At 51.5% G+C, this 139474-nt stretch overlaps 4 protein-coding genes across 9 annotated transcripts; 2 read left to right on the forward strand and 2 right to left on the reverse strand.

The window, feature by feature from the left end:
- Positions 1-30745: 30745 nt before the first annotated feature.
- DAAM1 (dishevelled associated activator of morphogenesis 1) lies at positions 30746-113771 on the forward strand. Of its 5 annotated transcripts, none has more exons than XM_032188029.1 (27): positions 30746-30808; positions 44142-44239; positions 64020-64243; positions 77739-77828; positions 86447-86518; positions 87273-87367; positions 89029-89362; positions 89866-89976; positions 90089-90192; positions 90719-90785; positions 91181-91298; positions 91409-91547; positions 91998-92056; positions 92385-92572; positions 92858-93169; positions 93300-93407; positions 97675-97704; positions 98828-98931; positions 103430-103514; positions 104280-104386; positions 106015-106103; positions 106245-106413; positions 106998-107105; positions 109349-109409; positions 110004-110135; positions 112158-112328; positions 112505-113771. In XM_032188029.1, exons 3-27 carry the CDS (start codon positions 64061-64063, stop codon positions 112712-112714), a joined length of 3246 nt encoding a protein of 1081 aa, XP_032043920.1. In that variant the 5' UTR covers positions 30746-30808; positions 44142-44239; positions 64020-64060; the 3' UTR covers positions 112715-113771. The 5 variants fall into 5 exon arrangements, with proteins under 5 accessions (XP_032043920.1, XP_032043924.1, XP_032043921.1 ...); XM_032188030.1 differs by lacking the exon at positions 30746-30808 and adding an exon at positions 33275-33385; XM_032188032.1 differs by lacking the exon at positions 30746-30808 and adding an exon at positions 33659-33895.
- Positions 113772-121774: 8003 nt separating this feature from the next.
- GPR135 (G protein-coupled receptor 135) lies at positions 121775-123043 on the reverse strand. Its single transcript, XM_032187754.1, has one exon. The coding sequence runs from the start codon at positions 123041-123043 to the stop codon at positions 121775-121777; it is 1269 nt and encodes a 422-aa protein (XP_032043645.1).
- A 1675-nt stretch (positions 123044-124718) lies between these two features.
- L3HYPDH (trans-L-3-hydroxyproline dehydratase) lies at positions 124719-126986 on the reverse strand. Its single transcript, XM_032188764.1, has 5 exons — positions 126443-126986; positions 126089-126258; positions 125887-126009; positions 125562-125699; positions 124719-125183 (listed from the first exon to the last, which is right to left on the reverse strand). The coding sequence occupies exons 1-5, from the start codon at positions 126984-126986 to the stop codon at positions 125058-125060; spliced, it is 1101 nt and encodes a 366-aa protein (XP_032044655.1). The 3' UTR covers positions 124719-125057.
- A 257-nt stretch (positions 126987-127243) lies between these two features.
- On the forward strand, positions 127244-131362 carry JKAMP (JNK1/MAPK8 associated membrane protein). 2 transcript variants are annotated; one of them, XM_032189386.1, is made up of 7 exons: positions 127244-127300; positions 127458-127549; positions 127661-127842; positions 129046-129252; positions 129818-129999; positions 130523-130599; positions 130897-131362. In XM_032189386.1, the coding sequence occupies exons 1-7, from the start codon at positions 127288-127290 to the stop codon at positions 131113-131115; spliced, it is 972 nt and encodes a 323-aa protein (XP_032045277.1). In that variant the 5' UTR covers positions 127244-127287; the 3' UTR covers positions 131116-131362. The 2 variants fall into 2 exon arrangements, with proteins under 2 accessions (XP_032045277.1, XP_032045278.1); XM_032189387.1 differs by having other exon boundaries at positions 127661-127815.
- The last annotated feature ends 8112 nt before the right edge of the window (positions 131363-139474 follow it).

Consider the following 139474-nt stretch of genomic DNA (forward strand, 5'->3'; position numbering starts at 1 on the left):
CGTTTACTTGTCTTTTATAAATATTACTGAATTCAGATTGAGTTGAGACTTCATTTATAACACCAATAAGAACGTTTTAGGCACTAGACCTTTTATTAGTCTCCCAAGAGGGAGGATGCACTTTAAGAAATATTAGTTGCTGTACTGCTGTATGTACGTAAATGAGGCAGGACAAATTGAGACTGATCTCAAAAAAAAAAAAAAAAAAAAAGGTTAAAAAAAAAGTTTGGAAAAGACTGAGATCTTATATAATGTAGTTCAAGATGACACCTCATGGGGTTTTCAAGAACTAAGAAACAAAATGATCTCTTGGTTACCCAACTTTTCTTGGCTTAAGCAATTGTTTATAGGAATATTGATCTCACTTTTACTAGTATTCTTAACCTGATTATTAGTACAGTGTGCATTTGGTGCTGTATAAAAGGACTAGATGATTATGAAACCTGAAAGTGTAACCGAATGAAGCACCATGTAGAAAGTGGTAAGAATTTTATGAAAACTTTGAATCAGTGAGTGCTGTAAGCAAAAGAATTTGCCTTAGGATAAAGAAAAGGGGGGACTTGAGACAGGGAACAAGATAAAGAATGGTGATTCTGTAGGTCTTAGCTACCACAATTAACAACCCAAAGACAAGGGCATAAAAGACTGTATGCATAGATAATGGAACCAGCAAAAACTGGCTTGGCTGCTGAAGTCTGTTAAAGACAGGAAAGGTCAGGAGTTTAGCAGTGAGGAAGACTTCTGGCCTTCATCAAGAGACCACCAGAGTATGCCGGACGACCATCCAAGGACTCCAGTATGCATGCGTATAGGGGCGGGAACCTGCGTTAATGACTCTTCGGAGACCTGACAGATATGCAAGAGAACCATGGGAAATGAAATGACTATGTATTTATCCCACTAACACAAGCACACTGCCAGTAACCCTTGGTGCGCAAGCTAGGTGGAGTTATCCCCCTTGTGCCTGGCGTGTGTGCGCAATGCCAAATAAACGTACCTGCTTTATAACTACTCCGAGGTTACAGAGTCTGATTTCCGCAAATCAATGGCTGTGGCAATCTTCCTCTCTCTGCTGGTTCTGAGCCTTTTCCACACCCTACACAATATGGGCAAACACTTGAGAGGTCTTCTGTAACTGTCATACCAAGAGAGCTGTAAATGTCCCAGTGCTCTAAAAGCCCAGGGTCCTTCCTCTTTGCAGTCATACACTGCAGAACACAGGCAGTTCTTCCATGACATGCAAATCAAACAGTGTCCGCATCATGCCCACATCATCTGGGCTCCCCGCTACAAAAAAGACAGGGAGCTCCTGGAAAGAGTCCAGTGGAGGGCCACAAAGATGATACAGGGCCTGCAGCGTCTTCCCCGTGAGGAGAAGCTGAGAGCCCTGGGTCTGTTCAGCCTGGAGAAAAGAAGACTGAGAGGGGATCTCATCAATGTGTATAAACACCTGAGGTGTGGGAGGCAGAGGGATTTGGCCAACCTCTTTTCAGTGATTGGCGGGGACAGGAGAAGGGGTAGTGGTCACAAGATAGAGCACAGGAAGTTCCGCCCCAACATGCGAAAGAACTTCTGGGTGAGGGTGACAGAGCACTGGGCCACGCTGCCCAGGGAGGTTGTGGGGTCTCCTTTTCTGGAGATACTCAAGGCTCATCTGGAAGCCTACGTGGGCAGCCTGCTCTAAGGAACCTGCTTTGGCAGGGGGATTGGACCCAATGATCTTTCGAGGTCCCTTCCAACCTCTTAAATAATGTGATTCTCTGATGTACTCTCGGATCTGTGATGTGCTGGGTCCTGCACCTGGGACAGGGCAACCCTGGCTATACGTACAGACTGAGCGATGAGATGCTGGAGAGCAGCCCCGCGGAGAGGGCTCTGGGGGTTGTGGTTGACAGCAAGTTGAATATGAGCCAGCAGTGTGCCCTGGCAGCCAGGAGGGCCAACCATACCCTGGGGTGCACCAAGCACGGCATCGCTAGTCAGTCGAGGGAGGTGACTGTCCCGCTCTGCCCTGTGCTGGTGCGGCCTCACCTCGAGCACTGTGTGCAGTTCTGGGCACCACAGTACAAGAAGGACATTAAACTGTTAGAGAGTGTCCAGAGGAGGGCAACAAAGATGGTGAAGGGCCTAGAGGGGAAGATGTATGAGGAGCGGCTGAGGGCACTGGGCCTGTTCAGCCTGGAGAAGAGGAGGCTGAAGGGAGACCTCATCACCGTCTACAACTTCCTCACTAGGGGGAGTGAATAGGCAGGTGACCTATTCTCCGTAAACACCAGTGATAGGACCCGCGGGATGGTGTCAAGCTGAGGCAGAGGAAGTTTAGGCTGGACATCAGGAAGAGGTTCTTCACCGAGAGGGTGGATCCACACTGGACCAGGCTCCCCAGGGACATGGTCACTGCACCAAGCCTGTCTGAAATTAAAAAACGATTGGACTGTGCACTTAGGCACATGGTCTAAACTTCTGGACAGACCTGAGTGGTGCCAGGAGTTGGACTTGATGATCCTTATGGGTCCCTTCCAACTCGGGATATTCTATGATTCTATGGTTCTATATTGGGAATCATAAGTGAAATCTGAAATCAGATGCTCTCCCTACATCTTCTATACCAGCATTTTGCCATCAATAGCCCATATTTTTTTTTTTTTTTAAACAAATGCTTGTTTTGCTGCAAAAAGGCACACCACATTTTGCCATGTGCTGGAATATTACCTGGGCCCTCACAACCCCCAGAAAAGCAGCCGTGCCTCCTATCAGGTACACTGCTGCTCCCCTCAGAGCTATTACGGCCTCTGGGGTCTGTCAGGAATGTCCCTCCTCACATCATGGTCGCTGGGGCCTGTCAGGAACATCCCTGTCCACCTCAGGGCCCTTGGTGCCTGTCAGGAATGTCCCTGCTCCCCTCGGGGCCATGCTGCAGTCTGGCCTGAGCCATCCGTGAGGCGAGTGCAGCAGCAGGGGGAAGGCTGGGCAGCACAGGGCTGGGGCACAAAAGCTGCCCCCCGAGGCCTTGCTAAGCCTGCAGCCAGGGCCCAGCCGCTCAGGGCAAGGCTCGTGGCTGTCGCTGCTGGCACTGCCCACAGACCCTGCTGCCTCCGAGCTCCATCACCCCCTCACCTACCTGACCCCAGGGGCCTGAGGCTCCTGCCGCAGCTCCCTCAGCTGCCAGCCCGCTCCCACCCAGCCCCACTGACCCGCTTCTCTCTCACCTCTTTCAGACTGAAATTTTGGCAATTTTTTTCACCCTGATGGTGTTGGGTTTAATCTACAAGTTGGAGAATGTCAGTGATGAATTAGGTGCAGCCACGTGACAATGTATGCTGCAGTGTGCAGAGGAGCTGCAAGAGTATATGATGCAGCTCCTGTTGGAAATTGAGGAGGCGGAGAAGGCTCAGAGATGGCCGCACGTGGGACCCCTGCTCTTATCTGCCACACAGTACTGGCAGTTCTGGGCCTGTGTTGGTGTTGCTCTCCTGCTCTTTTGGAAAGTGTGCCTGCTCTTTAAAAATACCCGGAAACATGACAGTGATGACGAGAGCTCCAGCAGTGAAGAAGAGGAGGAAGCAAGAGTACCACCACTCCCCAATGATGCAAGAGATGTGCCCAGATTTATAGCTGAGCGCGTCTACTGGCCATTCCCGGATCCGACCGTCAGATGCGCACTGGTGGAGGAGATTGTGGGAGACCTCCTGCATATCTTTGACTCAGTCGTCCTAAGTAGTTTCTTCCCGAATCTACAGCGAGCCATCGGAGTGGGCAGTGCCTTTGAAGGTTGGAATCCCCATACGAAGGATCCTGTCTACCGCCTACTTGTGCCCATGACGGCCCCCCGTGGGCACTCCTTCCACCTGGAGCTGGGCAATGAAGAGGATCTGCTGGCGAGGAAGTCCTCTATCCGTGTGGAGCTGGAGTGCACGTGCGAGAGGGAGCAGGACTCTGAGGACATGCTGTGCTTCCTCCATCATTCTGAGGAGGAGCTGAAAAAGCAGGAGCCGAGCCTCCTAGACACCCTCTGCACCGACTCCTACCTAGATGCGGAGAAGACTGCAAGGTGGTTCCAGAACTTTGTGAAAACAGCCTGGGTGCTTATGCCTCAGTCGCAGGTTTACAATGTAGAAGTGCTGCCTTCCACCCGCACGTGCAAGTTCCAGCTGACAGGTGCTGCCAGGAGAAACTTCTCTGTTGAGATAATATTTGGGGTGCGGCAAGGCAATTCTGAGCAGACAGAGGACAGAGGCCATCTTTACCTCCAGCATGTTAGGCACCAACTTTGCCACCTATGCCTTAAAGAGAGCTGTCACGCACTTCTTGACCACCATCCCTTTAACAAGCATGCACAGGAGGGATTTCCAACACCACAGCCAGCAATGATTGTGGCAGCTACAAAGATGCCTGACAGACACCCTGCTGGCCACAAGCCCCAAAGCTGAGCATGCTGGACATGGAGAAGATGCTGCTCAGTTGGCAGTGGGACGTGCGGTGGGCACCGAGGGCGGGGCGGGGGTCCTGTGATGCGGTGTGGGCGCAGGTGACATCACAGAGGACGTGTCACAATGGGGGGGAGGCTTTAAAGGCAGCCGCGGGCAGCGCTGCTTCACTTTGGCCTGAGCCATTGGTGAGTGCAGCAGAAGGGGAAGACTGGGTTGGGCCAGGGCAGGGCTCGTGGCTGTCCCCGCTGGCACTGCCCACAGTCCCTGCTGCCTCCCAGCTCCCTCGCCCCCTCTCCTACCTGACCCCAGGGGCCTGTGGCTCCTGCCGCAGCTCCCTCAGCCGCCATCCAGCTCCCACCCAGCCCCACTGACGTGCTTCTCTCTCTTTCAGACCATGGTTTCGGCAACTTTCAATTTCCTGGCGTTCTTGGGCTTAGTCGAGAGCCCAGTGGAAGTCGGGGATGAATTGGATGAGGCTACGAATGAGCGCATGCGGCAGTATGCGGAGGAGATGCAACAACGCGTGGCGCAGCTCCTGTTGGAAATTGAGCAGATAGAGAAGCAGCAGACCTCGACGCATATGGGAGCCCTGCTCTTATCTGCGATGCAGACTTGGCAGTTCTGGGTCGGTCTTGGGGTTCTCCTCTTAATTTGGCTGTTGTTTTGGCTTCGTAAAAAGTTCGAGGTGTTTGATGACAGAAGCGACGAGGACTTGGAAGAACCAGCGCTCAATGATGAACCGAATGCAGCCACTGTTATTGCAGAGCACATCCAGGGGCAGCAGGAAATCCTGACCAACTACTGCCGGCTTGTGGAGGAAATGGTGCGCGGCTTTTGCCGTGCCTGTGACTGGGTCTTTAAGGACACTTTCTCTCCAGTGCTGCAGACACCCATTGGAGTGGGCAGTGCTTTTGAAGGCTGGAGTCCTCGTGAGGGTGATACGGTCTACCGCTGCCTTATTCCCATGACAGCTCCTCGTGGGCACTCCTTCCACGTGGAGCAGAACACCAAATGGAATCTGCCATCAAAGGTGTCTCGTATTCGCGTGAAGCTGGAGTGCACGTGCTGGAGGGAGCAGGAGTTTGGGAATATGCTGTGCTTCCTCCACAACCCTGTGGAGGACCTGAGAAGAAATCAGGAACCCAGCCTCCTACAAACTATGTGCACTCGCTCCTACTTGGATGTGCGTAAAGTCTCCTCCTGGTTCCAGCAGCTGGCAAAATTATCCTGGAAATCTGTGCCTCATTCATCTTCATGGCTGGTTAAAGTACTGAAAACCAGACGCTCTTGCATGCTTCGTTTGATTGATGACACCGGATCAACCCTGTTCGTTGAGATGATGTTTGGGGTACGACAAGGTGATACGGACATTTTTCTGAGCAGCGATTACTCTGAGGCTCCCGTTACCCCAGACACAGTATGGCCACAGAGCTGCGCAGTGGCAGAGATGAAGTTCTTCCGGAACATAGCCGCGAATGCCCAGCAGGACAGTTTCCACCTCGGATGCATGCAGCTCTGTGCCCGTATCGCGCTGGGCAGTTATTTTACCAGCTATATGATGAAGACAGTCGTCATGCATCTGCTGAACACCATCCCTCTGGAAAGATGGCACAGGAGGGAGTTTCTGCAGAGGATGGATGACATCATGGAGTACCTGCGCTCGCGCCTGAGGAAGAAGCGCCTGAACCACTTCTGGTTAGGAAACGAGCAAATGCCTGAGGAGTTCATCTTGCCTCCGGATTTCCAAACATCCAGACCACCCAACCTCTTCCAGGACTTAGCAAACGACCCGGATCAATACACCCAGGCGCACACTGATTTCTGTGAGCTGCAAGAGCAGCTCAAGAAAATGCTGAACTTTGGGAATTGAGAGAGGCCTTCATGCAGAGCTCTCCGGGGCACTCTGCTGACAGCTGGCAATGACCTCCCACCACAGAAAGAAGAGGGGAGAACGCAGGACACAGAAAAAGACGGGAAAACTCCGTGCAGCAACCCACTGCCAAGTGTGGCAAGATCCCCGTATGGACAATCTACCAAGCGTAGTAACCACTGATGACTACGGTGGCTACAACCACAACTGCTTGCCACGTGCTGCAGAGCTGAGCATGCTGGACATGGAGAAGATGCTGCTCAGTTGGCAGTGGGAATTGCTCCTCCGTGTTCTCTCCACAGCAAAACCACCCTTGCGGGAGGCACACCCCATGCAGCTGCTTGAAGCAGAGGCTTTGTTACCAGCTGGACAGTGACCATCTAGCTCTTGCACATTGTCCATTCACTCCGGGAGCTCGGCCTCTCCAAAAACCCTAATATATTGCTTGCTTAAACAACTGCTTTGTGTGTGAGTGTCTGTATCACTCTTGGTCAGGACAGGCAGGCATGAGATGCTGACAGCTTGGCTGCCACAGCATTGGGGAGCATTATGCTGAGGAGCTGATCCAATAAGCTTCTTCTCTCTCAACTCCCCCATGCTATGTCTGTGGCAGTCTTCCTCTCTCTGTTGGTTCTGAGCTTTTTCCACACTCTGCACTATATGGGCAAACATTTGCAAGTTCTTCTGTAACTGTCATATCAAGAGTGCTGTAAAAGTCCCAGTGCTCTAAAAGCCCAGGGTCCTTCCTCTTTGCAGTCATACACTGCAGAACACAGGCAGTTCTTCCATGGTATGCAAATCAAAGGGTGTCCACATCATGTAGTCTAGGTATGGTAGGGCTTTCTTTCCACCCCTGGGGCAGTCGATTCCCGGTGTATTAGACACCCCTCGAAGTAAGAGCAAACTGTGGCCTGCACTCTGCTGCCAAAGGGATGGAGAAAAATGCATTAGCTATATCAATTAGCTATATCAATTAGCTATATCAACTGCAGCGTACCACTTGGCTGCCTTTGATTCCAGTTCGTCCTGGAGTTCTAGCATGTCTGGCACTGCAGCACTCAGCAGTGGCATGACTTTATTCAGGCCACGATAGTCCACTCACCATTAGACTTTCGCACTGGCCATATGGGACTATGAAAGGGTGAGTGAATCTTGCTGATCATCCCGTGGCTCTCCAGTTGATGAATTAGCTTATGGATGAGAATGGCCAGACACATAATGTGCAGAGGGTGTCAAGGAAATCTAGCCACATGGCATCAGATCCCAAAAACTCTGCCGCAAACCCTGCCTGTGATCCAGTTGTAAGAGGGACGATCCCAGTCAACTCCTGCTGGCTTTCAGAGTTGGTATAAACTTATCTGTGTATTTTGGGAGTCGAATGTTGATGGTATAAAGGAAAACAACAGTTTCCCCTGGTAGGTAGGGGACGTTTTCACGTCTTTCCTACTTTGCTGGCCTTAGCCACCTGTGCTTGTGACAGGGTGCTTGCATCACACTGACTGGGGCGAGGTGCACTCCCGAGATCCCAGCCCTCCAAAAATTTCAAATAATTTTCATAGTGCTCAAGGAGCTGACTCATCTCTCAGCGTTGGCGTGGACAACTTGTTCTTCCTCTGGGTCTGCCATCTGGATCTCCCTTGTCTCGTAACGCTCTCTTGCCCACCAGAGGGCAGAAACAGGGCTGAAGTGGCTGACCATCAGCCCTGCCCTAACGATGCTGGTCTCTGCTAGGGCACCCAGCTCACCCCACGCAGAGAGGCCTGAGCAATACCAGAAGTGTAGCCCAGGAACCACGTCCCACCTGATTCCTTTCCTGCCCAGCTGGGAAGACTGGCCCTGCATTTGTAGGGCTTTACCTTTAACTGAGCAGCCAGAACTTGCACTTAACTGACGGGACAATAGTTCGGTCAAACACACATCTTGTTTCACAATGTCAAGTAGGGTTAATACATTACAAGGTTCATTGACTTGATAACATTGATGGAGGGAAGGGAACAGCAGCCCATCTTGTTGCTTGATAGACAAGGAGGAAAATCCTGCTGTCTGGGACAGACAGCATGTGAAAGTCTCTGTGGTCTCTGCCCTTGTCGTTCCTTTTTTCTTCATTATATGTGTTTTCATGCACTTCAGTACCGTGCCATATGCTGCTTTCAGGTTAGAAGCCTTGCAGTGAACTAGCCTCTAGCTGGAGCCAGAGATTTGTGTATTCCTCTATGGTCCTGAAGCAGTCTAACAAGTGAGTGGCTAAAGATGCTCATGCCCCTCTCAAAGCATCAGTCTTCCGTGGCCTGTTCTTTGTCCCTGGCCTTGTTAAAAAACATGAGCCCACTGATAGTGGAGAGGAGGGAGAAACAGCCATTTCCAAATGCTTGAATATGTGCTACCCTAAATCACACCTACTGTGGGACAAAAGACATTAATTGCCTATAAACAACTGTCTTGAGTTTCTTTCCTTCTCTCCAGCAGCTGTTTCTTTTGTGTGGTTATCGCTTCTCTTGTGTTGCTGATGCAAAATGCAAGAAAGCAAGTAGAGCCATCAATCAGGCTACAAGTTGGGTCACTGCAAAGATTAGGGGTTAATCCATTAATCCATGGAAAGGGCAGGGCAGAGTGAAACACGCTTGTGGCGAGAAAGACCTGACTGTCCCAGCACAGGGAAGGAGTAGAGCATACACATGCAATACCAGGGACTTTGGGTCATCCCTTAGTCAGTGCCCCTGGAGGCATGAATGGCAGGTCCCGAGGACAAGCTTGAACCAGATCAATGCCTCCAGAATTTGGCTAAGTGGCAGAGATGAATCCTGGCCTGAGTGTAGCCACTGCGGCTCAAAGCTCTCTCTGTGCAAAGCAGGATATGGAAATGCTCCTCACTGTGATAGACTGAGCTGTCCACAGCATCTGCAGCCTGTGGGCACTAGCCATCCCCACAGGATTAAGATCTGGCCAAACCATCACCCCAGAGGAGAATGTGTCCTCATATTTCTGCAGGATGCTATTGAAACCAATGGCTGATGACACTGAAGCTTTCCCAGTGAGTTTGGTAAACTCTGGGTGAGAGCTAGACACATGATAGGGAGCAGGTTTTGTAGAGTCATTTCGTAAAGCCCTTAGTAGGAACTTCACTGATGCTAGAACTTAGGAAGCTCCTTTTCCATGCACTCTCCTCATCTTGATTTCTACCCTTGCTCTCTGGATGGGAGAATAGGTTTTGGTGGGTGTCAGAGATAGTGGGAAAGTCTCATGCTAGGGAATGGTGAGTGGGTTTATTTTTGCCACAGCTAGGCCTTTCTCCAGAAAATGCTGTGATCCCTGTAGTACCTATTCACACGCATCGCCTGCTCCGAGTTAAGAGTTAAAAGCTGCAAGAGGTGTTTGGCCACCTCAAGGCAGATCACAGAAAACACAGATCTAAAAACAGGGTGAGCAATTGAACGGATAAAGTCACATAGATCTCTCCTAGCCACATCAATCACAGCCTGTGTTTGCCAAGCAGATTAAAACGACATGTACACAAAACACTGGTAGGGAATGGTGGAAAATTTGCTATTTCCAAACACCATGCTTCCTGGAATCATGTGTGTTTCATGTAATAATTAATGGAAGCTGCTGTGCAAGTGTTATGACTCTGCATTGTTTAGATATTATTATGCAATAACATCGTTACAATAGCATTTTTATATATTAATATGCATTATTGAAATTACTACAATATTATTTCAATATTGTTTATGCAGGTTGAGGCTTCAACAAGCTGGCCACGGGAGCAGAGGAAGACAGAGACAACCCTGGCACGAAGGGGACTTGAATGTCTGAAGTCCCTTTTGATTTCCACCCTGCCGCCCCACCGCAGCCTTCCGAATTGTTGGCAGAATGAACCTGGGGCAGGATATAGCCCAGATGCTGGCAGCTGTGAGTTGACTGCAGCCATACAGATGAGTCTTACAGATATGACAGGACACGTCCTTGGTAGTGGTGCTGGCAGCGAACCCGTGGGCAGTATGCCACAGCTCGGTTACCCTATTGCACCACCCTGCCTGCTTTCAGGTTAAAGCTGTGGGGTTCAGCTGCTCTCCCAGCCCCTGAGCACAAATCTGAGGAGAGAGAATGGGTGTTACCCATAAATCCCCTTAAAATCACACTCCAAAACAGAGGAAACAGATGGGAGGAGGCACCTTTTTGAGACGAATCTAGGCAGAGACTATAAGAGGAAAAGTCACATCCAAGTTATTGTCAAAATAAACCAATAATAGATGTTTGTAATTTCTGAGATTTATGGCCATGAGAAGCTGTTGCACACTTCTGATGGCCTCTTCCTTGCACGCTGTGCTTCCTCGCCTGTCTCAGAGCTCTGTAAAGGCAGGGGAGGAATTAAACTGTGTCCTCCCTGGCAGACAGGCAGGAGGCTGAAGCATCCTGGAGACTCCCTGGGGAAAGAATGCTGGACCTGCAGCAGCACAGGTAATGTGTATTCAGGCCCTGCTCTGCAACGGGGGATTTGGCTTTCTCTGTAATGAGGGCCTTTAGCTCCACAGTATGTATTTTGTGGAGTTGCTCATCCTGTCATTAGTGGTGTCTTCTCCTTAGCAGTGGAACAAACTAAACACTAGGGCCTGGAGGATGTTTTTTTTGGCTCTGTCCCTAATAAATAATGTCCCTGTCATCTCTACTGCCTCCCCAGCTACAGGTTTGAGCTGGTCCTGCAGCACACGGTGCAAGTTGCTATTGCTCTGATGTGTCTCAATAATTGCAGCAGCTGATACAGAGGGCTGCTCTCTGCTGAGTGATACCAGAGATGTTCAGTGGTGCCTGATTGTAAGGACGTGTTGAGGCCAAGGAGAGGATCTAAAGGGCAAATCTAAAAAGCAGGGTGGGTGCGTGGACGTCGTACAGTCACTTCTCACAGGCACTTAAGTTACTTTTGGCAGTGGGGCTCAGAATCTGCTGCCATTCACAGTTGCTTCTGCTGGCACTGCTCAGTTCCATGTTCCCACTACCACAAATGAGAGAGCTGTGTGTTTAGTTGGTCTCATGTCCATGCTGAGACACCAGGTGAGACAAAAGGCCTTTTGGGCACCCTGTGCTGTTAGCATTTAGCTAGTGAAAATCAGCCTGCCCCGCATATGAGCCAAGCTTTGACTGGAAGGCTTCAGAGATGCAAAGGCAGAAAGCTGAAACCTAAGCTGTGCTGCTTAGCAGCTCGTTGAGCTTGCCTGCCCTCTGTCGTCATTGTTCGTGCCAGTGTAAATCTGGTACACTTAAACAGGGAATTCAGGGTTTGCTGAACGCAAAGGCTAGGGAAGGGCTCTCACTTGTGCTGGCAGTTGGCAGACCCATGGAGGTGACAGAGCAAGTGGGGATTGCTCAGGTGTAGGGACATGTCTGCAAATCCCTCTATAAAAAAGCTAACCCCCAAACACCTCAATCTAATTCCTGGCTAGCCTAAGCTGGTACACCTCTGCTGGCTTCACAGGGTGGCTGCCAAGCTACACCAGCCTGGAATTTGCTGCTCTGATTGCCTCATGTTTCTCCATGTCTCAGAGGCATGAGTCTTTGTAGACTCATTGTTAATTCAGCTGTAGGTTGCATACAGACTATGCAGTATATTCCACTAAACACCAAGTGCAGGGTTGTGAGGTATTTAACTTTCAGTCAGACATAAATTATCTTTATTAAATCTGTGCTGTAGAAACACTAGTAGTTTTCTAACAAAATGTAATATTCATTCCCTAGACTCCACCCTCTAAATCAGGAGCTCTGGAGACCTGGTCCCAACTCTCCCTTTGCCTCTGTGCACAGAGGTTTTGGCTGAACAAACACACCACTCTTCTCCAAGGTGTCAAGATAGGAACACCCTCTTCATTTTGGCTAAATACTCACTGACAGACAGATCTTCAGCTCCCTCCTTGGCCCAAAACATCTGCGTGTGTTTGTTTTGTGACTTTGAAGAGAATGTAACAGGGCTTGTTTTATTAACAGCTGATGGACACTTCAAAGCAAAAATGTTGCTGAGAAATTAATCATTCTACACCTCCAAAGTGAGATTTATGGCTCCAAAACTAATACAGAAATGAACCAAAGGCTAAATGCATGAATCATTCTTTTAAAATAAAGTCAAGTCTTCAATGTGTGGAGTCTTCAGTATGTGTGCTGGTAAAATGAATTGAAAGGCCATCTGATTTTCTTCCTTTACGGTTAAAATAATGTTAAAGAAACACTTTGGTCCTTAGCTTCTTAGTGGCCTAGGGAAAGTGTTTCACTTCAGCAGAAGAGGTCGTGTCTGATAATACTTTCCCAGATTACCAAAATGGTTTTTGTTTCCCACTCTTCCTTTTTTTTTGGGGGGGGAGGTTGTCTAAAAATCCAAATGAACTTCCTTTGAGGAAGTGCTTACTTTCTGTATTTACCAGGGGAAAGAAGGCCATTGTCTCAGGAATATGGGAATGTGAATGCAGGAACGGGGCATTAACATTTGCTGAGTTGCGTTACAAGTGGGATGGAGTTTCACCTAGGGGATTACATTCATAGACTCCATGTGGAAATTTTTTTCACAGTTCCTCCCAGTGCACAATTTTCCTGTAGGAGAATGTGGCCAGCTCCAGATGCAGCATCAAGGGTGCATTTTTAAAAAACTGTTGCTGCCACTTGGTGCTCCAGGAGCTGCCCCTGTCTACAGGACAGACTCTGCCTGCACCCGCAGCCTCCATGGCCACATGCTGGTGGCAAACAGAGCCTGTTTCACAGGTAGGGCTGTGGCTGGAGAGGCCCCCACAGGAACCCTCCTGAGTTTTATCAACCCATCTGCTTGCTGCTGGGCCTGGCTGAGCAGGGATGCTGATTTCCCAGTGCTGTGCCATGAAGTCTATGTTGTCCTCAGTCCCTTTCAACTCTTCTGGGTTATCATCATGGTGTCATAACGCTGTTTTTACTGATGAGTACGTTATATTATGTCCTCAAACTATATAGTACCAAAATTCTCACTATGCAGAACAGCTTTGTCTTTGCTAAGTTATTTGTATACAAGATATGTTTTCCCCTAAGGGCTGGAAAGGCTCAGCTTCTCATACTAAATCCTTGTCTAATGCACTAAAGTGTTTTTGAACATTTCACATTTTTGTTCTCTTTGGCTTTATTTTCAAAAGCACAAAATCTCTGACTAGAAATAAACGACAACTTCGCAGTGCAGGGGTATAGCATGTGGGCAAAAAAGTTACAGTGATATGAAAGGGAAATTCAAACATCAACATCAAATCCATAGACACCTTTGAAAGGGCTTCCTGTTTTTCCAATCCTTAAGGGCCAGGCGGTTAGTTCATGCAGAGCTTGCTGAGAGCTTGCTTGCACAAGCAGGGCGGCTTGTGGCAGGGATGACATGTCTGCAAGCTGAGAGCAGGCTTCTTGCTTCAAATCACATGCCAGAAACACACAAGAGCTTCAAACACATGCCAGCTTCCAGAAGATGGGGCTGCCCTTCTTCTCAGCATCCCGCTGCCTGCGTCAGTGGATGTTTGCAGTGCAGAGGACTTGGGTACAGCCCTCATTTTTCACGTGATAGTCCTTCCCTGGGCTGCAGAGCGGCGTGCTGTGTTTGCATGTGTTGCTGCTTTGGAGCTGGGCTGAGCAAAGATGGTGGTGTCAGCCCAAAGAGAGATTAAGTGATTGTTGAGGAATTTCTTTATCTCCGTTCTGTGTAAATACAGATTAGAGAAAAAACATTTTTCTTACAGCTGCAAGTTGCTTCTGCAAACGTGAGGGAACACAGTGCTGGGCGATATTACACAGTCAGCTCTGTGTGTTTCTGCCAAGCAGGAGGTGGACTCCTAGTAGCACCCAGGCAAATGAGAGCAGCGTGTCCTGCTGTGCTTGCAGCCATCTCCTCCATCGGCAATGCCTCGTGGGCCAGCTAGGTACAGCACCCGTGTGTCTGGGTTTGTGTTGGTCCCAGCTGGGCTTCAACCCAGCAATGATAATCTCCTCGCAGGGCAGGATTTGTCCCCTAGATGAAGGTCTCTGCAAGTTGGGCGGCTGGGGGATGTCTCTGGTATATAGAACCATGGAACCTTTTGGATTGGAAGGGACCTTAAAGATCATCTAATTCCAACCCCCCTGTCCTGGACAGGGACACTTTCCACTCAATCAGGTTGCTCAAAGCCCCATCCAACCTGTCCTTAAACACTTGCAGGGATGGGGCATCCACAGCTTCTCTGGGTAACCTGTTCCGGTGATTCACCACCCTCAGAGCAAAGAATTTCTTCCTAATATCTAATCTAAATCTACCCCTTTCTTTTTATTTAGAGTCCCCTGGTATTTTACCAAGCAGATCCCTGAAGAGGCCAAAGTCTGCTCTCCCAAAGTCCACGTGAGCAAGCTTGTTGTGCTCCCTCGTCACTGCCCTCAGGATCCTAAATTGCACCATTTCATGGTCACTGCAGCCAAGGCTGCCCTTGAGTTTCATGTTCCCCACCAGCCCCTCCTTGTTGGTGAGGAGGTTCGGCATAGCACCTCTCCTTGTTGGCTCTTTTATCATTTGAAAAACAAAGTTACCATCAATGTATTCCAGGAATGTCCTGGATTGCCTATGCCCTGTCCCTCCAACAGATATCAGGGGTGGTTGAAGCCCCCAGTGAGGACCAGGGCTTATGAATATGAGGATGCTTTGATCTATCTATAGAAGGCCTCATCTCCTTGGTCTTCCTAAATTCTCTGAGTCTTCTGCAGCTCAGGAAACCCCTCTGTATGTGATCCCCATCTCCATTGCAGAATGCACCCACAAGTCAAGGGAAGGGATTGTTCCGCTCTTCTCTCTGTGCTGGTGTGGCCTCACTTCCAGCACTGTGTGCAGTTTGTGGCACCACAGTATAAGAAGGACATAAAACTGTTAGAGAGTGTCCAAAGGAGGGCTACAAAGATGGGGAAGGGTCTGGAGGATAAGACGTATGAGGAGCAGCTGAGGTCCCTTGGTGTGTCCAGCCCCGAGCAGAGCAGGCTGAGGGGAGGCCTCATGGCGGCCTGCAGCTCCCTCACGAGGGGAGCGGAGGGGCAGGCGCTGAGCTCTGCTCTCTGGGGACAGCGACAGGACCCGAGGGGACGGCATGGAGCTGGGACAGGGGAGGGTCAGGCTGGGGGTTAGGGAAAGGTTCTGCACCCAGAGGTGGTTGGGCACTGGGACAGGCTGCCCAGGGCAGTGATCATGGCATCAGGCCTGCCAGAGTTCAAGAAGTGTTTGAACATCACTCTCAGACACATGGTTTTATTTTTGGGTGGTCCTGTGTGGAGCCAGGAGTTGGACTTGATGATCCCTGTGGGACCCTTCCAACTAAGGATATTCTGTGATTCTATGATGCCACATATGAAGTGATGGCTCTGATTACGTGATAAATTGCCTTTATTTGAGAGATGGCCAATTCTGTGCACCAGGCCTTGAATTCTGACCAGAAGAGGTGAGCTGTGCATGATACAGGAGTGCATACACTGAAACTTCCTATATTCCAATAGCTGCCTTCTTCCTCACAAGCAGGCCTTGAGAAGCATACAGTGCTGAGTGAAAATAAAATAGTATTCATCTCTGGTAATGCAAAACTACTGCAACCCCAGAGGAGAGAAGAGTAACATTTTCCAAGGGCTGAGGTGCAGGCATTGGACAGAGCAGGTCCTGTTACGTGTTTGGATGGCACCCAGCCCACGTCCCATCACTGTTTACTCTGTAAATATTGATTTCCCAATGGGAACAACTGTTGTACAGTACAGCCAGAGTTAAAGAACTGCTCTGACAAAAACCGCACGCGCGCCTCACTTCTGCAGCATTCCTGAGACAAGGCTGTATTTTTATCATCTGCAAAACCAGCTGCATCTGCTGTGCTGAGCTATAACTGGAATCCTGACTCCCTCATTACGACCTCTGTCAGAGAAATGAGCCAGCTTCCATGGGGTATAATTTAAGCTCTACCCAGTGCTATGGCTCTCCCGACAAAAAGATAACACCCTGGTGCATGGGGCTGGATGATAGACTAGCCCAGCTCTGCTGCTGCAAGATGACCTGTCGCATGCATACCTTAATCTTTCCTAAAAGTCACTCCAGACCTTGGGCATCCAGTTTACTGCAACAGATGAACCCTGTTAAAAAGCCTCTTCCTGCACACAGGCTGTCCTACCCTTGACTACGTGAATCATATGCTTCTTTTGCAGCATGTTTCTTTTAGGAAGATCATTTCCACACCCTCTGACTTCAGAGGAAAAGAGCTGAAAACAGGGAAATAACAGCAATGCCAGGCTTCGCTGGTCCAGTGGAGACTGCTAGCAAGAGAAAGGTTGCTCAGTTTCACTGCATCTGTTAACGGGATTCAATTAAGCTGCCAGAGATGATAAGCATTTAAAGGGACATCAACCATCACTCCTTGCTACCCATCAAAATCTTTGTAATCTCAGTGGTCATAAATAACTGTGGTTGTATTTGGGAAGCATTATGCACTGTATGTCCTCCCTTGGGGGCACCGTTGTTCCTGGTAGACCAAGGTAACTGTCCTGATTGTTGGCACACATGAAAAGAGCGTTTGGGTGCATATCCATTATGTCTGTTTTCATTGAATTAAATAATAATAATAATAATAATAATAATAATAATAATAATAATAATAATAATAATAATAATAATAAAGGTTCCTTCTAAAACAGATTGAAGATTGCAAGCAGCAGGTTGGTTAAAAATCAAATTTTCCATTCCCAGGGAAAAAAAAAATCAGATTGTTTAAAAACTTGGTCTGAAACCAAATCTGATCAAAAATGAAAGTGTTCATATTTATCAAGGAACTGTATTTGTCACAGAAGTTCTGGTGAAAAAAAGAAAAATGTTTTATTGTTGTGTTAAGATAAGGAATGAGGACATGTCAGCAGAACTGGCACCGTCCCATGGGATGTATCTGTTTGCAGTAGCAGGCATTTCCCTCACAGCTGCCTTTCAGCAGAAAGTCCTTGACCAGCTGTAGGAGAAAGCGAGCTCCAGCCAATGCCCTGTACGATCATTCAAGCGATTTCCCCCAGGGCACTGCAGGATTAAAGAGAAGAGGTGAATGATGCGTAGAGGTGGACAGACACAAAGATGCAGAAGAGGCTGCTCTCCACGAGGAGACGGCCTCACCATGGTCTTTGCAGCCACCACTGCAGAGAGCATCACCGTGGGCAGGTCTCAGAGAGGATGATGAGATGCCAGCGGGAGGTATGAGGGGCAGCACTGGAGAAAACATGAAGGTGGGGAGATGAAAGAGAGGGAGATGAAGAGTTGGGTGAAGCAGTGGGGTGGGAAAGACAGTCTCTTTGTGCAGGGTCTGAAAAGATGGGGTGGTGCTGAGGAATGCACAGGCCCAGATGGGGCTTTGCTACATGGCTGGATCAGCAAAGACATGCTGCGAGAAGGGAAGCAGGCTCCTTGGGCAGATCTGGGGAAGTCTCTCCAAGGGCTAGCTGGTGTGGTGAGCCTCTGATCTCCTCAACGTCCTCATGGTAGGGTTGTGCACCTCCTCTCGAATTTCTCAAATTGCCAGACAATTTCCAAACCTCTGTCTGGGGAGGCCGAGCTATGACCCACTTGCAGGTGCTTTCTTTTCCTTCCAATTGCAAATTGCTTCCTGAAATCAGGCTCCTTTGCTGCATATTGGCCAGCCAAAATAGTCACCCTGAGCTGATAGAGGCTCTGGAAAACGTAGGTTCACGCTTGGCTCTTTCAGCACCCTCCAGCAGGCGAGGGAGGTGTTTTGTTCCTTGTGCTTCATTTCACCACGTTTGATATTGACCTTTTCTTTCCCTAATGAGGAGGGATTTGAGGAGGCAAAGGGACTAGGAAGGAGGTTTGTTCCTCAAGCCTGCTTTGTGAGTCAAGCAGAAAGACTCAAGGCTTGGCAGGGTGATGGCTATTTGCTCCTTTGTCCCATTCAAGTGGCCAGTTTGGGAAACGTGGTGCTGCTCGTCCTCACTGACAGCTGAGCACTGAGAAACCGAGGGACCAACACACCCACCGGGTCCTCTCGGGGGACAGTTTTTCCATCGGTTGAATCCAGAAGTGCAGAACTGGGAGGGTTTTGCTGCTTGCTGTGCTGCAGGAAGGAGATTTGTTGTGTGTTCCTGCATCTGTAGCCAGAGGGTTGCATTGTAGGCTTCCACTTTTGCAGAAGGGGCTATTTCTGCTGCTGTGTGTGCAGGGAAAAGAGCCCAGATGTGTTCTGAAAGCACAAAACCCCAGTGAAGGGAGCCAGTGTGTGTTCTTTGTATATATATATATATAAAATCTTGTAATTTGTGGAAGCTTAATTTACAATTTGTCAAGTCTGAGATTAACAGCGCTGTGTGTCCAGGAGTCTCAAACAGCAGTAAAGGATACCCCCGGCTTAATTTAGTACCAATAAAATAAAATAAAATAAAAATCTCCATTCTCCGGCCCACACAAGTACAGCCTAAAGAGCAATTCCCAGAGAGGAAGACGGGAAAGCCAGGGCACGCACCCAGTCCTGAGCCAGCGATTTCCAACCAGTCTCACCAGTTGTGCGTGCAGCAGCCGGAGCCCTGCGAGTGCAGGATCAGGGCTTTGCCCAGCCCCTGGCAGCTGCCGGCAGCCAGCGGCTCCGGGGCGTGCGCAGCCTCCGCGCATCCTCTTGCAGCCCTGCTGCTGCTGGGAGGGATGAGTCAGGCTTAATGAAGGAGCACACCTTCGTCTGGTGCAAGCCAGCTCTGTGTCATCTCGGTTTTACCACCACCGGTGATGCAGCCCGCCTCGAGGCCTCCCCGGTAATCTCCTTCTCCTATTTTGTAAACAGAAAATAAAAATAATTCGCTTGCAAGTCGCCAGCGGGTTGCCAACCTCCAGCTGCGACTTTGATGACTAACGCAGCCTGCCGTACCCCAGCCGTGCCAAAGTTCTCGTTTGGATAATTTTACATCTTCCTACGGGTTCTCCTTGAGGAAGATGAAGAGAAGGTGGTTTTTTGGAGGGAGATGAGGTTCGTCTGGGGTTTGTTTTGAAACTACTTAGTCAACAGGGTGTAAAGGGTGTGCAAATCGTGTTAGGCGTCACTGCTGCACACCTGTCCGAAACCAGAAGTGGAAAGGGCTGGGCTAGAAACGGGCTCATTTGTTGTGGAGAGACAATTTTTTGCAAAGCTGGAGGCCTGGTTTAGAAAATCACTGAATTCAGTTCCACGCACACAAAGCAACACCTTTGCATTAAATATTTTTAAAATCTAAGTCGACTGCAGCCTGTTTTCAGCCAGAAGTCTCATGTGGGAGCGTTCATATCAGAAGCAGCAGAAAAGAAAAGCGGAATGCAGAGCTGCATTTCTCATGTCCCTCAGATTCTTTGTTTCTCTTCCAAGCTGATTTACTGTGGATTTATTCAAACAAAAACGTCCAGTTCTTCAGGAGGAACAGATACGTCAGCCAAAATGATCCATCTATTTTCAGCTTTATTTCAGAGCAGCTTTCAGTGGGCGCCGGTAAGCAGATCCTGGTTGAAATTAAACGCAGCAAACCCACCCTGTGAGCTCGGGGTGCTGCTCACCTTGCTCTGCTCCAGCCCACAGAAAGAGTATCTGTAATATTCAGGAAATTATGCCCTTCTCCTTGGCTGGGCTCATCCCGAGATCAAGCTGTAAAGGTACATCCTACCGTGCAGAGCTTGTCTCTTGGCAGAAAGAGAGAGAGGAGACAGAAACAGCCCAGAGCCCACAGACAAAGGGAACACCAGGAGCCATTCTGCAGGCAGAGGCTGCTCTGCTCTTGGCCACGTTCACATGGATAAAGGAGACCAAGTCAGAGCCTGCAAAGCTGCGCAGTGATAAGAAAAAAATATTATAATGCTGTCCTGCAGGCTGGGCTGGGCCATGATTATATGGCAGTTTGTCCAGCACGGTTCCCCAGGGCCAAGATGCAGTTAGTAACCCTTCACTTAGACTCCTGGCTTCTCTGCAGAGCCACAAGAGCAGCTGATAACACCCTGGCAGCCCCAGCCGTGGGCAGTTTTGTGCGGCACAGCGGTGAGCCGAGCATCTAGTTGGGCTGCTTGTCCTTTGGGAGGAGGCCAGGCCAGCAGCGCAGCACGGCGAGGGATGATGGCAATGTCCCTGCTCTGGTGTGGATCCACATTTTGGTCCTGGGCAAGTCAGCCAGCTGCTGCCTCAGTCCCAGGAGGCATCAGGAGGATTTTTGCTGCCAGGACGTCAGCGCCCAAGGGAGGCGAGTCCCGATGGCAAAGCTGGAGCAAAGCTGGCGGTGGTGGCCAGCTCTTGGGTGGCAGAGTCCAGGTGAGATATGAGTAGATGGCCCCCAGGGAAGGAAAGGATTGAGATGCCCCTCCTGTGGTCACCAGGAGGTGCAGGCATGTGTTTAATACCAGCCAGCTCGTCCCTTCTTGGCTCACTAGAGCTTCACTTAGGGGCAGTGCTGGGTGCTACACTGCTGGCAGCTCCTGAAAGCTGGAGCAGGGCTGTCAAAGGAGAAGGGCAGCAGTCCAGTAAATATTATCCAGAGCCTGCTTCCAGACATCTCTGGATTTAGAGTACAGGCAGCAAGCAAAGGCAAACAGGCACGTTCTCTGATGTACCCCATCGCTGCTCTCCTAGGCCAGCAGGCAGGAGGGCTGCAGCAGCACGGGGCTGGCAGGATGCCCCTGGGCTGGGCTGGGAACGCAGCGATGCATCGCCAGATCCACAGGTTCTCCTCTGGGGCGTTTCCACGCAGTCACGGATTGCCCCACTCCTGACGCAGGACGGCTCCTCACGGCACCGCCGGATTGCTCTCACCGCCCCCGGAGCCGAGTGTTTGCACCAGACCCCAGGGACGAGGCTGTGTGTTGAGAGGCTTGGGAGATGGATGGTGTTAAACGTCTCTGAAAGCAGTCCTGGATGCGGGGACGATTTCTGAGCACGTCTAAAGGAGCCTCCAGCCTCTGCTTCCCGTCAGCAGAGTCGCTCAGGGCACCCGAGTTTCAGACAGATGGACAGTAGCCCAATAACAACAGCAGCTTTTACCAGCAGCCTCCAGTCCAAGCCTTTCCATGAGGGACTGGTTTGAACAGTGAAGGAACACACATCAAAGGTAGCCCACAGGCCTACCAGGGCTGTTGGGGTGTCGCGGGCACGTTGCAGGTGCTCTCTCCTGGAGTGGGAACCCCTCTGTGTGATGTTCTCAGAAGAAAATCATGGCTGGGTGATTTCACCAGAAATAACCCTCGACAGCCTTCACCAAAGCTGACTCAAACCAGCCCTCGTGCCTAGCCCGGCTCGCTGGGCTGCCATGGGTTCGCTGTGCCCCTTGTGCTGTTGTGAGCCAGGGCTCCGTGCCTCTGCAGATGAGCAAGACCACAGTCAGGAACCCATGCCATTACCATTAAGTGAGTAATTGGTGGACTCTAATTTCTTTTCCAGGCCTTCTTTCAGGAGCTGGACCAACACAAGAGGGTTGCTGCCAGCTGGGGTGGACGGTGGAGGCAGTAGGGGTACAGAAGCACAACAGCCCCTTCCCTGTCCTAAAGCTCTAGGACCCCCTTCTGTCCCTATTAGCACCTGGTGGGGCGTCCATAACACGTGCAGCTTCCTACAGATGGAGAAAGATCCTTGGTGAGAGCATGTTTGGCCTGGGGTTGTTCCTACACAGGAGATATCTTGGCTTTGCCAGAGTAAAAGCGGTGTGTGTTGTCCACTGAACCAATATCACTGTCCCAGCGGAAGCTTTGAGTGTTCTGGCCTGAGTGTAAATAAATAATGTAGAAAGAATAATAGTGAGCTAATAACGCTATTATCTGGGAAGATTGCAGCCTAATCTCCAGCACAATGAAGATAATGAGTGTTGAATCATGCCCGGAGCATCCCGACTAAGCGGCACTGATTTTGATAAAGGATAGGAGCGGATTTTTGGTGGCAGCCCGTTGCTTGCCTATAGGTTTCTGGGGTGCACTGTGCCGTCCCTAAGCTGTGGGTCACCACTGCTGGTGGCAGAAGTGGCTCAGCCTCGTGCTCCCATCACCTTCACCTTGGGCTGGCCGGGATCCATCCAGCTGGGCTCGTGATGGGGATGTGGATGGGGATGCTGAACCATTCCAGCCCTGGTCCTAAGTGACAAGCTGCGAGGTGGCAATGGCTGTGTGTCACCAAAGGGACCAAATTGGGCAGCGCTGCCAGCTTGTGCCATTGCTGGCATGAGCTGCAGCAACCCCTGTGAGCAGCCAGCGATCCCAAAATCAAACCAAACAGCCCTGGACATGTTGAGGACACACAAAGGAGCTGACAGCCTCTGAATCTGGCCTCTCATCGGCGAATTGTAACTTGGAAGCTTTACTCGGACTCCTAAGGAAAGCAGCTGCACAAAAATCCCTGTGACCTACTTAAATTGGGATTTCGGTAAGGAGAAAAGCGCTTGGCTCCTGCTGGAGGTGCAGCACCTAACTCCCCTACATCCCTTTCAGAAATCCCAGCCTTGGACTGGAGAGCACTGCAGAAGGGCAGGGTTTGTATAATCTGAAGAAAACTTTTTAAAAATCAGGGAAAAAAAAAAATCAGCAGCAATTTAAAAGTGATAAAAACCGACCTCGTGGAGAAGGGGATGGATTGGGGGACACGCGTGTGAGGGACGGGAGTAGGGAGCGGGTGCTCTGCTTGGCAAGCTTTTGGTGTTGTGCTTGCAGGGTCACCCGGTTTGGGGTGAGCTGCTCCGTGTGGGCAGGGTGTGTGCACACATGGACCTGGGCAGTGGTGGGGAAAAATATTTGCAGCTGTCAGACAGCCCGAGCTCACTGCGGTACCCAGAAGGGCTCTATCGCCAAATCCCTATCTACACAGCAATAAAAAGCAGGGAGGGGGGGGAGATAACCCCATGGTGGGATTCTTGCAAGCTCGTAAATCCCGGCAAGCCCCAGCCTTGGACTGCTGGAAGAGCCAGGGGCTGCTCCACCAGCCTCAGCATCGCCGGGAGGAGAACGGGGCCGAGCTGCCGGCACGGGGAGGCTTTTTCCTAGCAGCAGGGAATCTGCTGCAGCCCAAGTTTTTTTTTTTTTTTTTCTTTTTTTTGGAGGGGTGGAATGATTTAAGCACCTCTCCCGCATCCTGCTGATCTTCCCGGGGGAAGGAGGTCAGGGAGAGGGGGGGAGCCCGATAGCCGAGCCTCCTCGGGGTGCTCATTGTGGCGTATTCGCAGAATCAAAGGTTTCCCCTTGGAGCGGTGCCAGCCGGCTTTGGGAAGAAGAATGGGGCTGATACAAAGGGTTTTTTTTTGTTGTTTTTTTTTTTTTTTTTTTTTTTTTTAAAAGCCCATTAAGTCGCCTCAGGGCTGAGCTCATGTTCCCACCGCCTCGGCGGGTCGGTGCCGGGGGGAGCGAGGTTTCGTTCCCATCGTCTCGGCCCAAGTGGGAAAGTTCCTGTTCCCCCTGCCTCGCCTCCCCGCGCCGGCACGGGGAGGGAAACAGCCCCGGAGGGAGCTGGGGGGCCACTGCCACCTTCCTCCAGCATCTTAAACACCCAGCTGGCTGTGGGGAGGCTTGAGACAGGAGTGTGGGGAAGCCACGATTCCCCAGCCATGGGATACAGGCTCCTGAAACCCGTGGCCTTTGCTCATCATTTGTGTTGTCCATCATACATGAGCCAGGAATCCAGGAGGGGTAATAAAGCTCCCAAGACCTGATGTGTTCTCTGGAGGGGCTGAGGTGCGTCAGGGGTGGTGGAAAAGGCAGAGCTACGTGTGGCTAACCTCCTCTAGGGACAGCAGCTCGGAGGATGCTGTGTCCCCTTGGGGCAGCCCCCTCTGTCCAAGCCCCGTGGGGTGTCTCCATCCCATCCCAGCGTCCCCGTCCCACTCCTCGCACGTCCCTTTGGCTCCCCTTTGTCCCAAAACAGCCTGATAGTCCCGTCAGCACTTCTCTCCCTACAGGCTTCTGGAGGCAACGACCAGCCCTAGGAGTCAGCTCTTACTCACGCCGCCTCCGTGGAAAATATAAGAACGGGGTTGGTAATCTGGCTGTGACTAAGGAGGGGAACGTCCCCGCTGCTGTCGGTGTGGCCAGGATTTCCCTCCGCCAGCTCTGCGATGCTGGGGATAACGGCCCACCAGCAGCTGTGCCTGGCCTGGGAAGATGATCTCGGTGCTGCTGTGACCCCACAAGATCCCAAGGGATGGGCTGGAGGGGTTGCAGCGATCCCACCATGCAGGGCACCAGCACAGGGCTCTCTTGACAGGACTTCACCAGGACCCATTGCTCTGCTGCCTGCAGCATCGCTCTGCAAGTATCCTGCAGGTCTGTCCCGAATCCTGCTCATTAGAAAGAAATCCACCCCCAGGAGCTGCGAAAGCCCCAGCAATGCCGTGAAAGATACCAGGGGCACTCGGGGCCAGCTGCACGGCCCTCACGGAGCAGGGAAATGTTCCTGCCGGTGCCGGTCGCTGAGTCTTCACATTCCAGCCCCGTGCTCGGAGGAACAAAACCTCTTAGCTCTGCACTTACTGGAGACAAGCTCGAAGTCGTCTGGAGTCAGGCGTTGTAAAAATTTAATGATGCGGGACAAATCGGGGTGACCAAAATAGCCGTCGGGACAGAGACTGCCTTGTGATGTAGCGCGCCCGGCCAGGTCTCGGGGTGTCTGGCTGCCGTCCCCAGGTGACCACAGGCTGCGGGGGTCACGCTGCCTGAGTCACTGAGGACAAATTACCGAGAATTGGCTTAGCCAGGCAAGTCCTCGTTTTGCAAAAGGAATGTAGGTACTTAGAAGGCTGACTCCTACCAAAATCAGGAGGATTGAGGTATTTCCAGCGCGGCTAGGCCCTTTGTGAGGGCTCCCAGTTCCCATCGGGTAAGCGATGTCCTCATTTACCTTGCCGGCAGTCACGAGCTGGATCTGTCATCCACTGCCCCAAGCGTCTGGCCAGACCACTCTCACCTCCCCACTTGCACTTCTTGCCCTAATCTGAGGCTTTAAATGCTCTGCCTTCCCACTAGCCCCTCTGCAAAGGCAACACATTCAGCCCTTGCTAAATGTGAGCAAATCAAGAAGCCATGAAGCCAAGAAGCCATGTAGGCTTGCCCTCTTCCCTGGCTGCTATAAATGCCCCTGGGTATAAGGAAGGTAACGGGACACTAAACTTTCCTCTGGGAAGGATTTGCCCCATGTGCCTTGAAACAGGGATTTATTTTTTTTTTAATCTGGCACCTTTCCTGGCATTTCAGTGCAAGAAAAGTAACTTCCAAAGGTGGGACTTGTGGCCGGCAGGTGGGACCCCCTCACCCACCATAAAGCACGTATATGTAAGTGATTAAATGTCATCGACGTGCAGGGGAATTTGCTTACAAGCAAATTACAAATTCTTCACAAGCTTAAGGACTTTGCAGAATCAGGACCTAAATCCAGCAAGTCTCTGCTGGCACTTCCAGCCAACAGGCTCGGCGGAGCCCTGCCTTGGGAATGCGTTTATTTTCCTTTTCGAGGCTGCAAAACATCACACCGAAGCTTTGCCTCCCCTGCCAGCTGCTGGGAGCTGCTGTGAACCCTGGGGCGAGATCGGGCTCGGCGCTGCTGGAGATAAGGCTGGCTCTGGGTGCGGTTTGTTTTCAAGCAGAACCTCCCTGCTCAGATACCAAGCCACAAAAGGGCCTCTATGTGCTCTAAAAGCCCCGTATTAAAGAGAGCCAAAGCACAGCGCTGTCTCCTACCTCTCAGCTAAAACCAGCCCTGATTGCTGCCGATGGAAACCTTCCCGTAAGCTCCGGTGGAGCAGGATGACAGCAGCAGCACAGAGTGGTTTTGCTCATTTGGCACTGGTCTTCTGCTGCCGAGACCAAAACAGTGATGAAATAAAAGCTACAGCCCATTTTTCTGCTGAGCAGCTCATCCGTACAACACACAAAAAAAACCCTATAACCTTGAGGAGAGATGTTTGTTTGTTTGTTTTTTTTTCCCCCTCCAAAATCCATTTTATTTAATTTCTGTGATGGGATGGGTTCCCTATTCCGTTACTGCCCGCTGGACCAAGGGGGTCCCTTCAAGTTCCACTGGAGCAGACACACAAAAGCTCACTCCCAGGGGACAACACGGGATCGATCTCACATGGATGGAGCTCAGAGAACATTGACAGGTCCAGCGAGCAGCTAATCTGAACAATGCCAAGTATATTCTTACGTATCTGGGGGGTTGGACCTGATGATCTCTTGAGGTCCCTTCCAACCCCTACAATTCTGTGATTCCGTGATATTTAGGACAAGAAACTCTTTTTCTTTCCCTCAGCTCAGAGAAAGGCCTGGTTCAGCTTTCCATCCAACAGACAAACCTCCTGTTACAGGATTATCCTCCAGGCAGGCTGGGTGCCCACGCTGTCCCCTTCCAAGGGCTGGGTGCTTGTCCCTGTCCCGGGCTGACTGCTGCATGTGTCCTACACAGCCAGCGAGGCTCTGGGCAGCTGGTTACTGGGCTTTCCTGCCTGAATATGGGAGCTTAATTTAATAGGCAGCTGTTGGAAAAACAAGCAGGAAAGCGACACAATGGGGCTTGATAAGCAGCCTCCAAACAAGCTCCGAGGAGGCAATTACAAGAAAATGGCTGCACCGCTGCCACGAGGAAGACGCCCCTCCAGGTGCCAGCCGCTCTGCAGCTGCTTGCCCAAGGCTGGCAGCCTCCAGATCAAACCATCGCTGCCTGGAGGACGTGTCTCCATGAGAAAAGTTGGAAGGGGAGGCCTGGGAGGGCATTTCGTGGAGGAAAAGTGAAGGTAGGACCATAAGACAGCCGTGCTGGGTCGGACACGGGGACCATCCCACCCAGCATCCTCTCCAAAGGGCATGAGAAGTGTACAGGGACATTTTCCAGTAAAATCTCCAAGGCTGCAGTAGCCTGAAGCTCCAGGACTTCCTGAGCCCAAGGCTTGTATAGAAATGTCGTATTGAATAATCCTGTTACCTAGATGCTCCCCATCTTTGGTCTTCTGGTGAGAAAAGAGAAAGGAACCGCTCATCATATTCAAGACGAGAGCAAACTAAGAATCTGTACAGTTGTTTTTCCTCTTTTCTCATTAACTCCTACCTGTTTGCTTTCATGATTGCTGCTGAGCAATAAGTTTGATGCTTTCATCAAATTTCCTGCTAAAACTAACCCCAGGATCCCATTGTCACAGGGTGAGGGTCACTCAGAGCCCATCACTGTGTGCATGAGGGTAGGAGTGCTTCTTCTGCAGCTCATCACTTAGAGTTATCCCCACATCTGTCATCTTCTCACTGAGCATCCCAAGATCCTTCTAGGGTTTTCCTGTGTCATGAGCTCCCAACCTGCCCACATCACGGTTGGAGATGCAGCACAGGCCCCTGCACAGCTCCCCTGGGCATCCCTCCACCGCAGGGACCAACCATCCCTGGCTGTCCCTTGTGGTTTCAGTCTGTAAACAGCTTAATTTTTCATGGCTCCATACCGTCCTCAAGAGCCCTTAGAAAATCCATATCTATTATATCCATTAGATCTCTGTTGTCCTCCAAACCTTTGCCTGCTTCCAAGGACCGTGATAGATTCCGTGAGTCATCATTTCTGTCTCCAAAAGCTGAGCTGGCTTTTCCCCAGCATATTTAGAGATGCGTTTGTCCACGCACCCCACCAGCTTCACAGCACTGCCATTGGACATGCTGCTCCTCAGAGCCTGCCCCCGACACCAAAAAAGCCCCCATAATTGCCAATTCCCTCTGCTCCTACACCAAGGTACCGTTATGAAAGCACCTGCACACTGCATGTTGCTGTTTGCATGGGGGTCTCTGTCCAAAACCAAGCTGGTGGTGGCAATTTGCAATGATTCCTTTTGCCAGCGTGTGCTGTGAGCCCTTCTGCTGACCCTTCAGCCTGCCGTGCAGCCTCCGATGCATCCCTCTGCAAAGAAGTGCCCCGTTACCAGGAACCCACCCTGACCTCACCAAGATCCACGTGTGCCAACCACTGCATAACAAAGCATTAGGACGGAATGGCCACGCTGCTGCTTCTGCTGTGGGCTGGCACAGACACGTGTCCTGGGCACCTCGGGCTGTCTGCTTTTTGTGGGGAGTTCTAGCTCTTTGGAAAGACACGCATGGTGATGCAAAGGTATTGATGGTTTCAGAAGGAATTATTTCTGGTTTCAGGGTCTGACCAGTCACACTTTCCCTGCAGAAAGATCCATCCCTGGGGACAGCAGCTCAAGGGCTAGGACTTGTTTGCTCCAGGCTAGGCTGTGGAGAGAGATTTAAACCACTCAGCGGTGAGGCCAGCCTTGTAGCAGTGACAGGGAATAGGGCCGACTTTGAAGTTCTCCACCAGTAAAGTGAAACAGTATTTTTTCCTGGCATTTCACATTTACCTGTGGAGCTCATTGCTACAAGAGACAAGAAGTTAGGAAAAGGGCCGGGCACAGTGAGTAGAAAATCCGCTTTATGGAAGTGTGTTTTGTTGAGATAAATGTACCTTCTTGCTTTAAAACCAAAAAGGCCTAGCTGACATCCTAAAAAATGTCTGTAATGGGTTTATCATTCCCAACATGCTTTTTCCTCCAGGGAGGGTACAGACAACTTGTTTGGGAATAAGGGATCATAAACATGAACCAGTGCGGCGTCTTGGACTGAAACTGTATGGGATGGGTTGAAACTCTGGGTCTGATCCTGGTTTATTTTGCAGATAAAGTCCTGTGATGGTGCCTGGATGGGCCGGGAAAGCTGCTGTCAGGGCTGTAAGAGGCTGACCTGTGTAGCACTTGGCAGACCCCGTGCACACACTGGTTCCTGTCTCTCCCTCATGCAGATGGCCACCTAGGAGTCCGTCTGGCTGCAGCTGCAGAGAGCCCACCCCATGCGGTCGCTCTCATGTTACTCTTCGTCCCGCACTTCAGTGTCAGCTCCCCTAAGGATGCTCTTCCTTTACATTCCCATCGTTGGCCCTTCTGCTGTCTTAGTAATTATTTGTGCTTGGCCCATATGAGCAATCCCTCTAAGTCCCTCCTAGCTCGTCAGAGCTTCCCACACGGTTGTTGCTGAGAAAAAAATTCACCCAAGATATAAATAGCTTGACCTCTTATCCAGCAAAAAAAAAAAAAAAAAAAAAAAAAAAAAAAAAAAAAGTTTACTTAGGCTATAATGTTACACGCTATTAATTTGATCTCAAGTTTTGATTTGCAACAAGAGCAATAACTATTTCCTATGCATGAAGCGGGTGGAAGCCCACAGCCTTATCTCCATACAGAGGTTATGCGAGTGCACGTGGAAGTCCAGCCACGTACAGCCGGTCAGGCTGCTGTGCTGCTTTACGTGAAACAGGAACCCCTGGAAAAGTGATTTATTAAGTCGGAGCTGACAGGCGGGGAATGATGTTGCTTGGGAGAACATCGTCATGCATTGTAAAAGCAGGTGGGATACCGATCTTGCATGCCCGTCACCACCCGTGTCACCAGCCTGATGAAATTTTATCTCCGTGGCTCATCTGCTGGGGCTCTGCGGGAGGGAATGCCACCCTCCGGTTCTCGGATCGGTACCACCCAGGTAGCTGAGCAGAACAAAATGGGTTAGTACAGGATGGAATAGCTCAGCTGGAAGGGCCCGCAACTGTCATCCTGTTTAATGCCTGACCTCTGCAGGGCTAGCTAAAAGATGAAACCCATTACTGAGGGCATTGCCTAAAGGTCCCTTGGGTGCTGACAGCCACAGGGCACTGGGTGCCTCACCAGGAGCCCATTCGGTGCCTGCCCACCCGCATGGTTCAGGGCTTTGTCCTCACTCCCCGGTGCGCTTTGTGCTGTCCCTGTGTGCCCACCACCAGTGACCATGCAGCAGAGACCTGCAGGACGAGCACCGGTGCCCTCCTCTGAGTGCTCCCACACCCGTTCTGCACTGCTGGGGCTGTCGGTGAATCATTAGTTCGGAAAAGCCCTCCAGGATCACCTGGTCCACCCCCCTACCACCAATGTGACCACTGAACCGTGTCCCCAAGCACCAGGGGACATGGCAACCTTCCCTTGAACACCCCCAGGGACGGGGACTCCACCACCTCCCTGGGCAACCCGTCCCAACGCCTGCCTGCTCTCTGAGCAGAAATGTCTCCTCATTTCCCACCTCAACCTCCCCTGGCACAACTTGAGGCCATTCCCTGGTCCCATCACCGGTTACCTGTGAGCAGAGGCCGACCCCCAGCTCCCCACCCCTTCCAGGTACCTGCAGAGAGCACCGAGCTCTGCCCTGAGCCCCCTCTTCCCCAGCCCACCCCCCCCCCCCCAGCTCCCCCACCCTCTCCTCACAGTACTTATGCCCCATACCAGCTCCCCCCATCCCCTCCCTGTACCTATATTCCTTCCCTCACCCCCTACCCCCCGGTGCCAGCCCCCAGCACCACCCCATCCCCGCCGCCCCCATCTTGGGGCGGGCCGAGTGACGCCATGGCGGCGGCGGGGCCGAGCCGAGGGGCGGCCCGGGGCGGGGCGGCCGCGGCCCATTGTGGGCAGGGGCCGGGCGGGCTCCGCGCCGCACCGGCAGGTACCGGGGGTCCGCAGCCGCTCGGTGAGTGCCCTACCGAGCTCTGGGGACCCCCCTCGGGGTCCCTATGTGGAGAGGGGAGCGGGGCTGGGTGGCGAAGGAGGGGTTGAGGCTGCCCACCCAAGGGTGCTGGAGCCCCTCGGTGCTGTGCAGGGGCAGCGGAAGGTCGGCATGGGGCTGGGGGGGAGCGGGGTTGGGGTCGGGGGGGTGGGCGGGTTGGCTGTGTCACCCTCCAGGATGAGGGTTTTGGGGGGATTTATGGAAGATTTGGGTCGGGGGCGCAGAAAGGGCGATGCCTCCGCTGCGGTGGTTGCGGTCGGATTGTGCTTGGGTGGATGCGAAGCCATCAGCGGCAGCGTTGGGGTTTCATCCTCGGGGGCTGCTCACATCCTTTCGGTGCTTTGGGCATCCTTTTTGCATCAAGGTTGATTTAAGGCAAAGCCACACCAGAGCCCTCCTGCTGTCCAGAGCCGAGTGGTTCGCTTGGGCGGCAGCTCAGACAAGGGGCTGCTTGCTGCAAAGCAGGGTGCAAGGAGCTGGCTGTGCAAATCCCAGGTGGGCAGCAGGGTGCCAGGACCCCCGGGTGGCCCCCCGAGTGCCGCAGACCTTCACCACCATGCACCAAGCCAGCTTCACCCCGCTGCACCGAGGACAGCAGGCACGGCTTTTTTCCTTTTTTTTTCCTTTTTTTTCCTTTTTTTTCTTTCTTTTTTTTTCCTTTTTTTTTTTTTTCCTTTTTTTTCCTTTTTTTTTTCTTTTTTTTCCCCCATTTTTTTTTTTCCCCTCTCTAGAGGTCGATCCCGATACTGCACACAAAACCCGGCGGTGTTTCGCACGAAGGCCGCCTCGCAGCACAGCCCCGCTTTCCTTCCCCGGGCCCGGCTGCACGGCGATACCTCGGAGCGCTCGGCGCTCCCTGCCCGCCCGCGGCGAGGGCTCCATGGGCCCCGCGGGCTGCGAGCCTCTTCCCACCGGCTTCCTTTCCCCCTGCCGGCCTCCTGCGTGGCCTCGCGGGCCCGACCTCCTCCTGGCCGCGGGCCGGACCTCCACCTGGCCGCTCCTCGGTTAATGAGTGACTCGCTCTGCTCGGGGACCAGCCAGACGCCACCGGTGGCCACCCGCCTCCTGCGTGCTCCAGGGAGCGAGAGCCAGGCTCTGGGATCCCCGACCAGGCAAGGTGGGACAGCAGGAAGCGTGGAGGCTTCCTCCTCCTCCTCCTCCTTCTTCTTCTTCTCCTCCTTCTCGTCCTCCTCCTTGTCCAGCCGGGTCGCTGCGTGCGGCCCTGCGGTGTTTTGGGGCTGGCCGGGCACGCAGCCGGCTCCGCGTCCCGGCCTCCGCCCCGGGGAGGCAAACAGGATGGGTGAGGTGTAGGAGCAGCCCCGAATCCGCTGCCCTGGGCTGGAAGCGGAGTCAGACCGGTCTCGACCTGAGCCGGCTCCTTATCTGACCCTTTGTTTTCGGGAGGCAGCAGGAAGGGCTCCGCGGATGGGAAGAGCAGGGGGCGACGGCCGCTCGGCCCCGGGTCGTGGTTATCTCCCCCTGCTTCTGTTCTTTGTTTTGGCTTCTTCCCCCTCTTCTCCCGAGCTGTCACCACCGCCGAGTGACTCCTCCCTTGCAGAAAGCCTTTGGGTGGGGTTTACCTGCTGGCCCGGAGTCCCCCCGATCCCACCTGTGCCCACCATCATGTTGCTGGCTCGCTCCCAGCTTCAAAACCGCTGAAATCCAGCATGAGGGGCAGACAGCGGGGTGCCCGAGTGGGTGTGATGATGCTGTTGGTCACCAGCAGCCTCCCAGCTTCTGCTTGAAAGGTTTTCTTTGAGGGATCCCACTGAAGAGATCAACCCTTGCATCGATCCCTCCTGCACGGGCAGCGAGCGTACCTGTGAGGGTGGCTGGCAGTGGGCACTGCGTGCTCATCCCCTGCCCATCCTCCTTCTTCACTTGTACGCACCGAGCTGCTGCTGCACGGCCGCTTTTATCCCTGAAGTATTAATAAATGAAGCTCGCCTATTTCTGTGAGCCTTTACAAGAGGCCAGCGGGGCTGCTTGCACGGCTCGCTCGGCACTGCAAGCATTCGGGGCTTTTCCGCGCGCGCGCTCCAGCAGGAGATAAGCAAGGGCGTCCAGCTGTCAGCTTTGGAGATTGCCAAAGCCTGCTCGACGGGATTTCTGCAGGCTTCTCGCACAAATGAGGATTTTGTTGGGTGCTTTGGTTTCTGACTTGATGCTGGTAATTAAATATCTCAGCCCGGCTGCGTGGATCGACTGGTGAGGCCCTGTGAAGCAGGGCGCGCTCGTTCTGCTGTAATTGAGTGGGCCTTAACTACAGGGCTTCAGCCTGCATGTGTTTTTCTTTTTAATACACGTTTTTATATAAGTAAATCTCCTTTAAAAGGGGAAGGAAGATCTTGCATTTTACAGCTGTCCTATGAAGCTTGCATGACCTGCTGGGACAGCTGGTTTTTTGCAAGTCGTGGTAGTCGAATGCTGTAAAATTCAAATCGTGTCCACATTGATTTTTTTTTCCTTCCTCTTGAAGGTAATGATATGTGTACTTTTCGCTTCTGCACCATGACAAACATCAGCTCTGCGCTGAAAAAGGTGATCTGAACAAAAGGGAGCAAGTTGGGGAAAACATACTGAGTGTCTACTCTGACTTGAACCTATATGGCTTAGCATATAGGTTACTCTGCGTGCTGACCGTACTAGGGGATGGGAGGAACAGCTAGCAGGAGTTTGGGAAGCACTTAAATACGCCAGCTGTAGCTTTTTTGCATAGTGCATTTGCAATTTGTCTTTGGTTCTTCCTTTTCCTGCTGCTGTCTTGGTCTGAGCCCAGCTGGGATAAAGCTGTGCTGGTGCCACCTTTCCCACCTGCCCTCTCGGGAGGTGGATTGTGCCCGGTGCCTGCCGTCCTCGTGGGGTGTCACAGTGCTCTGGAGTGTGCTGAAGAACCAGGAGTTCTGGGGGAGCGTGGAAAATCTCAGCCGAGTGAGTCATAAAACTTTCAAATCTCTGTGGCCTCCGAGAAGAAAACAAAGGAGGTGGAGATGAGAGAAGCAGCCTGGCACACCGTAAATACGGGGTTGGTTACCTGGAGACTTTCATGAGGTGAGCCGACAGGGCTTTGTTCCGTCAGCGGTGTGGTCTGAACGCCAGCCACCTGCGTTACAGCAGCACAAAATAATGCGTGAAATCACCCGAGCAGCATCTGCCCCGGCTCTCCTCGCGGTGAAGTTAGGTGGGGTCACTCTCCGGGTGTCCTGCCCCGCGCCGAGCTCGGGAGCAACCTCTGCGTGCTCCACATGAATCAGCGCTCCCCCGGCTTCGTTAGTGCTTCCTCTGGCGGTCAGTGCTCGGCCTCCGGCTTTTGTTCTGGCTTTGCTGAATGAAAGGGCTTTGTGCTGCCGGGAGCACCTGCACGGGGAAGTCACTTCCTAAATCGGCCAGATGGACGGGGCGGCCCAACCTGCTGGCGCTCATTGATGAGTCATTATTATCGGGAGTAATAAAGGTAATAAATAAGCTGCTCGTTGACCGGGTTGCACGGACAGGCTTTGACAGGTGGTGCAAAACCTTGCTGTCACCCGCCGGAGGGGCCGTCGTGGTGGCAGGGTCCATGCCACTGTGGCAGAGCTGGCTGGTGGCACGGCGTTAGAGCATCAGAGATGGGTTTTTGGTGCTCGTTTGTTCACTTTTTGTGCCTTCCTGAAGGACAGGGTGGTTGCTTTGCTATTTTTTGGCTGCTTCCAAGTTGTTTTGGAGCCCTGGTTCTGAACCTCCAGACTTGGCAATGAGGACTCACGGCGGTGCCTGCGTAAAGTGCTCAGGGAGGGGTGGCATGATGTTGATTTGGAGGTGTCCTCGTCCTCCCGAGCCTGCCCGCTGCCCATCCTGGTGGGATCGTGGTGCTGGCGGCCTCATCCTTCAGAGAGCCGGGCTCCTCGGCGCTGTTGGGGCGGCGCGGATTATTGCAGGGCTCCTCGCCGTGCCAGACAAGTGGCTTCTTGTTGCGCCTCCCGCATTCCTTCGGGTGAGCAGCACTTAGCTATGCACTCCCAGCTACGTGCTGCTCACCTGAATCATGTGTGCACGGCTTACCTGCCCCAAAACCCGGGCTGCCCCTCGCCGGGCCGCGCCACCAAGGCTCAAGCATTTTTACGAGCGGGTGAACTCCCAGGCTGTCACCGGGTGTTTTGCAATGGGATTCCTCGTCCCTTCTTGCGTGAGCAAAGCCCTGGCTGGAAACGGGTTGTGCACAGCTCCCAGCAACCCATCAGCAGCCAAACCCTGGTGATAGAAACTGGGAAGACCCAGTTAATCCATCAGCCCCAGGAGGCAGGGTAAGGCAGCCCGTGCTGCTCAGAGCCTGGCTTTGGGGTTTTTGAATCAAACAGCAGCAGCCGGGCTCCCTACCCAGAGCAAAACTTGGCTGTGTTTGGCGGTTTTGGGGAAATCACCATGGGGTGGGGGTTCCTTCAGTGCTTTACGGGGGTGAGGGTTTTCTTCTGGGGGTTTTCTTCTGGAATTTGGGGCTTCTCCCATCACCGTCCCTGCCCCTGCTTGCGTGCAGGGATGTTGGTGGGGTCGAAGGTTTCGGGGTGGGATCTTTGGTGTTTGTCAGGGGTGCCGGGCGAGAGCTGGGCAGCAGAGGAGCTGAAGCTGCAGATCCGCTCCAGTAAGTCACGCCGAGGACTGTTTGAACTGCCCTAATCCCCCGTGCCTCCGGAGCAACCCTGTTTACAAGAGGCGACGCTTCAAATGTCTGTCCTGACAGCTACTTCACGTCAGGCGTTTGCTTGCTGAAGCTCTCCGGCAGGAAGGGGTTGGCTTGGAGACCTGACACACGGCGCTCCCTTCGTCACCGTCCCCTCGTTACGGATGCGTCCCACAAAGCGGCTGGAGGCTCCCCGGGGACAACTCAGTTCCCTTTTTAAACTCCAGCTCCTTTTATCTTCAGCGCAGGCTGCTGTCTGGGATATCACACGTGAAATCGCTGGTGGCTCCGGAGCTGCAAGAAGTCCCTCCTCCCCATTACACAGAGCAAGAAGATGTCAGGAAAAATTTCTGGAGCGTGCTAAACGCCGTAATCCCTACAGACAGCTTCTTACTTTTGGATCTGGAGTTGGAGGCAAGTCTTGGTGCTCATGGTTTTTGTGCGTTTACTTCTGTACTAAAGGCTGCTCTTCCACTCGCTGAGTTCAGTGTTTGCCAGCTCTACATCGTGAGGGATGCAGCAGTGATCGTGGTGTCTTCAGACGTGACGTGTCTGCTGTGGAGTGTGTAGGCACGAGCCCGAGCATTTCCCGTAGTCGTCATGATACAACTTCCTTAAAAAGGCCCATAAAATGCAGCCTGTCCCTGCTTCAAGCCATCCGACAGCCTGACGCATTTCCACATGAGCAAAAACCGAGTAAGGAGGACTTTAACCTCGACATGCTCAACGGGTGGATTTCCAGGAGGTGCCCAGCAGTGGCATCGGATGAAACTCCGCTGACTTCGGGCCGGGGCTGGACCAGCTGGAGCGTGAGAGCCCGGTGCTGCGGTGTGCGTGGGGAAAGCCTCCTGCTGTACTTCGACCGAAGCACTTCGAATGCAGAGGGTGCTGCCCTGAGTCCCGGCTGCGGCTCGCTTGCCTCGTGTCCCCGTCTTGTTCCCTGCGTGTCACATTTTGGGCTGCACCTGGAGGAGAGGCCGCGGCTGCGGGGCCTGGCAGCGCCGTGCCGTGGGGTGTCCCCGGGGTGCCGCTCTTCCCACCCAGCAAAACTGGCTGGCATCTGAAGAAATAAACAGGCCTCCTACGCCGGAGCAGGGAGTCTTGGGCTGTTGCACAAGGCTGGCAGCAGCGAGCCCTCTCATCACCTGCCTGGCGATTCCCAGGGCAGGATCCGTGCCGTGGGCTGGGAGCTGAGCCGCTGCAGTGCTCGGCTAACCCCAAGCCTATTAAAAACCCGCAGGATCGACTCTTCCCCTTCCTCCTCCTGCTTCCTTTCCGCCCCCCTCCCCTCGGTTTTCAACACCAGATACGTGAATAAATCATCTAGGATGTGATCACACAGGAAACTCGCTATTTTTTTTTTTTATTATTTTTTCTTTGCAGCCGAGTGAGGAAGTGAATTCAGCTCTCCAGGGTTTCGGGTCCCGTGCGCTTTTTAATCACGAGGCTCTCCGTCCTTTCAGCTCCACCACTCGTGAAGTGACGTTTCCTCGGCCGCGTTGGCTTTTCCCCTCGCTGCTGCAGACCTGCAGAGACAATAGCTGCTGGGGACGCTCCCCACCAACCCGACATGCATGGTGGCTGCGCGTGGTGCGAGGGGGGAAAACGCACATTTGATCCCCATTAGATGAGGTTTTGTTATTGTGTTTACTACTTGGCTCTTCCTTTTCCCCAAAAAAGAGCAACCCCCTTGTTCCTGCAGGATCCGCAGCTTTTTTCCCCAAATTTGCTCCTTGTTCCAAGTAGCGTGCTCAAAACCCCGCGTTCCTTTGTGCATCTTGTCTTTTTTTTATTTTTTTTTTCTTCTTTTTTTCCCCCCTTTTTCTTTGTCCGTTGGGGGCTTACGGAGTATAATGGGCAGATTAGCAACTGTATTTGTGGAGTAACCCATCTTTGTGCGGGTCTGGCTAGAAACCAATTAAGCTTGTCTTGATCTCTAAATGAGATTTTTGCCGAACGTCTTCACCCAAGTGCCTTTTCCGCCCATTAATAGCAGGAGGGATTAAAATAGCTCGACGTGTACAGGTCGCGTGTTGGATAAATAAGAAGCCGTGGCTGCAGGGAAGGTCCCGGGGATGTGAGCAAACCGGTGCCTCTTTGTTTCGTGGTGTTGTAGCTCGGTGTTTCTCGAAGCCTGGCATTAAGTGCGTTTGGCTACGGGTGTGCAAAGCCAATGTACGCAGCGAGGGGACAGACGCGGAGCTGCCGAGCAAATTGGGAGCTTTGCGTGGGCTGCATCACCGTGGTGCACCAAAACACCCGGCAGTGCACGTCCCCAGAGCTCCAGGTGGCTCTGAGCGGGGTTGCTGCAGCTTTTGGGTGCCTGGAAGTGCCGTGGGCTGGCTGTGGGCTCTGTTTCTGGGCTGCTTTTAAGCCTGGGAAGGAGCCCAGCAGCTTTCCAGGTGTGGGTGGCAGCGGGGACCCATCCCCACATCCCTGCCTCAATGGGGTTTGCCTCTGGCTTGCCCGGCTGCTGCAATGAAAACCCATCCGGGAGCGGCGCTTTAGTGCAGTGTTTTTGAAGAAAAGCAGCTAAATAAAGATGCCTTGAATAAACCGTGCCTTCAGGGAAACCCTTGTATCTCCTCCCAGACTGTTTCTGCGTCGAGATAAGATTGTGGAGCAGCTGGATTTGCGCTCTGCTCGGGGAGGTGTTGGCGGGGGAAGGGCCGTGGGATGCTTTTAGGGTGCAGACGTTCATTATTTCTTTGTTTGTTTTCGCTATTTGTAAAGTAACTGCAGAGAAGCAGCACAGAACCTGCTCTGGTGAACGCCAGGCTGCTCTGGTGTGCCCGGATGGTGGGAAGCATAACCTGAAGGGAAGGAGGGGAATAAAACATGGGGCAAACTGCTCCCTTTGTTCAAAAAAATCCAATTTTCCTCATCCTGACCCTCCTGGTGGCCACCCTACTGTCACCATGTCCCTGTCCTGGCACGGAGCAGGAGCATCACAGCACCACGACTCCGTGAAGCCCAGAAGCTCTTCAATTGCTCGTGTAAGCATTGGGCTTTTCCTCCCTGTATAAAAGTGCCCAGAGATCAGGGTTTAAAGAAATCCCTGACGCTGGCACAGTGCTCCTCCCCCACACGGTACGTGGGCTTTGGTGCATCGTGGCGCGGCCAAGCCCGAAAACCTCAAGAAAAAGACCCAAAAGCGTGAGATGGTTTTGGTGCTCGGCTGGGCTGCGATGGAGCCGGGGCTGAGGCGGCAGCGTGCTGGTGATCTGACGCGACGTGGCACTTGATGTGGCTTCCCCGGGGGGGAAAATGTAAAAATAACCCTGTCTTCGGTCCCATCTGCGTGCTGTGACCGCGCTGGAGGAGCCGGGGGATGAAACGTTACGGGTGGAAATTAGGCAGGGAAAACAGGCCTTGCCCTGGAGCTGAGGGGCTGAAGACCAGGAGGGAAATGTCCTCATCCTCCCCCCGCTGTCCCGGCTCCTCCTCTTCCTCCCTTGGGGCTGAAGGAGCCGCGGAGGTCACCGCGCCTCATCGCGGGGTCCAGACAGATGACAGCCACCCCGGTGAGACTGCGCCGTGCCCGAGGCTCGGAGAACCTGTTGGACCTACTCCTCCACCTCTTCGCTCTGCGTTTCCCCTGTCAAAGCCTCGCAGGAGCCCGTCTGTGCCTCCTCCTGAGGCCACCGAGCTGCAAGGAGCGCGTTTGCCTGAGACGTGCTCGGGGCGGCCGCGAGCTCCTGAAGGAACCAGGCTGAGCTCCTTTAATCTGCGGTGGACCCAAACCCCTTTTGTCTTCCATCGGAGTTAAACACACCCTGGAAGATGTGGTTACTGCGGCCGGCTCTGATTTTGGTTATGCAAAGCGGCTCCAAACAGGCCCAGGAGGAGAATCCCATGCCGGGACTCGGTGGGGAGAGGACACCCCATGGGCAAGGTGCTGCTGCCTCCTGCTAGCCCGTGGCTGGGCCGTGCTGGTGGCCAAGCTGTGGGATGTCTGATACTGCGTGGACATCTCTAGCTCGGGGGGATGTGGGCTGTAGAAGCAGTTGGTCTTGCTGTGGGGCCATCACCTTTTGTTGATATTATGTGTTTTAGGGTTTGGTGGCCACGCTGTGGCTACCTGGGCACGGCTGGAGGCTTCAGGGTGGAGAGGAGGGCAGGATGGAGAGGTGTCTGCTGGCCTCCCAGAGCTAGCAGTGGAGTATTTGAGGATGCAAAGGAATAAGAAGCTGTTGGTCGGCTTGAGCAGAGGTAGGGACTTTTCGTTTGGGAAGGCAAAAAGGGAAATTAAACACCAGTGGGGGAATATCGTGTATGTAGCTCACCTCCTGAGGCTTGTCTTGTGGGATAGCATCCGAGATTCCTCTGCGTTTGGGCTTCCAGGAGGCCTCGAGAGACCAAAAATTCACAGCGGGTGAGAAGTGCTGTGGCATCTTCGGGGTCTCCGACGGAGGCAACTTCTGAGCTAAATAAGTGGTGAAATGAGTGGTGAGAGAGGTGGGAGCCACCCGTGGCTGCCTGCTCTGCGTGTCGGCGCCCTGCTTTGAAACCCCGTTTCCCCTTTGCTTATCTGGAGTGTGTCACCACGCTCGTCCTCGGCAGCCGGGGTCACCCCTTATCTGTGTGTGTGCTGGCAGCACGGTGCCAGCCCCGGCCCTGCCAGCAGCCACCCAGGGCAATAAGAGCTGCGGGTGTCCTATAAATGAGTAATATTAACGCACGTCATGGTGCCTACGAGAAACCAGTGACCTGAAGGGAGAGCAGGGCGTTATCCTTGGTTTGGCTTAAAAATGGGTGGGGGAGGCAAATTAGAGACAAACGCGGGGGGAGTTGGCTTTGCCTTGCAAGGTCACCTCGTGTGAGTTGGTCGGTGAAGAAAACAAGGGGGTGGCTTTCCGAGAGCAGCGTGGTTTCTGCTCTGCTGCGGGCACCTGCTCGGTTCCGAAATGCAGCAGAGCCGTGTCCCTGGTGCCCTCCTCTGTGAGCACAGCAGGAGCCCAGCGCTGTGGTTTTCCTCCCCGACGCCGCTTCCCTCCCCATCTTTAATCCCTTTTTATTCTATTTCCACCCTCCTCTTCCCATCACGTGAGCGCACAGCTACCAGACACGGCCTGGCACGCTGCTGTCCCTTGTCTCTCAGGTGTTCGTGATGACAGAGCAACAATAAGAAGCTCTCCGACTGGAGAGCCAGGAGCACAAGAGTTTGCATGCTGCACTGGTACGAATGCATTTAATTTTCCATTTTCGCTATGTAAAGGCGACGTTTCCTCCCCAGCATCCCCCAACGAGGTTCTGGGGTTCGTTGTGGTTTTAATATCACCAGCGGGGGGGATTTGTAAGGGGCAGAGGTGTTCCCGCAGCACTTCTTGCAGGTACAATCCTGCGGGAGCGCATCCATCGGTACTCAGCGTCCTTGCTGATGCTGGAAAAAATCGATCTCGGGTTGATGCTGACTTACAAACTGGCAGATGAGCTGAAAATGGGGGCTCGGTAAATGGTTCCAGAAGGTGATTTGGAGCTGTGGACGGTGGTTTGAGTCTCGGTAAGCTGCAGTCGCTGCAACAAAAGGCTCTTTAATGTTGTATCTGCCCGGGAAGCGGCAGCTTTGGCCATGGGCATGCGATGGGCTGGCAGCAGGGGCTGTGCTGGTCCCGTGGGTCTGGGCATTGGCGTTGGAAGGGGCTGGTTTGACTGATGTAAGAGCGCACAGAAGCGCCGCAAATGCACAGGAGCCGGGGAAAACGCTTTGTGCTGTGCATAATACGAGAGCTCCTCTTGCCTTTTATTCGAGAAACTGAAAAATTCAAGAGCTCGTCGCTTTGTCAGGAGGCGGCGGTGAGCATCCAGCAGCTCTCAGCCTGGCGAGGAGCACGCACCTGGAAGCTGCAGCCAGACGAGTGCTCTCCAGAGCTGACGCTCCCGCAGCACTGCTGCCAGCCCAGCCCGATAGCCCTCCTTTTGTCCACTCCTGCTGCTCCGAAAGAAGTCATTTAGGAGGACGTTTTCCACGAATCGATGAATTCATCCTTGCTTCTGTGCCTGGGAGGTTTAGCTGGCTCCGGATGCCGAGTGTCTCCATCCTGAACTGCACCAGTCCTGGTGCACCATCCTCTTTGGGGAGCACGCTGAGGGTGTCCAGCCCTGCCTGGTCCCTCCAAAATGAGCATCCACCAGCGTGGGCTGAAGGGATCAGGGCGTCTGTAAGTGAAACAGTTTCTCTAGGTATGCGTGTGGAGCTTGAGGAATTTGTCCCTGTGCCAAGCAATTCCTGATGTTACAAGTCTCGGGGAAAGCGAAGCCAAAAATAAAGGGGGGAGGGAGCGGCCGCCTTTTGAAGGAAACCGGGGCGCAGGAATCTCGGTTGCAGGTAAATTTGCCTTTCAGATCTCTGCGTGGCATTTCCTGCCGGGAGGAACTGGAAAATTCCCGTTGCACCGCACCACATCCCCTTCCGAAAAATGCTTCTGCGAGCCAGGGTGCGTGCGTCCTTTGAAAGCGATACACGCATGTGTGCTTAAGGAGCCCGCTGTGGGACGTGCCTGGAAGAGCAGGGCTCAAAACCACAGGTTTGCTCCGTGTAAAGAAGTCAAAGATAACACCGCCATCCCCAAACCCGAGCTTGTTTCTGTTGCCTTATCAGAGCATCGCGATCCAGCGGGGCAGGAGCGGCGGTCACGGGTGGGTTCACCCAGCGGCCAAGCCCCAGGACCTGAGCTTGCTTTGTTCTGCACGCTGTGGCTTTTTGGGGTGTTTCGTTTTGCACAGAGGGGCAGAAGCTCCCTGCCATGTGCAGGAGCTGATTTCTGTCCTCTCCTCGTGCTGCGGTGCTGCTTTGGGCACCTCGGAGCTGGTGAGCCTGGCGCTTCAGGCTGCCCGTGGACCCTGGAGCCCTCTGCTCCTCGGTCAGGGGGGTTGCAAGATCATTTTGCAGCTCTTGCAGATCAGAGCTTGCGCTGGGGGGGACCCAGAAATGTTCCCAGAGCCAAAACACGCCGCGGCGAGCGGGTGTGCGCGTGGGCTCTGGTTCTGATTTCCTTCGTCGCTGTGGAGAGCAGCCGAGCTGCACACGATGGTTCAGCAGGATGTCCCGTCTTTTGTTCCCCGATATTGGAAAAGTCTGTGTGTGTGTGTGTGTTTGTGTTTAAAATATATAGGGTTTTAACATCGATGTTTGTCACTTGGGGCGTGGTGCCAGGGAGGGATGCCTGCCTGGTGTGCTGGCAGCCCTGCGATGGTCCTGTCGGTTTGGTGATGCTTGCACTTGGGAAGGAACAAATGTTAGCGGGGAGTGATCCTAAAACTCCTCAAACCGAGCTGGAGAGGCTCTGAGTAAGCTCCTAGCACTGGTGGAGAGACACCGCTGCTGTTGTTTCTATACCACAGCCTGGCCCAAACCTTTTAATGCGTGCCCACCGTGTGTTTGCTGCCCCCGTTTTCCATCTTGCGAGCTGGCGCGGGGCAATGAAGGCGATGCAGCTCGTGGCGCTGGGGCTGGCTGCGGGATCTCAGCAGCTTTCTGCCCATCCTCTGCGCCAGGGTGAGGAGCAAACCCAAGGTCAAAGCGTCGTCGTGCCCGCAGCAAACCGGAGCAGCCATTTAAAGTTGTCATTTCCAATAATTGCCACCATGGGTTCTCCTCCCCTTCCTCCCCCCGTCCCCGTGTCCCTCCCCACCCACCGCCCAGGGCTGGCGGGATCCGTTCGAGATTTATGTTAAAAGGCGAATTTTATGTACGTAATTAAAACGTGGCATTGCTGGATAGAAAGGGGATTTGGTGCTTAATGCTGCAACTCTTGCTCGCGTGCAAGGGCGAACTGATTGATTACTGAGGTTTGAGATTAAATATTCCCCCGAGCCTCGCTGGTATTTAGCGTGGTGGGGGAGGGCAGGGAGAAAAGGGGAAGGAAAATGAAGTTTTCTCCTCCGAGGCAAGGAGAGCAGGGCGATGTCTGCTGAGCAGATCCCCTTGCCCTGCTCTGGATGCCGTGTCTGCTGTGTAACAGAGGCTCCTGGTGCTGTGCTCATGGCCCATGCTGGAAATTTGAAATGAAAATGAAAATTTCCCATTTCATGGGAAAGCTGCAGGGGGGCTCTGCAAGTGCCCTGGCACCGCAGCAAGCATCCCATCGCATCCCAGCACACCACATCCCATCCGTGTGCTCCTGCCCCCTCTGCTTCTCCCCGGGAGCACGCCTTATTTACTTCCCTTAATTTCTTTTAATCAAAAAAAAAAAAAAAAAAAAAAAAAAAAAAAAAAAAAAAGCTCCGTTTTTGGTTTCGATGGCCTTTAGGGGAGGAAAAGCCCAGCGTGCCACTCCCAAAGCGCGTGGTGGGAGCTTCGCTCACACGCCGGAGGAACAACCCCGTGTTTACCCGCTCGGGGAACTTTGCTTTCATTGATGTCTAATTTTAGCTGATGGCAACGGATCCCCCCGGGGTACTGCAGAGGTTTCCTACCGGCGCAGACCTCAAGGAACACGCATGCAAACAAAAAGCACTCGCATTTATTTTTGCGAATTCTTTTGGAAAGGGTGTGACTGATTTTTTTTTTTGCGAGCCGCGCAGGCACACACGGGCTTTGTTCTGCTGCAGTCTGGCTGGGTCGGGTATTTCAGGTCTTCCAAGATTTAATCAGAATAATTAGTTACTGTCTGTTTATACCTTCTGTTTTTGTTGCAGGGTTTCCAAAGGGCGTATTTATCTTTCAGAGTGCTGCCTGAGTGTCGCTTAATCATTAAGCATCTGATTTCCTCCAAGTTATCTGTCATGCTGCTTATGTAAGTAAATAAAAAAAAAGAGGGTGGTGGTGGTGGTGGATTTTGCCTGGGGGGGTGGGTTGGAAAGATTTTCCCCGCTGGTGATTTCCCTGATTTAAGTGTTTGGTTCGCAACCCCTCATGTGATGATCAGAGGACTGCCTGCTTTGATTGGCGCTTAACGACCCAGCCAGCTTAATGAGCTTGCTTTCAGCCAAGCCTTCAGTGTGTACCCCTGTAAACTGGCAGGCTCTGTGTTACTCGGGGTCGTTTTGAGGGAGAAAAATGTCTTTGCAGGAATAAAGGGCGTTTGCTTTCCCTTGTACAGTTATGCCTTTGACTCCTTCACTCGGTGGTGTCCCTTATAAAAGTCACGGTTCTGCCTGGAAATGAATTAGTGCTACAAGTTTCCCAGGCCTGGCGATCCAATTGATTTCCAGCTTTTATTTGCACATAGGGTTTTGGAAGGGAAGACAGTGGGGTATGTATTTCCCCCCTCCCTAATGCAAGAACAACACAGAAAAACACTGAAAAACAGGAAAAGAGGGCTGGAAAAGCTCACCACGAGACAGGTGTGGTGCTGGGGCCACCCCCGATTCATGCACAGAGCCTAAATGAATGATGTGCCTGTTTCCCTGCAATATTTATCACTGTGAGAGCAGCCTGTGCAGAGGGGCCAGAGCGATGCTGGCGGTGGCACAGAGGACAATGCATGGGGCTCGATAATTTCCCTCTTTTCCTTGGTTTTGCTTTCTTGGGAAGCCATGCTAGCAGTCAGCAGTCACGATGCTGGCTCGTCAGCTGCCTAATTTATTGCGTCAGATATCCCGTGCGCGACCCTCGGGGCCGAGGGTGCGGGGCGCGCGCTGCTCCCGGTGATGGATGCAGTCCCACAGCCTTTTAAACCCCGAAGCCGCCGGCCCATCAGCTCCTCCGCTCGCCCGTGTGATGCAGACCATAAATTTTCTCTGGCCGGCTTCTGTCCTGAGGTCAGTAACTGCAGTTTAATTAGCCCCTGTCGAGGATTACGGATGCGTGGCGTGGCTTCGCTCGCTGCCTTCCCATGCAAGGGAAGAGGCCGCTGTGAGGTGGGGCCGTCAGCATCTGCCTGGCCTCGGTGCCCTCAGAGCTAGGAAAACTTGCTCATGAGCAGGCTGAGCTCAAAGTCCATCTCCTCTCTGCACTAACTCGGGTAAGCTGTAATTCCTGTGGTTATAAGGAAGGCGTTTTTCATGCTGAGGGCAGCAAGGCCCTGGCGCAGGCTGCCCCAAGGAGCTGTGGCTGCCCCATCCCTGGCAGTGCCCAAGGCCAGGCTGGATGGGGCTGGGGGCAGCCTGGGCTGGGGGCAGGGGTTGTGCCCATGGCAAGGGCTGGGATTCGATGGGCTGTGAGGTCCCTGCCAACCCAAACCAGCCTGTGTTTCTGAGATGATCCCAAACTGCTGCACTGGGGCATGAGTTGGGGCCCAGTGCCACAGCAGAGCCAGTGTTGGGGGTAAGCATTTCCATTTCCTTGTCAGCACGGCCACTTTTCTAAGAGAAGTTGTCCCCTCTGACAGCTTTTAACTCATTCTTTGTGTAACATTGGCACAATCCCAGTCCCGGTGGCTGTGGTTTCCCCATCAGAGGTGACAGTGACATTAGAGGTTTCTGCTCCACTCTCGCAGCCAGTGCCAGGTTGCTGTTGCCCGCACCCTTTCTGCTCAGGTGAGAAATGTCCAGTGTGATGGCAAAATCCTGAAGGAAGGCTGTCAAACAGAAATTTTCCTTGATGTTGACCCAACTGGAAAGCCAGTGGAGGGCTCCTCTTCCTGACACCACCTCCTGAAGCACCCATGACGTGCGATGCGTAGCGCTGCCCTTGGCTGCCCAAGGCCAGTGGGGATGGAGGATCTCTGGCCCTTCTCCATGCTTGCCTGCTTGCTTCACTGTGGCTTTCCCAGGTCTGCTGTGGTGGTGTTTGGGCAGAGGTTGGGCTGAGGGAGAGGTGGGAGGAGGCACAGAGGTGCTGGGAGTGGAGGAAGAGTGGAAATGGGGAGTGAGGAGGGAAGAGAGGTGAGCGGTGCCTTCAAAGCGGGTGCTGGGAGCAAATGGAGGCAACTCGGCTTGTTTATAGTGCTAATGCTCTACAAGCTGCTTAGATGAGTGAGGCACTCACTAGGGACATAAATTTGGCTATTAAATAGCTTTGGAGCAAATGAGTTCTCTGTGCTGCTCCTTTCCCCTCCATGGAGGGAGTCACCTCCCGTCCCCATCTGTTTTAAGACCCGTCTTTGCCTCAGGACACAGGATATGCAGCTTGGCACCTGTGTGCTTTCAAAATGCCCTTCCAGATGTCCCCAGGCTCCTCGTCACTCCCATCCCTTGATGTCTCCCAGCCTGGCCGCTGCAAGCCTCGGCTGTGGGGACCGACCACGGGTCCCCTCTGAGTGCTGCACGCCAGGCTTGGCGCTCACCACGCGGCACCGTCTGACGCGGGTGCTCTCCAAAACCTTTCATCTCGGTCAAGGAAGGGGAATATTCCCCCCTGTGTCCACCGTGGGGAGGTGGGCTGTGTCCCCCAAATGCGTGCGGGCCGACCGCCAGCCGCTCGCGGATGCGGGGGGAAGGTTTGGGACGAGCACACCCCGATTTCCTCGTAAAACTCCAAACAAGAGGCTTGGCCTGGTTTAGATTTTAAAAATAACTTGCACATTTGGAAGCTAAAGTTTCAGAAGGGCTCCGAATGGGATAATGGCTTTGATCATGGCAGTCTGAGATCAAGGGAGGGCTTTTTAGGCTTGCTGCATCAGATGGAAAATATATTGTGGTGTCTAGACTTTATCATCCTCGAGCAAGGCTTTTTTCTTTTCTACAGAAAGTCTAATCTAAAGCCCACGTACGCTTGATAGGGCTCCCTTGGAAAGCAGCCTCATTTGGGGTTTGATTGTGTCCAGAAGCAAGTTGAAAGAGATGGAAATCAGCTTTGGACTTTGAAGGACTTCTCAGGCTCTGGCTTATGGACCCTGCCATTTCTGACAGGGTTCTTGGCACGGGTGGAAGCTGGCATGCAGCAGGGGGGAGGTTTGGCTGCAGGAGTGGGATCACCTCCTCCCATGGCACTCAGACCAGCGCCTCCCTCAAACTCCTTAGCTCTGGTTGTGTGATAACCACAAACACGTCGGTGTTCAGAAGGAACCTCAGTGTTTCTTGCCAAAGTGTAGAAAATGTAAGCTTCTCTCTTTTCATTTTCTAAGCATTCTGATCAGAGGCAGAGAAATGATTTCCTAAGGTGCTCGGAATAAACCCAAAAGCCTGCCATAAAGGTGAGGACATCTGGCTACGTGCATCCACCGACTCTTTCCAGATGTCCACGTGGCAATCGGGCTCCATCACGTTGGAAGAAAGGGGAAGTTTTCCTTTGAAACACTGCATTTTCTGCACAAGGGTCTTGGTTGTTTTTTGGCAAGGGAGTTGCCAAAAAGGCCTCTCCAACCATCCTGGTGCATGCCCCGGCGCACCGTCCCGCTGTGCTGAAACACGTCGTGAGCTGCAAACGTAGCCCCGGGCCCTGACGGAGTCACAGCTTAGCTGTGAGAGCTTCAGCTGGAAGTTTTGGAAAACATTTGGAAATGTTTTGGAAAACATTTGAATTGAGGATGTCATGGCTCCACGTCTGGTTGTTTTCCTTTGCTTTGTCTTTGTGAGATGGGAGAAAACTGCTGTTGTGTTTCTGTTTTTCCTTTCCATCAATTACTCTTTAGACATATTTATTTCTGAGTATGAATCAGAGCAAATGCCAGCCTGTAAACAGTTTGTGGTATAAAATGGCATTGAAATCGGGATGGAAGGGACCTCGAGAGGTTGCCTCGTCCCCACAGCAGGGTCAAGTAAATCTGCTCATTGAACTGGAAGGCGATCGTGTTTGTTGGGAGTTGTTTTCTCATAACTTTTTTAAGGAGCAGAGGCAGAAATCTATCAACTTATGCTGTCAGGCTGTGAGAGAGCCCTTCTCAGCTTATTCAAATCATTTGCTGAATGAGTGTTGTTAATGAATGCTGGGTTTGTTCCCAGAGCCACTCAAAGTGATAGTGCAGAGTAACATTTTCTGCCTTGGCGTTTGCCATAATACCACGACTTCCACAGGAAAGGTCTCCTGCGTGGAGCCATCCCTTGCTTCTCCCAGTGCCAGGCACAACCAGATCCCAGAAGTACCACTGGGTGCAGAGCAGTTTTTGCTTATTTTTTTTGTGAAATAAACGTGTTCAGAATGAAAGCCATTCTCCAGATGGTAAAAGCAACAAGAAAAAACACCAACCCCACCACGACAACACCGGGTAGTTTGGGCCGCCCTGGGCTCGCATCCCCAGCTGGCTGTGATGCCAAACCCGTGGAAATCAATGGCAGCCTCTCCCCTCGACATCTGCAGGCTTTAGATGAAGTTTTCAGTGGTGACAGAGAAGGAGCATCAGGAGAAATCCTTGTCTGCTTTGAGATTGAAAATCAAGCGATGGCTTTCAATTAGTTTCTCATGCATCTTCCTCTGTCCTAGCTTCGTGTCTCGAGTGGTGGATTGAAAAGACAATACCCAAGAGCCCAAGCTTAATCTCTCGCCTTTCAAAGATGCTATAAAGCTCCAGTGGCTCTTTTTTTCCCAGCTTATTGCTTCCAATTTCAGTGAGGAGAGGCTCTGAAAGAGGTTCACCTGTACCCAGCTGCATGCCGGCTCGCTTTCCACCCAGCATTATGTCAGTGTTAATATCCACGTGGCCCAGATGGTGACCGGTTTTCCTTCGTCTCCTACTTTCCCCAACTGGTTTCTAGTAGGTGAAAGCAAAATGAGTCCATCTTTGGCCGTGTGGCAGGCTTGGAGAGCCTACCCCCCCGGTCCATCTGTACATTTAAAGTCAAGATGGCAGGCAGCGTTATTGTTTGGCCAAATGTATGCAGAGATATCACGGCTTAGATTTGTTACAGATGGGTTTCTGGATATAGTGGAAGGCATGCTGCCAGCCCGTTTTATATCCGTGTAAAAGTGATTGGCATCCCTATAAATAAAGCTGCTGTGAGGTTATAAATCTAAATATACTTATTCATCAAATTATTTTTACATCTCAAGTAGGTTGCCATCCTGTTTTTTTTTCATGAGCAAACCATGCTCTTTGCATGTGTGTTACCCACAGCTCCCCAATAAATGATCGAAAACGCAGCTTTGGAGGCTTTGAATGATTTTTTTTCCCCTTGGAAATACATGTGTGAGGACTGTCCATGGGTCCCGTGCTGCAGTGGGATGAAGGAGCTTCTTTGAGACATCTGTGGGAATGAGCTGGTCCCAGAGACTGTTGTAGTCAGAGGTCCAGAACTGGAAATGGCTATAAATATGGTAATGTCAGCTTTTTTTTTTTTTGGCTCACAAGTGGGTATGACATTGTAGGGGTGTTTAAGCCCTATGACAAAATAAATATTGTTTGTGTGGTTCACTGGTGCTAGGAAGGAGCCCCCACTCGCATCTCCACCTCGTCCTTGGCTGGAGAGTCCGACAAAATCTTTCTTCTATCGGTGCCAGGGGTTGGGCTGCATGGGAACACAGCACATCCAGCCTTCCCCACTGTCACCTTGGCTGCAGGAGCATGGGAAAAAGCCCCCAAGATTTGCTCTGGGTCCTGCCATGAGCTGGAGGAGGTGGTGAGGAGCAGAGTTGAAGGTCCAGCCCTCACCACCACCCAGCTGGGTCATTGAAAAGGCTTGTGAAAATGCTCTAAGCTGCAACCTTCGGTTCCTTTGTGTTTGTTTTTCTTCTTTCAAAGCATTTGAATATTCAGTCAGTAAGTTATAAAGTACAGAGCACATGTGCCTGAGAGGCAGAATATCAGCTGCCTTGCTTTCTGTGGTAATAAAGTGCATCATTTAAAATTAACCTATGGTTTTAGTGTAGTTTCCTAATGAAAGGAAGCCTTAAAGTCGATCAGTACATCTGCTCCTCCCCCCCCACTGACAATTCATGAAGTCCATCGTTGGGTTTTTTGCTTCCAGATTGATTTTCATCTCCAATATGTGGAGCTGCTACGAGGTTTGTCAAAACAGGGATCGGGCCAGAAGGGTGTTGCGGAGGTTTTTATTAAGGGAAGGGATGCAATGAAAACTCAGTCTGTACTGGCCGCCAGGGAACACACACAAATGTTATGAACATCCAAGCCATAAAGAGTGCTTTTAGTTGGATTTACCACGTTACAGGACACCGGAGGGCCCACGCTGCAGGACTGCACAGACACGTAGGTGTTGCAGGGGGGATGTTTGCCCGTGTGGGTTCTCTGATGCCTAATAAACGTAAGTTCATCTTGGAGCCTTAATATAAACGTACATTATGTTGCTTGGGCTCGCAGACACAAGCCTCCTCTGTGTTAGTTCTGGTATTCATGGTGCTGCTTCCCCCACCAGGTGTGGTTTCCTTAGCGTTGCAGAGTCAACACAGGCTTGTAGTGACTTTAGAGGCCGGTAACAATATTTGCATTTCTCAACCCTTTTGCTGGAGCTGGTCACAGGTTTGTGTGCCATTTGTCATAGCAGGCAGAGCAGCTGTTGGCAGGAGAGCTTTTTAATACATGCAGTGTTGGACAGATTCACAAAGGATGCTGCGTGTTCTGCATCCCCATTACCTGTGATGCTGTGGAGGCAGGGGAGGACAAGCTGCTGATAGTTGGTGTCCTGAAGGTGGAAGTTGTATGACAATGTTGAAAACAAGTGTTGAAAACCTTGCCATCTTCCATCGCTGGAAGGCTTAGCATGGCTGATGAGCAGCAGATGGAGAGGAGGACCTGTCAAGCTTGAATTCTGTGTCCCAGGGTTGCTTCTGGTGCGTGTCATGGCCACACGGTGTAGGTGAGAGGTTGGGGTGTTGGCTGTGTCCTTGCAGTAGCAGGGATGGCATACAGCTTGGACAGCCCGGCTGGATGAAGATTTGGAAGAGAAATGAATCTCCTTCTTGGTTCAGGTAAGGGCGGAGAGGATGTTGGTCAGCCCTTTTGCACGACTGCTGCCAGCAAAAGGGGAGATGGTGGCTTCTGGGAATGCCATCCCCATGGTCCCTGCATCCTTCTGCAGGCCCTGATGCAGCAGGGGAACCCCTTCTTCCCCAAACCAGCAAATGGCTCCATGTTGGCACATCTTACCCAGGCTGTGGCAGCCCTAACGTGGGTGCCCAGAGCAGCTGTAATGTGCTTTGGTAGCCTGGAAGCCACAGTGTGACTGGCTCACTGCTTCTGGGAGCCATCTGCCAGCAGCTGGGTCCTGTGTGGGCGTGTGAGAGAGCCTTGCATCACCTTACATCCCACAGGGAAAAGGGAGAGACCCTCAAAGCCCAGCCACCTGCATCCCTGCAGGGATGCCACAGGGTGTGAGCAGGAATCAGTGCTCACTGTGGTGTTGGTGAGCCGCCAAATGTTTGCTTATCTGCGTGGTTTTTACTGGTAGGTGTCAATACTTTGTTCCACACCTGGGTTTTGCTCTCTGCTTTCCACCACAGCTTGAATTCTTTGCAGTGTTGATTTGGTTTGTTTCGTTTCGTACCTCATTTTCCTAAATAAGAACACAGCCGATGGTCTGGAGCCCAAGCTAAACCCACCTATTACGCATTACCCGATTAGATGCCGTGGTAATAAGCATTTGAATCTAAAGGTAGATTAGGCAGGGAGCAGTCTCAGACTGGATTTGCATAGCATTCATTCCTCATCCATGTGATGTGTCCTTAAGACTATTGAAATCTAATAAAGAGTTGGTGGTGTGCTTTGGGTACTCCTCTTGGGGCAGGGGTTGCTCCCCCCACGAGGCACTCTGCAAAAATTGCCTGTGATTGCCTGGAAGATGCTTTTTCTCCCTCCTGCTGCTGCTCTTACAGCTCGTGTTGCAGTTGATGGGGACAGGCAGCTCTTGCCAACTCTAAAAACCTGCACTAATGGGATTTTGAAAGATTTTGTCTTTAGAGGCAGTTATTTCAGTGTGTGCTGGTTTCCTGTGGCAATCTCTGGCTGTAGCGGAGTGAATCTGGAGTTCAGGTGCCTAAATCCAATGGGCAGCTTCTTCAAGCTCTCGTGGTGATGTTACAGCTCTTGTGCTAGAAAACACTGTGAAGATTTATTATCCAAAAGCCATTTAATTTACTTCCCCTGTGGACTGACACGAGGTAGTGGCTGAGCTCAGGGTAATTCTCTCTCTGAGGTGTGTCATTAGGGTTTGGGGCATCCAAACTGCAGTGTAAAATCGGTGAAGTGGGCCACTGAGGCTGAACACAGAGGAAAACGTTGAGGTGGAGGTAAATATAAGCCTGCTTTGCAGCAGAGGGGTGGATGGAGGCTCTCTGGGCCTTCCCAGCTGGTGCTAGGCCGAGCAGAGAGCAGCAGCACCCAGCCAGGCCCTGTGGCGACCTCCATCTCCTGGCCAAGTGTCAAAAATGTTACCTCAGGGTATCTGAGCAGAGATGGTGTCGCTCTGTTACAGCCCCTGAGCCAGCAAGCAGTGACTCTGCTCACTTTGCTGGGCCTTTTTGTTATTAGGGCTGTTAATTGTGGTGTAAGCCAGGCGAACACAGCAAATGGCTGGCTCCTGACCCTTGTGGCATGGGCATGGTGAAGCTCAGATCAAGGAATAAAGGTTTGTTTGATGGGTTTCAAGCTTGGTTAGACCTGCTGGGCCCTGCTTCATCATGAGTGGTGTTGTCTGGGCTGTAATAAAAGATCTGGTGAGCCATGAATGCAAAAACGCAGCTGGGGAGACCCTTTTTCACTGGAGAGCTGGGTAGACCTGATGTCAGTCAACAGATCGCCCCGAAGCCAGGAATCCTTTCTGAATTTTGAAGCAACGTCCCCAGGCTCCTGATCACCACTGGTACCATAAAGCCTCACCCAGGGGACAGGTGCAAGGACTCCTACAATACCTCTCCACCACCAGGACATGGAAGCCCTCAAAGAAGCTTCTTTGGCTTTGGATTGCGAGTTAACTGGCCTGGTGTCGATGGGGAGAAGGGTTTTTCTTTGCTGGCCAGAGTGGTGGACTCCAACCCTAAGCGAGAAGGCATCTGCAACGTGGTTTGAAGATGTGTGAGGATGAGCAGAGTGGGGGTGTTGCACCACGGGGCTTCTCTGCAGAGCTGAAGTGGCATTTGCCCAGGCAGGGTGATGGATGAGGGCAGAATGTGATGCTGTGTCCCTTGAGAACTTGGTGATACTGTGGCTTTGTGAGCTTGGGCTTGTGCCTGCGGTGACGGCTGGAAAGGTTTCTCTGCTCTCGTGGGGTGTCTGGAATGGTGCTGGTCTCAAGAAGGGAACACTGAGTCTTCTGTCTCCAAAAGATGAGATTAAATTAAAAGCTTCAAGCACAGTTATATTCTCTCAGGGTGTCTGAGCTTCATAGGGGTACCCTAGGGTCACTTTTTCAAGCATCTCTTCACAGTTATGAGGCTGTTTGTTTTCCAGATTTAATGAACAGGAAGATCTCTGTGTAAATAACTACAGGAGTGAGAATTTTTGTACTGCAATTTGTGGCGAGTGCAATGTGAAAACCTGCAAAAACAGTAATAATAAGAATAGTACAAAATTCTGTACGTAGCCTTGGCAGGGAGGTGGCTGCTGTCATTGCAATCTTGCACCTTCATGGGGGGGGGGTTCCTTACTGGAAGTGTTTGCTCATGAAGAGAAGAGGCTTGGGTTTTAAACAGCATCATTGCATCAAAGAAGCTAGAGAGATGAGGCCGACAGGATGCCTGAAGCATTAGCAGCGTTGCAGATGCCCCATTTGGACTTGAATGGGGTAAAAACAGATTTGGCTAAATCAGTGCACAAAAACCCGAAGCCTGTGCACCTACTCAGTGTGTTTAAATTTGGTTTATATCGATGCTGCTGATGCTGATACTTTCCTGGATTAAGCATTAAAATGGCCAGTATTGATTTTTAAATGCATCCCCTTGGGATTTCCACTGGACAGACGTTCCCCTCGGGATGCTCTGCAGGGGAAGGGCCATCACCCTGTCCATCCCCAGAGGCAGATGAGTTGGCGGGGTTCGGAGCAAGCCCTTGCTCTTGCAGTCGGTGAGAGGAGGGTAGTTAGGCAATTAAAATGGTGTGCCTTGATTAAACTGGCTCCTCTGAATTATAAGGAGATGGGTTTGAGCTCTGATGGGAAGCCTGCATCCCTCCTATTCAAAGCGGAGGTTTTGCTGTAATCTAGATTGTATTGCATAAAAAATTCAATCAAGCCTTCCAATTAGACTTGCCTGCTGGTTTTGCCTGCTTTTTTTATTTTCCTTTTTTAAATGTCTAAATGCAAGCAGCCTTTTAGTGTAATGTGATAAAAATTTCTGCTTTTAGCAACCCAGTTAGGAGCAGACGTAGTGCTGGAGCCCTTCTCATCTCCCCGAGCCATGTCTGTGCAGTTGTGCAGCATCACGTCGTGTCTGATGCGAGCTCACGTATATTATTTCTCAGTGCTCGTCTGCTGGAGCAGTGGGAGGTATTAGTGCCGTGCTGCAAGGAGAGTTGCCAGTGGGGAATTTCTGCTCTCAGCCATTTTTATCAAAGAATTCTCGACCCCAAATTCATACTTCAGGGGGAAAAATCACTCTGGATTAATGTCAGTGTTTTAAAATCTTTAAAGGGAAATCCGCATTTCACATGGCTCGTGGCATGTAGGGCAATTGATAGACCGAATGAATCTGTTTGGCTGGCTTTGGGCACTCTCTGGACCAGAAGTTTAATGAACTGCTTGGAGATCTACCTGCCCATCAGGGTCCCTTTCAGTAAGGTCTCCTGTTTGTACCAGCTTCAACCCACTTTCATTTTAAAAGCACAAAAGCCAGCTCGCTGCACACAGCAAGTTGCATAAAAACCAGCAGCTCTAGAAGCCTCACCTTAAGCATGGATAATGCCCAAATCCCCAAACATGACCCAAAATTGGCCAGCGGGGACTTGGCCGGTGGCTCCTCGATTCCTTTGCCGTGGTGCTGGCCCCAGACATTGCTGAGCTGCTGTACTAAAGGCAGGCATTCGCTGCTGAACGGCTTCAAAAATCCCGTGTGTGGTGCCAAATTAATTAAGAGGCTTAAGAGAGGAAAAACCTGCCTTCCTTCCCCCGTTTTACAGCGGGAGAGCCCGTCTCACCCCAGGGATTACCGCTGAAATGGGGAGCAGTGAAATGGAAAGTTCAGCAGAGAGGCTTTGCATACGATATATCAAAGTCAGAGCCCAAATATTCATTGGAGGAACAGGGCTTGAGGGGGGAGAAGGGAAGGAAAAAAAGGAATTAAAATAAAGCAAGGCTTTTATTGAACTATTGTTCTCCAGGAAAAGGCTAATTGGCAAACAAATATCCTCCAACAGTGGGAAATGCGGCTCCTCTCTCCCCACTTGCCAGGCTGTTCAGCTTTTATTGACAAAAGCTTTGCATCATCAAAGTAAGTGCTTGGAGCCCGCAGTGATCTCAAAAACGCACAGACTTAGATCCACATCCTTTGGGGGTAAACAGAGAAATACTGAGATGGGAGCTCCTCTTCTGGGGGCTGGCTGGAAAGTGGTCCTGCTGTGTCGGGAGCTTTCTGGTCACCGTGATATGCTGGTGTGGGCTTCACATTTCATGTTATCAGCCCCACGGAGGTGGTTTTTTTAGCTTAGTGCAAGTGTTTTCACTCAAATTTGGGCAAAACCAGGGATGGAGATGCAGCGGGGCTGGATGTCAGCTTGTGACAGTGCTGGGTGCTGAGGATGGAGGTGGGATGAAGCAGCAGCAGGACCTCCTGTTGCCCTGGGATGCTGAATGGAGCTGTCACATCCCTCTGAGCTGGCTGAGGCATCTTGTGGTGTAATAAGGGGGTTGAAATATATTTCTTCCTCCCGCCACCTGCGTTTATGTTTGCTTCAGCAAAAGAAGGACCAGAGGTCTGCCCGTCTGCTGGAAAAAGGCACACGTGTAGTTCGTGGAATTAGGTCACTTAGCACCCTAGTAAGTATTGGGAAATATATATGTATTTATATAGGCTCCCAAACTGGGTCTTGTTGGGGGTTACACGCCTGTTGTCCTTGTTCCTGAAACAAATGGCATTTGCCCATGTTCGTGTATCTGATGGAGCTCCAGCTGGAAGTGGTCTGTGGCCATTTCGAGGACCTGGTGCTGAGCTCACCCCCGATTACGTTTACCCTTTTAATGGCGAACTTGTGACCTCTTTTGGTGTTGCCGTGCCGCCCGCTGTCTGGCTGTCTGGGATACTTCCATCAAGGTTTGTTTTTAATCCTCGAAAACTAAACAAAGTTTTGCTCCAGCAGCGTTTTCCCTGGCTGGACACATCTGTGCGTTGAGCAGCATCAATCCCTGCAACCACGATGGGGCGAGGGGCTGTGTGGGCACCCCTGAAAGCATCCTCTCCTTGTACCCAACCTCTCCAAAACTCCCATGCCCAAGACAGGGATGTTCCCACAGCATCCAGACCCTTATCTGTATTTCTGCTGGGCTGCCAAAGCAGGCAGTGCTGCTCCTTCAGTTGGAGAGCTTTAAGGCAGATCGTGTCTTGCCCTGCTGTGTGCTTTTCCCCAGAAAAGCTGATTGTGGAGCCCCCGGTGCGTGTGCTTCTGGGCTGGGCGCTCCTCTTTGCTCTCTTGCAGCAGAAGCGACTTGAGCTGTGCCGTGATGCTGCCAGGCAAACGCTCGCATGGAAGCTCGAGTGGAAGCTGCTGCTCTTTTCTCTGAACAGCATTGTCAAGTAGTGTGCAGGCAGAAAAAAAAAAAAAAACAAAAACAGGCTTTTCTTGGCATATTACAAATCTGTGAAACAGGTCACCCATCCCTTCCCTGCCCCTGAACATATAGCTGCGTGCTGGCTCGGTGAATAAACTGGTTTAATTTTTCATGCTGCAATCTGAATTTCACCATCAAGTCCCCGAAATGCCTCTGCGAGCTCATTTGGATGGGAGCAGAGGAAAATGTCTTCTTGCGAGGCAGCAGGCCCAGATGTACGCTCTGTTTTTTGATGAATGCCACAATAAAAGGAAAGAATACAGAAGGCAGTAAACACGTTTTATGCGAGTGCTGGTTTTTTTTGTGTTTTTTTTTTTTTTTTTGCAGTGCTGGCAGATGGGACACACAGGGACCAGGCTGGGAGCCTGCAACTGCAGCCAGCTCCTGCCAAAGTCAGAGGCGGCGTGCAGCTATCACGCTGGTATTGTGCAGCAGGAGCGAAATTCGGAGCTGCAACCCCCTCTTTTTTTTTGGGTCGTGGAGTCCAACAGGATCTCTGGAAAGAGGGAGGAGGATCTGGGATAATTTAGGATTTGGCATATAAATGAAAATCCGCGAAACTGAAGAATGTTGAGATTTGCTTACGCTGGGAATTGCAGCTCTTGTGATTTCACGATGAGTCAGGCTCCTTCTGGCAGCCCATTTTCCCCGACAGCAGCAAGGCCACGTCCAGGTGTGCCTACAAGGCACTCGGAAGCCCCTTTCTGCTCCCAGAGGTGTAGCACTGGCAGCACGGGATGGCTCCCGAGCTCTGACTCACGGGAGGATCCAGGGGAGAAAGCCACTCATCAAATGCTTCAAGGCTTTGGGGCCAAATGCTTTGTGGCTTTATTTTTTTTTTTCCCCTACACCATCAAACCAGCTCCTGCCGATGCGCACGTATTTTACCCAAACACAAACATTCCTCTCCTGTGCAGTCTGCGGGTGAAAACGGCGCCGTGCCTGAGAAAGGGGTCTGAGGAAAACGCGCGTGGGAGTTTGTGGCCAAAAAGTCAGCCTGGCTGCTTTTAATAGAAACCACCCGGGCGGCGCTGGGCTGCGTGCTGGAGGTGCTGGGGACGGGCTCCAGTCCTCCGGGCTGCCCGGTGGGAGGGGAGGCGGCTCCCACCGATGCGATCCTCTTCCTTAGCTGCTCACCCAGGGAGGGGATTGCTTCCCAAGTTTAAAAACAATGCTGATAAATAAATAATAACGCTTGTGCCGCCTGATCAGATGGGCACGGCCTCACACGCGTGTTTCAGAGGGTTTGATATCAACACCCAACAGGTCAAATTATCGAGCAGAGCCACGCAGGGTGCCGGTTTTCTGGGGTGTGTAAGGTGGAAAATCAGAACACGTTTTTGGCGTTTCTCGGTGCTGTTGGCATTCAGGGGGTGTCTTGCAACATCACCCACGGTAGCAGAGCCTTTCCCAGCCACCGCCAGCAAGCGAGGCCGCTGGGCAGCGGTGGGGGGATTGTCAGAAAATGCCCATCAGGCAGGAGCACCCTGCGCCACCCGAAACTCCAGGGTGGGGGCAGACGTTTGGCGAGGTGAGAGATGCCGAAATGGGCCAGGGCTCGGCGGAGCCGGCCAGCGAGCGTCACCAGAAAGAGTTTCACCTTGTGAAACGCGCTGAAATACAGCTCCCGGTTGGGAAAGAGCTCGCTCGGGATCTCGTCTCCTCGTTTGGGGAGGGGATGGGAGAGGAGCCAGAAAAGCAGCGAGCTGCTGTTCATATTTGATGATTTAGCTCCTAGCTGCCGCGTGGGTTTGGGGGCGGGTGCGAAGAGGAGCGCGCACCCTCCTTTGCATGCGTTTGTGCCCTCGCTGGGTATTTTGGTGCTGCCGACCGCAGAGCCGCAGTGCCGGTGCTGGCTTCGAACCAGCTCGCTGGGGCATCGGTGGCGGGCAGGCTCCGGCAGCGCCTTGCTCCACGCGGGCTGATCGAGCTTGCCAAGGAGGCTGCTGAATATGCAAACTGTAATTGCCGTGCTCCTCTCCTTAAAGCGAAGGCGGAAGCGACACCGGGGCCCAATTTTCTCCTAATGACTGATTTAATGGGAGCACTGCTCAAGGCGATGCCGGGGTGGTGTGAGGCACGGGGGGGACCTGAAACAGCAGCACGCTCCGGTCGGTCACAGTGGCACTCGTGTCAGGGTCCCAAACGTGGGCTTTAGGGAGCTGTGGACACGTGAGCGCGTCCCACCCCGGCGTTGTTGATACCTCTCTGGCAGCCGTGGCTGCTGCTGTTGTTTTGGGTTGGTGCCCTATTTCCAGAGGAGCATCGCCTGCCCGCACCCACCTTCGTCTCTGGTTTATGGCTGTTTGGCAAAGCAGGGAGCGGTTGCGAGGAGCGCTTGGATCAGCTCCTTCCCAAAGCCTCGTTTCACCCTTTACGCCTCTTTTAAAAGAAGCTGTGCAACAGCCAGCCCAACAGCACGGGCAGGAGGGGAAGGCGCTGGGATTAAAACACCTCCCTGCCGCTTGGCACCGCGATCACACCGCGCAGCAGGTGTTGCAGAGCCGCCGGCAAGGTCACCGCTGGAGTTTCGGAGGAGGAGGGCTGGGATCCCGCCTGCTTCGGTCACAGCCAGGGCCGTGTCCTGCTGCCTCGCCTGCCCTGAGCTGTTATCACGGTCCAAACTCCGTCGTGACGTTTGTGTGGGGTTTTGGCACGCTTCGCAAGGACGAGGTGCCAGCCTCCAGGAAGCGCCCTGCCCTGGAGTCACCTGGTCCTTTGCAGATGTGGCTCCCGAGCAGCCTGCACCAGCAGAAATCAGCACGGGACGGGTGGAAGCCGTCCCCTTACCTGCCCTGTCGCCTTGGGGTACAGCCAAGGCATCCCCCTGCCCACCTGGAAGGAGCCAGCTACAGACCCCAGGGCAGCTTCTGGAGCTCAGAGACCCCCATCTCCTTACCAGAGGTGTGGGAGGAGAGGTGACCAAGTAACAGGGGTACCACAAGCCAAGGAGAGATGCTCCTGAAGTCATTTTTTACTGGGTGGCGTAGAGACCCCAAAGACCAGATCCCTATTGCAATCACTGCTTTACGACCCCCCAGCCAAAAGCTGTCTTAGTTTCAAGAAAAAAAGTCGCTGCTTGGAACACGTCGCTGTGTCAGAGCAAACGTTCTCCTTTTGTCCAGTGTCAGCTCCAAATTTAGCAAATGCTCTTGGCAGCCGTTCCCTTGCAGAGTGTCGGGGTTTCACCCGAGTCATACATGAAGGATTTTCTCCTCCTACACCTGCCGAAGGCTCAGACACCTCAAAAGCTCCACTCCTGTCCTGGGGCACACGTTGCCTCCTGCTCCCCAGCCCCATGATTTTTATGAACCGACCCCACAGACAGCTTCTATTTCCCCCCACCCAGGAAATGGGACAGAACTTGAATAAATCTCGTGGGAAGGGGCAGTGTCTTGTGGTGCCAGCCAAAGGGGTTGCCACAGGTACCCCGTTACCTGCCACCAGTGCCTGTGGCTGGGGGAGAGTGGCACGGTTCCCTCGTCTGGTTGCTGGAGTGGTTCGTTAGCTCAGAGAGGACAAATGCCCTTTATCTCCTCCAGCTTGCCAAAAGCAAATCTCTTGTAATTAATTAGGATCTGTCCATATCGTTCCCCAACATGATCTGGCCTCCCCCGGGGAGCAAAACCAGTCGTGGGGATGTGATGGAGCGAGCAGGCAGCAGGAATGCAGCGAGCGGGTCCCGCGGGGGACACAAGCTTGCAGAAAAGCAGCTTCAGCTCGAGCTGACAGCCGTCAGTCGTGCAAGATCCTGGGCAAAACCGGTCTTTGGGAGCCCTCGGGGAGCTGGGGCGATCCCCATCACTTGCACAACTGCAATAGGAATCAGGCTCATCCTTTACAAACCCGCACAAGTGCAGGTTTGCAGGGAGGACTTTGGCCCGAGGTGGTGCATGAGAGCCAGGCAGCACGACTGGTCTCCATCCCACATCCTCCTCTCCCAGCTCTTCCTGGCCGAGCTCGTCCCGTGCACATTTCTACCTGTTTCTGGAAAATCAGAGCAGTTTTAGAAACCACTCAGCCCCATCAGTCCTGTCTGGGGATTTGGGGTTTGGCGAGAAGTTCCCTCGATGACCCTTCCCAGCCTATCTTCCCCGGCTCTGTACATACAGGGGCAATTAAATTTATTTTATTCTGGCCTGCTCAGTAGTAAAGGCCAGAAGGCAGCATTAGATCACAATCTGACTTGAATTTATTGATGTAATTAGTGCTCAAACGTATAGATGGGAGGTGGGAGCAGGCTGTTTAACAAGCGGGGCCACATGGAACTGGTTCCTTTCCCTTTCCTTACTGCAAGCCACTGGGCTGCAAGAAACTGTCATTTCTTCTCTCCTCGAATAACCCATTTCTGCAGAATTTACAGGGAAAAGAGGAGGCTGTGTATCTGGACTGTGTTCTGAGGCAATCTGCGCTGTCTGCAGCGCTCCCGCCGACCTGCCAGGAAGCAGTTTTGATTTTTATCCATTGCCGTAATGAATATTCATCAGCGTTCTCGAGGTTTCGTGCTATTTGCCTGGTAGCTAACATATTCTTTCCCCAACCATTTTTAGCCTTTGTTGCTAATAACCCACAGCCCACTCAGCCTGCGTTACAGGGCGTTTTTTTTTTTTTCTTTTAATTGTTTCGGGATGAAAATGAGGAACCTCAACAGCTCCAGAGCTGGAAGCGGCTCAGAAATACCTCGTCTTGGTTACTACACCACTGTCTGCTTTAGATCCTGAAATAAAACCTTGCCTTTTGCTCTGTCATTCAAGCTCCTCACAAAACACCAACAGAAGGAGGTGTCCCTGAGGAGCAGGTGTCCTCCTGATAAAAGCTTTCTGTGCATTTTTGCAAGCCCAAATCGGAGCTTGTAGGCAGCAGCAGGTTGCAAGGAGGTTGACGTGGTGCTGAAAAGGGGCTGGAAAAAGCCCTGTGGAAGAGGAGGACGGGTCGGTTTGGTCCAGCCCACGAAGCACCCTGGCTGCAGGAGCAGGATAGTGCCCTGATTCAGTAGGAAGACCAAGTAACGAAGCTTTTCACAGATAATCATGTGTGAGTTGGGACCAAGCTCCCATGCAAGGCACAAACAGCCGTGCAGCCGCCTCCCTGCTTTCATTTCCCTCTGTGCTGTGCTCCTGCAGGACCCAAACCCGCAGGACGTTTTTTATTTTCTCCCTGTTGGAGAAAACGTCTCCCTAGTTCTTTGTTTCCCTCCTTCCCCCTAGGAAAGAAACTGCCCACCAGGTGTCAACCCCCTCCCGAAGCCCCGTGGGTGCCAGCAGACTGCTAATGGATTTGCTCTGCTGCTGCCTGCCTGGGAGCTGCCATGCGAGATTTCGTGGCAGCTGAAATTCCTCCAGTGGCTGCATTTTCCCAAATCCGAGGCGCTGGATGTGAAATGAGATTTCGGGCTCGCCGAGAAGGGAGGCCCTGCAGATTGGGCACAGAGATTATCCCCCATGCAGACCGAGCGACTGTTTCCCGTCGCTCCCGCTTCAGCAGATGATTACACCATGTGCTAAAAATATGCGGTCGAAAATAATTTCAAGGGTCAGGTCCTCAGTTAAGGCGATGGGAGCAAAGCCTGAATTTTCTGCAAGGTCTCTTATTTTTGGGAAGGCAGCGTTTGCTGCTCAGGGCCATGCAAGAGGTGGTGCAGGGTCCCAGCACAGGTCCGATGCCCACCTACCTCCGGTGATGGCTCTCTGTGGTGCCCAGCAGCTGTTTTTTTGGCCATTTGGGTATTTTGACACTTACGTAGTTAGATGGAAATGGGAATTCTTCAGGGAAATGGAGATTTCTGTCGAAATGCTGACCTTTTGTCCAAGTCTCCTCTTAATGTTGTTAGCAAATCCGAGTCATCCATATTTCAACCTCCTGCATTAACTTTGGCAGCATGCGGCTTTTTGTCCTCTCTCCGAACATCTCAGTGTCTTGCTTCGCAGAGATAAAATATGTGGGTGTTTAATATGTGGATTTAGAAGTCAAATATTTAATTTTTGTTAAAAAAAAAAAAAAACAAAAAAAAAACACACTGTGCTTTGCTGGTTGGCTTTTCTCCTTGGGATGTTTCTTCGCTGTCCTCATTCCTCATAGCCGCTCCTCCCCTTGTATTTTTGACTTTTATGCTCGATGGCCACGGTTTTGGTGCAGTTTTTGTCTGGTCCTTGTTGTAAACCGTCGGGCAGGGCACGGGTTGGCATTTCTTTCGGGCTCACTCACTGCTGAACATTCATCCTCCTGCCACGAGCATCGTGCCCGACACGGCCTTGAGAACTGAGCCAAACCGACCCAACCAACGGCGTGAGTAATGTCCCACGCAAGCACTGCGTAGGAAAAGTCTGAGCTACCGGCGCAGTGTGATTTTTATCAGCTCAATCCGCGTCTTGTAAATATTTACCGGAATTCCAAGCAGGGTTTATCTAATTAAAACCAAGCAAAACTTTCCGTGAAAAAGAGCCGCCCAACCAGCAGCTGCCAGTGGATGTTTAGGGACGCGTTTAAGAGCAAACCAGGGGTATATAGGGTATTTTTTGTGCCTCGCAGCTCAGGGCTTCTTGAGCTGTATAAGGTCTTCGAGCACTGAGCCGTTTGCTCTGGGGACCATGTCCCTGGTGCCACCAAGCACATCCAGCTGCTCTTGGCTGCAGCACCCCAAATCTGCCCCCCCCTGTGATGGGGCTGGACAGGCAGGAGCGGCACAGCATGGGAACATCAGCAGAGATTTGTGCAGGGATTTGCAGGGCTTTGCAGCGGTATCGGGGGATCAGGACCTGTCCTGCTGCGGGGCTGTGAGTGCGGGGACACCAGCGCGTCCCCCTGCCCCGCTGCCCGCTCCGACGGCGTCGGCACAAGGCAAGCAAAGGCGTCTTTTGAACTCGTGCGGTCTTCAAGGTTACCAGGACTGTAAATGTCAAATCTGAGCAGAAATATTTGGCATGTAAACCGTCTCCGTTCTTCCCCTCCGCGCTGAGCGCGTGGGTGGCTCCGATTCCTCCTCCTCCCCGCGGGACGGGAGCGCGGTGCTGCGGGGCAGCTGCCGGAGCCTCCTCTCTCCTCTCTCCCCAGGATCTAGTGCCCAGCAGGGAGGGAAGCGGAGGATTTCGGCCATGGCCCCGAGGAAGAGGAGCGGCCGGGGGATCTCCTTCATCTTCTGCTGCTTTCGCAGCAGCGACCACCCCGAGATCACGTACCGCCTGCGCAATGACAGCAGCTTCGCCCTGCAGACCATGGAGCCCGCGCTGCCCATGCCTCCAGTGGAGGAGCTGGATGTCATGTTCACCGAGCTGGTCGTAAGTAGAACGCTTTTTCCTTTTTCTTTTTTCCCCTTTCTTTCTATCTTTCCCAGTGACGACGGGCTTGAGGTTGTGTTTTCGTATTTGCAAGCTGAGATGCATCAGGGGCTGCTGTTGGGAGCGACATTGTGCTGAACCTTCAGCTCTGCTCCTCTCTGAAGTACTGCCGGATGGTGCTTTCCCTTTCTTGGTGGAAAGCATTGCTTTCTTAGACCAGTGTCTGGGGGCTGTTCTGGATTTGCCTGCCTCTGGGGTCCAGGGTGATGCAGTGTCAGAGCTGGAAAAGCAGCTTGTCCCCTGTAGGTGCAAAGTGGCTTTGCTTGCTGGGCAGTCTGCTTTGCAGGAGTCCTTGGGTATGGTCTAAGTTGATGTTTGGAGAGTCAAGATATTGTTTCTTTGTCCCTCAGTACCAAAACTCTGAAAAAGATGGATCAGAAAAATCAAAAAAGTCAGAAAAAAAAAAAAAAAAAGCTGTCATTTCCTCTGTCATTTCCACGTGGCTTGTTGGATGGACCAAAAATGCTTCACTTTGAGTGGGTTCAGCAGTAAAAATGGGGCTTCTCCGTGGTGTTTTGTCATGTAGCAGGAGCTGGGAGGTCACACTTCATGCTATAGCACGTCCCATCAGACATCCAGCAGTGTGGTTTTGGTGATCCAGGCTGCTCAGGAGCAGGTTTTGCCCAGATGAAACCTCCACAGGCGATAGGAGAGGACAGGCTGGGACACCCATTGCATGGCATATCCCAGTGGGGATGAGGCATCCCTGCACCACAGCACGTGTTCTTGCAGCAAAATACTGGTGGGGATGATTTTCAAAGCGTCTCTCCCAAATTCAGCAGATGCTTTTTGCACGGGATGCACTGCGGGGCACCGCTGCACGTGCAGTGAGGTGGGAGCAGAGCAGCACTGGTGGGGACCAGCTGGACCCGGGCGTGCTGTGGTGTTTCCCTCGCTCCGTGCTGCCAAGGTTTTGCTTTTTTTCCCAGCTGTGGGTGAGAAGAAGGCTGGGAGGCAGCTGCTGCTCCAGGATTGGGGTCAGCAGGAGCTGTGCTGGCCCCCCAGGGACCTGAAGCCATTTCGGGAGGGCATGCAGCACGTCCTTGCCACGTTCCTGTGCAAGCAGCTGAAAATCCCGGGTTTCCCCCCCAAAAAATCAAATTTTTGCCTGTGTCAGTGCTGAATGGGAAGGAGAGAGAGTCTGAGATGATCCCTGTGGGGGTAAGAGGCCAGATTTCCCCAAATGGCATTCTGGGGAGAGAAGATGCAAACCCCCTCCCCATTACAACCGGCTCCTTCTTGCTCTCCGTAACCTGTTGGTGCCGGGTATTAAATTTCAGCATTAGCTAAATGGTTTGGAAAGTGTCCCACTGTTTCTGTATAAACCCACTGTGTAACATTTGGAAGAGAGACAGAGAAAGCACTCAGAGGCACTGGGCCGAGCTTTCTGCCTGCGGATGGAGCCCGTGCCGGTGGCCCCAGCGCTGCCGGCCCTGTTCATGCTCGAGCAACTGGGACAGGGCGGCTTGTGCCCGCTCTGCGGGACTTGGGCTGCCTCAAAAGGGCTCGGTGGGCTCGGTCACTGGGGTGAGGGAAGTCAAAAAGGGCTGGAGGGGACCTGGAGGCTTTGCCAGCTCGGGTTGGGCCTTGGCCAACTCTTCCCTTGCGGCTTCATTGCGACTTTTCTGCACCACTTGTTCCCTTCAGCTCGGGCTCGGAGAGCTGTGCAGGGAGGATTTCGGTCCTGGGTTTGGTCACCCGTTGGGACAGTCCTCCCACAAAGACCACTAACTCAGCAAGGTCCCTGCTCTGCATACCCCAGGCTGATGTGAACATCGAAGGGCAAACTCTTTGTTTTTTGAGCCATTCTGCAAAAACTCCTTGGAGCTCTGGGCATTTCTAAGTTTGCCTGCTCATCTGCATCTGAAATTATCCTCATGGAGAGAAATCCTGATTGCCCTGGGATTGCCCTGGTGACAGAGGATGAGGGCTTGTGCTGCCCAAGGAGCTTGGGACAGCACTCATGTCCCCAAAGTTAGCTAGAAGCTCGTTTTGCTTTCCTACCATGTGTTTATGTCCTGCCCTGTATTCTATGGACACTTTGGATTTTAGCTGCTTGACTTTCAGCTTCTGCATATAGTTTAGTTTTTATCCTGTGGCCCTGCAAGTGCTTCTCTGAGAGGAGCAACTGGGAAACGTGCCCCATTTGCAGCCTGGGCAGTGGGGATGGTGTGCCCCATCCCAGCCAGCAACGGGAGCAGGCGGTGGCTTTCCCCTGGCCCCCGAGTGCATGCAAATGCTGTTGCTGTGGTCAGTGAATGATCACTCTTTCCTCCCAGAGCAATCCTTTTCCCTTTCCCTTCCTTCCCCCCACCAGGGTTGAATGGGCTATCGCGGGGGTATTGTCGGGATGTCGCTCAAGCAGGCGCCGGCCCCGTTTGAAAGGTTTCCCTTTGTCCCCTGTCCTGCTGGGGCTCCGGCCAGGCTCAGCCACCCAGGGAGGAGCAGGTGCTGGCAGCGAGGCGCTGACAAAAGCAGAGAAATTCAGCTGGATTTACTGATTTGCAGCCGATTTTGCAGGGATGGGGCTTCACAGCTTTGCACGGCTCTTCCCACATTGCCACCACCGCACCCCAGGTTCAGCAGCTCTTGCAGGGCTCGTGCAGCAGCGTGGTACTGGCACATCCCTGGCAGCATCCGCTGGATTTAGGCTATTTCCACACCTCCAGCAGCCAGCAGTCCTCCATCAGGATGGCGTGCCATGGCACACGGTGGCATAGGCACATCCTCAGAGTGACACCAACACCAGCCCTGGGACGCGGCGCTGGGGCTGCCCGTCCCCTGCTCCGGCAAGGGGAAACGTCTGCGGCCCGACGAGCTGCCTTCGAACACAGGGAACAAAGCTGTGCCATCTGCCACAGCTTCTTTCAAGAGGCTCCTGTGTATCCAGGCTAACAATACAGCGTTTCTTCAAAGGCTGAAATCTTGCTTGCATGCTCAGAGAAAGCGCTTGCAAAGCTCCGCATAATGGTGCCATATGGTGGATCTCGCCATAACAATCCTCCCTATTTTCTGCCAGCAACTAGACTTTCCACCAGATGGGTAAATGACTGATGTCCTTTATATCTGCTTAACACTCCTTGTCACTCCGAGGCTTTTAATGAAGCGCTGTGTGTGGTGCTGTGCCCCGGCCCTGCGGGGCGTGCGCTTCACGGCTGGGTGGAGGAGCGGAGGGGCTGAACGGCTTGGGCAGGGAAGGTCAGCAAGAGCCTGGGCAGTCCCCAGGAGGGCCCAAGACCCCTCGGGTGTGTTTGGAGGGCACAAGAGGTTGGAAGAATGGGACACCTTTGGACACGTGCTTTTCATACTCTCGTTGGATGAGGCAGCTTGCTTGTAACCAGTATCCCTGTTGAGTTACCCGTTGCTGTGTCCACCTTCCTGCCCCATAACCTGGCTCTCTTCCCAGTAGGGCAGGTTGTAGTGGTGTCATCGTCCTGGCAGTGCTCTGGTGGCTCCTCAGACCAGGGCTTTCCTCACCCCAGGAGCACAAGGTGCCACCTCTTCCAGGTCTTGCACCTCTCTCCTTCCCTACATCTCCGCCAGTGGAGGGAAGGGCTCAGTGGCGATGCTGCTTCGGCTGTCCCTCAAGACTTTTCCTCCCAAATAACTGAGCTTTTAGGAAATTCCAGTGACTGGTCCCCATTGGGCTTTCAGACTTTTCACCTCCATCATTATCTTTAGCAATACAGAAGAAATTTGTGCAGTCTCCACCTTGCCCCGCATCCCACCCATGATGTGCAGCAGCCTATTTTCAGTCAAAACCTACAAAACCAGAGCAGGTATCCTTCCCCAGGTCCCTCCTTCCAATTTCTAGCAATTAGAAGGTTTTGGAGACTTGTGGAGTTGACACCAGGAGGCAGGTGGCTGTGCAGTGTCCCCAGCCCCCTGTGACACGTCAGCTGGCTGATGTTGCAGGGTGTTTGTGACTGCCTTCAAAGGGATCTGCTGGAGGGGAGATACCCACATGTGCTCTCTACATGCTGTGATTTATGCCTTCCCCTCCCACAACGTGAAAGTTTTGGAAAGTTTTTGGGCGGCTGGGGAACAAAAGAAAAGATGCTGCTAGTTTAGAATATTTGTTACAGCGTCTGTATTTTGCTGTACTTTTGGCAACTGATGCGTTTCATCAGAGGTCACAGAGCTGGTCTTTGGGTGCGGGCTGTTTGTTAGGAGGCAGCATCTCAGTCTCAGAGATTAACTCCATGTTGCCTTTGAAATGCTTGAAGTGGGGAATTTGTCTGTGGCTGACGATGTAGGGCATTTGGCTGAGATGCTCCAGGTGCAGTTTTATTGCTTCTTTGACTGGAACAGGTGTATGTTCTTTTTGTCTGAACCTGGGCTCTTGTACGGCTTGACAAACAGCGCCTGTTCGAGCCTGTAAGTACAAATCAAACAGAAATAGCCGTGGAGGTAAAACACTTTCACAAGTGAGCTGCCTTCCCTTCTAGCCTTTGCAGACTGTGCTTTTTCAAAACCGCCTTTTCCTTATTTTTTATTTTCATTTTTGGTAACGTCTACTCCTGCCTGAAGTTCTTTTGAAAGCATCAGGAACCAGATGCATGCTCTCACCCCTTGTCCCATAAAGAAGGCCCTTCAGGAGCAGTGGGAGAAGATCAGGCCAGGCCTGGCCCATCTCCTCTGGCACTGCCCGGCCACCTGAGCTTGGCGTGGTGCCACAAGTGTTTGGGGTGAGCAGTGGGTGCCAGGAACAGCCCGGCCACCCCCATGGGTGCTGAGCTGCCACAGGGTTAAGGGGTGCTGCAGTCAGCCTGAGCACTTGTGGTGTGGTGGTAGCGGTGCCCAGGAGGGAATTCATCACTAGGTTTTACTTAGGAACTTCAGTAATGTGCTTTTCCCCCGGTTTCTAATCGAGTAAGGAGAATGCATGAGGTTTTTGGCCTCGCAAAACAACACGGCTTTTAAGGAACAGCTGAGGGATCAGCAGCAAAGCAGGGCTCCGCATTTCACGCTCGCAGGTCAGCTGTCCTTTTTTGCTGCCTGGTCTTTTTGCACTGCTAGGGACTTTGGGATTTTGAGAACCACTGAGCAGTGCTGAAGCCATCTTCCACTGTATCCCCACAGCAAACCCAGAAGAGATAGGACTGCAACAGCCCTTGTGTCCTGGACAACATTTTCCCTTCCTGCAGAGCCCACCCAGAGCTGGCCGCAGCACCGGCCTCCTAACCCTAACCTCCTAACCCTACCCCAATTCCTTCACCCAGAAGCTCCCTCCAGCACATGAATCCCCTGTTAGGAGGAAAACCAAGCAATTTGGTCATCCCTTCAAAGAAAACCAAGCAATTCGGTCATCCCTTCAGTCAGGAAGGAGCAGGCTGGGCCACCGGGGCCTCCCCAGGCCGCCTGCTGTCCCCTCAGCCGCCCTGTTTGCTCTCAGCACCTCATGGCATTACGCCTTCATGTGTTATCCCTCGAACCTGTGTTTTGGCAGGTGAGCGTCTGCTACAGACGTCGCACGGCAAGCAAATAGGGATTTTCTGCCCACGCATGTCCTACAGACTTGAATAAAATAATTCACCGAGGAGCGCTGTGTTTCAGCCGAAGCGTTCATGTAATTGCAAGATCTGTTACAACTACAACCAGCGTGGGGGCTCGCCCGGCCCTAAAGGCCGCACTGTTCCCGAGCAGTAACTTTATGAAGGAGCCGTGTTACAGCACATTGTGAGCCTCGGCTGAAGGCAGAGAGCAAATAAGAAAACCCTTTGTCTCGATGAGAAGCACGGCTAAAGTGGAAAAATATATGGTCTACCTGCTAAGTGCTTTCCACTTTGCACTTCATAAAAGAGGAGGCCACATCACTGGGAGAGGCCTGGATAGCTCATTTGGTAATGCTTCAGTGGCATTAATTGGGGCATTTTGGGTTTTGGTTTGAGCCAGCTCCAAGCATTCCTGGTAGGAGTCACCCCAGAGGTGCCAGCCTGGTGGCACCTGCCACATTCTGCTTGTCCCAATTGTGTTGTTGCTGAATGGTGTTGCAGGAATTACAGGCAGGTTTGAACTCCACGTGGATTTTGCTTCATTGCTAACCTCCGTGGGAAGCATTCCCACTGGAAAGAGCCTGTTCCTGCCCCATATCTGCTTGCAGATGGGTAGAAAAGCTGTCCGTGCCGATGCAGTATCTGCCAAAAGCAGGGTCTGTGCCTTCCTTGGTGCAGAGCCATGGCCAAGGTCAGGTTGTGCCTCCGAGGCTTTGAGCAGCCCCGTGTTGCCTGCAGGGTCCTGCCTGTGTGCCTGGCAGCCCTGAATCCCGTCTACTCTAGCACATGAACCAGTACCTCTATTCGAGGGGATTAGCTTCGCTGAAAACTCCTAAAACTGAGTGGTTTTATCAGCTGCTTTTCTGTTTGGTTTCTTGCAAACAAAGCTTTGCAGGGAGGATGAATAGCACATCACCATTATGAAGCGGAGGGACAACGTTACTTTCCTATGAAAAGCATCCCAGGCTTGGCTTGTTAGGTTGTATGCTAAAGCTCATCTGCACACCCCCAGAGGAGCTCTGAGGGACAGTGGTGGGAGCCCAGATAACTCCCAGGTCTGTGACAGGGGCCACCAGCCCATCACGGGTTTATTTGCACAGGCTCAGAGGAGCAAAGGGGCTCAGTGGCAGGCAGGAACTCATATATCCCAGTGCCAGCAACTGGGGAGACTGGGACCTAGGGCAGCTGCTGAGTGTCTGAACCTGGCTGCTGGGGGCAGATCTACCTCATACATATGTATATACATGTGTGTGTGTGCACATAGATATATATATCCAAGCAATAGGTAACCAAGGCCCTTTTCAATGCCCTTCCTAGTGCTGAGGAAACCCTGGAGTGGTTTATCCCCAGACCAACCATGCACAGCACTCGTAGGTAAGCATCCCTTTCGGGCAGGGGACATCTGAAGTGACACTTGGCCCATTGGCTTGACTTCTGACTTCAGTAGCTCTCGCAGATTTCAGCAATGGAGGTGATATCTAAAAATCGATTGAAAAGGGAGCTGCTGCTTTGCGTCCATAAATAGGTGGGAAATGCACATCTGAAAACCTCCTGTTATTTATATGCCAACACCAGGCTTTATTACAGTATCAGGTGCACTCACCGAAGGGCAGTCATGCTCAGCTGAGGCTGACTTCAATTTAATCCATCGTAGTGATCACAGTAACAAATAATGGGCCAATACATCTTATTTTGTTGTTTTCACGGCTTCTGTCCAATTGTGTGGAAAAAGCGCTCTGGCAATCCACCTGCAGGGCTTTAGATCTGAGAGTGCTCGCCTGTCTGGGTAAAACTGCTTAGATCAACACAGTCCTTGCTTGTAGAGTGCTTTGTGCAATAATTCAAGATGTAGAAGTGTTTAATTAAAATGGGAGAAAGGTTTTCCAGATGATGTCGGTGAAAAGGTCGTAGGAGGCTGAGCTCGATAAATAACAAATTATGTATGTGTGCAGTTATACATCACAACAACAACAAAAATAAAAAGGTTGAGAGATCTAAGTAGGTATTTCTCTTTTAAAACACATCAGCATTGGAATATGAACACCCTTAAAATCTAAACTTAGTTTAGATAATTAAAATAACAAATGAAATGAAGTAGCATTAAAGCAGTACGTGCTGTCTGCCTCAGGTAGGTGTTTGAACTGATGGGAGTGTGAGCCAGCCGCAGCTGGAGCTTATTGAGGAGCTAAATCAGATATCGACGGCCATAATCTTCCCTGCTGGAGAGGAAAGGAATACATATTTTATTTACGTCTGCCCAATGTGTTTAGGTCAATAACTGAAAGCTGCAAAGCAGGATGGATTGCAGCCTGTCCTTTCTAATAAAAAAGAAATAAAAATTAAATGAGGGAGGAGGCCGACTGGCTGCAAGGGCTTTGAAGACGTTATTCCTTGTTGCTGCTGCTCATTGCCTTGCTGTAGGCAATTTCCTTTCTTCAAAAAATTCATTAAATGATAAAGGCAAAATTAATACGAATCTTCTAACCGTTATGCTTATTCATTACTAAATACAAATAGCTGGGTTTTGGTCGCGGGCTGTAGTTCCTGCTGCAGGCTGGCACGAATAAATTGAAAATGTACAGCGATGACACTGGCTGGGGTCAGCTTGTCGGGAGGGTTGCTTTTATGTTCTCAGGGCACTGCGGATGGAAAGACGTATGCTAGAGAGGAGGTGTTCTTATTCGGAATACTAAAAAGGAAATAGCTCCCTGTTTTAAATAAACAGCTGAGCTAAATCTGCCTGGCTTGAGAATTGTAGCTGTCTAAATATCGTTAGCGGTGCTGCTGGGTGCGTTACCTTCAGGCTGCCTTTGAAGGTGGTTACGTGTTTGCATGCAGTCACGCCGTAGCAGCCACCGATGAGTAGGTCTGTTCCTTGAAGAAAACAGCTTAAAAAGAAAATACTGAGATAAATAGGATGGATTATCTGGCCGAGGCTTTCTGCACGCCAGTATAAATCACAGCCAGGACCGCCAGCATGAGTGCAGCAGCCTCCCTGCGAGGCAGCGCGTTCGCTCAGCGGAAGAAGATTAGATGAGGGACGGGAGGAAAAATGCTGATTGCTGTTTCCCTTGACACTGCAACATTCTTGGATAAATCACATTGATGAACTTGGAGAAGAATGCCTGGAAGAGAGTGAAAAAGAGATTATGACCCCTGAGAAAGGAAGCTGATGCAGACTTCAACAGGCGCTTTATTTATTTTTAATTCTCGTGCTGTACCAGTTAGTGCCAAATGTTGCCAGAAAGTTCCCACTTGTTTCTTTCTTTCTCTGTCTTTATTTATTTATTTATTTATTGTTTTAGTTTTGGTTGTTGGTTTTTGAGCAGTCAAGGATCTCCCTGTATTTGCTTGAGGATGCAGGAGAGCTTGGCTGCATGCTGTAGTCCCACTGGTGTCCTTGCAGCCTCACACAGGAGCTTCCAAACCCTGTACATCTATCCCTCAGGAGTTAATTCACTTCCTTTCTGTTATGTTGTTAATTTATTGTGATGTCTTTCTGTATGTGCATATATACATATGTATGTGCACATGCAGATATGTATATATGAACCCAAAATAAGCCAGCAGCCTTTGCATGATTTTTTATTTCAATTATGACAATGAACAACACCCTTTCTCCCCTGCCTCCTCTAAGTATTGCAGCTGTACAAGCCAGAAAGTACATCAGGCTAATAAATTTTTCATCCTTTTTCCTACCACCTCTGAAATATTATGGGAGTGCCAACTCTTGCCTAGTGAACTGTCCCTTATTTGATCTCTGCACTTCACTATTGGCAGAGGTTTTTGGACCAGGGAATCTGTGGGGAAAACCCTGTGTCAATCGCACTGGGGTGGGCAGTGTTTGGGCTGGCTCAGCTGTGGGAGCTCATCCTGGGGCTTGTTTCTGAAGTCAGAGATTTGCAGCACCCCACCTGCTTGTCCTCTCTGATGCAGCACCCAACGTCGTGTCCCATCTCTCCCACCCCGTGGAGAAGGGAAATAACAAAGGGGAGAAACTCAGACTTCAGGCTCCAGCTCTGCAATTTCACGCCTGGGCTGTCCTGCCTAACTTTAGAGTTCAAACTGCCCTTTACAAACCCCTGTGCTCCAGCCTGACCCTTTCCTAAAGCTGTTTCACCCTGCTGCTCTCCCCTCTGACCCCGTGCTATGGAGCCAGCAGCCCCAGCCAGCTCCTCGCTTCCTGCCACTTCCCCAGTGAAAGTCCGGTGGCTCCCAGCCACAGAGGATGCTCATTACAATTTCCACCGTGGCACGAGTGTCTGCCGCAGCCTGGGGCTGGACTTTGATGCCCTCTCTGCTCGGAGGATCAATCACTTGGTTCAGCCGCGGTGCCTCACTTTTCTCTTTGATCTGGGTTTGCGTTTACGAGGTGGTCAGAGACGGCACTGACTGCAAACCAGAGAGGCTGCAGGGTCTCCCCCCTTGGAGATACTCAAAAACCACCTGGACGTGGTCCTGGGCAGCAGCTCTTTCTGGCCCTGCCTGAGCAAGGCGTTGGAGTGGATGACCACCACCTCAGCCAGCCTGAAACCTCGCAGCTCTCTTGACAGTGAAGTCAGGCTCGAGGCTTTCCTCCAGCTTTCCAGGTTTCTCTGAGCCTTCTCTGACTTGCACACAAGACACCGTGCCTGCTCGATGCTGTCACTGCTGGAACGGGCTGGGATTTGACTTCTTTTCTTGGCAAGCTCCCACTAGGGAGACATCCAAGGGAGCACCTGCTTGGAGGAGCTGCCTGGTGGTCTTCTTCCTGCGCCACTCAGCAGGACTCTTTTTTGGGGTTTGCTCAGCAGCCCTGGTCCTTTCATCCTCACGTGTATCCCTGTTCCTTGGGCTCCTCGTGCTGGCTCGGGGATGCCAGGACCATGGGCACCTCTCTCCTGAGCACCGCTTTACATCCTCCAGGGTAAAGGTGGGATGAAAACTTCAATTCAGCCTGTGGGATCCTGCTCGCAGCTTGCTGGGCTAAACCACCAGTATCTCAGGTAGCTTTAGGAGAGCAGCATGGAATTGCCTCCACTAGATGCTTGTTGTTCATGTTCATTTGTTGTTGCCCTTGGCTTGAGCAGGGAGCCATGAGCTGTCAGCAAAGCAAGCGGCACGGATGTATTTTACCTCCCAGAAACAGCACATAAACTCAGTCAAATCTCCCCTATGAGGTTTTTTTTTTTTTTTTTAATCATATTCAAATGAAGATTTAATGTGGAAACATGTTTCCTGATCTAAAGGTTAAGAGTTTAACTGTACGGGATAAATATTTAAGAGCAGCGTATCTCTTTCCAGTAAAAACACCCTGGGCAGAGACTTCCTTTTAGTGGCAAAACGAGGCTGTTATTTTACGTGCCTTTGACCTGATTCCAAAAGAATATTTAAAACAGCAAAGTTGGCAGCTCTGGACGCGGGAGATGGCCAGGTGCAAAGGGGCAGAGCTGTGAAGGCGAAGCTGGATTGAGGGGTGAGGGAGGTGGGTACATGGTGGGTAGGGATGGACACCGACCTCGGGGTTGTCTTCTTCGACAGCCACCAGCGTCGTGTGCTGTAGCGGGAGTGCCTGGCTTGCAAATGGCCTATAAAATTAACTGCCAGTTGGAATCACCTAATTATTGAGTTCATGATTTTTAATTGAAGGTGCATATGGGTTTGAGGTCGTGCACGGCTTCTCTGCCGTGTTACGACTCTGCGGTGCGATTGCAAAAGACTTAGGCAGGCCAACATTGGTATGGTTGTCTGTGAACGACTGGAAGATGGTTGGTTTTCCCATCTCTGCTGATCTTCTGGAGTCTGAAGGACAGTTTCTGAGCAGCCTGCTCAGGGCCGGGGCGTACTGAGACACACGTGGTGCTTCAAGCCCTACAAGGCTGGAGGTGGGTGCAGGAATTCCCATGCATGTCGTAACAGCAAAGAGCTGATTTTTCACGGTTCAGTCGCTGTTACAGCTCAGAATGACAGTGGTTAGTCACTGTTTGATTAGGAGGATCCTTATATTCACCGGTTGCCACGTCTTATTTATTTAAACACCTCTCCCAAGCATCCTGCAAGATATCATTAGGTAGGTGTTTCTGAGTGATGAAGGGCTGTGATGACTGAACATGTCAGAGCTGGGGCACAGTGAAACAAGCTGTGTGAGGCTTAGCAGGATTTCTGCACCTTTTTTGGATTTGTTTGCACGCTGTCATACACCAGCACCCAACGCGTTCTTCCACTGTATTCTTTCTTACTCCTGCTGAGGCTTCAGCTTGGTTTATATTTTTTCTTGGTTAATAAATCTTCGTGTTTGTACAAGTCTTATTTTTAGGGTTTGGGTATTTTACAAGTTTCAATAAATGTTTTTCTAAGAACATCGGCACAGATGTGCCTCCAAGGTTCGGGTGGCAGGGAAGCTGCCGGGGTGACCCTCACTGCGGAGGTGGGTATCCGGCACGGATCCCTCATCCCCTCTCACGTGCCCAAATGCCCTTTTCCAAAGTCTGAAGAGGCCAAATCGCAGCTGGGTATTTCCCATGTAAGGTCACCTCGCAAGCCTGCTTCCAGAGCTCCACGAGCATCGGCCGTGCTCAGCAGGATGCCTGCTTGCACATCGGTTTGAAAGGTCAGTCAACATGGGGAGGGGAAAGCCAAGGAAGAAGTGAAGCTCCTCCACATGTACATAACCAAAAAAGCTCCTTTTTTGTAAGGAGTAATTTCATCGGGAAGTGAAGTCACTACCTGCAGTGGATATATAGGTGAGGTCCTCTCCGAGATACTGAGGGCTCTGTCACGGTGCGCTGTGTTGGTTTGGGCTACAAGGTAGCTGAAGGCTCCCTTCCCTGGATGCTGGATGCAACATAATTAGATCAGCTGTATTTCTCCATGGCCTGTGGGCTTGCTTGCACAGGGACTATGTCTCCCCGTGAGCATCTTGTTCAGCCTTCGCCAAGAGGGGCTTTTACCTTTGGTTGGGGTACCAGGGGCTACCAGCACGCAGACCTTTGTGTGAACATAATTGCTCTAATTCATAAGCACTATTATTCAGGCAGGAAAAAATTAATGAGTCTCCATGTGGTTTCTTTTTTCTTTTTTTTTTTTTTAGTTGCTAGAATTAAGTGTGTAATTTTTAATGGGGAGCCTCTCAATTAAGTCCACTGACTGGGATTTGGCTGGAGGCCACGGCAGGGCTCTCCTGTGACCATCTGCAGCATCTCCAGCACTCCCCGCGCTGCACCAGCACCCCTCCAGCAAAAGGCTTGTCATCGACAGGGGTGGTTTATAGAGACATCCGTGGCTGGAGGATCAATGTTGGCTTTAGAAACGAGCCTCACAGCCCTGCCTGAATGCTTTATTTAGTTCCTTCCCTGTTAAAAGCTTTGACCTACATCTAGCACCAGGAAGCAGCAAGGCTTTGATAATACTCGGGCATCCCAGCGGAGGACACGCTGCTGACAGAGACCTCGATGGATGCGTCCTTTAAAATGAAATCAAATAAACCCGTGAAGGCCTCAATCAGTAGACGGCTTTACCTCCGCCGAGCAGTATCTTTATGAACTGTAGATATTAGGAGCTTTTAAAAATTATTAGCAAACAAACCAAAAGCCAAAAAAAAAAAGCCCTCGAGCCCAGCAAGCTTGGGCAAGCCTCCTGGAGCTTCAGATGTAGTGTATGGGGCGCTCGGCGTCATGAGGGTCCTTTCTGAAAGGCTTGCTGCCTTAACAAGTAATTTAGGTGACGTCTGGGAGGGGTGAGGCAGAGGTTTGCAGCCCCGTCCTCCCGGCAGCCGGCTGTTGCCCGAGAGTCATGGAGAGGTCAGCAATTGCAAGATGATAATTAGCATCATTGACCCGGCAAATCGATAGGTGCAGGGCGATGAGCTGGGACATCAGTTCCCCGGGGAGTTGTGTCTGGGTGATCTCTGGGCTGTGCACTCACATTGCTTCTTTTGTGCTCTTTTTTTTTCCCCTTTCCAGGATGAACTTGACCTCACGGACAAGCACAGAGAAGCTATGTTTGCGCTGCCGGCGGAGAAGAAGTGGCAGATCTACTGCAGCAAGAAAAAAGTAAGAGACATGTCTGCTTGCCAGCGGGGCTGAGCGCTTTTCTTACCTGTCCCAGGAAGGAGGAGATGTGAAAGGAGAAGCAGCTCTCTCTGGGGATGCAAAGTGGTATTTGGGGCATCGCAGAAATGCATCTGTTCCCTTGGCTGGTCCTGGGGTTGTGGGGGTGGCCAGCAAGGTCCTTAGATCCATGTCTCCAAAATGCAGAGCCCTTCCTCACAAGCCCTCCTGGCTGTGCTCTGGATCCCTGTGAGGCACTCAGTTTGCCTTCAATTTCCCCAATTTCCCAAACTGGGAATGGGCTGTCCCCTGCAAGCTCTGTGTTCACTCAAGGCCTGGGCTTTCTGTACCCCAGCAGCTTTTTTCCCAGTAAACCAAAGATTTTTGCTCTGTATCTTTGCAAAGAAATGCATGCCCTGGGGGTTGGAAGAACCACTTCCAACCCATCTGGCTGTGTTGGGATTCATTTCCTTCCTCGTGTTGCCCAAAGCAGAGAGGTCTTGCAGGTCTTATGGCAATGGGGAGAAAAGGGGCAAAAATACTAAATTTTGGAAGCCGAATTTAATATCAAAGCACACCCAGGGCAAAGCAGTGCCAGGAGTTCAGCTTCGCAGCAGCATCTCTGTCAATGGGGGGAAATGCCAGCCATTCCCAGAGCTGCTGCTGCATCCCGTACGCTTCCCACCTTGCTGCAGAAGTTGGCTCTGAATTGCTCCCGGTGTCCTGGCCCCACTCAGATGGCACTCAGATTTCTGCTATTAACGCCTGTTTTCCCCTGCTCTAGCAATGGCACCAGATTTTCCAGCCTCATTTCAGGCCAAGAGCAGGCTTACCTTGCTCATGTAGGATTAAGTTTTAAGCCTCTCATAAATGCCCCCGAAATCCACGTATTATTGTTGTACAGAGGCCTGGCGTGTCCGAGATTTAGACTGGAGGGGCGAAGAGATGTTAACAAATTACAGGCACTGCTCTTCATCCAGGAGAACACGGGCAGAAGCTGCTCACTTGTCGCTGCCTCTAGGATAAGCGTGGCCGTACTCCAGTGTGTCTAAATAAGCGGAGACAATGGGAAATTAAATCAAGCAGAGCCATGTAATTGTTACTGTGTGGGGAGATGACGTGCTATCTAATCTCCCAGGGTAGGGTTTAGATGGGGCTGATATTCCCCATTTCCCATTCCAGCACCTATTTGTGCTCACACAGGCACTGCAAAGCTTTTTAAAATGGGGAAAGTCATTTCTCCCTGGTGGATTTGAAGGAAGGAGCTGCAGAAGTGCCCCGTGTCGTCCTCCAAAGTCCTTGCATCTCGTGCTCCTGCAAGGCCAGCTCCTGGCTGCTGCTCTGCTGTTCGTGGTCCTCGGCCACGAAACCATCTGGGCAAGCCGCAGGGCTCGTGCAGATGTGCCGGGTGGCTGGTTGGTGGGAGAGACGAATGCTTTTGTCCTGCTTTTTAATTAAAAATGAGCAAAACCCTACCAGCAGCGGCTCGGCAGGTGGGGAGCGTGGGGAGCCAGGTGCTTGGTAGAACGATTCCCTGCATGGGGCAAGCTCCAGGCAGTCGTGCTCCCACGTGATGGACGTGGAGAGAGGATGACAGGAACATCTGTGACTGTCGTAGCAGCTTAGGGAAATCCTACCTGTCTACCTCTTTGTTTTTCCAAGGACAAACCACCTGCGGGGCAGCCTGCAACATCTGGCACCGAGGGGCTGGACTGATTGCGGAGCAGAAGATAAGGCTGGGCTCCTGCCTCGCTGCCTCGGCTGCTGCCTCAGCAGCTGTGCTGTAGGAAATTCGGGATACGCCAAACTATTTTGGCCTGTCCATGGTTAATAGCAAGTTGGTTTTTGAACTACAGAAGAACTTGTAAGCCCTCGTTTCAGCCAGTGGGTCCTGGGGGAGCCGGCGAAGGCTGACATCAGTCATAGGCAGTTGTGTGAGTTGCAAAGGGTCCAGAATTTTCCTCTGAGCAGATTTTGCTCTTTCCTCTGCTGCCAATCTTGGCTCCCGTTCGAAGGAAGCTGTTAAGAGTCGAAAGACTTCGGTCGGACTTTGAGTCAGAAAGTCCCAGGTTGGGGCAATCTTCATTTTTAGCTTTTTCTTTTTCCAGTTTCCCTGCTGATTGCAGCGCTCCCAGCTGCAGCTGCTCCAAAATATCTGATGTTGTGGCTACAGTCCGTGATGCCAGCACTTTTTCTCCATGTTCATCCTACAAAACCTTTGTCCCCATCCTCCTAAAGAGAGGGGGAGAGTTATCCTTAGGGCAGCCTGCTTGTCCCCTTTTTAATCATCTGTTGTGGAAGGAGTTTCCTTGGCACATCTCGGAGCAGAGGCGATGCTGCAGGAGGTCCTGGCGTGCCCTGGCCCGGGGAGACAGATGCCCTGTGCCCAGCACCACCAGCATCAGCAGCCTTACTGAGGTCTGCTCCACAGGGCACATCCCAATTCTTACCCATTTTTCTGCATTCTCCTGGGAGGCAAAATTTGCTAAGAGCTGGCCAGAACGAGACATTGCTGTGCTGGGTTGTCCTGGCAAGGGGCACAGCCCTGGCCCTGCTTGGAGCTGAGGGCTGCCCTAGATAAATTGCCCGAGGTCCTGTCCTTGGGGGCAGAGAGAGAAAAAGCACCTTGAGATGGAGGCTGGGCACTCAGGAGGCAGCGACCCGGGCAGGTCTCCTCCTTTAAATCCAGCAGCCGTGCTGCACTCAGACCTGGAGGGGGATTTAAAGCCTGTTGGAAAAACCTTCTTTGAGGTTGTCAGCCTCCTGTTTGACTGAAATCAAGCAAGAAGATGCAAAAGTGGAGGGGCATTAGCAGCAGGGTAAGATCTGCTTTTAGAAGTGGTATTTCTGGAGGATGACTCGCTCCGTGCCTCATCCTGAAGCATTTTATTCCCTGCTGCTCCTGCCCTCCGGGAGAGGATATTGCTCGGAAGCGCAGGGAGGAAGCCGGAGGGTTTCCAGGTTTGGCGTGGCTTTGGCTGTGGGTTTGAAGTGGTTTGGAAACGAAGGGGACTCGGGATGGCCTTTCTTAAACAGAGATGAAGCTCTAAAAGGAGATAATAAATAACACCTAGCGCTTATGCTGCAGCACCTCTTCAATGCAGGAGGGTTGGCTCCTGCCAGCCCCAGCATGTAACCGTGCTGTTGGGGCAGCTCACGGGGTGATTTTGAAAATAAAAATAGATCCGGGGGTATTCAGGCAGAAAGTCATCATAAATAACTGCGGGGAAGGGACTGATAGCTAAAATCAGGTAAAATACATACAGGGTCTGGCTCTGCCCCCCTTCCTTTCGATGAAAAGCTCTCTGCTCACGTGGAACATCTGTAAAACCCAGCAGAGGTTGTGCAGGGATGACGAATGACCCGCGGAGATGACAAACGATGCCACATTCTTTAAGCCCGTGCTGAAAACCCCTTAGCTGGGCGCGTAGCTCTCTCCTGCAGGAAGCTGGCAAGCCCCCGTGGCAAGCCAAAGTCAGCGTCACATCGAGAATTTTCTCAGGTGTCAGAGGCAGCATCGGGGACCCTCTGCGTTGGGACGAGGCAGCACCGGTGTGCTTGCAGGAAGAGAGGGGAAAACGCATGATAAATAGGGAAGTGAGTGATGACTCTCCAATGATACTGTTTTTTCCCAGCCAGATGGCCTCTTTCCTGTCTGACTGTGCCTTCCACCCGTCCCTCCGGAGAGCTCCGCTTTCCAGCTCGCCCCTCCACGTGCATCGTTGTCCCGCGGCGGGGCTTGCGTTGATATCCATTTCCTTCGTTTAAACCCATTTTTTTTCTCCCTTTATTCATGTTTTTCTGCAGCAACGGAGCTAAGCAGAATCTGACAGAGGTGGCCCACCAGGGGAAGGGGTATAAATAGCCTGGCGTTTCGCCCCGCTCAGCCACCTGGGTTGCAGGAGCAGCGTTTCCCAGCCCCACTGCAGCCCGCAGCGTGGCCGCGGCAGGTTGAAACATCATTTCGGGTGTAAGGCTGGCTGACACTTCTCCCCTTCCCACCAAACAGCGGAGAAACCAGGCTGTCTACATGGCTGGGGGTAGTTCTCAATAGGAAATGTTTATAGTTTTTATCTTTAAAGGTAATTCCCTTTTTAGTTCCAATCACAACACACTTTTGTTCAGGCGAGGTTTTTCGCCGTCTCCAGCCAAAAACTGCATCTGTTAGCAATCTTTTTGGATTTTAAAGTGAAGCTTTTTAAACAATGAGCCATCTGACTATGAAAGGCATCTGGTCATGCTATATTTGCTTATTGTTAGCATAATTTTTAAACCCTGGGAAAAGCGTACAAGGGCATGTGTGCGTTCGCAGAGGAGAAGGAAGAGGAAGCGTTACGGGAAAACAGCACGGCCTGTGCTGCAGCGGGGTGGTTCGGACCCGAGATAGCAGCTTTGATAGAACCGTATTAAATGACAGCCCTTCCCAGCAGCCACAGGGCTGGCAGGGTTGCTCCACGAGCATTTGGCAGAGCACGGGGAAGCGGCGTTAGCTGCATTATTTAGTTTTTGGTGCGTGGATGCTGCTGCCGGCGCACACCTGGCGAGGGCTCATCCGTGTCGGTGGGGCTGCGCTGGGTTGAAACTGCAAACCTGGCAGCTTAAAGCCATCCCAAACCCACCCGTGCTGCTGCCTGCTTCTTTTTCGACCTTGCAAACAGCACCCGTGTTTCTCGCCCTGGCAGGGCTGCTCCTCACACAGCGCCCTCGGCTAGCCTTGGGGATGCTGAAGCTGGGTGGGCTGCAGTGGCCCTGAGCTTCACCTTGCTCTGCTTGTACAGAACAGAAAGACGGGTGCAAAATAAAAACATCATCAGGGAGTTGCTTGAAAATGGATGCACTTGTTCCTATTTTTGCAGCAGGAGCAAGGTTTCTAGAAGGACTGAGCCCCAGCAGCTATATTCCCAAGCAGATCTCCACAGGGGATGGAGGCTGCCCGCTTATCCCAGAATTGTGATGGTCTGGCCCTGACCCTTTTGGAAGAGTTTCTTAACCCTTTTGTTATGGCTGTCCTGGTGAGAAGTCCTCCTGGAGCACGCCAGCTCAGCAAGCTCAGCTCCCAAGAAGGAGGTGACCACCGGAGCTGTCTCCCCGGGGTTGGCACGGAGCTGGCTGGCACGAACCAGCTCTTGTTTTCTGGCTTGGGTTCACCTAAAAAAATTAATCCAGCATGTTGGGTTCTGATCATCCCCTTGTTTTGGTGCTTCTTAAGAAGACAGAAAGGGAAGGGAATGTGTGTGGAGGTTTCCCAAGCCTTGGGCTTGCCCAGTGTTTCCTCAGCTGGTAGGCTGGCAGTGATGGTTTATAATGCAGAGCGGTGTTTGGCAGCCTGCAGAACTGAACTTTTTTCTTTTTTTCTTCCCCCTCCCAAGGCCATTGGGCTCACAGGTGGCTGCTTTTAGCCGTGCCATGCACAGAGCTGCCCTGAAGGTCGTTCAGACCTGTACATTAGGAAGGGAAACACACCGGCCACACTTGTCCCTGCCAGCTGCTGCCTTCCTTCCCCTGTGGCTTCCTACCTGCTCACATCACTTTTCCCTTCCTGAGCTTCCCAATGAGAGAGGGAGCAGAGGGCTTTAGTGCCGAGAAGAATTTAGGAAACCTTTGTGTCCCCACTTCCCGCAGGGCAGGATATGATGGGCCCTCCTGGCGAGCTGAATCTGGCGCATCCCTCATTGAGGTCAGGCTGCAAAATGCACACCCCAAAAAGCCCAACCCGGGCACTGGGAAGACTTCTGTGAATTCACCCCGTCAAAGCTCGGTGCCCGCAGAGCTTCCTCCTTCATCCTGGCTCCGAGCAAAGCTGCGTGAGTCACTTCCCTCCGGGCTCCTCGCTTTGTCGGGAGGCTCCTTTATTGCCACCGCCTGCGCTCGGAGACACTTATCGGTGTGCTGTAGACCATTAGCCGCAATAATTACCACTGAGCAGTGTCCTGCAGCGAGCTGAAGGAAGCCCCTGCCCTGATCTTTGGCTGCTTTATTGTGCTTTCCCCTTCTGCATGGGAAGCTGCCTTCCGACGAGCCGGCCCGGCTGCTCCTGTGAATTAATGAGGTTCTGCCGCGCTTAATTGAGAGCGCTCCTTAAATTGGGGGTTTCAGGGAGGAAATGCAAGAGCCCGAGGGAGCCGAGCAAAGGGAAATATTTATAATGCAGCAGGTTAATTATAAATGAGCAGTTTAGCCAATTTTGTTGTTCAGCCTCCCTCCCCGCCCCCCGGGGACCTTGGTGTTTTTCGCTCCGCCGCTTCCTTTCAGCCCCAACCCTGCAGCAGGTCCGGGGCCGTGCTGGTCACCCCATGGTGCTGTGCCCTGGTGGGGACCCCGTGCCCTTCCCCAGGCTCAGTGCTGCTGCTGGGAGCACTGATGGGAGCGGGGTGCCCCTTATGGGGTTGCTGGGGAGGACCTGAGGGATGTCTCCAGGAGGTGACAGGAGCTGGTCCCGTTTGGGGCAGTGGTCAAGGCGCACGTGGGTGCTCCAGCTCCACCAGGCTCGGTCAAAGCCTGCTTGCCAGCCTCCAAAAGTCACTGGGAACGCTGGCAAGATGGAAAGCTTTACCCACAGGCTGTGCAGGATTGGTGCAGAGCCTTCCCACAGCAGGATGCCTTGGAGGCGGGGACTGGCAGATGTGCCCGGGTCTGCAGCATCCCCGGCCCCTTTCCCTTTTTTTAAGTGCCTCGGGCACACAGCTGTGCTCTCTGTCATGTCCTGTGCACACAGATGGTGCTGGATCCACCACTGAGAGGGTGCTGGAGGCTGACCCAAAGCATCTGGCAGCAGCTCTGGGGGCATTTTGTGGCCCTAGCCTGGTGTCTGCACTCCCATCTGCATGGGACAACAAAAACCCGGGCAGCTTTTGGCGAGGGAGAGCGGACACGCAGCGGGTGCTGCTCTCCAAATCCCACGGGGGAAGCTTGAACCACAGGCAGCTGAGAACCGATGCAGAGGGCACCCTCCCTGCCATCCTCTGCCCCCAGGGGTGGGCTCGGAGTTGGGAATGGTCCCGGGGACCTCTCGTAGCCAGCAAAAACCGAGTGGCAGGGCACGGATATTAGCGGTCCTCCCAGCGGCACAGGGGCAGGCGCTGGGACCTCCTGCAGGTTTATTAGGTTTGGCACTGGCGTGGGTAGGACACATTTTTGGGTTGTTTTTCTAACATCTCGGAAAAAAAAAATTCCTGCTGATTCCCATTCGGGTTTAAAAAAAAAAAAAAAAAAAAGAAGAAATGTCGAGGGAAGGTGAATCAAGTGTTTCATTCAAAACTTGGGTTCTTGGCAGCAGAAGGAGGGGCGAGCAGCCCAGACTAATAAAGCAGAGGGCAGGGAGGTCTAAATACAGGCTTCTCACTCAGGCAAGTCCTTTCACTTGCCTTAAACTTGACCAGAGGCATGGGTAAGCAGCTTCTCTCGGCCCTTGGCACGCTGGGGGAGATGCCAGGCTGCCACCTGGGTGCTCCTGAACTCCTCTTGTCCCCATCCCAGAGCCACCCACGCTGAGGGCTTGCTGACCCTCTCTTTTCTCATCTTGGCAAGCTGAAGCTTGGGAAGTTTGGATGCACAAACATTTCCCATGTATGCCTCTTGAAGCACAGTAAATATTTTGGACTCTGCTCCTTTGACTTGCAGAACTCGGCCAGACTACGGCTAGTCTGCACGCACGGACGTGGGAGCAGAAGGGTGGCTTGTCCCTGGCCTTCGCAGGGAGCTGCGGTGTGGGACAACCCCTACAAACATCTCAGGTTCCTTCTAATAGCTTGGGAGGGGCTGCTTCTCCTGGTCCAGCTTGAAGTGGATTTATTATTTTATCCTTTTTCTTCTTTTGGTATAAATCTTGGGAAAATACAGTGTGGAATAGGGTTGGTCTTGAACTACTCCTTCAAAATACGGGTACTACCTGTGGACATGCACTGTTATTTTTTGGAGCTGTGCTCAGTGGACCACTGGTCATGTCCTACAAGAACATGGGAGAACTTGAAAATGACTCGTGTGTCTCAGCAGACACAAGACGTTGTAAATTGGGATGACCAAAGGAGGCTGTGCCTCAATCTTTGTCATAGATTTTGGGCCAGGGGGGGATGTTCTTCAGTGGGGGACATTGCCATGTGCACGTTCCCTCCTAACAACTAACAAACCCCCAGGGACTCTTGGCTGTTGTGCCAAGAGACTCCCTTGGTGGTAAGTCACAGCCCTCCCCCAGGAGTGGAACCTTGTTCACATCACATTTGTTTACCCTTCATAGCTTGTAAAAACTCTTTTTTTTCCCTCAAAGCACAGTCATCGAGGCCATACAGCCAAAACTTCAAGGGCACTGTAGACTCAATACAAGAGAAATTTGGGTGTAAAATTCCCAAATTGATGCACTGTCACTGGGGCAGGGCTTAGTCCCAGGCAGATGGTGTAACACCTTGCACATAAAATGTGCTAGCTCAGTAGGTCAGGTAATGTTCCTGTACCTGGAGCTGTCGGTGGTGAGTTCAGAGTGTAGAAAATGTAGCTTATATTGATATAAATTAAGGTAAGAGCACGAGGCATCTTCACAGGTGGTTGGTTTTGAAGGGCAGGAGATGTTAATGCCATTTCTTCTAATCCACTCTCTTTGTTTCACTTTTTTTTTCCCCTCTCTGCAGGACCAGGAAGAAAATAAAGGAGCCACCAGCTGGCCAGAGTTTTATATCGACCAGCTGAACTCCATGGCTGCTGTGAGTATTTCTGCAGTGCTTTGGCACTTGTGAAAACCATAACTGGCAGGAGAGCAGTTGTGATATCGTGATGGTTTGTGATATGGTCAGTGTTGTGCTTGAGAGAGCCGAGTGTTGTAGCCACAGCGGTGTAATGTGGCACTTCTCAGCCTTTCCAGTTTGCAGACTCCCCCCCAGCACACTGATGGAAGTTATTTAAGCCAGGTGGAATGCAGGGAGAGGTTATTTTGTCCACTGGACCACTGGGTACAACTGGAGAAAGGAGATGTCCTCCAAGGAAAAAGGGACCTTTCATCTCCCCGCACACCAGGAAGCTGCGAGGCTAAAGGCACACAGCAATTTTGGGGCTGGTTTTGAAGGAACCTTCAATGAGAGCAGGATCCCTGCTACCACCCCGTTCCCAAAACACCCGCTGCACTGGGTGGTTGCTGTTGTGCCGGGTGAGACCAAAATAGAGCTGTTTTCTGTAGGAAATACGGTTCCTGTAGGGCAAGGCTGCACTGCCAGACCTGGCACCCACCCTGGTGACCCCAGGCGTGGGTGCAATATCCCATCCCTCCGGGCTGCAGGGCATCCCCACACCCCCCTACAAAGGACACATGGGATGTGTGGGTACTGGGGAAGGCTAAAAGACCCCTCAGTTCTGCCCTCGACCCCCAGTTAGTGTTGCTTTAGCTCTGTGTATTCTCCCTGCCCAAACCATCCTGGATGCAGGGAGATTTTGAGATTTTTGCCACTCTTTTTCCTTTTGCAGAGGAAATCGCTGATTGCTTTGGAAAAAGAAGACGAGGAGGAGAGGAACAAAACAATAGAAAGTTTGAAGACTGCACTGAGGACAAAACCAATGAGGCAATTCTCTTCCACTTCTTTGCTTTATTGCTCTGGTCATGGCTTTTGATTTCTGTTCTCTGGCAGAGGGAGTTTAGAAAAGAAATAGAAATGGGGCCCGCTGAGGATGAGGGGACTTGGGAGGCAGGGACCCTGAAATGACATTTGTTTTTTGGATCCCGTCTTGTCATTTTGTTCCTATTCTTCAGCCTTTTTAGTGGCTGGAACCATCAGCACCTTCACGTCTGTTCAGAGCAAGCAGACCACTTTTTTTCTCCCCCTCAAATTTGCTGTCATTCTAATTGGAACAGAATATAAAAATGCCTTCCAGAGTTTTTCCAAAAAATCCAAATTTTGTTGGTCAACCAAGCCCTTTGTTTCAAATTCAACTCTCCTTGCGCTTTCCGAAGGAATAAAATCATACGAATCTTCAGGCTTTAGTGGAATGCAGGAAAGAAAAAGTTGCTAGGAGGTTTTGATGGGGAGGATAAAGAAAGGGTGGGACTCTCTAAATGTCTTTAGTTTTTCCTAAGTTTCTCTGGAGTCTGCATGCACGCATCCAAAAAATCTTTTTGATGCCTTTGGTTGACTTTTTCGGATGGAAAAACATTTCATTAAGAAATGCATTGCCCAGTCTGGTTATGGAAGACACAGCTCTTGTTTGCAGATGCATTGCACTCTTCCATTTCTCGTTTGCAATGGTTCTGGCAATGGGATTTGGTCAGAAATTCCCGAGGTCAGGGTGAGCACCCAATTTCCATGAAGCTTTGACCTCTTGGGCGCTGGCTCCTGCTGTCCCTAGGGAGCAGGGGCGGTACCCAGCTTTGTCGTAGTTTGCAATTAAACTTTCCAAAGTGCTTAAAAGTGGCTTGTGAGTTCATCTCACTGGAAATCAGGGGGATGCAGCAGGTTTCTATAGAAAACCTTACCTTCTGGACCTGCTTTTGTTTCCAGGGAAGTGAACATCAAATTTCCAATTGACTTTGGCTGGAGTACGAGCGGGCTTTGAAGCAGAGAAATCAGTTTTCACTGCATGCAATTATCCCTTTTGTTGCACATAAGCAGTGGTGGATCTAAATTAAACTCGTCCTAGTGCTGGGAGGTTCTCGGATCATTTGCTGTCCGAGCCCACTCCTTTTTCCAAAACAGAATACACCCAGCCAGGGTGGCATCGGGCAGGGAGCTCCTGAAATGCACGAGGGGTGTGCAGTGAAGGAGGGTGGGTTATGTCTGCATGCTCTGCTGAATCTGCAGCAGGCACTGCATGAATTTGCAGCCTGTGTTCAGTTTAGCAGCATTACATCAGTCATCATCAAAATCTGAAATCCCTGCTTAAAAAAAGTGTGAGATGTACGGTGGAGGAGGAGGATGCAGGTGGTGAGGCAGGAGCAGCAGGAGGCAGCAGGTCTGGCAGGTGACAGGCTCAGCTGACATCGGGGTTTCTGTGGGTTGGCTGCAATGGGTGAAAAGACAACTCCAGGACCAGGGAGCTTCTTCCCTTCCTGTGCAAAACTGGTCCCAAAAGACCAGTAGAAATCCTGCAGGCTTGCTGCTATGCAAAATCTATTGCAGGAAAAAATATATAAAAGCACTCAGGGTTAGCAAGAGCAGACAAGTCAGCCCTGTTTGTGGGTTAAGTGCTCCTTCAGCATTTGATTTTAAAACGCCCCTCCTTCTGGCAGGTTTGTAACCCGGTTCATCGACCTGGATGGCTTGTCGTGTATTCTGAACTTCCTCAAAAGTATGGACTATGAGACAGCAGAGTCTCGAATACATACCTCGCTCATCGGCTGTATAAAAGCACTAATGAACAACTCCCTGGGCCGGGCTCACGTCCTGGCCCATTCGGAGAGCATTAACGTAATCGCTCAGAGTCTGAGCACGGAGAATATTAAGACGAAGGTGGCAGTGCTGGAAATCATGGGCGCTGTGTGCCTGGTCCCCGGCGGCCACAAAAAGGTACTGGAGGCTATGCTGCACTACCAGAAATACGCCAGCGAACGGACTCGTTTTCAGGTGGGTGCTTCTCGGCTCGCCCCTCGGCTCCCAAAATTCGGCTCTGGGTCTGGGCAGATCTCATCAGCCGCTGCTGGGAGTAGATCTGCTGCTTCCTCGTCCTGGGTATCCAAACGCCACGTGTGCATGATTTGTTCTGGCCATTTGTAATTTTGATACTCTAGGAATTACCCCAGAACAATGCCCTGTCTGAGGAGAGCCACAGCTGAGCAAAGAGTGGCAAAACTGTTATTTAAAGCAGCTCTCCCTGAAGAGTGCTTGCTGTTGTAGAGTTGTTGGGACTGCAGCTCTGCAAGGCTGCAGCACGTCTGGGTGGGCTGATTTTTGCAGACATGGGTGCTGGGATGGGCTGGGCTACCTCAGGCAGCACCTGTTGGTCGAGAAAGCATCGCCAGTGAGTTGCTGCAGGGGCTTTGGGAGCACTGGGAGAAGTTGTTCACGCCTGTGTCCTCTGGAAGCTCGTGCAGCATCTGGGCTCTTAACTTACCTTGTGGGTTTGACAGACGCTGATCAATGACCTGGACAAGAGCACGGGGCGGTATCGGGATGAAGTGAGCCTCAAGACAGCGATCATGTCCTTCATCAACGCGGTCCTGAGCCAGGGAGCAGGCGTGGTGAGCACTGGGTCTTTTGGTCAGGGTGGTTTTTTGGTGGGCTGGGGGCTTGTCAGTAAGGTTTTTGAGGAAATGCACCTTGCTGTGTTGACCCAACAACTGTCCCTGGCAGGAAAGCCTGGATTTCAGACTGCACCTGAGATACGAATTTCTCATGCTTGGGATCCAGCCAGTCATTGACAAACTAAGAGAGCATGAAAACTCAACCCTAGACCGGTGAGTGGTGACCCGCAGCCTGCAGGTTGTTTTTCCCCTTTCCTTACACACGTGCATTCGGGTTTTGGGACATGGGCTTTGGGGAAAGCCACGTGAGTCTAGACTATAGATCTGGCTCCTCTTGAGGAAGTGCTTTGGTGTCACCAAGGAGGGAGGGGAAGAACCCTGGCTCTGTGGCACTCCAGCATAGGGTTGAGCTGGGAAGGATGTGCCATCCTGGTGGGCGCTGTCAGCCCTCCTCCTCCTCTCCTCTTCCAAAAGACTCCTTGGAAGGGCTGTAATTACTTTGCCCTCTGTGTTTTTGAATCGGTTTCTCGAGCTGGCGAGGATGAGGATGAACATGTGGAGCTCCAGGAGCTCTAGACTGAAGATCCTGTTGGTGTTTCAAGTTTCATTTGTCTTTGGACCACTGCCTGCTAGTGGGCTGCTCTGGAAGCTGTTCCAAACTGGCTGCCTGCTTTGCATGGTCACATCCATATCTACTTTTAACAGCTGTTTTTTTTTTTCTTTTCCTTTCTTTCCTCAGGCATTTAGATTTTTTCGAGATGCTTAGAAATGAAGACGAACTGGAATTTGCCAAAAGATTTGAGCTGGTGAGTGTGAACATTACTGCTTCAGAGCCTGCTTCTTGATGTCATGGTTCCTTTTAAAAGTGCCTACGTAGACCAGGACAAAGTGCATGCTTTTGGGTCAGATTTGGAGGTTGGAAATCTGTCTCCTGTTGCACTGCTCCTTTGCTTCATCCCTCTTCTCCTATGCCTGCTGGCCTTTTGCCCCTCATGGGGCACTTGGGACTATCTGCATGCCAGGAGGCTCATAGGGTTTGGTGGTGAGACTCAGGAAGCTCAGGACAGCTGCTTCCTAGGAGACTGGGGCCGTATTCTGACTGCCTATGGGTGCAGTAGCAGATGCTGTGACTTGGTGCTGCTGTCCCTCGCCATGGGACTGACCCAGCTGGGGCCTGACCATGTTCTGCTCTGTTCCACAGGTTCACATAGACACCAAAAGCGCAACTCAGATGTTTGAGCTGACGAGGAAGAGGCTGACTCACACAGAGGCCTACCCGCACTTTATGTCCATCCTGCACCACTGTCTCCAAATGCCTTGTGAGTACAGGGGGAGGCAAGAAACTCACACCTCACAGCCCAAGTCCCCTGCCTGGGAGGCAACCACATCCCTGCAGCTCCTCCCAGCCTCTTCCCTTCCTCCTGTCCAGATAAAAGAAGCGGTAACACCGTCCAGTACTGGCTGCTACTGGACAGGATCGTCCAGCAGATCGTCATTCAGAGTGACAAAGGGCAGGACCCCGACGCCACTCCCCTGGAAAACTTCAATATCAAAAACGTCGTCCGAATGTAAGTGCTCGTCCTCCTCTCTCGGGGCTCGTTGCCGTGACTTCGTCTGCTCAAGACGGAGGGCAGGCGAGGCAAGGTTTGGGAATCATCCCTGGCAGGCTCGGATCGTTTTGACCTACTCAACAAGACATGCTCAGTGAGCTATTCCCCTTGACTGTCACTGTTCCTTATTCATCACTCACTGCTCTCACAGTGACGTTTCTGCTCCTCAGCTGGACAAGTCGGGGTCCCTGGAGCTGTGGAGGCAGCAGAGCATCCCAGCATGCAAACCCCATGGCCAGGAGACATTGAGGGCAGAGCAGAGGTGTCTGAAATACCCACACGGGAGCTACACCCCACACAGCTCCTAGTCCCATGCACAGTGCTCCTCAGTTGTGTTTGTTCCTGGTGGTGTTTGCTCGCTGACTGCACCGGGGTTGTCTCATAGAGCTGCTTGTCTCCTCCTTTTAGGTTAGTCAATGAAAATGAAGTCAAACAGTGGAAAGAGCAAGCGGAAAAAATGCGAAAAGGTGAGCGATGGAAAGATGAAAGGCACTAACTTTAACCTGAGCATGCATGGTGAACTAAACAGCTCCAATTTATATATTTAACTGTGTAGACCGTGAGTGGCCGAGATTGTATCATGCTATAGGGCTTATGAGAGAAATAGATACTAATTTCTTCATGGGTTCACTCTAGCCAGAGTCTGATATGCCCAGCATACACTCCTTTTCTCCTATTGCACAACTTCTCTAGTAAGTAGCGCAGGGTTTATAACACTGCTTGTTTTCTTTCGCCATACTGAAGTGTTCATCACCCAAAAGTGGTTTCAGGGGTTGCTTTTCGGGACTATTTCAGAGCACAGTGAGCTTCAGCAGAAGCTGGAGAAGAAGGAGCGGGAGTGCGATGCCAAGGCCCAGGAAAAGGAAGAAATGATGCAGACACTGAACAAGATGAAGGAGAAGCTGGAGAAGGAGTCCAGCGAGCACAAGCAGGTCAAGCAGCAGGTGGCAGATCTCACAGCACAGCTCCATGAGATGAGCAGGGTAAGGCCCCAAACCTCCTCCTCGTTGTGCCCATGTCCCAAATCTCCTGAAAGTGCTGAGGGGTGGTTTCTGGAGGCTGCACAGAGGGCTGCAGACGGTGCTTGCTGGCAGGGCCACCAAGATGTCCATCCCTGGGAATGGGGTGATTTCACCTCTCTGGCTGTGTTGTACCTCAGTCAAGTGTGCTAAAGCCTTTGTTTTTTTTCCTGTGCTGGTTAAATATGAGGTATTTTGGGATGGTGCCCTCCCTCTGTATGACCAGTTCCTCCTCTCTTTCTCTCTCAGAGAGCGGTCTGTGCTGCCGGCCCTGGAGGACCTCCCTTGCCACCAGGAGCTCCCGGTGGCCCTTTACCTTCTGCAGCTCCAGGATCCCTCCTTCCCCCTCCACCACCACCACTACCACCACCGGGGGGATGTCCCCCACCGCCACCCCCACCGCCGCCCCCTCCGGGTGGTCCCCCTCCACCCCCCGGCCCCCCACCCCTGGATGGGGTGATGCCCCCCCCAGGAGCACCTCTGGGCTTTGCCCTGAAGAAGAAGAACATCCCGCAGCCGACAAACGCCCTCAAGTCCTTCAACTGGTCCAAGCTGCCAGAGGTAAGCCAGGGGTTCCCCATTTGTGCTTTCAGAGGGCCACGGTGCTCTGCAGGAGGAGAATAATTCAGGCAGCGAATCCAGAGGTGCCAAAGGAGGCACCCCAACCTGCTGTGCTCCCGCTGTCTTTCAGAACAAGCTGGCAGGCACCGTGTGGACCGACATCGATGATGCAAAAGTGTTTAAAATCCTGGACCTCGAAGACCTGGAGAGGACGTTCTCCGCCTACCAAAGACAGCAGGTAACGGCTGGCCGGGGCCCTGCGCAGGCCTCTGGGGCAGACGCCGTGGTCGTGAGGTCGCTCGGTTCCACGTGTGGTCTCGGATCGTGCCTCCTGCCATTTATTTCACTCCGTTTGCCAGATCGACTCGATCTGGCTTGTCCTCTCATTTGCATGCCGGTGCCTTTGCCTGGAAACGGTAGCTCGCAGCCAGACGCGACCGATTTCGCCCCTGCCCACGTACCTGACCGCGTGTGTCGCCGCGCCAGCACCCAGATGGATCACAAAACAAACAAAAATGACAGGGAATGCATGAAAATAGCCCCCAGATGTGGCCACGGTTGAGTAATTTTGGGATCACTCTTAACAGCGACTGCTTCATGTCTGTATGGGGTGGAAAATTTATATCCCTCTCTGGCCAAGAAGGACTCAGTTTTGCCCACATCTACCATGGGTGGATCTCTTCTTTTATTTTTGTAGTGAGCCCAGAGCAAAATGCGAGCTTTGAACAAAAAGCAAGTCCCAAACCAAAATAATGACACCGCAGACAAGAGTCTCTGCTTTTTAATCTCCTTCTCAAGCAACATGGCCCCAGTTTGGAAGGAATCAAAACCCATGAAGAAAATTAGACACTTGTTTTACCCCAGGCAGGACCATTAGTGGTCAAAAGCCGTGAGTTTTTTCAGGAAAAGTAGGAGGGGGAAGTAAGAGAGAGGCTGCAAACATTGTGCTCACCTGCTGAACGTCTGGCTGCGTCACGGGGAGGAGAGGCCGGGCTGTTTGCTCTTGCCAGGCTCAGCAGGGACGGGCTGGGAAGGAGCAGACCCATCACATAAGCTCCTTAGACAACGTGAGAGCTTAATCTCTTCCAGAGGCTAATGGAGGGCAAGATCAGGGCGGATTAGAGCAGTGCAAATATCAAGAGTGACCCCCCAGGGATAGGTGATGCCCTGGGGTGTTTTGGGAACGGGTGATATGATGCTGGCTCTTTTCCCCAGTGCTTTTGGAGCTTGACTAGGGCGTCCTGAAGGGCCCATCTGAGGAGGAGATGGAAATGGAAAGGAGGCAAGAATAGAAACCTAGCGTGTCCGTGGGACAGCTTGCCCTCTGGCCAGAGTCAGTGAATCACCTGGTGCTCTGCAGATTACTGCGAGGCAGGAATCCAAACAGACTTTGGCTTGGCTGAGGTCCTGCTGGGTGAAGTGGGGCCAGCAAGGAGGGGGAGATGCTGCTTGCCGCAAGGAGAGCCATGGCATGGGTTTGTGTCCCAGCCTCCGAAAGGGAGCCAGATGTGGGAGCCAGAGACTGGGGTGGGACAGACAGAAGACACAAGTTTATTCTGGCCCACCAGCACCTCACTGCAGCACCATTTTCTGCGAGTGGAGTGCTGTGACCATGCCCCTGGTCCCCAGCACGTGTCCTCACCCACCTGTGTGTCCCCAGAGTGCCACACAGGTGGTGCCTGGGGAAATCCCTGGCTTTCCACCAGGGTCTTGTTGTCTCCAGAGACTGCAGAGCGCCTCCTGAGTGTGCGAGGCTGGGCTGTTAAGATGAGAAATGCAGCTCTCCGAGACAATCACTTTTCTTCTTTTACTGGGGTATGCACCCTGGCATGATTACAGCTGGGATATGCCTAAAAGTTGTAAATACTCCTTGCTTTTTGCCACCACTAAGAAGATTTGGTGTCTGGAAGGTGTCTGCTGGATGGGAGCTCTGCTCTTCATCAGCTGGGCCACCAAGTTCAGTCAATAAGAATTGCCTGTCCTTTGGGGGAAGGATGATAAACTAATTTCTTAACAACGTGCAGCATTTTCAAGCTCGAGCAGGGATTTCTCCTCCTCTCTCCCTGTCTTGAACCCTTTACTGAAAGTCACTTACTCAATGACCACTTCTCACTTCCCTTGAGATGTCCGTAGGGCTTGGGGCATCACTGTTTGCCCTTTTTTTTGCTGTTGAGGAGTGGCATTGCCAATGCTCCAGTGCACTGGGGGCAGCTTGCGGAGGTGTGCGTGGGGCAGGGACATCTCAGACCCCCTTGGAGTATCTGTGGTGGCTCTGGTGCGGATGGGACTTGGCTGTGTGTACTGCCACAGCACCTGGAAATCCCCGTTTGAGCACAGACTTGATTACATTCTCAGTTCCAAGCATCTCCTCGAATGCTTTTCCCACGTCCCAGGCTGGGAGGTTAACACAGGCTATGGGGGGAACTCTGCAGCTCTCGGGAAAGGGCCCTGCCCCACGGAGAGGACAGGAGCGCCTTGGATTCACCCCTTAGAGCATCCCTGCCCTGTGCTGGTTGCTTCCCAAACCTACCAGGAGATCAGATCCTTGAGCAGGGGTCTGCACCTCTGTTGGAGGTGTTTTGAGAGCTGAGGCTGGGGGTGTTGCTGGGGAGTGGCAGCAGCGTGGCTGGGGCAGTCCTGGGGCACAGCAGGTACAGCGAGTGTGGTAAAAGAGCCAGGGCAAATGGAAAAATACAAAATGACTCCTCCTTTCACTGCCATCCCTCAGCAGAGACTGGATTGTGGCTTGTGCAAGAGAAAGGCAGGGACGAGGCTTGTTGAGGCAGAGGGAGGTGTTTTTTTTTTTTTATAATGAGCCTTTCTGTGCCTTGGGAGCTCTCCTGGAGAAGGCCGAGGGCAGAAGGACCTCCCCATCCTCCTGCTCTCCAGCACCACGGGGCAGGTACAAGCATGGGGATGGCTTGGAAGAGGTTGCTTTATCAAGCACCGCTCCTTTACCACCTCAACCGGCCCGTGGAGTCCAATTTTGCCCTTGTGTCCAGCTGAATTGTAGGGCTGCATTTCTCTGGTCTCTCTGAAGTACGGCAATAGCAGCTTGGGTGTCTTTATTTAGGGTCTGTCGGCCCCCCTTTCCTTGCAAAGCCGCTGCTGAAGGAAGCCCTGGCACCTCCGCTGTCCCGGGACGCTCGGGATCGGGTTGGTTCCTTGTTTCCTTGGCTGATGTTTCGTTGTCTCCCGGCACGTTTCGTTCTGCTTTTGTTCTCGGCCGCAGCATTTTTGCTCTCCAGGGAAGCTTCACACCTTGTTCGTCCTGCACCTCTGCTGGGAGCCATTCGCACACAAAAAGCCACGGGGACGGAGGGCGCTGGGGGGCTCGGGCTCAGCCCCCTGCAAGTCGAGCCCGGGACGTTTCGTGATGTCCTACAGAGCCGCTTCCCATCCTCCCTCCCAAACCCACGCACGGTTCCTGGGCTGATAAAGCTCTGGCAGCCGCTCAGGGGAAAACCTGCGTAAACAAGGTTCCCTTGCAGAAGGCAGTGGTGATGTTTGGAGAAGACTAAACTCGAAGCAGGCGTGTGGGCGGGCTGTCCCCTCCGAGCAGAGGGGCTGGAAGGGAACGCTGCTGTAAATGACCTGGGTTTGGAGTCCACCTACCTCCAGAAGACCTCTGCGTGCCTTCATTTTTTATGATTTAATTTTGAAAAAAACACAACAGCAACAAACAATTCACGCACCTTTGCTATCTCCCTTCCCATCACCAATCGGCCGGACCTTGAGCCAAGCCAAAAAACCACCAGCAAAAGGCGCAGCCCAGCAAACGGGGAGGGAAAACTCTCTTGTGTGTGTGTGGTCTCACGGTACCGGCTTTGCTGCACGTGCTTCCAGTCTGCCGGCCAGGGCTGCGGGGTGGGGGGAGCCCGGCAGGCAAACGGGGTCTCAGGACGAGCTAAGTTCAGGCTGGGCACCGGGGTAGCGTTTGGCCAGGCTGCCGAGCCCCGCAGAAGGGTTATTTTCCCTGTGAGGAGGAGAAAAGCGAAGGGGAAAATGCGTTGCCATGGCAAAGGGTAAAGTTTTGCTGCGGCGAGATTTGCTCCGGGATGAGAATCTCGTTATTTCCACTTGAAAGCCCTGTTTTTCCTGGCACTGGCGGTGATGTTTCGTCCTCTCAGACTCGCAAAAACCCTGCAATTTCCTCCCCCGGCACGGCGGGCCGAGCGGCGCTGCTTGGGGCCAGCCCTGGCAGGGCTTGGCGGAGCTCCCCTGCGTCCCCAAAGCTCAGAAGCACCTTGGCGTGACCCAGCCGTGAAGCATCCCCCTTCCTCCCGTCCCGCACCTCCTCCTCCTCCTTTTCCTCCTCTCTTCATCCCCACCTGCATCCCCCGTTTTTGGGCTCTGGCAGACCCCAGCGCGTTCCCCCTTGCTGCTGACCCCGCTGCGTGTCCCCCTCTCCCTTTAACTGTGCTTTGATTCCTTTTGGTTCTGCGGAGGTCACTCAACCGCATGTGTTTTTACTGCCTTTTTCCATGCTTCTGCTATGGCTGTAGGACTTCTTTGTGAGCAGTAACTCCCGGCAGGTAAGTGAGCATCCGCAGGTCTTGGAGCGGCCGGGGACGCGGGGACGCGTGCCGTGGGGTGGATTTTGACTCAGGGGAGCTCCAGCTGCTGAGCATCGCTGGGAATCCCTGCCTGGAGGGACAAAAGATTGAGAAAAATAAACTCACACCTGTGGGAGGGGCTCAGCGGAGCCCTGTGCCACCCATTCCATCAGTTTGCCACTTCTCATAGGTGTTTTTTTTTGGTCAATGCAAGAAAAGAAGTGAAGAATGGAAACTTCTTTGCCCACCCTAAACCTGTAGGGTGGTTGTGCACCACGTCTCCTGAGCTCGGAAACATTCAGTGCTCATCTGCAGCACGTGGGACCTCGCAGCTCTGGGTTATGTTCCTGACAGGAGGATTGAATAGCCAGGTTTTAATTTATTAACCTCACTACAGCATGCAGTATGGTAAATTAAAACCAGAGTCAACCTGAACTCCTTGGGCAGCCCTGCAAGATCACTGTTACCTGGATCTACCCGTCCATGTGCAGCCGCACCTTTGCACGTTGTTATTCATTTGAACACAATAACGTTTCCGAGCTGCCTAGGAGATTTAGGTGCCACAAGGATTTGTGCTTTCAGATCCCTTGTTTTGGAAGCAATTCCCTGAAAGAGAAGCGAATGCAGCGAGCTGCATTTGTGAGGCTGGTTGTTTTTATTGGAAAACTCTTTACTGCGGACTGGAGCGTGAAGGGCGACTGCAGATGTTTGGGGTGCAGGAGCAGGAGCGGGACCGAGTGTGTGCAGCCGCCCGGAATGAAACATTTCATGCGAGGGTTTAATGAAGTATCACAAATATGTACGCTAAGAAAGCCCCGCTTTATTTATTCACCAGCGCCTGTGTGTTTGCAGATTCTTAAATCTTCCCTGTCTGAGAAAATATTTACATTTCTAACCAGTGGCTTCAAAGCCAGTTCTGGTTTCTGAAGCAGCTCACTGTATTTCAGTTACAGGCCGTGGGTTTTACCCGTAACCCGTGGTGACACTCCTGATTAATGGGGGCCCGCTGTGTATCGCGTTGGTATGTGCTGAGAGTACTAAATGTCTTCTCCGGGGTTTTTCTCCATGCTTTTTTTTTTTTCTCCCCCTTTTTTTTTTGTAGAAGGAAGATGCTATCGACGACACGTTGAGCTCCCGACACAAAGTCAAGGAGCTCTCGGTCATAGACGGCCGGAGAGCTCAGAACTGCAACATCCTCCTCTCCAGGTAGGGCTGAGGCTTTGGTTGAGCTTTGGTGGCTGCTAAATACTGTCTCTGTATGCTGGGGAAAACGCTGCCTGTGTGCAGTGTTTGGGGACTGCAAGCAGCTTCCCTGCCACAGCTGGCAGCGTAATTTGGATGTCCTGTGTGGGTGCCACATGGCTGTGGGACAGAGGTGTCCCCTCTTAGCAGCTGCCAGGATGACAGCCTCTGGTATGGCCCTCTCCAGGCTGGGCAACAATTTAATCCAAGCCCCAAATCTCATAGGAAGGGCGTTTTTTCACCAGGTAAAATAAACCAGGCTGTGGTGGTGTGGAAGTATGAACCAGCAGCATAGGTACATGGAAAAAAAAAAAAAAAAAAAAAAAAAAGGACAAAACCAGCAGAAAATGCAGCTTTTTTTCTGGCTCACCCAGAAAAAAAATGATCCAGCAGCAGTAAAACCCAGCTCCATTCTAAGTGGTCGCTCTGGGGCACCAAGCAGCTGCTCTGCTTCTGTGGCACCCAGGACCAGCCAGCCCCCAGCAGTGTGGTGGGCAGGGTGGGTTTCCCAAATTCTGTGGTATCTGGACAGAGGGTCAGCCCACGGGGCTTTCATCCCTGGCAGGCTGCAGGCAGGTGCCTGCAAACGGCACCTCTGGGTGGGGAACGGTGCCTGCTTTCTGCTCTGGGTTGCTCCTAGGGATTTTATCACTTCCTCAAATGCAGTAGTCAAAATGAGAAGGGTTACAGTGAAAGAGGAGTTTAAAGCAGCCTGTGAATGAGGGAATTTATGTCGGCAAGCTGCTGGAGAGCACAGCAGCTGGGCTGGGGCACTGCCTGGGTTGCTCCCCTGCGCTGAGCACAATTAGAGCAGCACTGGGTGTAACTCAGCAGGATGCTTGGGCATGCAGCTGAAGGTTAAGGGCACAAACAGCCCCTTCGGTGTGAAGGAGAGCCACTCGAGTGCTTAATTTAAAGGTATCTGAGGTGCCTCGCTGAATAAAGGTCTTCATTTCATCTCACCAGCCAGTCCTTCTCTCCCAGCAGTGGCTGGTAACGAGTCACCAGTAATTAATCCAACAGGGATGGGAAAATAGAGAGGCCAGTGCCTGCCCCCCTGCCCTTTGGGTCCTTCCCTAGGAGCAGCGAGTGGGGCTGCGTGGTTTTGCCCAGCATCACCATTTCCTAAGCACCAGTATAATCAGCCAAATAAATATATAAAAAGCCAACAGGGAGTGAGCCCTGACTCTCAGCAGATCCCGAGCTGCTCTCTTTGTGGTTTCCATGGCCATCACCTGCCCCAGAGGAGACACCGACCCCGGCATTGGAGGTGCCTCGGGGTTCATCCCTTGCTGCAGGAGCTTCTGCTGAACCTGGCACTGCTGGGGACTTGCTCGTTGTGTATTTATCCAGCATTTGCAGAGCTTTCCCATCTCTGCAAGCGACCACAAGCAGATTTCTCTCCCCAAAATGGGCGATTTTCTCTCGACAAAAAAGGAAAGGATGAAGCTCCCTGCCCAGCATCCTGCCTGCACCCGGGGACCTCTGCAGGCTCCGCTCAGCCCCTGCTTCTCCAGCAAACTCTTCTCCAGCAAACTCTTCTCCAGCAAACTCTTCTCCAGCAGACTTCTCCAGCCAACCTTTTGCCCATCTCTGAGTTGGGCAGAGCCGCAGCATCCTGCTCCCCGTGCTGCAGGGGGCTGGGCGAAGCAGGGCCGAGCAGACTTTGACATCTGAAAGACCTGCCCGCCTGGCCCCGTGCTTAGCCCAGACATTTGTAAGCAGCACAGCCATTGTCTGGCTTGCAGCGTGGAAAGATTACGGCCAGCGAGATACTTTATCTCTCTCTGTAGATTTATTTTTTTGCCTGCTTGCCTCGCTTTGGGAGAAATTACTGCACAGTGAGATCACTGGATTTTCCTTCAGCTTGTAATGCAGCAGAAGAATATTTTTAACATTTGATTTCTTTTTTTTTTTTTTTCTGTTTGTTTAAGAGCACTTCGGCCATGCCACTGTCAGTGCAGAGTTGGGTCTTGCTGAATGAAACCACCCCGTGCTTGCCGTCGCTGCGGGTGTACGTCTGAGTATTTTTAGCTCGCTGCCTTCTGCGCGATGCAAATCGGGACCGTGCTCCGTCCCCTTCTGAGCGTGCTGGCGCTGAATGGCTCGTTTCATTCCCCTCTCCGGCGAGGCAGTGGCGAGCATTTTTCTCAGCTGAATGTGGCTTTTCAAGAGGGCGCGTCCCCTTCCCGGCGGAATTTGTTTTTCCCCTTTCACACTTCTCACATCCTTCGCCGGGCTCTACAAAAGCCACGCAAGCGAGCCCCGCGCTTGCCGGGCTGTCACTTCGCATCACCGAGCCGCTGGGCTTAAATCCCCGTGACAGCAAGCACTGTGACCCCGTTCCTCTCAGACGGCTCGCGTTCGACAGCTGCTGCCAACAATGATAATTATTGTGGTTATAGATAAGCTTCTAGCTTTCACTGGCCCTTTTCCCATCACATTGTCTGAGAAGCTGTTTGCTTCTGGCGCCCCGCAATTGCTCTCTGCCGATCCCAAAGCAGCCTCTTGTTCTTGGCGTGGTGTTTTGGTGATTTCTGAGAAAACTTTTTTTAGCCTTTTTTTTTTGTATATTTTATTATTGACTTTGCTTTCAATGAGCAGGGCTTACAGAAGTCACCCTCGCCCCTCACCACCCACCCGGAGACAGTCACAGGGGAGCTTCAGGTGCATTTGTGTGTTGGGAAGAGGTAACTGCCCACCAGCCGCCTTCTCGTGGGAGCATTTCTTCTCCCCAGGACCTCCAAAATATTAATATTAATATTGATATTAATATTATTTATTTTATCAATAAACCAGCAAGCATCAGGTTTTCACTGGGTGAGGACTGACACTTGGTGCCTTAGCACCTCTGCTTGGGTGCAGACTTCATACCCAATGTCAGGTTGGGTCCATCCTGGCCATCGCCATCATACGGGATGAGGAGGGCATCTCCAGGACACAAGAGGGTCCAGCACCCTTCCTGCTTTAGGTGGTGCTGAGGTCTTGCTCTGCTTCTGGAGCAGATGCCAGGATGAAAATTTCCCTCCTCTTCTGATTACCTGGACTGATCGAGATCTTTCTTGCTCTTCGAGATCTTCTTTCTGGTCCACTGAACAGGCCAGTCCATGAGGTCTCACATCCCACCACAGGCTGTGTTTCTAGTTTCAGCTCACTCCTTCGAGCCACATCAGTATTTCAGCATACTTTGGCAGTGCTGGTCACCAAAACCAGGGCGATGGGTTTCATTAAAGCCCTCTCTGCCACACTGCACTCAGCGATACCCAGATCTGGTGGCTTCTGCAGCTCAGTTTTCAAATGTTGGCTCTCTGAATTTCTGTGCAAGACCCTTTTCTGACGTCTTGCATACAACACTACTCCTGTATCTCTGCTCGGCTCTGGGGCTGGGTGTAAGACCAGCACCCGAAACCATCCGAGCTTACTGACCGGTGCTCGTAGCGCTCAGCCCAGTTCCTCTTGCTCATGGACACCCACCCGGCTGCAGAAAGCAGCGCTTTGTCTGACCTGTGTGAGCACAAACAGAGTTGTTAGAAGCTGCAGCAGTGCTCTAAAATGAAATAAAAACAGCCAAGGGCTTGGACAAAGAAAACAGCCAGGTCTGTGATGGGGATGCTTGGCCGAGAGCCGCCGGGAAGGGCAGGGGTAAGGAGAGGCTCTCCTCTGTCACACCGAGGTTATTTGATTGACCGCAGTACAAAAACATGAAGGAAAATATTTGTGGTTTTGCAATCCTAGTCCCTGCAGGGAGTGGTTACGGGGAGTGCTGTGGACCAATTAAACTGTAATTAATGGCTGCTTGGCCCAGGAGGAGATAAGGGCATCTTTCTATCTATCTCTTGCCTCCGCTCGCTGCAGGCTGCTGAGCATCCGCTTGCCCAACTTCTGGGTTTCTTTTTGGTTCTTCTAGAGGAAGTTTCCATCCGAAAGCAGTTAGGAGGTGTAGGGGAGACAGCACAGAAAGCCAAGAAGGGCAGCAGAATTTGGCCAAATTTTCCTTAAGGGTTGTGGAAGTGGGTGCAGAAGCAGCACTGAGCTGCGCCCCGGTGCCCAGCTGTGCCGTGCTGGTGACGGGCAGTGCCACCCCTGCTGTCCCCAACGCCAGCGGGGATGCTGGCACTGCAAGAGCAGCACTGCCACGGGCCAGAGCTACACATGCATGCTTTTTAAAATACACATATAATGTATTATTTATATAAAATATTGTGAAATATCAGGGGTGGTGCTGTTCCACTCCATGTCTCACATGTGCTGCTTCATGCCATGTGCTTCAAACCACATGCTGCTTCAAACCATGTGCTTCAAACCATGTGCTGCTCTATGTGACCCCGCTCATTATATGTGACTGACCATTAGCTCAGCTGTCCCTGTCTCCTGGCCGTGTTGGTGGGTGGCTGAGGACACGCTCCTCAAGCCTTCCGATTGCACGGCTGCAGTTAACTCTCTTTCCCTCTCCTCCTCCCAGGCTGAAACTCTCGAATGAGGAGATCAAACGAGCCATTCTGACAATGGACGAGCAGGAGGACCTCCCGAAAGACATGTTGGAGCAGGTGGGCAGCGCATCCCGTGCTCCTCCCTGTTGGCAGTGTGCCTTGCCAATGCAAGCAGACTGTACGTGGTGCCTGGGATCAAACTGTGGCTCTGAGACATGCATCGTGCCCTGAGTTATTTGCCAACAACATGTTGAAAACCACTCAAGGGGCTGGCTGGAGAAGCAGGAAAGCAGCTAGGTTGTAGCATTGAGTCTAGGAGCAGGATGGCCTCTGCATCCCATGCCAGTAGCTGGATCTGTCCTGGGACCTGAAAGCAAAGCCATTTGGTGGCTGAAGCTTGAAGTTTGTGCCCGGTGGGAGTTACTTTTGAAAACTTTTTCAGTCCTCAAAAAGGGAATCTGATTTTTCACCCCTCCAAGTCCCTTTAGTAGCGTTTTATTCACCTGTCCTTAAAACTGGGCTGGCAATAGCACCTTCAGCAGAAGCATGAAAGGATTCCTTGCACAAAATTTCCATCTGCAACACGTGGAGTTGCAGCAATCCCTTGTAACCTCAAGTGTCAGGGTTAATATGGAAACCTTGGTATAGACCTAGTACAGCTGTTGTAAAGCCAGAGTAGTGCCAGGGCAGAAGCAAGAGACACCAATGTGATGGGACAGAGGGAGGAAGAGCAAAGGGACAGCAGAAACACATTTCATATGTGCATTGGGGCCACTTTGTGCATATTGAGAAATAGAAATTCAAGTAAATCACCATCTTGCATGAAAAACTGCAGAACTGTGCGTGGAGCTCTTATCTACAAATGTGCTTTCCCTTGTTTAGCTCCTGAAGTTTGTTCCAGAGAAGGGTGACATTGACCTGCTGGAGGAGCACAAGCACGAGCTGGACCGCATGGCCAAGGCTGACCGGTTCCTCTTCGAAATGAGCAGGTGGGGTGGCCCCTGGGGTTTCATGGGGCCTGGCTGGGAAATACACTCTGCTTGCTGCTTTTCACATCACAAAATGTGTGAGCCAGACGGATGGGAGGACCAGTGAGGTGCATTAGGATCTCTCGTGATGCTGTGCTCCCCAAATCAGGGTTGTGCATCCCAGATGAGCAGCAGCTGGGTGGAGCAGGGTGAGGGATGGGAGGTGGGTGCTCTCGGGAGGTGGTGTGATCCCAGGGCATCTCCTGACACACTTCCCCTCTCACCTGGGGAAGAAAAGCTCAGTCTGGCCCAGCTCTGCCAAGCAGTGCATCATCCGTGTCGTGGTCCAGGTGGGAAGTGCTGCTTGAATGATAACAGTGCCACTGCGATGCTCCTTTCCCCTCCACACCAATATCCTAACAAATACCCAAGACCGATGTATGTAAATTTTGCCCTGCTGTGTAGGTAAGTCTCTCCTCATTTCCAGAAATGACTCGTCCCTGGGGCTCACAAGAATATATGAGGCAGAGAGCAAATGTCAGTTCTTCCTGATCCTGGCAGCAGTCACTGAAGACTTAGAGGTCTTGAGAAATGAATAACCTTATCTTTTGCATGCACATCCTCCAGGGGTGCTGGTTTAAAATCTTGAAGCTCCTTATCGAAATCCAGCTGAGCATGAAGCTGTTTGAAATTTTCTCCAAGGAGTTTCTTAGCTGAACTTGGAGCAAGTCACTCGTTTGAAAAGTCAGAGAGTTCTCCAATCCAAAATCACTCCAGGAGATCAAAAATAGAAGCTCTCCTCTTCTCCCTGAGAAACGTGCCAGTGAATCCCACGGCGATGCACCGTGTGGTTGCTGAGTGTCAAAGGCAGGCAGGGCAGAGCTGTGAAGTTCAGGCCCCTTGGGGCTGGAAGATGCTCAGAATGAGCTTTCCCATTGCAGGTCACCTTCCATCTTCACAGTTTCTTGCCCAAATGTTGCTCCTGTGCCGTCATCTTCTGGAAAGCTCAGCGTGCTGATGCGAATATATTTCAGGCATAGCTGTTTAATTTGCCCTGTGGTCTGTAACTGAGTGTGATGGCTTTGTCACCACTAATTAGTACAACGTCAGCCTGGTCTGTGACCTTGTCTGTGAGCACTTCTCCCATGGATCCTGGTCCAAATAACACAAATCAGGCTGCCATTTGCTTGCAAGTGAGATCTTGTTTAGCCTAAATACAACTGACGTGAGCAGAGCCATCCCAAACTTGCTCAGGAATGGGCTGGGTTGGGATGCGTTGGTTCCTCCAGCCCCACCTCACTGCAGAGCCATTGGGAGCCTGGATGTCATCAACCTCTGCTCAGGAGTGGTCATGAATGAACTGTTTGTTCATACCAACAGGGTGTAAAAATGCTCTTGTTGAACCTGCAGAGTTCAGAGTAACTTAGTCATGATGCTCAAGAAGCCACCAGGATCCGCCCTGTGACGGGTGCAGCTTCAATTGTCATTTTTTTTCCCATCCGAGCATAGTTTCAGGGAGAAACATGGTCATTATTTTTCAATCACTGTGGCTCAGGAATGCTTTCTAAGTCCATCTGTGAAGAGCTGAGCAGCAGAGCTCCACCTGGAGCACGCAAAGCTCAGCCCGCACCTCTGTTTTCCCCTGGCAGGATAAACCATTACCAGCAAAGGCTGCAGTCCCTCTACTTCAAGAAGAAGTTTGCGGAGAGAGTTGCAGAAGTCAAGCCCAAGGTGGAAGGCAAGTCACCCAGCCTGCTGGCTGCTCCCCGTGGAGATGTCAGGGATGCAGCGGGAGGGAGGGAGGGAGCTGGTGGCCTCTCTTTGGCCACCAGGGCTCCCGGCACGTGGCAGGTGACGTCCCTCACCTTTCTCCCTGCAGCCATCCGCGCTGGCTCCAAGGCAGTGCTGCAGAGCAGCAGCCTCCAGCAGCTTCTGGAGGTGGTCCTGGCCTTCGGGAACTACATGAACAAAGGGCAGAGGGGAAACGCTTTCGGGTTTAAAATCTCCAGCCTCAACAAGATCGCGGACACCAAGTCCAGCATTGACAAGTGAGCAGCCCCTGCCCTCCTCCTCCTCCTCCTCCTCGGTAGCTTCTGCAGGCTCCAGCCTTGCTGGGGGAATGCAGAGGGTTGTCAGCACTGCCCTGGGGACTCAGGGGGGTGAGAGGAATCCCTTCCCTCCTGCTGCCCAGCCAGCACGTCCGATGGCACAACCATTGGGTTTGGAGCGTGAAAGGTTTGGAAGGAACTGAGCTGAGGTCCTTATGGGGTTGGATGGGGGCTTTCCTTTCTGAGCTGCTCAAGGGCGGTCGAGGGTGGAGGGGAAGATCTTCCTCCCAGTGTTTTTTCCCCTTGGAGAAGCCAGGAGCTGCTGTGCCGTGGCTCAGTGGCCAGAGGAAGGGTCCCGGGGCTCATCTCTCTGCAGCCACCCCAAGCTGCCACAGCCACTGCAGTGTCCACCCCGCTGAGCTCTGTGCATGGAATGAGGGGAGCTGGGTCAGGTCTTAAACCTGCCCGGCCTTACAAATCAACAGAAAGGATGGAGGAAGGGGATGCTGATGTTCAGGGCACCTCCCCTGGGCCCCTGCTGATTTAACCAGCACCACGCTAACCTCGCTGCTCCCCTGTCCTAGGAACATCACTCTTCTGCACTATCTCATCACTATCGTCGAGAAGAAGTATCCCAAAGTCCTCCGCCTGCACGAGGAGCTGCGAGACATCCCACAGGCAGCCAAAGTCAAGTAAGCAGGGATTTGGGGGGCAGCGCTGGTCCGGGATGGGTGCATCTCCTCCTGCTTCAGCCTCCTGCCTCTCTGCATCGCACCCCCGTACCCCTGCACTCACCTGCAGCACCCGTGGAGGCAGTGGCACAAAGTTGGTGCTGCAGCAAGCATCACCTCATGGCTTTAAATCCCAGCCCTCGCAGCTAAAGGGCAGGCAGCCTGCGGAGGGAGGAGAGCTGCTCGCAGCAGCCGTTTCCTGCTGTTATCTCACCGCAGAAGCATTTAATTAATTTCTAATGGCACGTCAAGTAATCTGGTAGGAAGCGGTTGTGGTGTGGCTGCAGATAAAGGGCTGCTGCGTATCTGCGTGCGCTGGGGGGGGCTTTGCTGTGTGGGGCACTGCTGGGAGGGGTCCTGCCTGGCCCTTCTTTTGCCACCAACGTGGAGCTCCTGGTGTCCACAACATGCTTACAGACCCCGCATGCCTCTCTGTGACCTGTTCAGAGCAGGCTGCTGCCGTCTGGAGAGGCCCCCATCCAGCACGGCCCTTAAACACGTGCTTGGGGTTAAGTGCACGAGGAATCTGCTGGTGCTTTGCAAAGCCCTCAAGTATGTGCTTAAGTCCCTCCGAAATCAATGGGGGCTCTATTTCAGCTTTAAAATTCAGCAGGAGGGGATGTGCTGTGCTGCCCCCGGGGATCTGAGCCCGTGACGGGGAGTCAGAGATCTTACATTTCTGCAGGCAGCATGCGTGCGGCTGGGAGCATTCGCCTTTATAATCCACGGACATGAAAAAGGCCTTAAACGGCACCTTTTTAGAGGTGACAGCAAACATGCCAGGAGTTTTAGGTGGCTTGCAGGTCTTTTTAATATTCAAAGTGCTCCTGTAGCAAAGGGTGGCTTGCTCGCTGCACATCTGTGATGTGAAAAACATTTGGGGAGGCGAGCATCCCTGTGTCTAAAACACAATAATTTTGTATCTAAAACACTGTAATTTCCAGCTGTAAGGGTTAGACGAAATATTTGCCCAAGGAATGGGTGGCTGCTGGTTGCAGGCATCAGCTGAGGCTGGGTGGGAAGGTGGCCCCGGGGTGCGCTCCCCGGCTGCGGCAGGCGCCTTCCTCCTCGTGCTCGTGCCCCTGCAGCTGCTGTACAGATACAGGCATGGGAAAGAAAACGTCTGCAGAAAGAGGTTTTTTTTTTTTTTCGTTTTTTTTTTTTTTCCCTGAACTTTATCGGTTCTGCTCTAAACCGGACACCATATGTAAGATTTGGGTTTGGTCCAATCTAGAGCAAAACCAAAAAGTTTCGAGCCCTCTGGAAAACCCTAAACTCCCCCCAGCCCTGCAGCTGTTAAGCAGAATTGCCGCCTCTGTGGATCCCAGCGCTGCTAATGAACTGCTGGAGCACAGGGCTCCCAAAACTTCATTTTCCCAGACTAGACCTGCCAGGAACACTTGCCCCGTGACCTTGCGTCAGCATTTCCAGGGACCCCAGCCCTAGGATAGACACCCCTGGAAAGACGTCAAGCCTGTGGTCATCGAGTCTTTGTGAGAAAGCTGCCGCTCAGACGTGGTGGTGGAAACCCGTAAGCACTCGAGCTCAGAGCTCGCTGGGGGCTTGAGCCTTGTGTAAACAGCCTGAGCGCCAGACACGATTTATTTTTATTTCTCTCTATTTGGGTTGTCTCCCTTTATTGCCTTGCTGTTAAGGACTGCTGCTGCAGGCCGTCGGGTAGGAAGGATGCTTTGGGGGGTACTCGCCTAATCGTGGTTCCCTCAAAAATCGCTCACAATTACCTTCTGCTGGCACTGAGAGCTTTCCTGAGCCCTCCTTGTGCCTGGTGAGCTTGCTGAGCCTTCCTGTTCCCAGCTCCTGGGGCTGAGCCCCACAGAGCTGCCTTTTTAAGGCAGCACCTTGCAGGGGCAGGATTGAGGAGCACCCCTTCCTCCATCTCACTGCCGCCTGCTCCGCTACACCATCAGCGTCTGCTCGGGGTGTTTTAGCACAGCCCCTTTGATTAAAAGCCCAGAAAAGTGCTTCGCTTTAAAGCAAGCAGCTGCAGCCACTTTCAGATAGGCAGCTGCCCTCGCTGCGAGGCTGTCAGGATGATTTGCTGCTCGAGACACGCCAGCCTGCAAACAGGAGGCAACGTCTGCAGCACCGGGGTCTTTGCCGTGGAAAAGCACGGTCGTGGTGGTGGGAGAGCTGTAGAATGTGCTGGGGAAGGCTGAAAATTGACGTCCTGCCGTTTCCAACAGCATGACTGAGCTGGAGAAAGAAATAAACACGCTGAGGAGCGGCCTGAGAGCGGTGGAGGCTGTAAGTATTATTTAAATCAAATGCAGTCCAGCCTGGCTCTGAGCACCACGGCATCCCTCCGCGGGGGGGGCTCCCAGCAAAGCTGCTTTTATCACATTTCCTAGAGATCTGGTCCTCCCTTCCTGCCCTGCACGTGTGCCTGTCCTCCCAGGGCCGGCTGGGCATGTGCATGGTTTGTGTCTGATGCACCAGGGGAGGCTAAGTAAATCGAATGACAGCGTGCATGGAGCAGGACCTGCGATGTGCTGTGGGGACTTCTTGGCTGGAAAACCTCGGAGGACAGGGGCTGGGGCTGGGCAGCTGACCTGGAGAGGTGAAGAAGCAGTGGAGGTATCCTGAAGGACTCGCTGTCTGGGTGATAACGCTGCTCCCAGCATCTCTCCTGCAGGATTTGGCCTCAAAAACATAGAGCAGCCATGATACTGTAAAATGGGGTAATCTGAGGTTTTCACGCGTGGCAGGAGGCAGCAGCAGTGCGGGGGCACCATTGGCACTGTTGTGGGCATACACACAACAGCACTGATGGAGGCCGGTGGTGTTTGTGTCCCCCATCGGCCAGGGCCTGACCAGATTTGTTTATTTTTTTCCCCAAAGGAGCTGGACTTTCAGAAGTCTCAAGTTCAGCAAACGGGAGACAAATTTGTGTCTGTCGTCAGCCAGTTCATCACGTTAGCCAGCTTCAGCTTCTCGGATGTTGAAGATCTTCTGGCAGAAGCAAAAGAGCTGGTAAGGGCACCAAACTCCCTGAGATCTGGATAGCAGGGGAGGGACAGCCCTGCCCTTCCACTGTGTCTGAGGAGCTCAGCGACATGAATTGAGGCCAGCTCCAGGCCTGCTTAGTAGAGATGCTGCTTCAAAGGTTCAGCTTCCCCAGAGCAGTGCCTTGGTGAGCACTTTGCAGCCACCAAGGGCCACATGCGGTGACTTCTCACTACATCATCCTCTCTTCCCAGCAGGCTGGCTAAAATCCAAGCAAATTGGTAGCCATCAGCTGACATCTGTGATTCCCAGGCACGCTTTGCTTCCCCTCTTTCAGCAAAGGGGCATGCAGTTGGTTTCTGTACCTTCCCAGAACTGGCTTCCAGTACCTCCTCCCTGCTTTGGCTTTCATCTTAACTGAACTGGCAGGGAGAACCCAACACAGAGAGGTCCCATCCTTATCCCACTTTATGAGCTACCTCTCCAAAGACAGAATTTATCAAGTTATCAAGTGCCACCACCTCCTTCTCCCTGGTTGCACCAGTGCTGACCTGATGCTGTCCTCCAGACCACCCATGCTTGGCACTGTGAGTGACCACTGCCCTCCTGAGGCCGTGCCTACACCCTGAGGTGAGGCCACCCTTCAGAATTGGTGGTGGCAGCCAGGCAGATCTTGCCTGCAGTGAGTTAGGAGATGGTGACAAGTGTCTGCAAGCTGTGTCATCCTACATTGGCTGAATCTGGAGGAGAAGGTCTGGTCGTGGCCCCCATAACCCATCAAAGCCTACTTTGAAGCAAGTGCATGGCTGTTCCCGTGGTCGTCAGATGGGACGGGCTGTGGAAAATGCACCAGCTCTTCATTTTTGAAACACATGTTTAAATCGTTTTATCATTTTTTTCTTAGGAAAGAAGAAACTTAATAATCTTATAAATTTTATATCCCTTGAGGATAACATTTTCAGCCTTTTCCCCCACCAGAATCTCCTGAGAAATGGCAGATAACATCAGTATTTTAATGAAAATCAACAGGAATAAACTTGATGGTTTTGATTGATACAGGGCACCTTTCAGATCCCCCCTTGCATCCTGAAGTGCTAAGTCTCATAAATAAACAAAGAAATGAAAATGCCCTAAATGTCTTTTGAAGAGCCTGAGACACCCCTGAAAATAAAACTTAATTATCCAGGCAGGCTTAGTCCGCAGAGCAAAATTAAAGCAACTTAGAAATCTGTTTGTGCTTTGATTTTGTTTTCCTTTTCTTTAAAGCTTGCTTATCTCCAGACCGCGCCATGCCCATATTAATGAACTTTCTGTGCACAGAGTCTCCTTCAAACTGGAAGTGAGAACAAAGGATTTCAGCCCACAAGGATGAGTTGTGGGCTCCTTGGGGACTGGGACCCATCAGCAGAGCGTGGATCTCCTGTCCTGACCTTTGCTACAACCTTATTTGACTCGCTTACACTAATGGTGTGCAAACAGCACGAAAGGCTGGAAAACTTCCCATTTGCCTGCCCAGTGCTGTGTCTGAGCCTCAGACACAGTTTCACCAACACATTTGGTTTCAATAGCAGAGCATGTGGCAATGATAAATAATACCCCAAAAATACTTCAAAGAAAACTTAAAAGTGCGAGTTTCCCTTCCCCTGCCGTGTTTACTATTAGTTTTATGTCTTCAGTCTTCAGTCCCACAATATTTTGCTTCCTTGCTTTTACTACTGCATGGTTAATGAAGTCGAGCTGGGGGCTCGAGGGGGCTGAGCAGAGCCAGAGGTGTGAAGGGTCGTTTTTTTTGGGAGAGGGGGCTGCAGGACCTCTCCGGGGGACTTAAAGGTCAGCTAATGCACAGAAAACAAGATGTCAGATGGGTCATGTCATGCTTAAGCCAAGGATTGACTAATCAAAGTCTTGCTGTTAATTCCATCCTTTGTTATGTCCAACCACTGGACACGTTCCTCTCTGCTCCATCAGGTTGAAGGCTTTCCATGGGGGTCTCAACGGCGTGGTGGGTGTCCCCTCAGCCTGACAGCCTCCTGTCTGCTCTCTCCCCAGTTTTCCAAGGCCGTGAAGTACTTTGGAGAAGACACAGACAAAATACAGCCCGATGAGTTCTTCGGCATCTTCGATCAGTTCCTTCAAGCCGTGACGGAGGCCAAGCAGGAGAACGAGAACATGAGGAGGAGAAAGGAGGAGGAGGAGCGCCGGGCGCGCATGGAGGCGCAGGTGAGCAGGCATCCACGGGTCTAGCACTGCCTGGCGGGGGACACGTGGGGACAGCAGCCCCACGCTTAGAGCACCCAGCTCTTGCTTGTTAAATAACGGGTGGGAAACCACTGTCATTTCATGGTTTGGGGTTCCGGGTGCGTGCGTGACAGCGAGCTGTCCTTCCTCCCCACCAGCTGAAGGAGCAGCGGGAGCGGGAGCGCAAGGCGAGGAAGGCGAAGGAGAGCGGCGAGGAGGGCGGTGAGTTCGACGACCTCGTCTCAGCCCTGCGCTCGGGCGAGGTCTTCGACAAGGACCTCTCCAAGCTGAAGCGCAACCGCAAGCGCATCGCCAACCAGCTGGCCGACAGCGGCCGCGAGCGGCCCGTCACCAAGCTCAACTTCTGAGCGGCGGAAGGGACGGAAAACAACGAAAACCACGAGTTTAGAAACCTGGTTAGCAGTCTTTTTTGAAGTGGCTAGGATTATTGTTTTTTTTTTGTTATACTGCCTTGCGATTCCAAGCGAAACAGTGGCACGCTCTTTCTCCCTGCGGGCGAGTGTGTGTGTAAGTACCACGAGTACGGTCGGGTCAGGTGGAGCTGCGCATCCCTGAGGGTGCTCGTCCCCTCCCCTCTGTCCCCTTCGACGAGTGCCTCTCCCAAGGCACAAGCACAATGTCACGTCCGTGGAGAAAGAGAGGACTTGAGCACAGAGACAACCGCCTTCCTCGTGGGGGTCCATAAAGGGGATGGAGAGCTGCTCCGCGTCGCTCTCCCGCCCCGATGCCCGGGCACTGAGCGGGGCCATTTGCTGGGACGCCTTGCACACAAACCCAGCAGAAAAGAGGAGAAAGCTAAGTTGACTGGACTTGATGAGTTTTTTTCGTTGTCGTGGTTATTCCCAAAACTTGCACTTCTGTGCTTACTACGTGCTGGTCCCCACGCTCGGTGCCGCGAGCGCTCACGGTGATGCTGTTCTTCCCATCACTTTTGGGAAACGCTCTTCTTTTCCTTTTACCTTGCTAAAGGAAAAGGTTCCCCGAGTGTGCTTATCGCTCACACAGCACCCAGGTGTATTTATACTTTTATAACGTTTCCTGGCCCGAGACGGCGGGAAGGGTTGGTTCTCAGATGCGATGAGGAGCATTAAACTTTCGTGTTGTAATTTTTATTCTTGCTTTCTGTTCAATGGGACAAACTGTATCCTCTGTAGATGTTGGTCAGGACGGAAGGTCAGCTGGTGTACAACGGGGCCGGAGCAAAACTCGCAGGCTCACACCTGTGCCCGCCTTCTTTTCTGTTCTTGTTTTTCTTTTTTTGATGGACACCAGAAGCAACGATGCCAAGAAACGTGTCTCTTCGTGGTGTCCTATTTTTTTTTGACTGGTTTGCTGTTCAATGTCCTTGCAAATTTGTAAGCAGAACTACCTGTAAAATGTCAGTCCAAAAAAAAAAAAAAAAAAGAAAATAATAAAAAGAATTCAAAGCTCTCAGGGAGTAATAATTTAAAGGTTTAGAAAATTAAAAATTGGAGAATAAAAAGTAAACGCCATTAACATATTAACATTTCTATTCTTAAATTATGCTGAGTATATAAAGGACTGTTACTTTTTGCTTTTATTTATTTGTGGTGTGTTTTTTGAGGAAACAAGACAAAACCTTTTTATACCACCGATACTTTTGTGATCCTTTTTTATTTGTTTGTTCTTTTTCCTGTGGAGAGATGAGTTTGTCCCTGTTGCACTAGATATTAACACTATTTGAAATATTTTTTTTTTTTTTTTTTTTTTGTCAGATAATCGGTATTGCTGATGGGGTATGGGGTGTCAGTGAACTATATGTACTGTATAGCGAAAGTGCTGTTTAAACTAATTTGTATAAAAAATATGGTTCTAAGCACCTGAAGGCCGCGGGGTCTGCGTGCTGTGTGAAAGCTGTGAAATATCACTCTAAACAGAGTTGTCAAGAGCTGTGGTTTTACCATTTTGTTCTTTTCTTCATTGCAACTTTTGACGCACTGTAGATTTAAAAAAAAAAAAAGAAAAGGAAAAAAAAAAAAAAAAGACTTTCTGAGTAGCATTAAAGCAGTAATAAATCAAGCAGGTAAGCGCAAAAGTCCAGCACCTCGTTTCCAAGCAGCTGCGCAACCTGCGGGTTATGTTCACAGGTGGAGTTAAGCACTTTGCTTTCAGAAGGAGGGGGAAATAAAGACAAAAGGTAATGATAATACTATTCCTTAACTAAAGTGCCTCTATTTATATTTTTTATTTATGGCTGAAAAAAAACGGGGCTGATACAATTGAGGGAATGGACTTGGGGGGGAGGGGGATTTAAAAACAAAACAAAGCAAAAAGATGAAAAAGGTTAAAAAAAAAAAAAAAAAAAGTCTGGCCTCTGATGGTTTAAGGAATGGTTTCTCACGTCGAACTCGCAAGGCGGTCAGATGGGGAAGGGCGATCGCCTGCTGGGGTCCCGGCCCCTGCTCCTGCCTCGCGGCCCCACCGGGGCCTTTCTGACAAATTTCCTCTTGCCCTCCCAGACCTGGTTTTTGTTGTTGTTTTGTTTTACAGCAGCCTCGTTGTTGGGCTGAGTTTGCCATTTCTTTGTTTTCTTCAAAAAAAAAAAGAAAAAAAAAAAAAAAAGAGAAGAAAAAGATGATATATATATAAATACAAAGGCTGTGTGCAGGTAATTCCATGTGCCATTGTCAAAAACTACTTTTAGATTGGTGCTGGTGTAAGTAGCCACTCTTTTCTCTTGGGTGTGTATTTTAAAGATGATTTTTTTTTTTTTAATAATGCCAAAAATGAAAAAAAAAATCCATAATAATTTGTAAACTGAAATATATGTCTTGGAGCTTAGTAGCTTCGTAGTGACCAAGGTAGTCTGTTAGGTGCAAGAATGTTATTAGTGCTAGCTAGCGGGAAATGCTGTGTAATGTCATGAGACTGTACATTTTCTAAGATGGCAATATGCAATAAAGAAAAGCGATTCCGGTGAGTGTTCAGCACGGAGCCACGAGTTATTGTGCAGAGCAGCACAGCAGCCTCTCCTCAGTGTCGCTGGGGATGGGAGAAAAACGGAATATTTGGGGGAAAAAAGGGGCTATTTGAGGTTTGGGACAGGTGTTGGAGGAAAGGTGTGAGTAGGCTGGTGCTTGGGGTTGCAAAAACCTGTGAGAAGGAGATGGCCCCATTTCAACCAGAAGTGCTCTGGCCCCAAACCTCTGAGTTTTTTTTTTATATTTTTAGCCTTGAATAAGTCTGGTGCAGGTGAGCAGGGAAGCCCAGCAGAGCCTGGGGACCAGCAGCTTCTGGCACTTGCCACGCCACGTGGTTTTACAGCCAGCCCAAGCTGTCTCTGGTACCTTTCTGCCATGCAACAGTCAAAAATGCTACACCTTAATACCCCCCAACACAGCTGAGGAGGGATAATTTTAATTCTACCCCTCATCACTCACTGAGTCAAACAGGCACAGGTCACAACGTGGGGCTTTGCTGCCGCTTTGTCCTCCACCTGAGCACTGGTTTGTGCAGTGTGTGCAGTGAAAGTGCTTGCATGTGCAAGATTAGCCAGTTCAAAACGCCTTTGTTGGTGATCTGGATGGCACTGGTAAGCAATGCCATGGTAAGTGGTGAGAGTAACTCCACCATGGTTACCTCCAGGACTTGTCCCAGTACAGACCCAGCACTGGGAGCCAGTTTTGAGCAGCCTCCCCTTGCTAAAACCCAGCTCTCCTTGCATTTTGTTGTCAGGTACCATGAGCTCGGCATTAAAGCTCATTTTCCTGGTTCTGGGGGAGCTCTGTGATGATCAGTCACTAAATTACCTTTTTCTCCAACTTCATTTACTGACCCACGGCCCAATATTCTCATTGCTGCCTGTACACCACAGCACGGGGCCGTGGGACAGCAGGGCTGGAGGGCTCGGAGCGAAGCAATCAGCTGAGATGGGCCTTCTATGGCAAATCTTCCCCGTTTAATAGCAGGGGAGATGAATGCTGTTTGAGTTACATTTTCTGGAAAGCGTTCACAATTCAGATGGGCGATTTGAGAGCACGACGTGACCTCTGGGCAGCGAATTGCCCAATGTTGTGTGAAATGCACCAGGCTGAGCCCGGCAGCGGGTCAGGGAAGCACAAACCAGCACAGCCCATCAGACTGCGCTGGAGAAATTAGTGACCTGGTTACTCGGGCATTTTTCCCCTGACGCTGAGAGCAGTTGCCAGATCGAGTAAGCAAATTACACTTACGAGGTTGTGAGGGAACGGCTGGGTGAGGGTGTTTGGAAGAAGCCACCTACTGCTTTTGTGCACATCCGTGACCCTGAGGGTTTTTAATCTGCAGGATTCCTCCGAGGGTTTTGTTCTGCATAGCACAGGCAGCTCCCCAGCTTGCAGGGGTGTTGCTGAAATTCTCACCCTGCTGCCTTAAGCAAGATGTGCTGTGGCCCCTGCGAGAAGCAGGAATGTTCCTCGAAATGCTGAACGCTTCCCCTCCCAGACTCCCCCAGAGGAGCATCATGTCCCAAAATGTCATCCCCAAAATCACGCCGTGCTATAGCGCTGTCTGTGCGCTCCCTGACTGCAGCTCTTTGCTTTCACTCTGTTTTGGGGGCTTCTGCCAACGCCTGTCATTTCAAAAGCAGCCGAGCCTGGAGGAGCTCCACGCTAGCAAGGAAAGAAACAGCAGAAAACAAATGGCTCCTCTCAGAGCACATTTCCTTCCCGTGCCGAGCTGTAGCTGCTTCCAGCTCATCTTTCACAACCACCCCACAAGCCTGCGGGCGTGTTTTTGTGCTGCTTCACCCAGCCCAAACATCCCGAAGAAGGCCCCGGGGCTTGGTGTCTGCCTGCGCAGCGAGCACCAGCACAGCCCCTGCAGGCAGGGTGGCAGGATGGGCGCCAGGATCCGTGCAGAAAAAGAAAAAAAAAACACAGACTGGTCTTCAGTTGTCGATATTATAGATCACATGGGAAGAGCCTGGGGCTAGGGCTTAGCCAAAAACCCATCCCTGAGCGAGAACTGGAGCGTGGAGCCGAGCACAGGGCCATGATGCCCACACCAGTGTGGCACAGGGCAAGGAAGGGACTGCAGGAGTACAGGCAGTGTAGGGTCATACACAGCTCCCCAGAACACATCATGCAGGTGTTCCCTTCCCCTTTGAGCCCCCCCTTCCTAAATCTCCAGCTTCAGCCAACCCCTCCTGGGGTCTTTCTGGCTGAGCAGAGCAGAGCATCCCTCACTCCCCATCCAGACCAATGCAGGCCCTGGGTGTCGTGCCCTGGGTCTTGTGCTATTTTCGCTTTATTTTTTTTTTAAACTCATCCATTTTGTGCCACAGGGAGGGATTTACAGCTCATTTCTCCATGTTGCTTCTCCTGCTTGCCATAGTGGTGCTTGCCTGGTTACCCAAGCCTGTCCCATTGCCTGTGATTCCTCCTGCGGGATTTGGGACCATTTTATTCCACCATGTGCCTGTGTATTGCTCTGCAAGCAGCCCTAGAGGAGCAGCCATTTATTAATAATCAGCCACCAACTAAAAACACCAAGATGAGAGGGAAGAGGCAGCGCTGATCAACCAGGCACTGCCAGCATCAGGGCTGCAGCGTGTGCAGCTCCACAGGCTGTTAAAAATGCTGCTTTTCTGGTGTGCTTTCTGAATTATTCATTTCAGCCTCCGTGACAAACCTTCTAAAGCTCCAGAGGGGTAAACGTAGACTTTTCCATGCATTTGCTGCAGCCCTCGTTCTTAATTCGGGCACAGCAGTCCTGAAGGCAGAGCGATCGATCTCATTAGCAGGTTTTTCTTATTAGCAGAAAGGCTGCGCTGGCTGCTCAGAGCTCTGCTGGCATCTGCTGGCTACACAACCCAACGCCAGTGCTGAAAGGAGCAGGGCTGCTGGATCTCATCCCCGTTCTGCTGATCGCTATCAGTTATTAGAGCCCATCAGGCTGTCACTGCCAAGCTAATTGCTTGCAGCTCGTCAGCTGTACACGGAGCGTTCCCTCTGAATGCAGCCTCCATCCAGGGCTCAGGGAGGGAGTGGGAAGTAATGACATGAATGAATCCGATGACTGCATCAATGGCAAAACTTCCAGACTCCAGTTGGAACGGTACCCTGTAAATGCTTCCCATTCCTAAAGACTTAACGTTTCCCTTCTTAGAAGTAATGCATAGGCCAGATCAGTGGCATGCACAAATAATATGGCACTCTTAAAAAGGGTGAGGGTGCTGGGAAGTGCTGGCTGAGTGACAAAGGAGCCTAAGGACGCATTTTTAGATTTGACTTAGATGAATGTTGTCACTGGTATCCAGGGCTGAGCTGCTCTTCAAGCCATGCGAATTGCTCTCTCTTTAATGCTGGCTGTACTGCACCGAATCGCCCACACGATTTTTGAGCTGGAGTGCTAAAAGGTGTCCCAACTCCCTTCAGAGCCCTTGTACAAACAAAATTATGGCTTGCCTTGCACCCAGCCTCACCTCAACGGAGGAGGAAGGACAGAAGGACTGCTGAGCCATGGCTGGAGGGTTGGCCCCTCAAAGCTGCTTTTGCATTGTCCAAACCCCCAGCGTCTCGCTGCCAACTGCGTGCCCCTCCAGCCCAAAGAAGGGGGAGCTGTAAGTGGGGTCACACCAGCACGGGCATGTAAGAGGTGTGGAGCTGATGTCCCCATAGTGGCTTGGCCAGGAGCCACCTCCTGCAACATTTTCTTCCCTGGGAACGAGCTGTGACGATGGGCTGAGTTAGCCCATGGGCTGGGTTAGCATGGCTGAGATCTCCTGTCATCGTGCCGTTGGAGAGAGGCAGCAGCACAAGTGCCCTTCTGGCAGGCAACCTGCAACCTCTGGCATGTGCTCTCTGTGTGTTGGTGTTTTTCTCAGTTGTGGCTTAAGATGCTTCACCCCTTGGTTATGTTTCTTAAATCACACTTTGAAAAATGTGGCTGTAGAGACTCATGTACCCAAATTACCCAACTGTGCTGTGATTACCAGCTCTGTATCAGCCCCTGCAAATGGATCTGGTCAATAATCTTCCTTTGCTATGCCCCAGTGTTTAAGTTACTGTTAGTGTTTAACAGAAAAGGGCCATTTGGGACAGCTCAAAGGCCAGCTGCCCTCATTGAGCTCTGCACATGCAAGACTAATGTACAGGCACTGGCCGGAGCTTGTTAAAAATAAGTAGAAATCCGTGCTGTTCCAGCAGCACTTCCACCTTCCTAGAAAGCCCTGATAATTCCCTCCTGCTGCAGCTCCCGCGATGCCTCATGGCCGACCTCAGTCCTGGCTGTCCCAGTCTTGTCCCTTGCCAGAAGCAACTGCCACAGGGCTGCTTCTCCGACCTGTGGTAAGCCAGTCAGGGCATGAAATCAGCAGAAACCTCGGCCAGCATGCAAAAAAGGGAATCGATGGCTTTCTGTCGTTCAGTGCCTGAGCTGGCCAGCAAGGGATGGCTGGGCTGGGAGAGTGGCTGGGGGAGGACCACCCTTTTCAGGGCCACTGAGCAGCAAGATCAATGCAGCCTAACGTTGGACGGCACACCAACAGTCAAGAACAGCAGTGCTGGACCTTCACCTTCCTTGTTTTCTTAAGCCAAGAACTATCCCTTAATTTGTCTGTTCTTATCGTGTCAGTCACTAGCGGGACTCAGGCAAAAGCTCTTGGAGCTGTTGAGCCATACCTGGCTGCAGACGGGCGGGCCAGAGAAACAAAAATGTAAGCAGTTCCTGTGCTGCCCTTCTAACAAGTCACCAGTGTTCGCTCGCTGTCAAACAGCTTCCATGGAAAGCAGTCCGGCTTCTCTCTGAAACCGTACAAAAGCACTGCTCAACTTGCAAAATCCAAGATCTACAGGGCAAAATGTGAGTACTGAGAGGTATCCAAGGGTCGTATCTTTTCCTTGTGGACTTCAGGAGCATCACAGAAAGAGGTTTAGAATAATGCTTACAGCATAAAAAATGGCTGCATTAAAAGTTCACAAACAATCAGGTCACATTTCACAATTAGGTTTCTGTCTACTCTCATTCATCTAACAATTTTTTAAGAGAAGTTCCCTTTTCAAGGCTGGGTTGAGAATGATGCCAGGCTGAGACACTTTAATGTCCTGCATAAAAGACAATTTATTTCTTGTCTCAGTTGCAAAATACGGGTTGTATGTTAACTTGAGTCACAAACAGTTGAAAAAGCTGTTAAAACAGTAACATATTTTTAAAGACAGTACAAGAAAAACACTGCCCGTCTTTCACATTTAACTCCAGCAAAGATAAAGAAGGACAATCTTAGGTTCTGATTCAAAATACTAATTTAAGGCTTTAGGCCTCTGAGCCTGTGGGCAAAAATAAACGATACAGATAAATTCATACGAATTTATGCTGTGCAATTGCACTTCCTTTCTGGTGTAATTTTCATTTTGTTTCAGTGTCAGAGCTGGTTTTTAAATATTACATTCCAGTATCAGGTTGCTGCCATTGGTGCAATGATATCTGTTCTCTGCATATACACATTTTCACATGCTTAAGCAGACAAAGAACACGTGGCATTGCTTTACCTCTCCTTTGGATACTCACCTCTCTTGCATGGCTCCTCTAAACACGGTTAAATTGTTAGAGATGTGAGACACTTCTGATGAGCTCAAAAAGAAAGCGTACACCTTGTGCACAAGCTCAGTGATACCAAAGTCTACACCCACACCCTTTTCCTCAGTTCTGAAGAGCTCTCATTTCTCACATTCATAGTATTTTAAGCTGACTGTACCTGTAAAGAAAAAGAAAAGGCTGCTGAAATGCTGACAAGTTTAATCTTCCTTTCCCTCCCTCCCAGTATCACACATCTTCCCTCTCCGTAGACGTCTGTCACAACAATTACTGTTTTGTTATGCATGGGAGTTTAAGAAAATATCATCATCACAGATCACTTTTTAGCCTGTCCAACATTTTGTGACTTTCGGCACTTCCACGTATAATGGGTTAAAGCAACATTTTCCTGCCATGATGCGGTTTTCACAGTGTGGTGTTTTCAGAGTGTCTTCCAGCTGCCAGTGTGCAGCTTTCAATTGCTCTTTTGGCACTTAACAAACAGCTCACACAGTCGGTCGTCGGTTTGGGCTGTGTTTGTGTGTCTGCTCCCCAGCTTCAGCTTGGCGCTTGCTGCAGGACTGGAGCAACAGCTGCTTTGTTCTTGCAGCCAAACTCCTGGGCTGGCTGGGCCCAGCAGCTATCACCAGTGCATCAGGCCTGCTGAAATGGAAGGGGCACACCCTTTCCCTGGGATCTCTCGCTGCTTGGAGGCTCGGTCGCCAAACCAGAGCTCGCAAGATGGAGAAGAAATCCCACTATGGCTCCTGCAGTCCCATCTCTCCGCTTTCCCGGCAGCCTGGCTGCAAAGTGCTGCAAGAGCTGGGGCTCCCGCTGCGTCCTCAGGGAGACGGCCACAGCGCCCAATGCCTCCATCCCGGACCCCAACCCTGTCAGAGGCTGGTGTCCACAGTGTCCGCTTTGGCCTGCATGGCGGCCTCGGAGACGGTGTCCGGCTGCCCATCCCGACAGAAGAGGACGGCTGGGTTCTTGCAGGCCCACATGGCCACCTCTCCCCCGCTCGCCGGGCTGGAGGAGGACGGGGCGCTGCCCGGGGGCGCGCTGTGCCGGTTGACGTAGCGCTCCCGCACGCGTTCAGCCCGGCTGCGAGGCTCCGGCCGGCGTCCCGGGGCCGAGAGGTAGGCGGCCACGTTGTTCCTAGTCCTGTAGCCGCCCTCACGGCTACGCCGCAGCAGCACGGAGATGTTGGGGTTGCGGGCGGCGTAGATGAGGGGGTTGATGGCCCCGTTGGCCCAAGCCATCCCGCTGGCCACGGCGTCCATGGTGGGCGAGAAGGGCAGGCGGCCGGCGGCGGCGGCCAGCCCCAGGATGCAGTAGGGCCCCCAGCAGCAGATGATGGAGACGATCATGATGAGGACGGTGGTGGCCGTGCGCATCTCCCCGTAGGCGCGCAGCAGGTGCCCGTAGGTGGTGAGGGGCCGCACGCGGCTCTCGGCCAGCCGCACGGCCCGGCAGATGTTGTAGTGGCAGAAGCACATGAGGGCGAAGGGCAGCAGGTAGCACAGCACGATGAGGGCTGCTCCGTAGGGCGGCCCCAGCCGCGAGGAGCCCCAGGGCAGCACGTAGACGCAGCGGTACGCCCCGGGACGTGCCTCCCGACGCCCCTCGCCCGCCAGCCCGTACCAAGGGCCGGCAAGGGCTAGGGCTGCCAGCCAGACGGCGGCCAGGAGCTGGGCGGCACGGCGGCGCCCCATCTTGTGCCGGGGCTGGCGGACGATGGCGCAGTAGCGGTCGAAGGAGAGCAGCGCCATGGTGAGCGTGGCGGCGATGCCCAACCCGGCGTGCAAGGCGGCGGAGGCCAAGCAGAGGCGCTGCCCGAAGAGCCAAGCGCCGGGCGGGCGGCTGAGCAAGCTGAGAAAAGCCAAAGGCAGGCAGAGGAGGGCTCCCAGCAGCTCGGACAGCGACAAGGACAGCACGAAGGCGTTGGTCACCGTGCGGAGCTGCCGGTGCCGGGCGATCACCAGCACCACCGCCCCGTTGCCCAGCGCCGACAGGGCGAAGATGAGCAGCAGAGCCAGCGCCTGCGAGGCCAGCGCCGCCGCCGACCACCCCGCCCCGGAGGCGGCCGCAGCCTCCCCGCTCTCGTTGCCGCCGCCCCGGGAGAGGTTGCCCGGCTCGGCCACCGCCGCCAGCGGCTCCATGCCCGCCCGCCCGCCGCCGCCAGCCGCTGACGTCCTCCCGGCCGCCCATGGTTGCCCGGGGAACCCGCCCGGCCCGGCCCGCCCCGCAGCACCGGGGGCGGGGGCAGCGGCGGCCCCATGGCCGCGGAGCCCCCTCACGGACCCGGTCCCCCTCACGGCCCCGCTCCCCGTCACGGTTACAGGGTCCCAGCCTGATGCCCTTCATGGGCATCTCGACCCCGTCCCCGCTCCGGGGAAGGGTTTTTGGAGGCTGCAGGTTAATGGCTGAAGGGCTGGGCTGCGAGAGCCAGCTGGAGTATTTGTATGGGGAGAGATCCCAAAGGAGGTTTGCACAAGCTATAAGCACACTAGTGTCTTTTACAATCATTAGTTTGGAAAAGCCCTCCAGGATCATCTGGTCCATCCCCCTACCACCAGTGTCACCACCAAACCGCGTCCCCAAGCACCAGGGGACATGGCAACCTTCCCTTGAGCACCCCCAGGGATGGGGACTCCCCCACCTCCCTGGGCAACCCGTCCCAACGCCTGCCTGCTCTCTGAGCAGAAATGTCTCCTCATTTCCCACCTCAACCTCCCCTGGCACAACTCGAGGCCATTCCCTGGTCCCATCACCGGTTACCTGTGAGCAGAGGCCGACCCCCAGCTCCCCACCCCTTCCAGGTACCTGCAGAGAGCACCGAGCTCTGCCCTGAGCCCCCTCTTCCCCAGCCCAAACCCCTGAGTTATTCCTGCAAGCACAGATGATGTGCTCATCTCTGCTGCCCACCCGCACCCCAGGCTGCAGGGGATTCATCAGGGCAGGAGAACTTCTGCAGGAAATCAGAGGCAAAGCTGGGAGCAAAAGTCCCAAATGCCAGCCTTGAAAAAGCCCGCTGGCAGCGCAGCTGCTCTCCAAACTTGCGGATTTCTGCTCCTTCCCTTTCCAAAGTTGTAATTTTCAATTTGACAGAAGAAATTCCTCTCAGTCCTCCCCATGCTACCCTTTCCCAAGCTCTCCAGCCTGACTTGCTGCATGGAGCCACCTGGAGATACTCATTCTCCTTTTCAGAAGAATTTAATGAGGCAAATTCCCATGAGCGTCTCCAATAAACCAACACCGTTTTGTCCAGAGACACAAAGGAAATTACAGGCCCCGAGTGGCCTGAAGCTCTGTTTCTGCCACCGTGACAGCCTGCCCGGTCTCTGCCTGGTTTATCCCCAGCGGCCGTCCCTCGCGGGGCTCGGCGCCAGCCCTGGCCACGCTCCGCTGGGCAAGCTGCTCCTGGGCTCAGACAGAATCACAACTAAATAAGTTTGCAATCAAAGGTCAAAATGGCTCCAACCTTTGAAGCCAGCTACTCCCGTTGAAAGTTAACCACATGGTGTTTGCAGACTGTGGTCCAAAACGAGCAAGAGGGCAGGGGTTAGGAAGCAATGTGAGGAGGACACAGCACGCAGCAGGCTGGGAATCCTCTGCACATGTTTGTGCCCAGACCTGGGACACAGGAGGGCTCTGGCAGGGATGAAACCAGGGCAGTGATAAGGGGATCCAGGACTGGGGACACAGGGGCATGAGGCAGAGCAGCGCTGCTGCCTGAACAAGAGGCATCAGGGAGGGATAGGCAGTCCTACCAGCAGTGACACGCTTGGCAGAGCCCTGGAAATGAGCTCCAGGAGCAAGAACAAGAGGGGAAGGCAGTGTTTCCAGCTGGCATTTAATAGGAATCTGGCTTAGAAATTAGTAATTTACAGAAGCAGAGAAGGCACGTAAATTCGAAGACAGCTCTCCAAAGATCAGCTCCATTTTCTGTGAAAAATTATTTAAAAAAAAAAAGATTGTGGCTTCCCAGAGCAGCCCTGGACCTCCATCAATAGCCAGAGCAGAGAAGCACGACCTGTTATCTCAGAACACAGCAGGCACCGTCGTGCCACTGAAGGCTGGTCGGGTTGCTCTGGGACATTGCAGCGAGCCGTGGGCAGAAGCAGAGCAGAAATGTGCAGGCAGAAGCACAGCACTGTCACCGAGAGGCTCCGGTCACTTGAAGAAGAAGCCGTATTTCAGCGGGTCCTCCTCTTCCATTGTGAAGGTGGCCGTACCGGTGTAAAAGGCTTCTCCTGAGACTTCCACTACAACAGCATTGTAGTCCCCAAACTTGGCTTCCTGCGGAGGGGTTAGGGTCAGGGTGTCCCAGAGCAACACGCTCACTTGGGGAAGTGGGGATGGGAAGAGGAACCCACCCCCCGCTGACACAGAGGATAAACCACGTGGATTTATCTACATCAGCATCAGAAATGCATCTCACCCGGGCCTTTTCTGATGGCTGAGGGTTTGCAGTGAAGCCATGTAACACAACTAAGTCTTACCATTACATCCTTCCCTAATAAAAAATCCTTGCTTGTGTGAAAGCAAGACCCCCAGGCACCTCCCTCCTCCCCACCCAGGCACAGAAAGGCTTTTCTGCCCCTCCACGAACCCACAGCAACAGCACCTTCCCCGCAGTCCTCAAGCCAGGGGGAAGCTCCAGCACCAAGCACTTGCCTTCACTGCCTTCCCCGTGAACAGGGACCCCGTGGTACTGCTCCGAAAGGTTCTGCTCTGGTTCAGCTGGATGAGCCCCTTGTGGTACTGCAGGGCGATGCGAGCTGTCACCCCTGAACCGGTCGGACATCGGTCAACCTACAAGAGGAGATGAAGCAGCTCTGCTTCTCTCACCTTTATACTGTGCTTAGGGAGAAGTCCTCCTAGCCCAGGGGGGGTTAAAAATCAGGATATATCACAAAGGGAAAGACAAAATATGCAGGTTTGGGGTACGAAGGGGAAAAAGGCAGTGCCTGGAGCACCCGAGAACAGCCTGTTCCTGTACCTGTTCATCTGCAAACACGCAGATATTGGTGGTGGGCTCCTCGCTGAAGGCGTCCTTCCCGTCTGTCAGTATGGTGCCGTAGAGGAAGGCCAGGTCTTCGCTCTCAGGGTGATGGAGCGGGAACTGGGAACGGCACAGGGAGGTTTGTGAACACAGGCAGCACTTCATAATCAGCAGCAGCCAGAGCAGCGCGGTGCCCTACCTGCTTCTTCACCGCTTCTGTCACCGCACTCGCAGCGCTGACCAGGTCTCTGGTCTTCGAGGAGCAGACGTCGAGGCCCAGCTGCTCGGCACTGAGGAAGGCGTAGAAAGTGCCACCATAGCCGATGTCGACCACCACCTTCCCGTGTCCGGGGACATCGATGGGCACATCTGCACAGGGAAAGGGAGAGCAATGAGAAGGGGGCACGGTGCTGAGCAGTCTGAGGCCACCCAGCCGTGCTCTGCGAGCTTGCCCTGGTGGCCTCATCCCACCTCTGGAGGACATCAGAACCGGGGAAGGATTCACCCAGCACCCCAGCCCCAAAAACACCGATACCACCATCCCCAGCCCCACCGGTGGCAGCAGCGAAGGCGGGCACGCTGTGGAAGCGGACGGGGTTGCCGCTGCGCCGCCCATCCCATGGCACGAAGGCGGTGACGACCCCGCAGGGGCAGCGCAGGCGCACGGCGGTCTCGGGGCGGCGCGGGGCGGCCACCAGCCCGTAGTCGAGGGCGAAGCGCCCTAGGGCCAGCACGGCGTGGCCGCACATGGCGCTGTACCCGGCACCGTGCAGGAACAGCGCCGCCAGGTCGGCGTCGCTCACGGCCGCCGCGCCGCGCACCACCAGCGCCCCGTACATGCCGCGGTGGCCGCGGGGCTCGTGCACCAGCGCCCGCCGCACGTGGTCCTGGGTGGCCGCCACGTGCCGCCGCAGCGCCAGCAGCGACAGCCCGGACGACGCCACCGCCGCCTCGGCCGCCTCCAGGCGGGGGATGACGCGCAGGGGCTCGCCGCCCGTCTGCATCTCCACGGTGAGCAGCGGCGGCGCCTGCAGCCAGCAGGGCGGCAGCCGCGGGGCTCTGCCCGCATCGGCGGCACCCGCAGCCTCGGCCGCCATCAGCGCGGGAAACGGCGGAGGCCACGCCCACCGCAATGCAAGCCACGCCCACTGTGCGGTAAGCCACGCCCACTTGGCCACCAAGCCGCGCCCGCTGCCCCATAGCCACGCCCATGTGGCTCTGGCCACGCCCACCGCCTGTAGCCACGCCCGCGCTGATGTGGACACGCCCACCGGGTGTAGCCACGCCCACTAGGCGTCACCGCCCCCGCCGCTGCGCTCGCTGGAGTGGGCGGGGCTTGGACTCACGGCGGAAGGGGAAGTGACGTAAAGCGGAAGCGCTCGTTGCTAGGGTACCGGGATGGTCGGCTCCGGTACGGACGGGGCTGCGCGGGGTGGGAAGGGCCGGGGTGGGCCCGAACCTAACCTAACGTCGTGTAATTTAGCGTAACGGAATGTAATGTAATGTAATGTAATGTAATGTAATGTAATGTAATTTATCGTGCCGTAACGCCCGTGCTCTCCCCGCAGCCGTCGCCATCCACCCCGCCTGCCTGGGGCTGTACTGCGGCCGCACCGTCCTGGCCGTCAACGGCTCCCTGGAGACCTACGGGGACTGCGGGGTAGGTGCGGGGGCTCCCAGCTCGCTGCCCTTGGGCCTCTCGGCCGCCCCCGGCGGGTGCAGCGCCTCGTGGTTGGGCTCCGCTGTGACCCCCGTGCTGTGCTTCCCGCAGGTGTGCCCCAGGGGCCAGCGGACCGACGAGAACAAAATCTGCCGGGAATGCCTGGGGTCTCCCGACCGCTATGACTGGCTGTACCTCGGCTTCATGGCCATGCTGCCCTTGGTCTTGCACTGGTTCTTCATTGAGTGGTATTCAGGAAAAAAGAGGTTAGCATCCCCCTCCTTCAAAAAAAGGTATTTACAAAAATGTACTAACCACAAGTGTAGTCTGAGATGCTGAACTGATCTGTCTAGCACCACACCTGTTGGCTGAGCCAATGCAGCAGCACGGAAGCTCTGGGCAGTTGGTTGATGTTTTTATTTACAGCAGTCATCTTGGCCCTTCCCACCCATCTCAGCCTGCAGAGAAACCCACATCAGGTTTCCCCGTGGCAGGCCAGAGCAATGCCTTGTGTCAGCCTCTCCCTATGAGACTGACCCGCCACCTGCGGAGGCCCTAAGAAAGAATGTTTTTGACTTTTCTCTTTAGGAATGTGTATGGCAGGTTTTGGTCCTGACAGCACTGCTGATGTACCTTAACTTCAGTGGGGTGCATCAAGAAAATTCTGTAGAAACAGGGATTTAAATTCACGGCTCCATGTGGCCATCAGGAGCTTGGCTGCAGTTTTTTAAAGAAGTAATGTTTCTCAAGTGTACTAAACACTGAAAACAAGGGCCTGAGAGAGCTTAATGCCTGGTTATGTGCCATCTTTACCAATGATTTTCAGCGGTGAAGGCTTTGTCTGTATTGTATGTCACAATATTATCTGTGCTGGGATGTGTGGTGCCTTATTCTCACTGAGGCTTTCTTTGAGACTGCAGCACTGTGAGTGTTGATATCCTGGCAGGGTGTTCATGCCTGTGCTGCGTTTACTTATAAGTGTCCCTGGGCTGGGCACAGGGAAGCTGTGCTGCTGCAGGAGGGAATAGCTCAGCTCTGTGGAGTATCACACATGATGAGGACGGCTGTGTTTTATTGTAGCCTTGGCTGTTTGCTTTTTGTGCTTGTAGTCTGATGCCACCTTGTGCTTTCCTGGAGGGCAACTCCTGCTTCCAGCATTCCTGCATCGGTATACATAGGAGAATACTTCTTGTGATGGTTTGATCTTACTTTCTACTACCCATACTACAGCAGGTTTTGGTGTAAGAAGCTGGAATGGTTCCCAGTTATTTTACGCATTAAATCATTTTGGATCCTATGAATTAATTTTCACACTCAGCTTAAAATACTTGTTTTTTCTTATTCAAGCAGAATGTTGTTATTATTTGTCCTGTCCTTGGTCACAGTGAGTCACAACCCCGCAGAAGTCTCTGTCCAGTACACACCTACATCTTTGGGTCAGCCTTTAGATTTACCTTAATGGTATAAAACAGAATTAAATTTCTCACCTTCCGCAGCTCCAGCGCGCTGCTGCAGCACATCACCGCCCTGTTCGAGTGCAGCGTTGCAGCGATTGTTACGCTGCTCGTCAGCGACCCCGTTGGCTCCCTGCACATCCGATCCTGCAAGGTGAAGAAGCTTTCGGACTGGTACACGATGCTCTACAACCCGAGCCCCGATTACATCACCACAGTGCACTGCACCCACGAAGCCGTCTATCCCCTGTGAGTGGAAAGGTTTCTGTCCTCAGAGCTGTTTCTTCCTTCTGTACGTGTTTGTTTCTGCCCACGCCTCTTCTCAAAGTGGCAGAAATTGTTCCCATGTACCCAGCTTGGACCAATGAGTATGAAAACCCCTGAAGTCTTTTTGTTCATTGAGCTGTTTTTTGTGTGAAACACCAACATTTAATGATTTTGTGAATCCAGTGTCTTTTCCCGTGTCTTCCTTGTGCTGCATCCTCAACATGCAGCAGGGAAGCTCAACAGATAAGTATTTCAGAGAGCATTTTGTGATCTGTTCCTTCTTGCCACCAAAGAAGGTGACACAGTCTAGGACATGGAGCTCTGAAGCATAAATCTTCATTTTTTCCCCATCTGCTGCATCTTGACACTTTCCCCTAGCAAGTCTGTCCATCGTTGTGTCTCTGTGTCCCCCTCCTGTCACATCCTTTGGCTGTAAATTCTGTAGGTTTGTCCCTACCTAACAAATGTCCTGAGTTGAGCCTGTAGGATGAGATAACTGTACATTTTAAAGAATTTGTTATTTAAATTCTCATTCTGTTTTTTGCAGGTACACCATCGTGTTCATATATTACGCCTTCTGCCTTGTGCTCATGATGCTACTCCGCCCTCTGCTGGTGAAGAAGATTGCCTGTGGCTTAGGAAAGTCCGATCGATTTAAAAGCATTTACGCAGCACTTTACTTCTTCCCTGTCCTCACGGTGCTCCAGGCGGTTGGAGGAGGCCTGCTCTGTGAGTTCTGTCCTAATAACGCTAATAAACATACCCATAAACAAAGTAACAAATGGCTTAGGGGAGGGAGAGAAGGGACATGACGCTTCTTGCTGTGTGGATGAGGATTTTGTTAAGGTTTCTGCAGGTTGTGAGGAGCCTGAGCTGAAGAGGGGGCTGTTTAGTAGCCCTGTCCTAACCAGGCTCCGAGCAGCACTGCCTCCTCTTTGCTTGTGCTGCTAGACGCTGCCCCTTTCCCAAAAAGGCACAGAGTTGGGTATGAGAGGAAGTTAATTCAGGAGTTAATTCAGCTTTCTGCAAAGGTAGAGTACATCTGATTTCAGAAGTTAATTCAAGTTTGGGGAGCTCACCTGATCTTTGATTTAGCTTGAATTTGAGATCCTAAGATGGAAGCATTGACTAGTTCTGTTTGGCTGAGCCTTCCTGCTTACACGTTTGACAGTAGGTGTGCTGTGGTAGCTTAGCATACTCCAGTCTCCCCTGAATGTATAATGATGCATTTTTCCTTAATGTTTGCCTTTAGATTACGCCTTCCCATACATCATACTGGTGTTGTCCTTGGTTACATTGGCTGTGTACATGTCTGCTTCTGAAGTGGAGGTAGGTGAACATGTTTTCTGTATCGAAACTCATAACAAAATACTTGAATGAGCAGAGACTGCCCTCTTGCATTGTCTCAGCAGTGTTTTATGTATTGAAGCATCTTCCTTTATGACTTCCTCTTAGCTGGAGGAAGCTCCTGTGAGACTTCCCCCTTGTGGCCTACCGAGAAACTGTGCTATGTGCTGGAAAGGCTTCAGTCCCCGAGGCTTTGTGCAGTGTCTCTGTGCACTACCTATAACGTGCCTTAAACATCAGGTACAGCGCGCTAACAGAAGCTTGTGTTCATTTTGCCAGTCTTTCAAGGACCTTCTTGTCAGGAAGAAAAGGCTGGTTGTCCTCGTCAGCCACTGGCTGCTCCACGCCTACGGCATCATCTCCATTTCCAAACTGGACAAGCTCGAGCAGGACCTGCCACTGCTTGCCCTCGTCCCCGCGCCTGCCCTCTTCTACGTGCTGACAGCCAAGTACACGGAGCCCTCACGCATACTCTCAGAGGGGGGGAATGGACATTAGGAAGATCCTGTGCCAACAGTGCTGTCCTACAACGACCTGGAGTAAGCAAGTGTAGTGCTTGGTACGCATTTGAAAACTTCTGGGTTAGAAGCAGCCATTTGTGTACAAGACTTCTGGGTGAAACATTTCTGAGACTGTATAATATTAAAAAGCTGCACTTTGTATTCTTCGCAAATATCTAGTATAGATCAAAGGGAATGTCTGTATTTATTGCTGTGAATTTGCATAAAAAGCTTCTGACATTCTAGTACAGAGTTTTGCTTGTATATGTTTATTTCCTATTACAATATTTTAGGTGGTGTTTAGAAGAACAATAGTTTATTTTTCAACAGAGTTTCAATGAAACAAACAGAGCTCAGATAAAACAGAGCACTTGTACATCGAACAACAGCGCTTGAATGAAACAGAGCACTTGGTTTTCTCATCATGCATTCTAGCTTCTATCTTCCATGAGGGGAAAGAGACTTTCAGATAGCTGAAGGTAAGCACTGGAATTGTGCTCAAGGTGTCTTTTTTTTATGATGGAACCATCTCCTCATTTCTTCACTGTACTTTATTCTGACTTCTAGGAGAAAGAAAACAAAATGCACTGTGAAGTTCTCCATAGTTTATGTTCTGTGTACTGGTTTAGGTATGGAGACCTCCTCTGGAAATGATTAAACAGTAGCATTTCTCCCACTAAAGCCCTTTTCTTATATCCTGGCTATAAATTCCTATCTAGAATCAGGTTAAAGATTTTCTTTTCCTAGTAGTTTACACCTGTTGTCAGCAAAGCACTTGCTGCAGGTCAGGCTGTGAGCCAGGGTAACTACAAATGGATGGAGCCTTCTCCCCTTCTCCACGTCTTTTACAAGACATCTTCCCCTTATGAGAATGCTTCATGCCTGTTAATCCATTTATTGTCTGTGTGTGTTGTATGGGGAATACACCCAAAGCACATTCACAGTATATTAATCACAAACTACTTTGTGCTGTAGTGGGCCCAGAAGGGGCAGAGCAGCACTGAAGGACTGAACGTTGAAGGAAGAGGTCTAGGGAGATTTTTCTTGATTTTTCTTAACAACAAGTTGTTGGCCGCAGTAGCAGAAATACTGCATGTTTCCATACTTTACTGTAGCAGGAATGCCTTTTCTAGTCAATTAACTGCTGGCTCAGTGGAAAAGGACAGAGCCTGCTGAGAGCTCAGGGGTTCTGTGGGTGCTCTCAAGGCTTCCTCAAGGTGGCGCGCTGCTCTATTCAAGAGCCTTTCTCCAGAGGTTTAATTACATCTGATACAAATTTCCTGATAACTTTGCTCTGTGCATTGCCAGTTGACAGGTTTGCTGCTTCTAAAAATAGCGTGCAAACAAACCACATCTTGTATGCAGGAGTAAGGGATTATTTCGGGATTAAGGAAATAACTGATCTCCTTAAGGAAATCAAATTCTATCTACGCTGCTACATAGAAAATACAGTTTGCAGCCATACAGACATAAAGGAGAGAACTAAAAGTATGTTCTTAAAGTCAATATGTTAAGATACCAGGTACATAACTGACAGATTCATAGATGTGTTTTTCTTTAAAATGTCCTAAAGACAGTTTTGTGTCTAGTTTTGTGTGGTTCCCACATCAGTACATACACAGAAGGCGTGTGAGCAGCCAGTGCAGCAACAGGCAGGAAAAGCTTTCTGCAGAGGTGCAGGCCTGAGGACTGTATGCTTCTATGTGCGTTTCCACATACAGACTACATATGTTAGCTTTAAAAGTTGGGCCATATATTTTTAAAAAGAAAATTAATGATGACTCCAAGGTAACATTAGCTGTACTAATGAGTACATCTTTTGATCGGGCTAGAGAATCATGTAATAATTTTAAAGCCTGGAGAATCAGGGACTTATTAAAAGCAGAGTTTATAGGAGGCCTGTGAACCATGCATGGCATTACCCAACACTGACCTTCCTTCTGGCCTCAGGGGTTTTAGCCTTCAGCAAAACCTGGAATGTAAAATGCAAATTAAAAGCTTTTTTTTTTTAATCCTCTTTTCTCAGTATAATTAAAAAAAAAAAAAAAAAAAAAGTAATGACAGTCAAGGAGTTCAACAGATGCAGCTAAATAAATACTTGCAGTTTTGAATGATTGAGCAACGTTTCTGTAGGCTCCTTATGAAGAAACCTGCCCTGCATGTTTCACCCACAAAATAATACTGACATTGGCCTTCAGATGAACCGGGGGACTCCTACTATATGTTCACCATCCTCGCCCCCCCACCTGGCTTCCTTCCAGGGAGATTCCCTTCCTCTATAAATTCCCCCCTTCCTGGCTTCCTGTCATATAACCCAGACCCAATTACTTCAAAGCATCCTGAGTGCTGCAGCCCTTCCAATTTACAATATTCGGTACCAAGGCAATGTCATACAGTGACAAACCTGCGACTCATTACAAACGAGGCCTCAATGAACCAACAAGGAGAGCAGAAATCTACAGGATTCAAGTTAAAATGAGGACCTGAAGCAAGCAATTTGGCGTGTATGCGTCTAGGGCCCCAGTGTAATAACACCACCGCACACCTCTGCTATACTGCAGAATAGAATGGCATGCATTTAAATGGAAACAGCAGTACAAATTGCCCACAGGTAAAATTCTAGACAACACAAACATTAATTAACCATGTATTCCTACAGTGGTAACCACACAACAACAAGCTGCAGGAGTTCGAGTTTGTTAGTTTTATTTATCCTTTGTGGAAAAGCAAACATGTAATTCTGGAAAGATCAGTGATGCTCAGACAATTTTACAGCCCCCTCACTGTGGTTATCACAAGCCTTTAGAAAGAGGAAATTAAAGTTAATATCCAGGCTGTGTGATAAAGCATGGCTAGTTCTTCTAACAAAAAAAAACGCGCTAACTGTTCCACTAAATCTGAATCTACAGCAGAGTGATCTGATTTAACACAGCTGTACTACTTGTATTTTGTCACAGGCTATTAAGAATTAACATATTTAACAGAACTCCTCTGGGACTGAAAACAAATTAGGGGAAAAAGTTTGGTGTATCTTACAGTGATCGTCCATTCTAGATTTTTTTTCAAACAGAGAATCCAGTCCTTCCAGGTTATTTTGTAGCCTGCTATTAATATCACCAATCTTCTCCTCTCGATGTTGAATTTTTGTTGCTAGGGCTGTCACTGCATTCAGAATTTCCTGCTCGTTCTCCAGAAATTCCTGTAATGACATGGGATAAAACTCCTTTTTTCTCAAAGTGAAAAAACAACAACAGAAACAACAAACAAAAGCACAAACCACAGCATGCTGAGAAAGTTATGTTATCTTTTCTCACAGCTTGACTAGCCACCAGACCACCATTTTCAAAGGAAATTTTTCAATAATGATCCAATCCTGAAGGAAAGGAGGAAGGAAAGAAGGGAGGAAAGGAGGAAAATTTGCCTTTCTAATGGATGAACTTGTGAAAAACCTTCTTACATGACAGTTTGGTTTAATTCCTGTTGGAAATTTTCAATTGCCAAATTTCAAGGCCATTTCCAATTGGAAAAACATTACAAGGTTGTTGATCAGCAGGTAGAAGCAAGAATGCTAGCAGATACAGGGAGACTGCACAGTTTAAGAAAGGATCAAAAAGACAAGCAAAAAGGAACAGTATCAGGAAAAATATAGTGTTAGAAACCATGGGTTTAATACTTTTCCCCCTATGAGTTCAAAAATTGCAGTGCCCTATTTGCAACATGAAATCATTTTTACATCACAAGTGAAACATATTTATGCAAAATAGCATGATAGAAAATTCAAATTCACCTTTTGAATAAAGCTGTCCTCTGACCATGCCTTCAGAAGAAGATCTACAACAGAGTCAACAGTTAAACTACGGTAAGACACAAAGACTTAAAGATATCATTTAAAAATATTACTTCTTGTTTTGACATAGTTATTAACGCATTACCATGAAGCACTGCTAGGTCATTCAGAATTTTGACTGTTGCTGACTTGTGGTTTTCTGCTTCAGAATTCATTGCAAAAATATCTTCTTTCATCTGCAGATTGCACTGTAAAAAAATAATTACAACTGAGTACTTGCCACAGTTTCCAACTTTTCTAAATAACGTCCAATCAGTTTCACTGTTTCTAAAGAGGCCAGCAAGAATAAACTGATGTTTAACTTACAGAAATACGAAGGCTAACGTATTCTTCTGGACATGCTTTCTTTCAACAATAGCATCCATTTCATCTTGTTGATTAAATTTTAACAGTTGTCAAAATCACTACAAGCCAGCTATGTCTATGCTACCAAGTGAAACGGGCTATGATGCTGAAAACAGACAGAACAGCACAGCTCACATCCAAACTGGGACTCTTTCTTCCTTTCTTCCCCAAAATCAGGTGGACTCATTCACATTGGATCAATACTGGCACTCAGCTTGTGCTGTCCCAGGTTTGGCTGAAATGTGTTAGCCCAGACACAATAAACAGCACTTCCTGGTGCGATACAGGCATCAGAAAAACCTTCTCAGCTTCTGTTAGCGAAGTGAACATAAGGAGAGGGAGATTTGTTGCATAACCAGGGGGTCTGAGTGAAGCCTTTTAGTCCAGGAGGATATAATCAGAGCCACAGAGTCGCTGGTACCCAACATCTGCAGTGCTAGCATGCACAGATTCACTACTGGCAGCAGTAGAGCTCTCTGCTCGCAGGCACCAAACAGTGCAGAGAGGTTACATCAGCTCAGAAATTCAGTCCATGTGGCTGTGCAAATGCGGGTTCAAATCTGGATGGCAGCCTGAAAACAGCTGGCAATAAGAGCACTTTTACAATCCTTCCTGTATTTTACGGGGAAGGAGACTCTACTACACTGATAGCCCAGGGTCTGAAAGGTATATAAAATACTTTCAAAAGCATGTATTCCAAACAAAACAGGCCTATTCTACATCTCACTTTCATCTCATGTGGCAGGAAGGCTTTTTCCTACAATCCCTGACTGAAGGCAGCAGATATGTGATATTGATTACGCCTTAGGCAGATGCCTTGCACTTGGATATTCCTCTTTGTTTCCCTCCCAAGTAAACACAGATCTACGCATTCCTTTACAAGACAAAGTTTGCCCTGTGGTTTTTGTGTTTCATCATCTTCTGTGGATAGTTCTCTGTGAAACTGAGCAAAGAACTTCATATTGGGAATGAACACTGTTAAGCTTCAATATACTCACTGATTTGAATCTGCAGTTCTCCGTGTTCACAATGTCAAGTTTTCTATTGATCTCATAGATGTCTCTTTCCAGCAACTTCATACTCTCTGTGTGATTCTTCAGCTGACTAACTGCAGCATCACGCGTGATCCGCAGCTTATTTCTTAGCTCCAGCTGCAAATAACAAAATCTTCACTGCTACCTGACCTTTATATAGGATTTTTGTACTTAAAGTGAAAAGAGTTTCTACTGCATGGCACCTTTCATTTAAGATTTTCAGAGTAACATCTGAGACAGGAATCTGTACTCTCTTACCAATGAGGAGGAAGAGACACAGAGAGGGCAAGTGACAGCTCATGGTCCACAAGAAAGGAACCAGCTCTGACACGAAGTGACCTTCCTGCTGCAAGGCCACCCAATGACAGAAGCATCACATTACTGTCACTGGATGTTCAGGTGTACACAAATGTTGTTGTGCTTCACTATTCTAATATGGTTGGAGAAAGAGGTCTCCCTTCTCTGAACAGAGACAGTATCTGTGGTCACGTAGCTTCTGTGGAACAGTCATCAGAGAGATTTACCCATTACCAGGCCACTTGGGCATGGATCCTACAATCCTGAGCAACTTCAAAACAGAGCCCTTTATGTGGTTTATCAAGTTTCTCTCGTGCCCTTCAGTAACTAAAAACATTTAAATTGTCTCCATTAACACCAGAAGATGCAACTACATTCCTTTTCCACCTGAAAGTGGCATTCTGTCAGAGAAACAGAAAGCAGAAACAATTTGACTGTTACCTAGGATGTACAGTCCACCTGAAGCAAGTTCTGGCCAGGCTGCCTGATGCCCACAACCCTAGACAAATGGCCCTGCTACACATTGAGACTGGTGGTGCATGTGCTGTAAAAATGGCCAGTGAGAGCTCTGCAGGTCTGATGTGCACCGTGGTACTGTGCTCAGACTCATCATCTGTACAGCTCTGAAGGTGGCTGACAGGCAGATTCACTGTGCAAGCTTTGTGGGGACACTGGGGACAGTAGAGCCACCATGCCTCAGACATTTTGAGCTGTATGCAACTATCCCCACAACAACAGAAGTTTCTCTCTCCTTACACTGGTGCTGCTTGAATGCTGGAAGGCAGAAACAAGGATAGGTAAAGAGGCAACGATACAGGAAGATTTCTCAAATAGGAGTTACTGAAGTGGTGGAAAGTCCTGCCCCAGCAGTGAGCAAGCATCTGAATAGAAGCAAGTTCACAAATGGTCTCAGCTCAACAGCTTCTTTTTGGCCTGTTCATGTGCCTAGGGAATGCAAACTCAAGCTTAAGGCCAGCATGATACAAATGCTGGGCCACAGCATTTGTATGCTGAGGTCTGAGGCATCCACCAGATAGGAACAGGGCAAGGCACAGCCCCAGAAGGAAGGAAGGCACAACAAAGGAAGGCACAGCCCCAGCCTGTCTTCCCATCTCCATGGGCACCTGTTGGGATTAAAAAACTGCTGGTGGAAATTTTACAGAATTAGTAGTTAAGTTTTAAGCTGTTACCATGTCCTCCTTGAGCTTCCTAGTAGTCTTGATTGACTGCTGAATGGCTCTTTTGATTCTTACCTCTTCATCTTTCTTTTCTACAAAGCAGGGAAAGGGTTTTTAAGACAGTATAATGACTGAACATTAAAGTCAAACTCTTATAAAGAAAACTAGGTTCTATCAGTGAGTGAGTTGTTTGACTGGTCTGGCATTTCAAAATACTTCATATTTACGTTATAGCCATGTCTATGGATTCTAGTTGTTGCCAGGAGCTCGGTTTGTACTTGTTTCATAGTTCACTTGAGCTACAGGCAGACAAAGGGGTATGACATGCTCTTTTCAGAAAAGAGAAAACCCAGCCATGTAGAGGAGCTACTTAACACTTACCTAAAAATGATTTATTCAGTTCTTCATATTTTGTATACTTCTCTTCTTTTTCTTTCTGTGTTTCTTCCAAGGTTAGCCTGCTTACGTTTAATTCTTGTTCTTTTTTAAGCAGATTTTCAGTTGCAGTTTTGATGTCATTCTTTAATGAAAGTAAATATTAATCAATAATCTTTCTAAGCAGCATTTAATGCATAAATAATTCAATGTAACCAAGGGGGAAAAAAAACACAGAGAAAGGAACACTGGAAGTGATCCCAAGAGGTCATCTTAGTCCATCTCTCTGCTCTACAGCAGAATCAATTAGACCTAAGTACCTATGACAGATGTTTGACTTGTCCTTAAAAACCCTAGTGGTAGAGATATCGAGTCTCAGACAATTGATTCCAGGATTTTGCAATTTGTGCTGTCAGTGTTTTCTTAGGCCTTAATTTTTTCTTCAGTTAAATCTGCTCTGTTGCCTACTATTTGTCTCAACAAGTGGACAAGGAGAAGTTTGTCATCTTGCTATCAGTTTTTATTTATTTGGCAACTACCATCTTATTTTAGATTTACTTATTTTAAATGGAAAAACGGCACACTTTTTCAACTTTTTTTTTTTTTTTTCCCCTTATCATCTTTATTGAACTCCCCTTGGATCTCCAAGTAATCTATGTCCTCCTTTAAATTAGGTAATCAATAACAGATGATGTGTTCCACATGTGTCCTAACAAAACTGGCTGGAGCTGCAAACTTTCATTACATGCCATGCCAGTCTATATGCCACTTTGTAGAGACCAGTTGGATATTTCTCTTTTTCATTACTACACATCTGTGCTGACTTACGTTCAACTTGTCAGCCTTAGTCCTATTTCTCACTGCTAGGCTTGAAGACCTCCCCAGTGATGAATTTGTACAGAACTGTTTCCACCTAAACATACAAATGCACATTTTTTTATCATAACTTTTTCTCTTTGCCTTCTTTTTGTTCCCCTACATTACTTCCTTGATTTGCTAAAATAATTCTGAATTCTAGTTCTGTCCTGCAGAGGGTGCTCCCACTCTTATCGAGTCTGTCCTCTGCAGATGCGATAAGCATTCTCTCAGCCCTATCACCTGAATCATTAAGGAAAATAGAGATTAATTCCAGTCTGAGAGAAAACTCCCTCAAACTAACTGAGACCATTATTCTGTTTGGTCAGTAACTGATGGGTAACTATTATCTAGGACGATTTTTCCAACCGTTTTTGTACCCAGCATTCTTCAGCCCTGAGAAGTGACAACTGAGGGGACGTGCAA

Source organism: Aythya fuligula, chromosome 5, assembly GCF_009819795.1.
Source record: "Aythya fuligula isolate bAytFul2 chromosome 5, bAytFul2.pri, whole genome shotgun sequence".
Taxonomy (NCBI): Eukaryota; Metazoa; Chordata; class Aves; order Anseriformes; family Anatidae; genus Aythya; species Aythya fuligula.

What these genes read in the sequence shown, in the direction of transcription:
- DAAM1 (XM_032188029.1), top strand. Translation starts at nt 64,061, where the DNA reads ATGGCCCCGAGGAAGAGGAGCGGCCGGGGGATCTCCTTCATCTTCTGC. An exon ending in GCGAACGGACTCGTTTTCAG is followed by an intron (nt 89,363 to 89,865) that starts GTGGGTGCTTCT and finishes TGGGTTTGACAG; the next exon opens with ACGCTGATCAATGACCTGGA. An exon ending in TGGCAGAAGCAAAAGAGCTG is followed by an intron (nt 110,136 to 112,157) that starts GTAAGGGCACCA and finishes CTCTCTCCCCAG; the next exon opens with TTTTCCAAGGCCGTGAAGTA.
- GPR135 (XM_032187754.1), bottom strand. Translation starts at nt 123,043, where the DNA reads ATGGAGCCGCTGGCGGCGGTGGCCGAGCCGGGCAACCTCTCCCGGGGC.
- L3HYPDH (XM_032188764.1), bottom strand. Translation starts at nt 126,986, where the DNA reads ATGGCGGCCGAGGCTGCGGGTGCCGCCGATGCGGGCAGAGCCCCGCGG. An exon ending in CAGAAGCGGTGAAGAAGCAG is followed by an intron (nt 126,010 to 126,088) that starts GTAGGGCACCGC and finishes TGCCGTTCCCAG; the next exon opens with TTCCCGCTCCATCACCCTGA. An exon ending in TCACGGGGAAGGCAGTGAAG is followed by an intron (nt 125,184 to 125,561) that starts GCAAGTGCTTGG and finishes ACCCCTCCGCAG; the next exon opens with GAAGCCAAGTTTGGGGACTA.
- JKAMP (XM_032189386.1), top strand. An exon ending in CACGAAGCCGTCTATCCCCT is followed by an intron (nt 129,253 to 129,817) that starts GTGAGTGGAAAG and finishes TGTTTTTTGCAG; the next exon opens with GTACACCATCGTGTTCATAT. An exon ending in GGTTGGAGGAGGCCTGCTCT is followed by an intron (nt 130,000 to 130,522) that starts GTGAGTTCTGTC and finishes GTTTGCCTTTAG; the next exon opens with ATTACGCCTTCCCATACATC.